We start from the raw sequence: 144,179 nt of genomic DNA on the forward strand, positions 1-144,179 counted from the left end.
TCCCAGTGAATGAAGACAGCGGAACATGAAGTGTGTGGACTCTACACCTCTGGATGAGAAAACTCAGGACAAGAGCCAATTAATCCAGAGGGAACTCATGTGTAACCTCCTTAGAGTTATTCTAGACACTGGCTACAATCACGTCCTCCTGCTTTTTAAATAAGTGACTTGTCAGCTTCATAGTTATTTGGCTGACAAACTAGTCATTCTCTAATAATTTCTCTTAGAAGTTTATCCTAAAAGTTTGCTAAGGTTTTCAACTTTATTCTTTTGTCTTTGATCTAAAAACTCAGGCACTTTATTTGTTTAAACATCAGAAATATCCTCTGATTTTTATGAAACAGTTGTCCACCTGGGGGATTAAATTTTGACCATCAAGAAACACGAACTGAAATAGAAAAACCATGCGCCCCAACCCAGCCTCAATATTCTTTCATAACTTCTTTTGCCTTTAGCGGGATAGTATAGGAATGAATATCTCTGTTGTGAATAAACATCTGAAGTTCAGCAACTTCTTCATTTCAGTTCCTTCTTCTAATTTCAAGTAAAATTGAAATTTAGTAATTTTTGTGTCTTTCAGTGGTTATCTCTAAGTGAGATTACAGATATTTCTTTTCTTCTTTGTACTTTTCTGTATTTTTCCTTTTTTTAAAAAAACCAAGAACATATCTTTTTTATTAAATTAACTTAATTTTTAAAAACTCACTTCACTGATCAAATTTACCTTTTTTTCTGCTGAGGAAGATTCGCCCTGAACCATGTCAGTCTTCCACCATTTTTTAGTATGTGGGCTGACAACACAGCATGACCGCTAACAGAGTGGTGCATGTCCATGCCCGGGAAACGAACCTGGGCCGCCGAAGTGGAGTACACTGAACTTAACCACTAGGCCACCGGGACTGGCCCAAATTTACCATTTTTTAAGTTATTGATAATAACAGCATCTATCATTTATTGTACTCATTGGCTCTTTAAATTTTAAACAAATATTTTATTTTAAAATAAGTTTATTGAGATATGTTTTACATATCATAAAATCCATCAATTTCAAGATATTTATATACCAATATTCATAGTAGTATTATTCACAATAGCCAAACAGTGGAAACAACACAAATGTCTATCAACACCTTGAATGGATAAACAAAATGTGGCATATATATACAATGGAATATTATTCAGCCTTTAAAAGAAAGGAAATTTTGACACGTGCTACAACATGGATGAACCTTGAAGTCATTATTCTAAGTGAAATAAGCCACTCACAAAAAGACAAATATTGTATAATTCCACTTATATGAGGTACCTAGAATAATCAAATTCATAGAAATAGAAAGTAGAATGGTGGTTTCTGGGGGCTAGGGGAATGGGGTGTAATTGTTTAATGGGTACAGAGGTTCAGTTGGGGAAGATGAAAACCTTCTAGAGGTGGATAGTGGTTATGGTTGCACAACAGTGTGAATATACTTAATGCCACTGAACTATACATCTAAAATGATTAAAATGGCAAGTTTCATGTTATGTATATTTCACCACAATACAAAAAAGAAAAAAATGCAATTTCAGGTGTACAGTTCAGTGACTTTTAGTAACTTTACCAAGTGGTGCAGTCATCATAATAAATCGGTTTTAGCACATTTTCAGCCCTGCAATAAGATCCCTGATGCCAATTTACAGTTAATCCCCATTCCCACCTCCGCCCCAAGCAACCACTAATCTGTCTTCGGTCTCTATAAATTTGCCTTTTCCGGACATTTCATGTAAATGGAATCATACAATATGTGGTCTCCTGTGTCTGGCTTCTCTCACTTAGCATGATGTCTTTGAAGTCTGTCCACCATGAAGCATGTCAATGGTTTACTCCTCTTTCATTGCCGACTAGAACATGATTGTGTGGATATACCTTGTTTTGTCCATCTATTCACCAATCCATGGATGTTTAGGTTGTTTCTGGTTTTGGCTGTTACACATAACGCTGCTGTGCACAGTTGTGATTTTACCTGCCCAGAGCCTATGCCTAAGCTATGCCATATGTATGCATTTGTGTGTGTATAAGTTTGTATGTGTATATATATGTGTGAATGTGTATGTGTGTGTATATTTTTTTCTCTAATCCTGCAAGGTAGCCATAATTAGCTGCATTTTGCAAAAGAAAAGAGAGTTTAAGTAACTTGTCAAAGGTTACCCAGCTCGTTTCTCTGGGCACAGAAAAGGGTCTGACTGACCACGGTGGCAGCAGGGTGACAGAGTGGAAAGAAAATGAGGTTTAAACTGTAAATAGTGGCCCCTGCCTTCTCTCTGGAGTTCGCTACCTACCTTGTGCTCACTGGCTCTCTGGTGGCAGGTTTGGGGGCCGAGCCTCATGCAGACCCTCACACACTGGTGGGGTGCCTCACAGAGGGGATTTCCCTCAGTGGAACAACTTCCCTATGAGAAAACAGGGGCTCCAAGGGGCTGCCCAGGAAGCTCTTGCTTTTCTCAATGACTGTAATTCTTCTTGGTAATTTAGATTACATTTTCCGAAGAGTGGAGGAAGTATTTACCACAGTGTTTAAAAGCAAGGCCTCTGGAGCCAGACTACCTGGGTTCACATTCTGGGGCTGCCACGTGTTAGCTCTGTGGCCTTGGACTAGTTACCTACCCTCTCTGTGCCTCAGCTTCTTCCTGTGTAAAATGTGAATAACTCACTGGGTTGTTATGAGGTTTAAATGACATAGAGAGAGAGCAAGGATCATACTGGCACCTGGCCATAATGAGCCCTGAATAAGTATTAAATGTTGTTATTACAACTAATTGCTCCCGAATTATCCTTGGGGGTCCCAGAAGCCTGGAAGACACATAGGGCCACTACATCATCCTGGCTGTCCATCACCACAGCACATTATGCCCAAAACCAGCCTCTTTTCTCTCTAAGCTTTTCCATTTGCACCTGCCCAAGAAGTAAGAGGAGTGACAGTTGATGACACTACTCACAAGTGCCCCCTGGTAGCTCAAGGGCAGAGAGGGCTCCAGCTCCAGACTGTGCACTTTAGGAAAAGCTTCACTTCGTGGTTTCCTCCAAGTCCCCCCTCCCACCCTGATGGGCCCTTTATCCCCCACTCTCTCTTGGGGTTCCCACAGCCCCTTCTGCATGAGGCTGCTACCTGTCCTGCCTCCAGGCATCTTTGCATTTTAGGTGAAGACCAGAGCTAGAGGTGGCTTGGGAAGGATTACCTGGGGTTTTTCTGCTCTGGTTCCCACCCACCCACATATGCACGGATTCAGTCTGGAGTGGACGAGTCTCTCCTTCTCCCTGAGAACTGCTGAACTCTCCCCTTCGACTCCAGAGGAAGAACTGAATGGAAGTTAAATCTGAAACCATGTGAGATGGTGCTCCTCAGTAGCAAGCCGACTGATTGAATCAGGAATGGATACATGATGCTTGCACCAGACCAGACTCTTGAGAATTTTGACTGAAAAATTCAAAGTTGGGCTGCAGTAGTCCATGAACTGAAAGGTCTCTGTACCTAGAAGAGCAGAGGATTTACACAGAAGTGTGTTTGTGAGTGTGTCAGATAGACAGACTATCTTAGTTCTTGAAGGGTTTCCAATCCAGAGTTCTGGGAGTCCCCACAGAATGTCCTCTTTTTAGGTTATAACATACTCCTGTGCCTCAGGGGCCTTCTCCAGCTGCTTCAAGCAAGCATACCACAGGCAGTATGGTGCTCAGAAAGCAGAGCAGTGATGAAGAGCTCTTTAGCCAGAGGTCGGACAGAACTAGGTTTGAATCTTGTCTCTATCATTTTCTAGTTATATGACCTGAGGCTAATTGCTCCATCTCTCTGACCTTCAATTTCCTCATCTAAAGAGGATGATAAAATTTACTTCATAAAACTGCTCAGAGGATTACACAAAACAATGAATGTGAAATACTTAGGGTGGTGCTCGGCATATAGCTGATGACCAATAAATGATAATTTATCTTTTATAATTCATATCTTCCTTTAAAATCAACCCTCTATCAGTATGAAATTTCCATCACTCTATATTAGCAACCCAAATTTCTTTTGCTAGTGTTTACATAGTATATCTTTTTTCATTCTTTTATTTTCAATCTTTCTGTCCTAATATTTAAGTGTCTCTTATAAACAGCATATTGTTATTTTTTAATCTGGTCTAACTGTTTTTGTCTTTTCATTGGAGTGTTTAGTCAATTTACATTTAATGTAATTACTACTAATTTAATATAATGTAATGTAATTACTAATATAGTTGTGTTTTAGTCTACCATCTTGCTACTGGGCACGACCTTTACTCCTAGAGTGTGGCCTTTCTGGGGTCTCAAACAAAAGCCTAAGATGTTTTCCAAAGCCCCTCTACCTCAGTGGGACTTGAACCTCTGTCTCCTCACCATTATGCAACAGCTGAGATCTATTCAGCTCTTGAGCTTCTGTTTTCTGCTGGGTTTCCTAGAGTTCTCACTGCATGCTCAGCTTAGGAGTCAGCCAGCAACTTGAGGGGAACTTGTATGTAGATTTCCCATTCAGTCCTCTCCATCATTCTTCCTTCTAGTTCCAGCTACTCTGGCAGCCTTAAACTCTGATCTCAACCCAGTAAGACTGCTGCCTTCTGCTGTCACCCATTCCTTCCCACCGCCACCCCCACCAGTGATTTGGGAAATGCCCTCGGGAAAAACCAGGATGAATGTGAAACTTGCCTCAGAACTTCCCTTCTCTTAGGGGATCGTAGCCTCTCAGATCCTGCCTGCACTGGGTGCTCTCCAGTTCCTTCAAATAGTTGCTTTATATGTTTTGTCCAGCTTTTATAATTATTTTGGCAGGAAGATTAATCTGATACAAGTCATTCTCCTATGGCCAGACCCACAAGCCTTATGCTATTTCCATTTATTGAGCCCTTCTGAAAACTGCCTTAGAGTGGACAGCAAAAGTTTCTGTTGGCAGGCAATTCACTTGATCCTAGTTCAGTCTATAGAGAATGGAATGACCTCATCAGCTGGACTCTAGACAAAGCTATCTGAGATATTTAACTGATATCAGACTGAAGTTTAGCTATTTGTTAAGAGTTATATGGTCCTAACAATATGAAAGAATTCAGGAACCTATTGGGTTCAAGATATTTACATTGCTTAGGAATCTCCTCAAAGATTATTAGACTTAGGCCAGAAGAACCAAGGAAATTAAGAACCAATTAAATCAGTGACTTGGTAAGAAAGGCATACTGCTGAAGGTAGACTGAAGAACTAGGCAATTGTGTAAGACAATTGCCCACAGGATCGCTTCTTTCAGGTTATGAAGTCATTGACTAAGCAATCATAAATAGCATCCAGTGTCTCTTGGGGATGCTGGCAAGAATCAAGTACACTTCATCTCAAGAATGCTGAGGAGGAATCACCAAAATGACTTGAAATCTTGTTTTCCTTAGGTGGGGGTGAGAAGAATCAGTCAGCAAGTCTGCAGCTCTGGGTCTCACATCCAAAGGAAATTTCTGGTAATGAGTAACCGCAGTTAACTGGGATGGTTATTGTCTTCTTTAGTGGGTGTGTAGTTTTCAACCCTGGTTCAACAGTCAGGGTCCAGGCATGGGGCAAAAGCCACATCCGTCGTTTTAACAGAGAGAATTTAATATAAAGAATCATTAACCAGGTATTGGACAAATAAAATGGCAAAGAGGAGACACAGAGGAATCACACAAGTAGTAACTACAGGAAGCAACTACCACCTTTAGAAGTGGGGAAACAAAAGAAAAGAGCTGGGGATGATTGAAATTTAAAGAGTTGGAGGAGGGGCCCTGAGAGCTGGGCTTCAGAATTCTGAGGAGGGGCCCAGGCCAGCTGGTGCCGCCCTCTCCAGGGGGGATGCTGAGGTTGGTTCTGCGGGTGTGGAAAAACTGCCAGCTGGGACTAGCTGCTGCTGCTGGTCCTAGCTGTCCCTGCCAGGCGATGCTGACAGAGACAGGAAGCAGAGGGGAGCAGTCCCTTCTCACGCCACCAGCCTCCCAGGCTCCCTCTAGCGCCCCCCATTGGCAGACCCTGAGAGGGACCCAGCTAACAAAGCAGAAATGTTTGCAGACTCCCAGCCCCAGCATCCCAAAATATAGAAAAGGCTTGAAGCTGAGAGAAAACAGCCTAAGAACCAACACACAGGGAGACTTAGGCTTAAGTGTAGAAAGATTTAAAAGAAACAAAACTATAGCACTAGTATTTTTATATTTTTATATTATGGTGTTTTTAAACACGTGATTTATAAGACTGTAAGACTCTTTATAAGAGTTTTATAACACCACTTTAAAATGTGTAATTGAGCAATTAATTTAGACGTGATTTTTTATGGTGACATCTAAGTTTGAGTATAAAAACATTTAAAGTTTCCCTTATTTATAAGTTTAATTTATTAGTTTCCATAAGAATTTAGGATTTGGGAAGATTTTGGTATGCTGTCAGAAAAACTGAAGTACTTAAAAAAGAAATAAATACATTAAATTTATAAATGCATGTGTTTGAAGTGCCGAGCTAAGCTTGTAAATAGGACCAAGCATGATTCAAAGGCTCCTCCAAAGTTATTGGTAAAATCCGCTAGACTTATAAACAGAATAGTAAGATTTGTAAGCTGAACTTAAAAGCCTAACAAAGGTTTTTTTAATCTGTATCTTAAATTGAATATTGATTCTAAAGACAAAGTTATTAATTGTATTAAATGATTACTAATTATTAAACTTATTAAAATATTATTTTTAAAGCCAAATTTAAACTTAATTTTTATAGGAAAAAAACTCACTGAAATCTTTCCTACATAAGAAACTCACCGTCCAGGACACCGAGTCCCCACCCCCAGCCCCACTCCCTACCCCATGAGATTTTTCTAGACGTGGCTGGAGAAGAGCAAGAGAGGCAACTTCGTTTCTCTGCTTTTCTGGAAACCATCTCACCTTGTAGCAGGCTGAGGAGATCATGCCCCAGCGTAGCTGTTTTGCCTCCTCACCTTCTATCAAGCTAGGATCCCTCATGGGATGGAGAGGATGACCAGTGGACTTGGGGTGAAAGAACCTGGGGTCGAGGCCCAGCTCCATCGCTTAAAGAACTCAAGCCTCAGTTCCCCACCCCGCAAAACAGGGGTGATAGCTGCCTTGCAAGGTTGTCAGGAGGATCAGCACAGTGCTGGGCACACCAGGGCAGCAGAATCGGAATCTTCCTCCTGCTGGATCCCGAGAGCAGGGGGCGTTAGGGCAAGGAAGTTCTTGCCCGAGCACACTGGCCTGGGACACTCCCTCTTACTCTTGGCAGGAGGACTTTTCCAAAGATGGTGCTGTGCAAGCCCTCTCCCTCCCTTCCTCAGGCACATGTGCCAGGCCCCAAAGGAATCTCTCACCAGACTGAAAGAGGACAGGCTAAGAAAGAGGCGGCTGGCTCAGGAGCAAAGCAGCAGCCCTGGGGACAGGGTTAGCTCTCTGCAGGGACACAGCAGCCACTGGCTGGAGCAGGGAGGGGAGGGGCTGCAGGGAAGGGCTCAGACCTGGCCCCTACCTATGTTCACAGGTCCCCTGGCCACTAGGTAGCCTAGCTGGAACATGCTTAGGGAGTAGCCTGGGGAAGGTCCCTGCCGAGGGAGAAAGGAAAGAGGGTGAAGGAAGGCCCTTTCTGCAAATACTGGGGAGCGAAGGGGTGGAGATCAGAATTATCACCATCCTACTAATTCATTTAATGCACATGACTTAGAACTTTCTCTGTGTTGCTAGGCCCCAGGCATGCAAACAGAAATCTTACACATCCCTGCCTTCCTGGCACGTGCACCTGAGAATGAGGCAGGAGTGGCTCCTTCTACCTGGAGAAGCTGTGGGGAGGGCCCCCAGGGAGAGGGAGCAGCAGGAGGAAGGTGGGAGGGTATGGAGGTGGAAGGCAGCTTCCCTGGACAATGACCAGTCCTGGGGAGACTGACGCTTGTTCTCAGGGAGTCAGAGAGCAGCAAAGGAGGCCAGAGAGGCAGGTGGGGGCCAGCTTGGGAAGGACCCTGGAGTCAAGTTCAGGTGTGTGGAGTTTATTGGAAGCCAGGGAAAAGTTTTAAGCAGGGATTGCATTTTAGAACGATCAGTTGGTGGTGTCCATAGGGAGGGATGGTGTCTGGGGACAAATACAGGAAGTACCAAGTCATAGAAGTCCAGACAGGGGACGATGAGGGCCTGAAGGCACATGACACAGGAAGAGAAGGGTTTGAGGGAGGGGCTCCAGAATCGTCACCCTGAGAGTCGGGGCCATGCTGGGTGGAAGTCAGGCTTAAAGGCCCCTGGCCCAGGCCAGCCAGTCTCCCCTGGACACCAAGACCAGCACTTGCCTGCCCAATGCACTCTCATCCTCCTAGGGTCCCCAGCACACCACGTGGCTGCCTTTCTCCTACGGAAAGAGATGTCAGAGAGGGGGCTGCAGAGGCAGTGCCCACAGACAGACATCACAAGACAGAGATTATCCTGGATTATCCGGTGGGCCCAATGGAATCACAAGGGTCCTTAAAAGTGGAAGAGGGAGGCAGAATGTAGGCTGGCGTGATGCGATGTGAGAGGGATTCAACCCACCATTGCTGGCGTTGAAGATGAAGGGGGGCCGTGAGCCAAGGAGTGTGGGTGGCCTCTAGAAGCTGGCAAAGACAGGGAAATGGATTCTCCCTTAGAGAGGAGACAACGGCAGCCCTGCTGACACCTTGATCTTGGCCCAGCGAGACCCATGTCAACTTCCAGCCTACAGAGATAACAAACATGTGCTGTTTTAAGCCACTAACTTGTGGTAATTTGTTACAGCAGTGATAGGAAACGAAAGCAGACTGTAAGGCTGGCTCCTTATCATTCAGGTCTCAGCTCAAATCAATTTTAGAGAGACCATCCTTAGCCACCTTCCCTAGGGCACCCTCGCATCACCCCTAGTCACTGCATTCTGCCATTTTATTTCATCTGGTGTTCACCATTTGAAATACCTGTCAACATGATTCCCTCATCAGAATGTAAGTTCCCAGAGAACAGGCACCTTAGTTATCTGTCCATCTCTGCGTCCCCAGCCCAAGGAAATTGCCTACGCACAGTGGCAGGTCCACAAATGTTTGGTGGGTAGTGGGAGTGGATGGCCGAGAGAACATGGGGGCGCACCAGTGACATGAAATCTACCCGGCAGAACACTCAGCGGTTCTTCTCCCCAGTTACAGCCTCTGAGGGCTCAAGCAAAATGTACAGTACACTCCCCTCTACGTCCTCCAGGATCTTCACCCAGTTCAGGTCACACCTCTTTGAATGCTAAGCCTTCAGAGGCCACAGGCTTATGCTGCTCCAGCCCTCCTAGGAAAACTTAGAGAGTAAAATATTATAAATTCCCTGTGCCAGACAATCAGAGGGGAATATATGAGGACACAGTCCATGAGTAAATACGGTAAAAGTATTCCCTCTGGGTCACACACTCTGGGAAGAGACCAAGGTGGTTTTAGAAGAGGCCTTGCCCTCTCAGACTTTGTTCAGTGTTTCCAAGGCGCTGCAGACAGGCTGTTTCTCCAGGAAATGACTTGCCGGTGCCACTGAGGATGGCAAACAAAACCCAGGAGGGACCGGCTGAGCTGAGGCTGCTGCCTAACCCTGGAGTGGAGGCAGGGAGGCAGACACAGGAAGCATGAGGACAGGACGCATAAAGATCTAATGGACTGCTGTGCTTGCAAGTGCAATCGAGACACGCAATGTGGGGGCAGGGTAACATGTACAAAACGGTGTTTATTGAATCCGGTTTGGAAACAGACAACATGAAAGGTTTTTGGTTTGTGAGCTCACTCCGAATTTAGAGTCGTGATCACTTCCTGTCATTAAACCTCAGCCACAGGAAGATCCTAGCTTAAATAGCAAAAATCAATCTTCATCTCATCAAGGGGAGAAAAAGTGGTTAAAAACACTACAGCTGTCACTCTTGCAATATTTCTGATGGCTAAAATGCCCATAAACATCAAGAAAATTTTTATACATACAGTCTGAAATATTTATTGTACATCAAAGGTGAAGTTTTAAACTGGCTAACAGTCATCAGCAATTAAGGATACTGGATCTGAACTGACACTCCCATTCTCAACCTAAGAGCTCACGTATTTAACTGATGACTGCTGTCTTCATCAGGAGCATTTGGTATATGGAAAAGAGATTTTTAAAACATATATATTGTTAATGTTGTAAACTAAAAAAGCAAACCCAAGCATGATTGATTACTCTGCTTGGATCAATAAATACTAGTCCCAAGTGCTATAGTATACCAATAAGGACAGAAGCCATCGGTTAAATAAATCATCATGTTGCTACTTACTGATGTTCCATTTGCCTAATGCATGTTAGTCAATTTGTGGACTTTATCCAACACATACACAGAGATTATTTTTGGTTTGGAATCCTCAGAAGATCTCCTTTGGACATTTCTCTTCCATCAGTCTTAGAAGGATGAAAATGAAACAAGTTCTTAAACAAAATTTCCAAATTACAAGCCATCAAAAGCACGACTCTGGTCATATTTCAGATCTTCCCCCAGAAGGGAAATGCCGTCAAGGCTTGGATGAGCTTAGAAGATTTCTTCCCCCGCTGGCAGCTGAAACTGGCCTCATCCTCTCCCAGCACCCCCTGCCATATTGGAAGCCAGGCTGGCTCAGGTCTCTGAGATTTCATGAACAACCTTGCAGAGACTAACAGGATACCTAGAAGCTGCCAGAAGGGTCCAGAGGAGCCTTCTCTTTTTTCTGGAGCTGTAATTAGTGGGGCCAATAGGCAAATATGAAGAGAAGAACAGGGATTCAGAGTGAATAAACTGCTCAGGCCCAGAGGGAACAGTGTTAAGGATACAGCACAGTACCAAAGGCTGCTGCCCCAAAAAGCATCTTGAGGCCTCACATGTTAGAAATTTCAGGCACTTCCGGGCACCTCTTTATTCACAGGGAATGAATATCTCTCCAAAAGGTCCCCCCCACATCTTCCCCTTCACCCTGTGAAGCACTGAGACATCCCACTGGCTACAACCCTCTGTTCACGAGGCACGCTGAGTCCCCTACCTCAAGGCAGCTTTTCCTCTAAACTACAGCACTCACAAACACAGGCCATTCTGTATTCAGGTCCGGCTGCTTCCAGAGCTCTGCAGCCCATGCACCCTGCCCACCACGGAGCACTTCCACCCTGAACCACTGCCAATCTCCTTTTTTAGGAGGGTTGCTTACTTTTTAGTTTGAAGCCACACACCGTTGGAAATGAGCAGTGCAAGATCCCACGTGCAAATATTTGCAACAATTTTTTTGAAACGATGCACATTTAAAGAATTCAAGTCAAATCCAGGAACAGACTAGTTGTTTGGTATCAGCTGGCCCCGCACCCACTAGGAAAATGGCCAGTTTCTGAAATGAGAGAGGGAGGAAGGCACCAGCTACTGCTCCGGGGAGGTTAGTGCCTTGAGCGTGGGAGGAAGCCTGAGAGGGAAATGCCAAGGCTTAATCAGAGACGGGGGGTCTCCAGCCTTGTGGCCGCCTGCGCCAAAAGCCCAAGGCGGCATGGAGGGTCTGGATATAGGTGAGGATGGACCCTCACCCACAAGGGAGGCAACTCTTCCCCAGTAATTCTGAAACTAAAACAAGGGAGGTGCATTCCCAGGGTCGTGCTTGGTAGGGCTGCAGTCTACCCTCACTCAATAAGACAGGAGCAGAGGTACCTCTCGATTACCTCTTTTCACCCACAAGCCTCTGCATCACCGGAACCTAAAGGGGACTCTGAAAGCCAACACGTCCTGGATGGTTCTGTGTGGCCCAGACAAGCTCCTGCTACGGGAATGCCAGGGGCACTGGGATATATCATTGGGAGCAACGGACAGTCCAATATCCGAGGGGAAAAGGCCCAGAGATGAGGATCTGAGTCAGGCAGGCAAGGCTGGAAGTCAGACAGAGAACATGAGGCAATTGAGTCTGTGTGGCTGCAGAGAGGTGGTCACAGTCACAACAATGGAGGGGTTGACAACAAGGATTTCCCCGGGGCACTCAGACTAGGCCTGTACCCGAAAAGCCACAAGGCAGCATCGCCCAAAGGAATAGCCCCTCGTGCTCGCTGGGGATGGAGCCGTCCCCATCCTGCTTGCCAGGCAGGAGCTGGGAAGTCCAGAGGTGGGCCTTCAGCTGAGGGAGGCACAGTTCAGCTCCGAGTCCTCCTGGCTGCCCCCCGCCCCCTCCTCCAGCTCATCAGGGCTGTCGGTGATGTTGGGCTCGCTGGAGCACTGCCGGTGGGGCGGGGGGAAGCTGGGCGGCAGGAGCAGGCGCTTGTCCTCACTGCCAGGCTCCTCGCCCAAGCCTGAGTGCATCCTGGTGGCCATGGCCAGCAGCTGGATGTCCGAGTGGGCATTGGCCACCGTGTGCCGCCGGACGCTGCCACACTTCTCTAGGTAGGCCTCCCCCTCTTGCTCTGTCAGTGGGGTCAGGGCCATCTCGTTCAGGGGCCGGCTGACAGTGGTCATCGGGGAGGCATAGTTCAGGAGAGTGACCTTGGGCCGGACCCTGGAGTGGCGCCTGGCTGCAAGAGAAAAACCAGCAAAGGCTGTAATGGCGGAGGGGAGAGTAGGGGTCCAAAGCTCCTGATCAATCTGGGGGAAGAGGGAGCGGGTGGCTCCACCTGCAGGAACAGCATTAGGGGAAGCCTGCTGGAATGCAAGCCAGGAAGTTGGGATGTCGACATGTGTCTCTTGCAACTTTATCTGTTTGTGCCAGATACTGCCCCTGACCAAGCCTCGCCCCATAACAGGGGTGACCAAAGGCCTTTCCTCGATAGATCAGGTTCAAGGGACTCTCTCTTTCCCAGCTGCTGCGTGAGCTTCACTGGATTTGCCCTAAATTCCCTGTCAATCAGTCTCCTCTGAAGACTTGAGCACTGGCTAGACCAGCTTCCAAAAGAAGCCCTCTGGTTCCATTCAGCTGGACACAGCCTCTGCAGTATCAACGTAAGCTTAAATCCAGAGGAAGAGGTAACTGGGGGCCCCTCAGCTATCACAGTTCGGGCAGTGGGACACCCTCCAAATCGTCCTGACCCGGGACTCCCAACGCTCCTTCTCTTCCAGCCAGGACCGTGGTCTGAGACCCATGTCTGTTCAACTCAATACTCTGGATTCCAACAGCCTTTAGCATCATCGACGAATGGGCTAGGCTCCATGGAGGCAGACACAAAGAGGAGGACTGGACACGAATTATTGTTATACAACGGCTGCTGCTTGAGCTCTCACCACATTCCAGAAACTTGACATGTATTCATCTTTTGAATCCTCCTAAAAACTGAACCTAAGTCATGATGTATTATCAGTTCCTGCTTTACAGAAGAGAAAGCTGAGTATCAGAGAGGTAATAACTTAGCCACACTCACACAGCTAGAATGTAGGAGAGCTGAGACTCACACATGGTCTGTCTCACTCCAGACCTCGCTCGTCCCAGCTGCCATGCAAAGCGCACAGATACCTGTAACAGGCTAGATATCCAAGGGAAGGACAAGCCAAGTACGTGGGGTTCAAAGAGAGGAAAAAGTGTACCCATGTGGAGACAATCAGGAAACTTGCCAGGGAGGATGTACACTGGAGATATGCCTTCCGAGTAGCAGAACTCCCAGAAGGGAGCAGGGGTGACAGCGTCCTGAGCAATGGGAGCAGCCTGAGCACAGCGGGCCACAGCTTGGCCAGAACACAACCTACGTGAATCAGGGGAGATGCGCCCAGGCAGGCAGGGTGAGCCATGTCGTAGGAAGCCCCTCGGAAGCCAGATGGAACCATCTGTGATCAATAGACAAGCCATGGGGTGGGGAACAGGCGGCACTGCAGGTGTAGGCAGGATGGGGGCTGGGCTTCAGGAAGATTCACCTGGCAGGAGCGTGCACGGTTGGAGACTGAGAGGCCAGGAGTCAGGAAAGCCAGGGAGACCATGTATAATTTTCTACAATAAATATGGATTACATGTGGAAAAAAATGAGCACTAACATCAGAGTCAAGGTGACAGGTGACCAAGACAGCAACTCGAGTCGTGGTGGTGATGAGGGCGAGGCAAGGAGGAGCACGGGCTGGAGCCCCCCGAGACCGCACTACAGGAGCCAACAGGCAAGATGCCCAGGGAGGGGAGAAGAGGACTCAGGATGGCGGCAGCGCCGGGCTGTGCGACAGGACGACGGGGAGGGGCTGGGAAAAAGCCGACGGATCTGCAAGTTTGAACTGGGGGAAAGAAGTTTTGGCTACAGATAGAAATTCGGATCTTTTCAAAAAATATTGAAGGACGTAAGAAAATGTTCACAAAATAATAATATTTGGTGACAAAAGCAGAATATAAACATTATTATATGCACTTTTTCCTTTTTTAAACAAAACTGGGGTTATACTAGGTGGTGTATTCACACACATACATGCACACATATGTATAAAAACCAGGAAGTCTATATCTAACATCAAAATAGCAACAGCAGAAGGGTAGAAGGATTACTAGTGATTTTTAAAGTTTCTTCTTTATCCTTTTTAAAAATATTTTCCAAATTTTATTCCATGTGCATGCATTTCTTTCATAATGAGAAAAAAACATTTTGGGATGTGAAAACTCTGGAGTCCCCAGTGGCTGTAACCCTCAGAGTAAACGTGACCTCTCTGAAGAGGAAGAGGGGTCGAGACTAAGTCATTCTCTTGCATGCCTGCACGAGGGGGCGGATGCCGCCCGAGGGCTCACGGGAATGAACGATTAAATCACTCACAGCCAGCACACGCTGAGCACTTGAGAACGGCGGGCACTGTTCTCAGCACCTTCCAGGTGTGAGTCCTTTCCACCTCGTGAGGCGGGGCCTGTTGCCATTATTGCCGTGTCACCGAGGGGGAGCTAAAGCACCATGAGGGCAAATAGCCTGCCCAGTGTTACCACGAGGAGGCATAGCTGGGGCTGGAAGACGGCCTGGCCTCCAGAGGCCGAGCATCTTCACCAGTGAGCCCCTCTGCCTCTCAAGAAGGAAGGAAACCCTAGGATGGGCTGGAGAGGCGGGAGAAGAACCAAACAGTCAAGCAAGTAAAATCCAGGGAGAAGATTCCAAAAGAGGAAGCCTATATAGCAGCAACACCCCAATGCCCAGGGCCTCTCCTCTCCCCACCTCCACAAGGACTGGGCCAGGACAGGGACCTCGGCACCCCTGCACCTCCTCGCTTCCAGCGCAGCCTCCTCCCGTGCTGCCCTAGAGGCACCCGCCTCTTCTCCAGCTTGGCCGCCGCATCTGCGTCGGGCGCTGGATGCAAGACCCCAGCAAGGCAGAGGAGGTTGAGGATGGAGGCCTGAGGAATGGGGGGGCGCTGTTCAAGCCCTCTTCTTTTCAACTGCCCCTCTCCCAGACTTCCAACCACCCACCCCATTTTGCCTGTCATGGCTTTCCTCGGCTCCCACAGGATCCCTGAGACCCTGAAGACCCCAAAAGAACACGCTCCGTCTCCCAGCAGGGGATGCAGCAGGGAGCAAAGCAGAGGGGCCTGACAGCGTTGACGTTCCCTGGGCTCTGCCAGGATCATGGGGAAAGCAGACAGTGCCTTGGGGACAGGCGGCCTCTGCTGTGTCGGTTTACTCCCAGCTCTTCCCTTGGATCTGGGGGCCCCCGACACATGCTATGGTCACTTCCAAAGCTCATGGTCCTGGATGGGCATCGCAGTGAGACCTGCCGTGTCCATCTGCTCAGCTCTCAGCAGTGCCCGTCACTGGGTGGTTTTATATGCCCTGTGTATACATATGTCCACAAACAACGACAAGAGAATGAAATCCTAACCCTGAGGACTAAGTCACCAAGTCCACTGGCTTGGAGCCCCAAGGGAGCTGTTTGGCAATAACAATCATATTTCATCATCCCCGTTGTTCAGATGGGGCAGACTGCGGCTCAGCCCATTCTCGTAGGTTCTGAAGGGCAGGGCCCAGACTCTCCCCACCACACGCTGCTGCCCTTGGAGGACGTGCTTCTTGAGCCGGCCCACCCTCTGAAGTCAGGTAAGAGCAAACACCAGCCCCTGCAGGTCCAGACAAGAGGCTGTGCAGTCTGGGGGAGGCTGGGTCACTGGCCCCCTCTCTGGGGAATAACAAACAGGAGACAAGACGCCAAGACAGAAGAGTCTAGGCCAGGCGTTGACAGGGGTTCTCTCTGAAGCACAGGTGCTCAAACCCTCTAAGCCACACATTTCTGTCATGTTCCCACATTTTTACAATAACCATGTGTTACTTTTATGACCACAAAAATCGATGACTATAAAACAGAAGCACTGGAAAAGTTCAAAGAAGCAAGGACCCTATTAAAGAACCATCCTTTAAAAAATGCCCTTGAAAACAACTCATTTCTCTCCTGCTGCTGCTAAAAGCCAGCACTTGAGCTTGGCGGGTGGGAAACCCACGTCGTGGCCCGAACTCTACACCCAGCCTGGCAGGACTGGCTGGGCTGTTCGAGGAGTATGCACTGCGTGCAGATCTCTGTGCTGCTGAGACTGGGCGGCTGCCGGCGGGAGCAGGCGGGTTTGTGCGGACGGCAGAGCTGAGGGAGCAGACAGCAGCTACACCGTGTCTATCGTTGACAGAGACTCCAGTGCTGTTTTACGGGAGTGTGGGGGACCCAGGGGATGATTCTGCTTGGGGAGGGGTGTCTGGAAAGGAGCGGTACTCGTGTTAGACTTTTCAGCGTGGCTAAGACTTGGGATGGGCAGACATGGATGGGGCAGGCAGCCTGGGAAGAGGAAAGAGCTGCAACAAAGGCTGGGCCCAGAGGGGACATCGGGCGAGCTGAGGCCACAGGGGACAGACGTGCACGGTGGACACATGCAGCATCTCTGGAGGAAATGAGAATTCGTCTGATGATCTCCATGGCCCCAACTGGGGAGAATGAGCCAGGAAAGGTGTCGTGGACGGGGGCCCGCACGTCCTCCACCTCTCACGTTAGTCCAGCAGCCCGAAGCCGTTGGAGGCTTCAACAGGCAGCCAACTGACGAGAGTGGCTACTTCGGCTGCTGCTGAGAGCTGGGGCCACACTGAGGGTGGCCAGCTCAGAGGAGGGGGTCCCCAGGACGCCTGCCCCTGTCCTTCAACAAACACTTCTTGAGCTACTATGTGTAGAATGCTGTGCTGGCTGCTGAGAAGGGAAACATAAATCTGATAAGGGGCCTGGCACAGGGGCTTGAGCCCGCGCCCTGCTCAGCGTGTATGGAGGGGGTGGGGCGGGGTTGGTCTCAGAAGCAGTCATTACCTGAGCGTCTTCTGCGTGCTCGGTACTGTAACAAAAAAGGAGGCGCGTCACTGACGTGATCCTTCCGAGCATTCTGCAGAAAGGGAACGTGAAGCTGAGCTGCTAACTGACTTCACCGTCACAGTCAGGGATGAGACCAGGATGCGAGCCCAGGGCTGACAGCAGAGCCCCCGCTCACGACCACTGGGCGGCCTGCTAAATAGCTGTTAAAACCAGGTCCACGTGACAAATGTCGGGGCAGAGGTACAGACGAGAGCACCTGGGGATTCAGAGAGGACGGTCCTGCAGGGGGGTCCTTTCAGACGGCCTGCTCCTCCGAGAGGGACTGACTGACCCCAGCCTGGCCACTCACTGACTCCCTGAGAGGAGAGGGGGTGCCAGGGCTCAGGAAACCCGGGGACCCACACGCTCCCTGTCCTCAACAGGCTCCGTCTAAGGGGGAGACTGAAATGATCAGGCCAGGACTACACAGGACGGCAAGGGCCAGAATACGTGGTGTGGGGCCCAGGGGAGGGAGCAGGGAGGCAGACACAACTCATCTGGAGTGGCTCCACAGGGCAGGGCTGCTCTAGCTGGGGCCCGGGCCCAGACAGCAGGTGGCAGCTCGGCCTGGGCCCTGGTGGGAGACGGGGCAGCTTCTGCCTCCTCTGTGCGCAGCCCTCAGGGGCTCAGAGATGCGACTCCAGGCCACACAGCTGAAGCGCAGCCCTTGTGGCTTCCAAGGCCCCGCTTCTTCTCGGGCTGCCTCCCTCCTTACGGCTGCTCCAGGCCCATGACTCGTGGGAGAGGCCTGCAGCTCTTCCTTCTGCTTTCTGGGCGGAATGTTTTGGTTCCCAAGACTGGGTGTGGGCAGAGCCCAGACCACAGGGGCAGCTGGGCCGTGAGTGCCCTGGGCAGGCAGCGTTTCCTCACTAACTCCCACCGACTCCAGAGCCAGCCCCAGACAGGTACATCAGCCGCCGCCCCCTGGGGTCGGCCCGCTGGGCCCCTCGGCAGGGAGCCTTCAGATGGAACGCCAGGCCCACGCTGCTGCTGCCTGCTGTCTGCCTCTCTTTTTCTGCTTTGCACCAGGGAAAGCTGGGGCCTGCCCCTCAGAGGGAAATCTCCCATTCAGGGACTGATTAAGCTGTGAGCACCCCCTGGGCCTAAAACCTGGTCCCTCCCTTGCAGTGGTGCCCCTTGAGCAGGGAGGGGGCTGGCTCCTGCCCCTGAGCTGGCGCCTACCTCCAGGTGCCCTCCTGCCTTTCACACGGAGTGGGGCGAGGTGGAGGGGGAGCCCCTCTTCCTTCCTCGGTCACCAGGGCCCGCTGAGCGCTGGCATTCATCCCCTGCACCGGAGCCAGCAGTGGCAGCTCCTTTCACACCCCCAGAGAGAAGCGAGGCCTGCATGAGGCGGGCCTCAGGCCCTCTGTGAGGGACTCGGTTCCCAGGCCTTTGACCTCCCAGGCTCGCCAGCGGAGCCCAGGGGAGTGGCCGCCATAATGCAGGCACTGAGACCCTGCACACCAAGCCGTGGTGGGCGTCCCTCTCCAGGCCCGGGCACCCGAAAGCCCGTGCACGCCTGTTTGTCACAAGTAGTTACCGTGTCTTGAGGAAAAGGGCCCTCCCTGAGACACGGGGCAGGGCGAGCTGTGGAGGCCGCGCCTGAGAGGCCGAGCGGAGAGGCCCGCGCCGGCTCCCTCGGAGGCCTGCGCGGCCAGGCCAGCGGCTGGGCACCTGGGAACTAGGAAGGTAGGGTGTGGCCTGGCCTCTGACACAGCCGCCTGTTTTACCACGTCCCTGTCGTCCTCCTCACCCCACTCCCTCTGCCCTAGGAAAGTAACAGCTTTGCAGGGGAGGGCACACACACTCACACTCACTCCACCAGGGCTCAGACTTCTTTTCTCCGTGAAGCTGGCCCTGCATATGCAGGGCTGAGGCTCACTACTCACGCCCATTGCCTGCCTGGCAGGAACAGAGACGTGCCAAGACTCCCTCCAGGGTCGCACCTGGGCAGGTGGTGAGTGAGGAGCCCCTGGAGCCACTTCTCTGGCTCTGGTCACCTGCCCGGTGTGTGACACTGGGGACGTTTCTTAACTCTGAGACCAAGGTACCCACCCCTCAGCAGGATGGGCGAGGAGGATGTGAATACGTGCCAAGCCCCTGGTCAGCACCTGGGATATGACAGGCATTTGACAAGCGGTGGCTTTGGGGACAATCGGCCCAGCTGCCTTGACCACTCCCGCCCCCGTCAGGCCCAGCGTGGACCACGGCAGAGGCCTCCCGTGGGTACAGGGACGTCTGACACCTCTCCTCAGTCTTTACTTCAGCCGGTCATCAACACCTCTCTCCCACAGGCAGAATGAATGTGATTGTCTCCATTTACTGAGGAGAGACTGAGGCCCGGGGAGTCCTCCTCTATCTGGAAAGGACGTCCTCGACAAGGAAGGACACCCCTGTGGCCATGGTAGCTTTTGAGTATCCAGAGGTTTGGGATGAAATGTCTGGTCCCAGATACCTCTTGGGCTAAGGAATGAGATGAAAGGACCACCTCCTTAGCTGTCCCTCAGTAAAATCATAGTCACCCCAGGAGTAGACAGAGGTTGGGGGGTGAGGGTGGATTCCGTGGGACAGCCGGGAAAGTGCAGACTTTGGGGCTTTGGAAGCCTGGCTCCAATAGCCAAGCGACCTTAATCCTCATTTGCCTCACCTGTAAAATGGGAACAGCAGTGCCTACCCCGTGGCCTGCTACCCAGCCCACCCAGCACAGCGCCCAGGACGCGGTCTGTGTCCAGTGGCTTCCCCTTCCATCAGCCACTTTGCAACTCTGCAGCTCTTTCAGTTCCTCAAATGCTGCGCCCTCCTGCTCCCCACTCCTCCCACCCCAAAACCCTCCCAAAGATCCTTCCCTTTGCCTGGGACAGTCTTCCCTCCCCATCTACTCAGCTATCTTGTATTCATCCTCCAGGTCCCATCACAGATATCACTTCCTCCGGGTAGTCTTCCCTGATTTCCCGGTGGAGGTGAAGTCCCTCTGCTGTGCCCCGAGGCCCCTGAACTTCCTCCGCTCAGAGCACTTGTACGCTGACGTCATCATCTGTTGTTTGTGACTTCCTCACTGGACCGTGCGCCAGAGGGCAGGGATGGGCGGGTTCAGTCCACAGATGCACCTGCAGCACCTCACGAGGTGCCAGACAGGGTCTCAGGACACATTGGTTGAAATAATAATAATAATAAATCAAAAGAGGGTCATTTCCTTCCTTCTCTGCACCTACTGAGACAACACCCCAGAGGCAAGGATTGTCCTCGGTTCAAGGCCTTTGCTTTATAATCTGACAAAAGGGTATATTATTCGTACTTTCGCTGAAAGCTGAAGGTACCCCCTCTTAGAGTGAGTCCTCACTGAACAACCTTCCAAATCTCCCCTCGTTCCGGCTCCAGGCCCAGCCGAGGGTGGAGTCCCTGCCAAGGCCCAGCTAACCTCCCACCCCAGACTCAGGGAGCCGAGCAGGAAGGGGGACTCCAGGCAGGGCATGGCCACGTGGTACCCAGCTCACGGCCAGGAGGGCAGGAGACTGTTTGCCCTCAGCTGTCACGTCTGCTCTGGCTTGTTCCAGCTCCTGGGTGGAATGAGGGAGCAAAGGAGGGCGGGAGGGACGGGGGACCTGGCAGGCAGCAGGCTGGAGCCCACACCCTCCATTTGTGGCGGCTCTGGTTATGCTGGTGTCTCCAGAGAAACCCAAAGGTGCCGTGAGAACCGCGGCCGCCCTGCCTTCTGCAGTGGTGAGCCCAGGAGGGCGGGACCCTCCCTGGCGGCCGCTCCTCTCCCTCCTTTGAGGCTCAGTTCAACTCCATTCAAGCAACAAGAGGGGGCAAAAGCTTCCAAATCCAGGGACTCTCTCTCCACCTCCGCCCCTCTCTGCGGGTGCTGGGCCCCCCGGCCTCAGGGTACCGGTGCCTGCCATCCACCAAACAGATCTTTTTTTGAGTGCCTGCTGTGCACGAGGCACCACTCCCATTGCTGGAGACAGAACACCACACAAAGTTCCTGCTGTTAGGGACTTTCATTTCAGGCAGTGACTGAGGAGCGTCTTGGAGGATAAGCCTTATTATAGAGCAATTTCCCATGGGGACGATGGGCTCTCTGCGAGAAGGAACAGATCCATTCATCTCCAGATTCTCCAGGGGGCCTGGACAGAGCCTGACACTCACTAATACGAGCTTCACAGCCACTGAAAAAGGCCCCGACAGGATTGGTCCCCAAATCCAGGAGCCCCTTTCCTGGGCCTGAAGGCCCTGGCGGTACCTACAGAAATGAGTGGGGACAGCAGTTCCACATCATCAGGCCACACTCGCAACCAGCTGGCTTCACATTTCGGGCTGCTTTCACAGGAAAATCCAGCCTGGGTGGATTTCCCCTCAGGTGGGGGCGGGGCGCAACAGGGCACAGTTTCTGGTATCAGATATGGGAGAATTAACGTGGCAGCCCACGAAAAAGATCAAAACTGCTGATCAAAGATACGGATCAGACGAACACCACCCCAGAGGCACAGTATCGGGGACAGTACCGCAACACGGGCCAGCCGGGATATGTGAGTGATGAACATGCAGATTTGCACGGAACCACACTGGAAGCAAAGGGCTTAGCACGTGATCGGGGCTCAGTAACACGTAGCCGGTAGTGTGATCTCCAAGGCTCCCAGCAGCCTGAGAGCTGTGTCCCTTACCCAGTGTGAACGTGGGGCCCGAGACCCCACGGTCCTCGCTGATGCCGAGGAAAGGAGACACCACTTGCTTCACCAGCTCCTCCAGCTGCAGATAACCCTCACTTGGGCCTGTGGGCTCGTGAACACTCTGGAAAGGAACATCAAGAGAAACAAAGGTCAGTCAAAGTGGCCACAGCCAGCTGGCACCCAGTCAACAAACCCTGACTGCCCACCTCCTATGTACAAGGCAGGGATGCCGGCAGGCAGCACCCTCGTGGCCAGAACAAAGGGAACTGAAGCCTGAAGCCCGAGTCACTTGTCATGGGTCACGGTGATCAGAATGGTACATGGCTGGTACCATGGTGGCTGCTCCCACTGAGCCCCGCCAGTGCAGGGCAGCTGGACTGTCCCCACTCCAGCTCCAGGGCTGAGGTCTGATTGGTCCCAGCCACAGTAATCCCACCCCCGCTGTCACAGTAACTGCTTCACACTCGGCCTGCAGGCACTTGCTATGAGCACTGTACGCGTATCAAGCAGAGGCCTGCCAGCAACCCAAGGAGGAAGGTGCTCTCATCATCCCCCTTCTACAGATGAGGAAATGAAGACCCAGAGATCTTAAGTAACTTGCCCAGGAAAACACAGCTGGTAAGTGGCAAAAACATGGGACAGGAACCAGGCTGTCTGGCTCCAAGCACATCTTACTGCCGCTTGTTACCAGGCTAGAAGAGAAAGGGGACAGAATATGGAAAAGTCCAGAATGGTAGAAGGAAAGAAGAGTCATTGTGGAACCAAACATAGCTCAGCACCAAGATGAGGAGTCAGTTCAAAAGCCCAGCGTAACAGGAGCCCTTGGAGCCAAGCCCAGAGCAAACACCAGCTAAAACAAGTGACCACAGCAGTCACCAGTGTTTTCTAGAAAACCAACAGACTCCCGGGGAATTCAGTCTCTCCCTGGAAAGGACTCGAAGCCATGCTCTCATGTTGAGGGCTGCAGGGGAGCAGAGACAAGGCTCCATGGGGGCTGTGCTCAGCCCAACAGGTCGTCCCGTCAAATTCTCAAAGCAATAGATTTTAAATCACCTTCCCTTAAAAAGTAAAAACTCTCCACTGCACTGAAGTGTTCGGGGATTGGAGGGAAAGACGGTCACAGGCAATGAAGCAAGGAGGCCAATCCTACAGGTTGGGGATCGCAGGGTAAGATGGAAGCCTCCAAGGAAACAGGCTGACTCAGCCCCTGTCGGCTCCATCACACTGAGGCGGGGTGGCTGGGGCGGTGGAGGGAGGGAGGGGGCGGCTTAAGGAAACAGAGGAGCCTGAGGAGGGGGCTACACTGCAGAAGACTTGGAGTTTGGGGCTGGGAAGGGGTCGAAAGGGAGGAGATGCAGAGAAAACCTGAGTGCCTTCAATAAGGCCTCCTGGCACTCGAAGACGGCCATGGGGTGAGGGCGGCGATGGGGACAGGGCGGCGAGGGGAGAGGGCGGCGATGGGGACAGGGCGGCGAGGGGACAGGGCGGCGAGGGGCGAGGGGGAGAGGGCGGCGAGGGGGAGAGGGCGGCGAGGGGGAGAGGGCAGCGAGGGGAGAGGGCGGCGACGGGGAGAAGGCCATGGCTTTTCATGCCCTCTTGGCTCCAATTCCGCTCAGCCTGCGCTGAGGCATCGGGAAAGCTTGCAGCGGAAATAAAGGGGAGATGCAAAGGAGGTCCCTCTCGGAGGAAGGCACAGAAATCTGCCCGATCGGAAGGGAAGCCTGAAGGCGTAGAAGGGAGAGGGGAGCTTTATCCATGCTCCCAGGGACCCACCCCAGGCCTCAAAAGCAAAGCAGCCCCAAAACCACCTCGATTGGGTTTCAGAGCCTCAGAAACTTTTTTTCCTCCTTGATATTTCTCATCTGATTCTCCCCCAAGCCTTTCCCCACTACAATTCATAAGCACTAAACAGACAGGGATGACAGAGAAAGCAGAAGCAAGAGGCAGGAAGAGAATGCGTAAGGAAGGCGTGATTGGAGCTGGACGGTCTTCTCTAGGGGCTGCTGAGAACCCGGCTTGCACAAGGCCCTCCCTCAGGAAGGAGCTGCCCTCCGCCCTCGGCCTGGCTGAGGGACTGGCGACATACCTGCAAGTGCAAAATGAAGATGCGGGGTCCCTTGTTCAAAAACTATTGAGAATTTCAAGATGCTGATGGGAGAGAATTAAACCAAGCACAGGCCCCGCTGAGCATGGGGCCCTGGGCAACTGCACAGCTCACAGCCCTGCCTGGCTGGGCAGGTCCCCTTGTTCTAGGATGATCTCAGGACCCGTCTGCACCTGCCAGGAGGAACCAGATCCCCACACTGCTCAAAGTCTCAGGTTCAGCCTGAGGACAGGAGCACACGGCCCACAGTAGGCGAGTCTGAGCCCCTTGTGTATTTGGGGAGAGTTGTTCAGGGACATTTTGGAAGAGCATTGGAAAAGGGAGCAATGAAGGCCTGAGAAATGGCTCTTTTCTCATTCAGAAAGTCAGGCAGGGAAAAGTCGTCTCCAGACCTCATGGCACTGTGGAACGTGGGGCCTGGGGAGAGAAGGGAGCAATGCTAACTACTGGGGCCCAGATTTCCTGCAGCGGGAATGGTCCCAGGGCAGTCAACCTGCAAGTTCCATTCAGATCCAGAAGCTACCATCCCTGCTGCTCAAGAAGATAGACCTGGACTGGGGAAAGACCCACATTCATCACTGTCACACTTCCAGCCCAAGCCCAAGAGCTCCCAGCATGAGGAAGAACGTGGGCCCCCAGGGGAATAATGCCAAATGCCCTGTGTTAGAGGGGGACCATCTGAGAAGCTCACAGGGCATTTCCGAGTACCCTGCAGACTGTGGGGGAGGAGGTGGTGGTAGCGGAGAAAGGCTGAGTGGAAAGGTAGAGAGAGCAGGAGCTGAGGAGTGGGTGACAATCCAGCTCTCTCACTAATTAGCATGTGACCCTGCACTAGTCAGCGACCTTCTCTGACCCTCCATCCCATCTGTGGAATGGGAAGACAGGTACTGTCTCTTGCCCGACCTCCCAGACATTTGTCACGACCATGGCATTTCTCCGACTAGACTTCCCTCTGCCAAGAGAGAAAGCCCTGTGTGATGGTCACCACCACGGGACTCGGGGCAAGAGACCTGGGCTCAGTCTTCCTCAGGCTCTTTCCAGCTGGTGCCACCACTCAGTGAACAAATGTTTTAACACATACCATGTGCCAGAGACCATGCTGGGTGCTGGGGGCTCCAGAGGGAGGAGAAAACAGACAGACCTGCCTGGACCTGAGGGGGCTGTGGGCCCCGGGAGAGCCAGTGCTCCGAGCAGAGGGGACAGCGGGTACACAGATCCCGCTGCCGCAGGGAGAGGCAGAGAAGGCTGTGTGGCCGGGACCGAGCAGCAGGGACGTCAGGTTCCAGGTGAGGCTGGAAGCGGGGAGGGGCCAGAGGCGGCGGTACAGACTTGGGCTGTTTCCCCAAGATCAGTGGGAACCACTGACGAGTCTGAAGCTGCCCCATGGAGAGCACACTGGGTGGGGGCCAGGGCGGATGAAGGAAGGTTCTTCTGGACAAACGTCTCACCCGTCTTTAGGGGCTTCAGGGACGACGACAGCTCTCTCATGTGGTTGTCGGCTTGTCCGGCACAGGGCCCGGAATGTGGAATGTGGTAGATGTTTTGCATTACCACAGAGACAGGCCCCCTGGTCTACTGTCAACAGGTGAGAGCCCTCACCTTGACTCTCCTTCCAAAAACCAAAACCAACAACAAAGGAATCACCTCTCCTCCCTAAAATATTACACGTGGAAACGGGAGAGTGGAAGCCCAACTTCCTAATCTTCCTAGCAAATCCCAAAGGGCTCCTTCTCTGGACTCTTCCTTCAGGATCCCAGCTCTGTCTTTTGCTTCTCGGACACGAGCTGCACACACACTTTCCATCCCCTTCCTTCCCTTCCGTAAAACACTTGACCTGGCATTCCAGCCAATTACACCCCTCTCACCCGATTAGGCAACTCTTCCTCCTCTCTGGCTTCAGGAAAGGGAGAGCACGCCCAGAGGCACGACCCAGCTTAGAGAACTGGAAGAGAAGGGCAGCCGGGGAGGGAGACATCTGGGGCCTCATGCCTGATGTTCCACCCCTGCTGGGAGCGCGGCTGGGGTGACCACCAGCCCGGTCAGGGGTGACCACCAGCCCGGTCAGGGATGACCCGTCTTCCTGAGGACGGGCTCAGAGCTGACACTGCAGCATCGGAACTTGGTACAGAGTGGGGGACTGTGGCAGCCACCTTTTGGGGGTATCCCTAGCCCACGAGCCTTGCTTCTAGGAATTGTGCGCCCCGACCATAGGACTGGGTTCGCTGAGGCCATGCTCATACTACTTGACCCAGTCAAGGTCATAGCTGACTGGCAGAGGGGGGTCGTGGAGCCCGAGCTGGGCCGATCACAGTCTTTACCCCGAGCATACAGAGTTCTGAGACTTATTGCCTCGGATGGTCAAGTACACTTCTGGGGTTTCAGTTTCCTCATCTGTAAATGGGATTAACAACAGTGCCCACCTCATAAGGTAGTCGTTTGGATTATTTGATTCAGAAAGCAACACACCAAGTTCTTGGCCCGTGCCTGGCACATAGCCAGGAACCAATAAATGCTGGCTTGTCTTCCTGTTGTTGAGTTAGAATCGGGAGTAAGAGACACTGCCATTGGGGTTGTCTCTTTGTGGAAACAACAAGCTGTGGGATCCACATTTGATCAGATGCAAACCCAAGCACTGAATGCAGTTCTGCAGAGAGAGAGAGAGAGAGAAAGTGCGAGTGCGCAGAAGTCCAAGAGATTCTGGGCAGGCCAGGAGAAGCAATGTCAGAGAGGAACAAGGCAGACCAGACAGAGCAGAGACCAGTAAGTGGAGAAAGGCTGGTGGCTTTGTGGCCTGACACAGTCTCACTTCTGGCTGGAGTCCCTTAGGAAGCCCACCTGCCCTGGAAACCTTCCAGTGCGTTCCTGGTCTGGCTTGAGCCAGGCTGGGTTCTTGTGACTTGCAATTGTGGCTCACTGACATAACCAGAGAGGAGAGAAGGTGTTTTCTGCCTGAATGACAGCCTTGCTCCTTGCACACCCCACTGGGATTCCACAGCGAGCACAGAGCCAGGGACCTCAGAGGTGCTCAGGGGACACACAGCAAGTGAACAAATGCACAAAGGAACGTGACGACCAAACTGAAGAACACTGAACCAAGCTAAGGTCCCTGGTCATTGGTCCCTTCCCCCACCCCACAGTGGCAGTCTCCTCCCTCAGCCTCAGTCGTGTCTCCACCGGGGCTCACCTGCAGGATGAGCAACATCTGGACAATGGACGAGGGCAGCCGGGACTGGGCCAGCAGCAGCAGGTCGCCCAGCTTCACCTTCAGCAGCACCAGGTCACGGAAGCCCAGCAGGGAGATCTGGCGGATGGTCAGCTCCTGGCCCTGGAGAGGAGAGAAGAGGCGGGTCGGGAGGTGAGAGCTCCCTGGATCTGCCACCAACCACATGGGGTTCAGGACGACAAATGGTACAGGAACACCAGGATGGGACAGGATGAGGCGTTGGCAAGGCCCAGGGGGCTGTCTAAGAGTCCAAGACTCGGCCCCCATCCTTCGGGATGAAAGCTTCCTTTAAGAGAAGGCATGACTCAGCCTGCCTAAGTGACCCAAAGATGATACAAGACACGTGCAATGGGGCCATGCTGTCGGGGAGCTGTGAGTGGGCAGGAGGAGGAGGAGGGGTGGGGGCAGAAAAAGAGAAAAGATCAACACCGCCTCCCCACACTCCAGGCTCTTCCTCCACTTCATCTGTTAAATATTTGAGCACCTATCCTATGCCAGGCAGAGGAGAGAACGTGGGACCTACGAGACTCATATAAACCGTCGCAGCAGACACACACGCCACCACCGATGCCTCACAGGCCCAGTCTAACCAACCCCTTGGGATCGCCTTCCCCGACCACCTCCAACAGCAGTGCTCCCCGCCCCCCTTTTCCAAGGTCCTACAGTTTCTATTTTTGGCACCACATCCCAGCCCTCAGCAGTGACTGCTGTCTTGTTGGTATTTGTGCCCTCGCTTCATCTCTAGGGCTCCTTTCACTTTACAAGGCAGAAAAATGAAGGCCCAACACAGTAGGCGCTCAAAACCACGTTTATCTAACAAGGAAGTAGGTCTCACACAGACACCTCTGCACAGGGAGCTGTGAGAAGGATCTAGCTGGACTAACAGACACCTCAGGGGGTGTTATACCAGGAGGGAGAACCCCTCACTCAGGGGTTTTAAAGTAGGGTGTCTGTACCAGCAGCAGCAGCAGTATTATTTGGGAAACTATGTGGGGGTGGACAGGGGCAATATCAATTGTTGCCAGATCTTACAATTTTTCAAGAGAAGCAGGCCAATGCCATCCTCAGACCCGTACAACTGGGCTCCTGCCTGGATCTGAGCCTAAGGGGGCTCCTCTTGGCCCTTGGATGACTGTACCAGGGGCCCGCCCAGACCCCACACTCCCCACTCTAAACCTATCTGGGTCACTGCATCCTGGAATTCCCTGCCCAAATGGTCCTAAGAGAGCCCCAGGTCTGCACGCCCCTCCAGGAGGACTGCCAGATAAGACACAAATGTGAGTAGTTTTTTTAGTATAAGCATATCCCAAACACTGCATTATTCATTACTGATCTGAAATTCAAATTTAACTCAGCATCCTATATTTTTATTGGCTAACTCTGGCAACCCTACCTCCCAAGTCTGCCTTCAGACCACTGCCGCGGGGGGTGACCACTGCAGGAAGGGAGAAATCTGTGGGCGCGGGGCCCAACTGTGCACATAAATGCTGTAACTCCTCTCGCGGGGATGCAGGATGGAGCTGAGCATGGGATGAAAAGAGCAGTGATCTGGAGGCCAGAGGCTGCTACTGGAATTGCTAGGGGAAGGTCTGACATGGCAAATGAGCTCCGTAGGCAAAACCTCCCAATTTTTAAATATTTGACATATATTTAAAAGAATTCCAAATTCCTTTAAAACACCATTCAGAGCACACAAAGGACGTGAGCCCTTACCTCTGGCACAGAGTAATTCCTGCTGTTGCTAAGGCTCTGTCATTGCTGCACCCCACGCCCGCATGTCCATGAGCCCGATTAGACAGGAAGTCGTGACCCCCAGGATGGACAGCGAGCACGTGGCGGCGTAAGGGTATGAGAGAGATGTGTATTTTGGAGAGGAATGTGTCTTGGTCAACCGGCCTTGGGGACGTCCATCCTGTCCTGCACTGAGCAGCCTGCTATTAGTCTCCTCAGATGGTGGGAGGAAGCCACACCTGGCAGGGTGAGCTGAGGGCGCAGGATCAGAATCCTGAGCGATGCCGCTCGTCCTGTGCTCTGCATCCTCGTTTGGCAGGAGATGAAATGGAGCTGTGCTTAGTCGTGCAATGAGTCTGCCCAAACCCAGCCACCCATCCCGAGCCTGGCGCTCTTTCTGCTACATCATGCGGCTTCTCATCTTCAGGAATCCCTTATGGAGGGCAAGGAACATTATTCCTTTCCCACAATTTGGGAGCAACAGGACACTTGCTTGAAAATTGTGCTTCATACCAGAAAGAGAAAGACAAACACTGTATGATCTCACTCATATGTGGAATATAAACCAACACATGGACAGAGAAAACTGGACTGTGGTTACCAGGGGCAGTGGGGGTGGGGGGTGGGCACAAGGGGTGAAGGGAGTCATATATGTGGTGATGGACAAACAAAAATGTACAACCCAAAATTTCACAATGTTAGAAACCATTAAAACATCAATAAAAAAAAAATTGTGCTTCATAAACAGACAGGGAGAGAGAAAAGAAAGACAAGGAAAGAAAATGTCTCCTTCCGCCATCTCCTCTATTTCTGAAAAGCAGGAGGAAACGAACCGCTCCAGGAATCTACAGACACACTCAATACCAAGAGCGTGCTGAGCCTGCAGACTGCTACTCTGCCTGAGGGCAGATGCTAAATACAGACCCAGGGCCCTCCAGAGATCTCCAAGGGCCTCAGCCCCCTCCGCCTGGCGCCTGGTTCTCCCCCCGCCACCAGGAGGCCCCAGGCACAAAGGCCAAGAAGCCAGCCGGCCGGCCGGCTAGCAGAAGGGCGTTCCGCAGGGAGACTGACCTGAACCGGATAAAATATTGCCTGCAGGGTGGGGAGAGTCTCAGTGAAGAAGTGGTCCCAGACTTCAGCCAGAACCTCAATGCGATTTTCACCTACACGAGGGCGAGAAGACGGGAGGGGAGAGAGAAAAGAACTTGTCACTACTGCAGGCCAGAAGACAGTGCCATGTTGGATGGAGCGTGGGCGGCGGCGGGGGAGAAAACTCAGGGCGACATTGACCTGCACGCCGTTGCTACAGTAAACCTGGGATTGGAAAGGGAGACTCAGCTGAGAATATACAAATATGTCTTCGACCCCCCAATCCAGAAACGGGAGCTGAGTTTTGAAAATCACCTAATAATTGCTATCATCACGAGAATGGTTACGTTATCAGGCACTGCGCTGAACTACTTATCTAGTAAGACACTCATGAGTAGACTCTATTACCCCATTTTACAGGCTCAGAGAGGTCAAGGATCTGGCTCAAAGGCACACAGCTAGAAGGCAAAGCCGGGATTCCAGAACCCATGCTCTTGACCAGTGCAATCCAGGAAGATTATGTGCACGGTTATATGTTGTTTTGCTTTTTTAATTGCTAAGACACTGGCTTTTTATTCTGGCTTTGAGCTGTCAGTTGAGGGAGGTGGAAAAGGGCCTGGAAACTGCCACCTCCACCGACCGCTTTGCAGTAACTGGCAGGGCAGCTTCTCTGAAGAGGTCACCTGCAAACACAGGACCCACCTCCTGACACTGTGGCTCCTCTCACCCCCAGGATCAGGAAGGCTGAGCGCAGCCAAGCGCCACCCCCAGGCTAGATGTACACAGGTCACCCAGCGCCACCGGAAGGCTGTGCGAGGAACTTTGTACCTGCGGGAAAGGCGGGCCCTGGCAGAGAGGAGCCTGCTGTTTAATGACCTAGATAACCGAGCAGATGGGGCACTGTCTTCGCTCATCTGAGGCAGAGAAACTGGGTCAGCCAAGATTAGCTACTGAGAGATGCGTTTGGCAAAACACTGCCAGTTCCACTGAACAGATCTTGAAAGATTCATTTAGCATCTTCCATCTATTAATTTAATGGACAATAAATGCAGTGGCCGGGAGAGAGAACAGAACAAGGCCATGACTCGGAGCTGGCAGGGCAAAGACATGCAGATCTGGAAAGGTCAGAGAGAAATACACCGGGGGAAGATGCAAATACACAGCACCCTCCACTTTCCCTTGCAAAGTGCTAATCACACTTGGTTGGAATTGCTCCATTCCTTCTCTGTCTCCCCCATTAGAACGGGAGTGAGAGCACGGGCCCCGTCCATCCACCCTGCTCACCATTATGTTTCCAGTGCTTACCACAGTGCTAGACACATCCATTAATCAGTTTTTAGAAATCTTTGAAGGAATGAATGGCAAGTATCAAGTGTACAGGTTTTTGCATATGCAAGGGCTGGTGAGTGGAAGGAGGTTACCGTTTAACCCAAATATGGGACAGGACAGAGCAGGACTTAATAGTCAGTGCCAACATTTTTGTTTACTCTTAGGATAAAGAAAACCTCCATAACGTAGCCAACCTGGCCCAGGAGAGTCTGTCTCCTTCTGTGCCTTCATCCTCCTCTGTATTCTCCTCAGCCTTCGGGCCCTAACTAGGTGGATTTTATTTTAACCTCTCACACTCACCATGCTCCTTCATGCCACAGGGCCTTTGCATATGCTAGCCTCTCTGCCCAGACTGCTCTTTCCCTCTCCTCTCTGTTTACATCTGTAGGTTTACAGATGTAAACCTACATCTGTTTATCTTTCTAGTTGCAGCTCAAGCATCACTCCCACAGGAAAGTCTCCCCGCACTGGCAAATCCCCCACTATGGATTGTAGTCTTAGTCCTTGCCCCGGTTACAGTTTATACCTGATGATGATCTGATTAATACCTGTCTCCACTGGCAGGTGGTGAGCCTCACGGGGGCCTGTAATCCTATGACGGTTTTGTTCACCCCTGTGTCCCCAGCACCTAGCAGAGCACCTGGCATATAGCAGAGAATCAATAAATGTTTGAATGAATCCCTCACTCACCATCCATTTTCAAATGTAGGCTATGCTAGTTTCCTCAGGGAGGAGTCAGGGACAACAAAAGAACCATCTGGAATGTCAGGTCATTCTGGTACCTAAAACCAAGGTGACCCCCACACCTGGACAATGAACCCCCAAGGAGAAAAGGCTATTCCAGCCCCTTTGCTGATGGCCCTTATCCTAAGCCTTCCATTACAAAGACAAGAGAGGCCCTTCCAACCTGAAGGGAGGGGGGGAGATCCCACAGGTCACCGTTGGTGGCTCCCTCCTCCCCTTCCCCACCAAGATGGAGAGCTCACGGGCACAGGAGGTGATCCCTCAGCCCAGCAGCAGGAAGGCGCCTCTCCTGGGAGCCTGGCTCTAATTGCTGGCTGCACACTTCAGAGAGTAATGGAGGTTTTGGAAAGTGTTCAGAGAGGAACATCAGACAGACGCAGGCTAACAAAGCAGGGTAGCCCCGGGGAAGAAAGAGTTAAAGGAAGGAGGTGACTTCACCTCCAGAAACAGCACACAAGTCAAGGACTGAGCTCCCTGCAAAGATGCAGGAGGTTTGGATGGAAAGTTCTAGATGACTGTCTACAAAAACTGTCCTCTAATGTGCCACAAGAGTTTAGATCACCAGAGGCACATAGGACAGGAATGAGAGGCTTCTTTCAAGTCAAGGTCACTGAAGTTCTAGAAAAGATTACTCAACGTAAGACGGCATACCTGGCCACATGGGAGCAACACATGGATAAGAGCTGCCACTGCTCCCTCTGCGGCTGCAGGCGGGCGGATGTGTAAGCGCAAATAGGTCGATAAAGCCAAGTGTGCTCAGCAAGCGGATGGATCGTATCAGTTGTTTCCAAACTGTATTTTATAGCGAGAGAATTCTTTTGGCCAAACAAAATCTTCCTTGGAGTTGTGATACATAACACAAAGAAGCAGAGATGTTCTGGTTGAAGACGTGAAAGAGCCCGTAAGGCCCCCACATGTCCCTTCACTGTGCAGAAAGGACGCTGGCGCCCAGACCCCAGGACTAGAGGGGACCCAGAGAGAAGACCGCAGCCGGGCTCGCCGGCGCGCTTGGGGGCAGACGCACTGGATGCCAGAAGGCCTTGGTGTGCCCGTCTGGCTCCTTTCTGAGCTTTCACTCTGAACGTGTGTGCATTCACTGTCACCCAGGCGACAGACATTCAACTTTCGGTCTGAGAGGCCCTCAAACGTAACAACCTCCCAGATGACTTACAGACAGACCACATGGCCGGAGTCCCTGCTTCTCTTTCCTCCCTCACTCAGCAGCCACCTTCCACGCGTGTGTAAGAGCTGATTCCGAGATGCAAAAGGGCCACTAAGTTCTTGTCAAAGCCAGTCACTGACAAATGAGGCCTTGGGTTGGGGGTATTTTTAAGGTTGAAAAGTCACAGCGTAGATGTAGTCAAGGGCCACCAGGCCACAGGTCCAGTCAACCCTCAGATCAACAGAGGTGAATTTCTAGCCTATGTTCTTCCAAAGGCTTGGTGAGCTCTTACTGTGTGCCCAGCACTGGAACCTTCCAGTGTTGGTTTCTCCTTTTTCTTCCTACTTCGTCTTTCTAGGAGACACTTCACTGGACACAAGTCTCTTTCCCAAGGAATGGGGAGAAAAAAAGGGATGATCTCCAGCCCAATAAGTCTGAGTCTAGAGGTAAATTTGATCTCCAGATGGAGGTCTCTAGGCTACAGTGGAAGAAAACGAAAGGACCACTTTGCATACCTCCTACGTGCCAGGTATGCTGCTATCCTAGTTATGCTCCCTACACCCCGTAGCCTCATTTTATCATTTAAAAATGATAAAAACCAAGGCTCAGAGAAACTAGAAACTTGCCAAAAGCCACCCAAGAAGTAGGTGGCAAGCTAAGATCAGGATCTACGTTGGTGGGAGTTGGCAGCAGCCCTCGGGGAGTTATGGGTTGGCTGATTCTGGCCTTGGGGCCCATCTCCCATCTCCATTCAGAGCTTTCTCTCCTGTCAGTTGGGCTCTAAAATCCTTTAAGCCCAGGACATTTTCCTTTGCCTATCAAATCAGATCCCATTATGTGGGTGCCTGCTTAGCCTCATGTCTCCCAAATGGAAAGGCCTCCTGGCATGGATGACCTCAAGAAACATTACAAAGGCCTGGATCAGACCAGAGGGACAGCATAATTGATCCCTTCAAAGGACACCACCAGCACACATCCCATGGAAAAGCCCCTTAACGAGGTCTCCAGAGAGACCACCGCCATTCCACTTGGTTTCTGGCAACACAGCTGCGCCTGCACTATCGTGAGTGGCCGGCTGGAATCGAAGTGCTGCCCCTAGCTGGAGAAGACACGATGGGGTGAGTCACTCACGTGGAGCCTGCACTTTTGGACAGAAGCACTCCGGCTGCCCAAACGTCAAAGGCTGAGTCACAGGGACCCTCTACGAGGCCGCCTTGTACTTGCCTTCACACAGCTTAATCTTCTCCTCCACAAACAACAGTCCTTTTGCAAGAAGCTGGTTCTGCCAAAAGAGAACAAAGAACACAAGCGTTGGGCTGCTTCGCAGTGACAAACCCTCTTCCACCTCCAGTGGGCGAGGGCACAAGTTCTCGGCACTCGTGCGCCCGTCATGCCTCCAGGTTTAAGAAGCCTTCTGTCCCTCGGTGGGCCAAGCCTTCAGGAGAAGACAGTGAGACATCTCAAAGCAAAAGAGCCAAACCCAACCACCAGCCCCATCCCTCCAACAGGGGCAGGGGCACGCCACAAGCTTGGCTGAATTCTGTGGAAGGACGATGGCTGACACCTTCATCTAAACTCAAAAACGGGAACACTGAGACAACGGGACAGTGCACAGAAATAATAATTTTTCTTTTTTAAAAAAAGGATAAATTTAGGGTGTCTACGCTAACATGAAAGAGACTGCAAACAAAAAGCTTAAGCAGCAGTGAGTATGTATCTGAGAATGAGTGCGTGCTTGGGAAGGTTGTGGAAAGAGAGCGTAAGATTAAGTCCTTTTGCAACTGCAGCTAACAACTGTTGAGGGTTCTGTGTGTATCAGAGGGGTTACATCCTTCATCTCATTTAATTCCAACCCTCCCAATAATCCCAGCAGGTTGATGCCATTACCCTTACTTTACTGATGGCAGTGAACAGACTTGCCACAGGAGACAGAGCTGGTCTTCCTCGCTCCAGAAGCCACGTTCTATCCACTCTGCTTTGCTGCCTTCAAGCAAGTCTTCCCACCCAGACCCCTTCCTTCCCTTGAAAGGACATGGAGCAGCCTCTCTGCAAGTCACAGAAGCTCAGAGAGCAAGGGTGGGCTGGCACTCACCTCACGTTATAGATTATCACAGGCCCATGCTCTGGGGTGGGGGGACCCAGGTGATATGTATCCTACGAAAAACCTAATGCACTTCTTAGTATTCTCCTTGATAAGACCCTGTTACAGTGATGAAGAGAACACGCATGGCAGAATGGAAAGAACTGGGTATCAGACAAGGGTTCAAGTCCCAGCTCAGCCACGTTGTAGCTGTGTGCTCTTGGACGTAATTTCCCTGAGTCTTGAGCTCCTCATCTGTAAGATGGCATCCCACCAACAATGTCATAAAGTTCTTGTAAGAATCAGTCACTGTACGTACACACACACACACACACACAGTATTTTATGTCCTTAGCAATCAGAGGTAGTGGGTAGTGATGATAATAGTTGCTCTCCTAGCCCAACTCTCTTCACAAAAGGAGTGGGAGGAAGAGAGTCAGTAATGAAGGTACGTACATCAAAAATATTAAAATATTTTATTAGGGCCGGCCCCGTGGCTTAGCAGTTAAGTGCAGGCACTCCACTACTGGCGGCCCGGGTTCAGATCCCGGGCGCGCACAAACACACCGCTTGTCCGGCCATGCTGAGGCCGCGTCCCACATACAGCAACTAGAACGATGTGCAACTATGACATACAACTATCTACTGGGGCTTTGGGGGAAAAAAAAGGAGGAGGATTGGCAATAGATGTTAGCTCAGAGCCGGTCTTCCTCAGCAAAAAGAGAAGGATTAGCATGGATGTTAGCTCAGGGCTGATCTTCCTCACAAAATAAATAAAATAAAATAATGTTTTATCAAAGGTACTATCACATTTCTGTGACTAACGCACATAAACCAAGTTTCATAGGTCCTACTAAAATTCAAAAGATATGACCTAATTTAAAAAAGTAATTGGTCGCCATTTCCTTTCAAGATGGCAGATGGAACCCCAAATCAAAGTGACAGTGATCTTACAGGAGGAGTACACTAACTCTGAAAGAAAAAACCAATTCCTTTACAAAGAATTATGGAATGGACAGCTAATTAAGGTGAAACCCTAGCTATGTTCTCTACCTTCCAGCCAAGTGGATGAATTCCAGCAGCTTCTGGGTCAGAAAGCAAGAAAACACCACAGCACCAAATTCCACCTACCAAAACCAAGACTCTGACAGCTGAGCTGGACGGGAACGGACCGCAGTGGTGTTTCCAGGGGGTGATCACCCCACCTGAATGTTTCTGAGCAAACATCCCAAGCGCGGCCTGGAGTCTCTGCCCGGGTCCCTTCACTGTTCAGACGAGGTTCTCGGACGTGCCCGTGGTGCTCTGTGCAAGGCTGCTGAGGCCATTATTCTCCGTCACCACCTCTAATGTCACCACTGACGTCCCAGCCTTCTCCCAAAACAGCTTCACAAACCCTCCTTCATTTCGTTTCTGAGATGCACCTCCCAATGTAACAGAGACGCCGTCTATGGTGCGGTTTTCACCGTTTTGTCCCATGACTGTAATTCTCTACATTTTAAAGGACGGAGAGGGAAGCTGGGGCACTGAGAGTAAGAAAAGCCTAAAGTTAATAACAAATGAATTCACACCCTGTAGCATAGGGGTTGGGATTTTAGGTCCTCAGGGGCAAGGACCATTTATTTTAGCACCTTGGCTCTGAGAACAGTGCCTAGAACATAGTAGATACTTAATAAATATTTGCTGAGTATAAATTACCTGTTTTGGTGCTAAAGACTATTTTGTACTTTTAAGAAATCAAGGTAAGAGATAGAATATTTTTAAGAGGGGAGAAAATGATATGGGGTCCCTAAATCTGTTGACATTTTCTTCATTTGATAAAGATCACTTTGTATCTTAAGGGATAAACTTTTTAAAATGGCCTAGGTTCTCCTTCCTTATCCTTTCCAGTTCTTCCTCCTTCAAGGAGGCATTTGGAAAAAAAAATTTTTTTTCAAAGAAAAGAAGATATGTGTGCAATATGGAGAAATGGAAGAGAAAATATTCTTTTAAAAATTCTCACAATACATCCCATGGAAATTCTGTAGCGTGGACCAAAATAAGAGTAAGAAAAACTTGGGGTCAGAAGGGGCCTAAGGACCATCCAGTCATGCCCCGCCTCCCCAGTCCTGTGGTCAAGATCCATGGGTCACACACAGTTTTGATGATATGTGGGTGGACCCGTTTTGCACGCAGCTAAAGCACCTTTCAAAAGCATCTTGAAGATTCTCACACCCCTAGGAGTTCGGAGGTTTTGCGCTTATTTTACAGTTGAATAAGCTGAGGCTGGAAGCGGGGTCCCCATCTTTGAGTCGGCACCGGCTAGTAGAGTAAGGATCGTTCGGGTCAGCCTAGCCCTCCTCCGCCCCCTTCTCAGAACTGGAGCTGTGCCCGGTTGTTCTTGCTCAAACACCTTGAGCATAACCTGCGTCCAGTGTAGGTGACCAGCCTGGTTCCCGCCCTACCCCGCCTGGGTCTCAGTGAGTCAGTGACCTCTCCTGGGCATCTGCAGTCACACAGGCGCCTACACGCCATGGGGTCCTGTGTCCCTAAGGGCCTCGAGCTCTGACAGGCCCTTGGGGCTGCATGCTCTGCAGTCGCCCTCTTCAACTCTTCCTATTTGTATCTTTGAATTTGTGTTTAGTGTACAATGAGGCAATGGAGCATGTATGTGCTGGAGGCTCAGAGCCTCAGCTCACCGTGCCCCCATCTCCTACCACCTTCACAGGAGGGGTTTTCAGGCACCTGCTCCCCATGCCCTGGCACCTTGCCCTGCCCGGGTTCCCCTGCCCTGCCCACCCCCAACTGTCATCCTACACCGAGGTGGTGCAGGGTCGTGTGGGTGGGGGCTGGAGCAGGGAGGGTGGGGGTTGGGCACACGCCCTGCAGTGTCTTGGGGACAGGCGTGGTGGCAGCGTGCCCCACCCCACCAGGCTGGCAGAGCTGTGGCTTGAGTGCTGGTGACTCAGTGGGGCCTCTCGACCACCCCTGATCTACGTACCAAGAGTACAAATGTTACAATCTCTTGGGGGTCACCTGTGCCCCGTGAGTTGCAGCAGCAGCCCCATGGGAAGGGGAGACTGACCTCCCCACCCGGCCGGGGCCACAATTCCATTCTGCACTGGGCCCTGCAAATTATGAAGCCCGCCCTGTCTGCTGGGCACTTCCCCTAAGGAGGCGCCAACTGGACATCAGTGGGGCAGAAGGCTGCTGAGACCTAAAAAAATGGAAAGAAAGAAAGAGAAAAGAAAACCAGCCCTGACCCAGGCGGCTGCCTTACACTGTTTGTCCTTCTAAGCGCTTGTCCCCCGGCCTCACCTCACCGAGTTCCCAGCCCCCGACAAACGCCCGACTCTGGAAGGTGCTGAGTAAGTGTTGGCTGCAGGCAGCGCTGATGGAGCTGTATGGCCCCAGAGCTGGAGAGAAGCCCGACTTTTCTCGTCCCACCCCCTGCCCGATGGTGCCAACACCGCCACCTCCCCAGCCCGAAGGCTTCAAGCCAAAACACGGTGACATTAAATAGAGCCACCTAGGAAACGATTCGGGACTTGGAACAGGGCCCGTTGTTACTTAACGCATCCCCCCATCCATAAATGAACTTAGACATGGAACACACAGCACTTTAATGAAGTGGCAGAGGAGCACAGAGGTGAAAAACAGCTGACATATCTATTTTTTCTAAGACATCAAAACATGGGCTGCCAATAGAAAAACGAAGTTCAGCTAGGAAAAATGCAAAAAAGAAGGCTGTCTGGGCAAAAGCACCCAAAACCACGTAGTCTTCAGTGGGTAGGAAAGACGAAGCGTATCCTGGGTAATCACAGAGGGCAGGCAGGAGGAGGCAGGGGAGGGCAGATGAGAGGGTGGGCAGCTGCAGTGCGGGGCTTGTCAACAGCGTGCGCCCCTCTTCAAGCAGGCACCTCCCCAACCGGCCAGAGGGACTCAGGCAAACAGAGGACCACAGGGCGAGGGGCCGGGGAGGATGGTGCTACCCGGGGTTCCAGAGGGAAGAGCTTTCTGCACAGCAGGAATTCTGCAAACGCTAAGGCTGCACCCCTAATGCTTGACGGTGATGGTGAAGATGACAGAAGAAGGCCAGTAGTTCTTCACTGGTTTTTACTCTTTGTCAGATGCTGTATTATACATTTCTCATGCATTATCTCATTTTACCTTTGCCACAAATCTATGCCCTTTGTACAGAAGAAACTGAGGCTCAGAGAAGCAACTAGCCAATGTGAGACCGGAATCTGCACCCAGATTGGTCAGAATCCAAAGCCCATGTCTTTTCCCCAGTATATTCCTCTGGTTGACTTTAGCAATAATAAAGAATGCTAAGGGACAAATAGCTATCACTCGTTAACCGCTCACTACATACCAAGCACCTTGCCTATGTCATCTCCTCTAGTGACCACATCAACCTTCTGAAGTAGGTACCATGAGTAAATCTAGATTACTACTAAGAAAAGTGAGGCTCAGAGAGGTTAACATGCCTGCAGTCACACAGCCAATAAGTGTTCTAGCAAGGACTGGAACCCAGGCCTACCTGGCAGGAGGGCTGGTGCCTTGAGCCATCATGCTCTCCTGCCCTGTCAATTGGAGGTTTCTTATGTCCTTGCCCAAGGGTAAAGTAGATGAGATCCATTTCAGGTTCACAGATATTAGGGGCAATTGGCTTGGCAATCTCAGGCCATGAGACTGGGTTCCACCACAAGGCTTCCATCCAGCTGGGTTATTTCTGCTGCCCTATCTTACTACCAACTTCTGCCTCTCCAAAAGTACTTTTCCAGGGCCTTCCCCTCCACTCTCCACACTCAGTGTCTAGCAAGGTGAACACCTGGCTCCCAGGTGGATTCTATTCCCAAATGAGACATCCCTTCCTACCCTAGAGGGGTCTAGCAGCATGCCACTCATGACAATACCAAGAATTGTATTCCCCAACAATTCCCCTCCAGGCACGGGTTTCCAGCGATATCAAGGTCTACAGAGGTTCCTGTTGTTGGCACCACGCCAGTGATGGAAATCATGGCCCACCTCCATTTTTTCCCTCTGTGACTTTGAAAGTACAGCCATCATCTCTAAGGACGTCTACATTTCCTATGAAGCTGGATGACTTCCTACATAAGCACCATAAAGCACCAGAACACAACTCACCCCCAGGCCCAGAGAGTCACTAATAAACCAGACCCACTGCATGTACGGGGGTGTGACGAGACCAGACAGAAATCCCCAGAGGGAGACTGAAGATTAGAAACATGGTACAAATGCCAACTCTTCATTTAGCACCATTTCAGTGGTAATTAAAAGGGTGAATTTGGGCTTTTAAAAAAGTTATTTTACAAGAAAGCAGGAAAACAGTCCATGTCTGTTCCACTAGACACTAAAAATAAAATAACACTGAAACTCCTCTTCTCTGGGGTTTTTCAGGGGATGTCTTAAGGGTATTTGAACATTTAAAGTTTAATCCACAAGATTTTTCTTCTGTGGCCAGATGGCCTGGGTTTGATCTTTGCTCTAACAGCTGTATGATCTTGGATAACCTCCCTTCTCCAAGCTTCAGCTGCAATCTCTGCAAAAACAGTAATAACAGAATCTTCCTCATCAGCTGTCATGAGGGATAAATGACCCAGAGCAGGAACAATGCTTAGAGCAGCCCTCAGATGTGAGCATGCCTCAGACTCGTGGAGGACTGGCTAAAATGCAGACTGCCGGGCCCCAACCCCAGTTTCTGATTCAGTTAGTCTGAGGTGGGGCCTCAGAATCTGCTTTTCCAACACGTTCCCAGGTGACACTGAAGCTGCTGGTCCGGGGACCACACTTTGAGAAGCACCAGCTTAGAACAATGCCCGGCACAAAAATACTTGCAAGTGTTAGCCATTGCTATTATTCTTTTGTTCTCCTTACAGCTCATAAACATCCTCAGAGAAAGCTGTCCTATTGCTTTCCCTGTCTAATATTTCTCAGCCCTTCCAACTCAGCCCTGACCTCTCCTGGCTACTGAACGGCTGAATGTTTCCACTTACTTGAACATCACATTTCTAGCATCTACCCCTGCCTTCCATCCTTCTCCCACTGGTGCCCTGAACCTGGCTCCTGCCGATCCTCACCTAGTCTACAGAAAAGTCATCCAATTTCATACATAATAGGTTCCTGAAAACACGTACCCATGTAGAACACGATGCTTACATGATGTAAGCAGGAGTTCTGTTCCTGAGAGCCAAGAGGGCTTATAAAACCCCTAATTACACCTCATCTTCAGAGCTCGTCTTCAGGTGATATATTTTCAGCGTTTTGCACCTACAGTTTCCTTCTTTAACAACTGAATGTGCAATAATCTAAATCCAATGAGGCTAAAGATTTGCCATTTCAGCACGCCTACTGATTTTCATCTTTATTTCAATTACATGAAGACCTATGGCGATCAATTTCAAGGCTTGTTTTTCCATTTATCTTCATAAAGTTTGAGAAGAGTATAATAAAAATATTCAAATAATTGCATAAAATTCAAGTAATTGCCGAGGAGATTAAGTGTGGCAGAACTGCTGAAAGGTAACCGCTGGCTGGCGGGCAGCCCCACGGAGAGCAACCTGAACATCCAAGGGTCCTCACAGCCCTCAGACTAGCCTACCCCATTCCCTCCCTCACAGCAGCCAAGGGAAGCTTCCAGGCCACCCCAATGTTTACAAACTCCACAATGCCTTTCTCCCAAGTACTGGCCAAATCCCAAATGCAACCTGTAACGACCTTCTCACCTAAAAACACCCTCCTGTCCCCCTTCCTTGTCTTTCCACCAGAGCCCAGCTCCACCTACTCAGAGCCCCTGTGTATACTGGCGCCAACTGTGCCTTCAAAGCAGAGTACACACGGCTTGTGCCTCACTGCCCTCTGTCCACCTAATTATTTCTTTTTCCACTTTGGGAATCCTGCTGGTTTTAGAATCCTGCCCAGGCTGATCAAAGAAGAGCTAAAACTTTTCTCCTCTATTCATTTTTGGTTTGGAAATCACAAAAATTATTTTCCCCACTTTTTATCGTCTCTCTACCCAACTTTCTGTGGATTCTTACAACTCCTATCTTTGTCCCTACAAACTCTCCTTATTCTGGGCCTGTGTTTAAGCCTTTACCATCCACTCAGGCCTTCAGTTAACATTTTGCTGTATGTTACCATGTGGACGCATCTGTGTCCCTGGGCTACCTTCAGGTTCAAAGTCGATAGTGACCAGGACACTTCCATGGGCTCCTCCTTCAGCTCCCTGCCACCTGCCTAAGCCCTTAATGAATCTTCTCTGCTAATGGTGAACTAAGGGGAAACTGCCTCCGGGACTCTCGCAGACATGAGCAGGACGTTTTAATATTTATATCAAATACTACCAGGCCATCCATGGCCTACTGGCAATCATGGTGGCTAATTTCCCCTTTTCATAAGTGCTGTCTTGTTCAGAGCCATTGACTATAGACTGAGTTTCTGTATCAAGCAAAGCTCTATTTCCATCAAAAGGAATATAACTTTCTGGGCTTGGGGAAAAGAGCTTTTAACAAACACAATGCAGCCAGCAGATGCAGAAGGACAGGAAGTGCTCTTCGCAACCGCTCCCATCCCCAAGCCCTGAACCACCAAGGTACCTCATTAGGAGACGGAAAAATGCAGAGCATTTCATATCATCAGTTTCCAAAGTTGTAAGGAACCAATTATCCCTCAGAGCTGTCGCTAAGATACGGAGTTCCTCTTGGAAACCCCAATTTTCCTTCCGGGCGCAATTCAAAACAGATAGAAGAAAATGAAAAATCAATACTGGAAATGTCAAAGATTTTTTCGGCTAGTGCCTGACGGAAATCCATCTACGCTTCTGTGGATCAAACAGCCTATCTTCTCTGTGTGCAGACACGAGATAAGCACTGTTTTTCCACCTGCTTTCTCTCTGCCCTCACCTCGGGTCATATTCATTATTCTTCACTGAAGAGATTCTTTCTGTGAATCTTTCTTTAAAGCTGCAAAATGAAAACATTTACTTTCAAAAGCAGAGCCACAGAGATGGCTTAAAAAGTGGTGGGTGGTATCGGGTTGGGGGTCCAGGAGGAGACAGACTTCACTGCTGAATGCAGATGGTTGGGCGGCGGCCATCTGGTCAACCTCCACACTGAGGAGCCCAGTGCCCAAGGAGCCCATTCGTCACCTTCCCCAACAACCACGTCCACAGCTTTGGGTCTTATCTGTCCCTGCTGGGTTCTGTCCCTCATTTGTGCCCAGACCCTCCTCCCTCCTCCTTACTGGAGGAATGTACTTTCTGGAGCCCATTCTGACTTTCCCTCTTGAAACTCCATCTGCTAGCTGAATGTGAAGGCTAAGGTCGCCTCGACAAGACTTCCTCCTGGATTTCCCTCCTCCTATGGAGAGCACTTCTTTGCATGGCTTTGGAACCAGGCATTTTCAAGCAGTGCTAGCACGGGGCTTTCCAAACCTGAGTTTCTCTGGAACCACCCTCACCATTTGGCCATGCCCAGGGCCACCTACACTATTATTTTTTCATACTACTGTTCTTAAATCAATCCACCTTTTAAAAATGTAAATATGTTTAAAAGGGAAACTAGAGCATCATTTACCATAAATGGAATGTAACTCAATGATCAACTCAATGCAGACAAATGATGTTATGGAATCCTAATTACATAGTGTTTCTAGCTGAAGACATGAAGTTTGAGGCCTGCTCCCTCTTCCTTAAACAAGGGAGATCACCAAGCCCTGGTGTGATACTGTGATTTATAATAAGAAATATGCGTTTGGTCTCAGACCGTTCCTGGTACACACTCCTTAATACCCTTGGAATAGGGGGCCAGCCCAGTGGCTTAGCAGTTAAGTACGCGCGCTCCACTACTGGCGGCCCGGGTTCGGATCCCCGGGCGCGCACCGACACACCGCTTCTCCGGCCATGCTGAGGCTGCGTCCCACATACAGCAACTAGAAAGATGTGCAACTATGACATACAGCTATCTACCGGGGCTTTGGGGAGAAAAAGGAGGAGGATTGGCAGTAGATGTTAGCTCAGAGCCGGTCTTCCTTAGCAAAAAGAGGAGGATTGGCATGGATGTTAGCTCAGGGCTGATCTTCCTCACACACACACACAAAAAAATACCCTTGGAATGGCCTGTGATGAGAGGGACAGAGGTGTCTTTTATTATGTTAATGAAGTGAGTTTTGGAAAGCACCTAAGAATCGGAGTTGGTTGCCAGTGGAGCCAACAGTGTGCTTAGAGAATTGGAAATTTCAGTCCCCCCTCCTCCCCCCTCACACCCGACCTTGGGGAGAGGAGATGGGAGAGGGGCTGGAGGCTGAGATCAGTCACCAATGGCCAATGATTTGATCAATCTTCCCTGTGTAATGAAGCCTCCATAAAAACCCAAAAACACAGAGTTTGGAGAGCTTCCGGGTTGGTGAACACATGGAGGCGCTGGGAGAGGGGCGCTGGGAGAGGGCATGGGAGCTCTGCGCCCTTCCCACACCTTGCCCTATGCATCTCTTCCATCCGGCTGTTCCCGAGTTACATCCTTTTACAATAAACCCATGATCTAGTAAGTAAAATGGTTCTCTGAGTTCTGTGAGCCGCTCTAGCGAATTAATCAAATAAGGAGGGGGTCATCGGAACCTCCAATCTATAGCCAGTTGGTCAGAAGCACAGGTGACAACCTGGACTTGCGATTGGGGTCTGAGGTTGGAGGGGCAGTCTTGCAGGACTGAGCCCTTGACCTGTGGGCTCTGATACTATCTCCAGGTGGATCGTGTCAGAATTGAGTTAAATTGCAGGACACCCAGCTGGTGTTGGAGAATTGCTCCGTGTGGGGAGAAAACCCACACTGGAATTGGATGCAGAATCATACATGAGGAAGTGTCAAAGAACCAGTGGTGCAACCAAGACTCTCCCCGGCACAATCAGAAGCACTAGAAAAATACATAAGGAAGGGAAACACTTTCTAAGCACCAGAGCTCATGTTATTTAATGCCACTGCATGTGCCACCTAAAATCTCTCACGTACCTGAGGTAAACAATGCCTCCCTCCCTCCCAAGAATGTTTATGGATCATCTACCATATGCCAGGTACTTTCTAGGGACTGGGAAACCAAAACACATTAAAAAGAAAAAGGCTCTGTGCCTACAGGAAACTTAAAACCTACATTTAAATAAAGAGTGTCTAGGATAGCCTTCTCTCCAGTCTGGCTCCTAAACTAGGGAAAAACCCAGATTCAAGCATGAAACCCATGCTCCTACCACACACCCCCAGAAGGAGACTCAGCACTCACCACGCGGTTTCTCTGATGACGCTCTCGATAGAAAATGACACGTGGCGATTAGCTGTTAAGTGCCTGGCATCCTTTGTAAGCAGCCTTAATCAGCCCAAAAACCTCAGGGCTTCCCAGATAAATAAGTCCCCACCCAGACGCCCCTCCCACCCGTCCCAGGGGCAGCCCCCAGTGCCAAGAGGAGACTGACATTTCACCCGGATGGAAACCACAGCAAAGCCTGCCTATCTGAAATGTCTCTCCAGGACTGATTGCAAACCACTTCTCTGCAGCTGGATTTAAATATCAATGACTCGAGATAGCAAGAGAAGAGCGTGGACAAGACTGCCCTTTGAGTCAAGGGCGACTGAAAGGATGCACATTTGTGACTAATTATCTCTTTCTTAATCTTTATATTTGTCTCTCCCGACGGGAGCTTTCTTTCAAACAGCTGTGACATGTGACCTGGCTGAATTCCAGGCCTCTGTGGGGTCTTGCTCTGTCCGGATTTAGAGCGGCTGCTTTTCTGCAGAGCATGTGTGTGCGTCTTAAAGGACTGACATTTGTCATTCTCTCTCAGTGCACATAAAAGCTTAAGCTTCCTGAATCTTGGAAAGAAAAAAATGAAAAGGATGCCTGTGTGGTTTTTAAAACCTAAAAACTCTTTAAACTGTCTTAAAAGTATGTTCTCCTTGGATACAGAATAACATCGCCAACCTGAAAGCAAGATGATATGTATATTTATGTTACTTTCCCATTAAAAGGAATGGATTACACTTTAGAATAACAAACATGCATCTATATAAATTTAATGAACACTATTACTCTGTGCTCGGCACTTCACAAATAATCATTTATTTAGTCCTGACAACAGCCCTGTAAGGGTAGGTCCTATTAACCCTGTTTTATAGAACAGGAAACTAAAACAGAGAGGTAAAGCAACTTGCTCTCAAGGTCACACAGCTAGTAAGTGGCTATGCTGGGCACTGAACCCAGGCAGTCTGGCTTTAAGAGCCATGTTCTTAACCAACCCCTTTGCTGCGCCCACACCCATACAATACTCAGCTTGACGTGTGCTACCTCATGTAAACCATACAGTGACCTACAAGGTACGTCATATTTTTATTCCCATTTCACAGATGGGGAAACCGAGGCACAGAGAGATTAAAGCAGCCTGCCCAAGACCACTCAGCTAATAAGTGAAAAGTGGGCACTCTGACTTCACTCAAACGTCACCCCGTGACTCGCCACACACCTTCCCACGCCTCGCGCATGTGCCTTTGGTTGGAGTCAGGAAGGCAGCCCGTGTCAGAGGACTAGAAACCATCCTCTGATTGAGTCTGGAACCTTGAACTCATTAGCCCCACAGTAATGGTGTTTAGGCAGAAGGGATGTCAGATTGTCTGATCCGGTTCCATCTTCAACAGAACAGACCAAGAGGATCAGTGACAAGAAGTAACACGGCTGCAGGGTATTCTAATTACACCCAATGAGATACCATACGTGGGGGAAGGGAACGTCACCACAGCAGCAGTTCTCAACACGTGGGGTGGGGTCCCCTGGGGGATCCCCCAGACCTTTTCCACATGGTCAAAACTATTTTCTGAATAACACTGAGCTGTTATTTGCCTTCTTCCTTGTATCCTCCAAGAGTGCACCACAGAGTTTTCCCAAGACGTGCAATATCTCAATAGACTGGCTGTGAAGCAGGTACGAGGATCCGGCTACCTCCTATGAAGCCAGACGGTGCAGAGATTTGCAAACATATAAAACAATGCACTTTTCTAACTATTATTTATTCTGAAAAAGTCGTTTTTCATAAAAATGCTCTTTATGCTAACATGTAATACGTTTATTTTTTAACTGAATTCAGGCATATTTTAAAGTTTCTCAGGTTTAATTTCTAATATGGTGAAGATAGCGATAACCCAATACATGATCATTTTTAAGAGCCTAAAGGGGTCCTGAGACCCACTGCCCGAGACTGTCATCTCTGTGAGGGCATGGGCCACACCTGCCTCGTGCTCCTCCGCAGCCACTGCCCGTGGTGCCTGGCACACAGGAGGGCCTCGGTATACATCACCCGGGATGTAGAAGGAATGCCCAGGTGCGCACTACCAACCATCCCTTACAGTACACGCACCCACATGCACAATAATGATGGTGCTCAGACCCACACAGCTTACCTGGAAATAGTCTGTGATGAAGGACCCGAGTTCACTCTTCAGCAGCCGCCTGGGGAGAGAGAAGCACTGTCATGCAGCCCATGATGGTACAGCTCCTGGCGACCAGTCCACGGCCGTGTGCACTGATGGAGCACTCCCCCCGGGCTCAGGGACCCACCAGGCCTACGAAAGGAGCGCACTTTCCTAGGCCCTTTCCACCCCCCGGGGTTATTAGGGAATCGGGGTGATGGAATCTGAGAAAAGGACCCACTCCTTAGTTCACCCCACAAAAACAACCATCTCAAGAGGGCAGCACAGGAGACCCTAATTGTAGCAGAGTTGGTGGAGGCAGGCCAGGGCACAGCGCTCCATGCGAAGCGAAAAAAGCAAGGAAAGGAAAGACCACAATTTTGTAATCCTCCCCATTTGCAGACATAATGGTTTAAAATGCATTTTTCATACATTCTTCAACCAAGGATTGTAATGTATCTGTGTGTGTGTGTGTGTGTGTGTGTGTGTGTGTGTGTGTGCATGTGTGTGAAGGGGGGTGGGCAGTTATTATCCCTCTTGGACAGATAAAGAAGTTGAGGCTGAGAGAGGTCCCAAAATAAGTTAGTGGTAAAGACTTTAATCCAGCCCTTCTGCAAACTTGACATCTCTCCCATAACTCCAGCCTGTCAGACATCAGACATTCAAGTGGGTGCCATGGTTTGGGTGGTCTTGCCACTCATCCCCGAGGGGCTGAGGCAGTCCTTCAAAGGGGACCACGATGGGGAGAACAGGTAGGTTTTATTTATCCAGGCAACAGCTGTGAGCTGTTCGTTACGTGCTAGAGATTGTCCTGGCACCAGGCATACAGAGCGAACAAGGCAGACGAGGCCTCTGCCCTCAGCCGGCTTCTGTTCTCAGGGGAGATAGCATGTTGCTAAATACACTCACAAGATAAGTTCAGAGTCTTAAGTGCTAAAAAAACTCAAATAAAAAACAGAGGTTTTGGCACCAGATCTCCTTCTCCCCGGGACCAACCATGGGACCACCCCTACCATTCTTTCTTTAATTTGATCCCAACAAGGTGAGAGAACTAAAATCAAGAGTAACTGGCTCCCAGAGCCAATGAATTCCCTAGGGGCACACTCCTCACGACTTCAGATGATGTCATTTACTCATCCCACCAGCCCTGGTTATTAAGGAGCAAACGCTCAAGCTCCGGACGACACCTGCTGGGTGTTCACTCCCCCAAAGGCATCCCCACAGGTCACTGCAGGATAAACAGGAAGTGACAGCGAGATGTCATTGTGTGCAGAACACAGACACGACAGGATTGAGACAGAAGAGACATCGTGATCGAAATTTCTATGCCAGAAGAGCCCTGGAAAGCTGCAAACAGGTGTTGAGCAAGGAAAATACCTTCCTTTTCCCATGACAGAAACTCTGTCTGTGGTGGATACTGCATTTTGAGATGCAACTTAATGGGAGGCTCCTGGAAGGCCACCCCAACCACCAGCCTGAGGGTTGCCCGAGATGTGGGCAGGTCTGACAGAGACAGGGAAGCCTTCACCAGCCACTGGGCCAGGAGCAGATCGGTCATCGCTGCTCTGCAGGGCCAGCGGCATCTCTCAGACAGGAAACAGAAACGCAGTGGGCAGCCCCAGAGGGAGGCTTCGAAACAGGAAGAGGCAGGGAGGCCGCTTCTGACTGCTAGAGGGAGAAACATCTCCCCACCAAGTCTTCACAGCCATTGGGAGGCCTCACAACCATAGGTGCAGAAGCCAACCTTCATCAAAAAGTAGAAAAACAAGTCCTAGTAATGGGCTATTTCGAACAGAGTTTCCCAAGCATATCTTGGGTACTCACCAAGTTGAGGGACTAACATGGTTCTGAGACCAAATAACATGCTATGGAACAGGTGCCCCCAAGGAACCCACACTGAGAAACCACTGTGCTCATGAAGATGCTTCAGGTAAAACAGAGATAGAGGTCGGGGTAAGGATATGCCTGCAAAGTCAAGAACTATGGAAATCCTCCTGGAGCAAGGTGGAGGAGGGATCCACCCAAGTGTAAAATCATTCATTGGGGCTGGCCGTGATTAAACAGGTGATTACTGCCCACTGGCATTTCACAGGGGTACTCGGGAGCATCATGATGTCACCCCACTGAGGAATCCAAGGGGTCTCCTCCCCAGCCTGTCAGGGAGGGCAGAAAGGCTGCAGCTCACAGTGAAGGGGAAGGCACGGCATCCTTATGTCATAGCCAGGACCGGTGAGCCACGGCCAACGGCAGAATTCTGCAGAGCGTTCCAGGAAGACAAAGCCTGGGGTAGCAACCAGCTAACAAAGGAGCAGGGGCTACGAGTGAACCTGACGCAACAGAAAAGACAACGGCGTAGCAGAAAGGACTCTGAAGCTAGAAGCAGCCATGAAGGGGCGCCGAGATGGTGATGCATGAGAATAAAGCAGCAGAACAGGGAAAGATGCTTCCAGCGCCTGGATAAGGGTGATCCTCGGTCCTTTACTGAGGAGGGGCCAGACACAGGGGTGGGAATCTGCTTTGTATACTTTAAACGTAATGGACTCTAACCAGGGATGGTAAAAGAACCACACATTTTTCCTTCTATCAAATCCCAAGTTCAAAATCCTCTCCACCAGGTAGTGTTACACAGATTTATCGGAAGGGAATAGACTCCACCTGATCAATTACGTCAACATTCTATTGTCCTGGGCGGGCAATTCAGTAAGCTGCTCTGTTCCTTACAAAATCCCATCGCATTTCTGCCTGAGCATGTTAGGAGTTAGACAAGGTCACTGCACATACGTGCAGAGTTTCCTCTGCAGCAAAATATAGGAATCAACATAAATGTGCAGCAATAAAGTGCTCATAAAAAAATCATAATTCCATCCATACAATGGAATTCTATGCAGCTGTAAAAAAACAAAATGAAGATCTTAGTGCTCTAAGTAATGATATGAAAAGATCTAAATTACATTAAGAAAAAGCAAGATGCAGAACAGTGTGTATAATATGCTGCCTTGTGAAAAGCGAAGAAGAAAAGAATACATACCTTTATTTACACAATACCAACAAATTTATTTATCAAATCTGCTCTAACTTGCTGTTCTGTAATAGGGATATGATTTGGTTTCCAGTAATGCCCTTTGAAATAGAATATATAGTACCTTGAGTTTTAAACACACAAAACACACATGCATTTTTAAAACGATATACAAATGCCCTGGGTTTTGTCTCCTCCTCTCCCTCTCCCCAAGTAAGAGGCTGGAGAAGGGTGAAGCTGGAAATTAAGTAAGACAACAAAACACGCTAGCAAACCTGATTCCCTGGAGTTAGGACACAATGTCCTGAGGCCACACCATGTCATCAGACCCCAGTCCGTGGAGCTCACATACATTGTCGAGTATGCCTAGCTGCTTCTCCATAAATATTCCTTATATATGCATAAAGATGCTCTGGAAGAACAGCCAATTAACTACTGTTTTAAATAGTTATCTTTGGTGGGGGATGGGAACTGGGTTTCTAGGGTACAGGGGAGGGAGATGCTTCACTGTATATCTCATTATATATTTAAAATTTTTGTACCCTGTGAATGCAATCTGATTCAAAAACACTAAAAACAATTTTTTTAATTAACAATAACCACCACCAAGGTTACCACCAGCTGCCTTGAAGCGGAGAAGGAATTGTGGCAGTGAGTTCCCGTCAAGGGCACAGGATCAGGAAGCAGACTGTCGTAGGGGTATCAGAGGATCCCACAGAGTCTGAGACCCTGCCAACCCAAACCCACATTGGGCTGGTAACCTGAGAACTGAACCGGAGAGAGCGAGTGAGGGAAAAGCAGAGCTGGCCGAGCCAACCAGAGAGGAGACTGCGGCTGAGTCATATTGCAAAACCTACAGTCTATTCCTATACTCTGTGTTTATTCTGCTTGCACTGGTTTATGAGGAAAGGGTTCTTCTGAAAAACTTACCCTGACCTTAGCTGAACCAAGAGAAAGAGGGATTTTCCACCCCTGTCTTGTTGTACCATCTCCAGGGGAACTGGGCAGTAGATTCCCTCCAAAAAAGGAAAGAGCGACTGACAGAGAATAGGGACCACGAGTTAATTCATGGACACACACCATTTATTGCAAACCTCCCCTGAGTTGGACATGGTGCTGGATGCTAGCAGGAAAGCATGCACCAGAGTTCGGACGGTAATCTCCTCCCAGCAGGGCCACTAGCTCATGAGGCCCAGGAGCATCACCTTCTCCAAAATTTCAGAGTGAAAGAATCAAGGTATTAAAGACACACAGACCTAAATTCACAGAGGGACAGCTCAGCTGTAACCTTCCTCAGTTTGCCAGTCTAGCTTGAAAAGCAGGAGAAAGACAACAGAATTGAAGAGCCTGTGGTCTGTGGTTCCCTAGATGCAAATGAAAGATGAAAATCCTGATTCCCAACATGATTCCCAACAATGAGGATGCAGATTCCTCCCAGGCACAGAGGCCTAGAACCCGGCAGCCTGCCTTCCACTTTTTCTACCCTTTCCTAGGGTTTCTTCCCCGGAAACAGCAAAGTAATTACTCATTGGAGCAAAAAAAAAGGAAGAAAAACAAATTCCTCCTCGGACAGAGCCTGACTTTTTTTTCTCCAAAGTTTACTGAACACTTGCTAAGTGCCAGAAACCACTGTCAACAATGTATTTCCTCATTTAAGCCTAAAACAAAACTATAAGGAAGTAGTAATATCTCCACTTTTTATACACAAGGAAATGGACTCCCTCCGAGGTCACCAAGGAGGGTGTGCGGCAAGCACAGGTCAGAGACGAGAGGAGTCTCGCGGAGTGTGAGGGTTTGGAGGCAGCTGCCGGGCTCTGAAGCCTGACTGAGCAGCGTAGCAGCTGCTGTGAGCCATCACCTTTGCAAGGTAACCTCACAGGTTAGTCCCTGTACCCATTTCCTCTCCTGGAATTTGGGGATAATAAGGACACCTACTCCACTCCACAGGATTATTACAAGGCTAAACGAGTTAATCCTGGGCCGGTTCGTCCCTAGAACAGTGCCTGGCACATGGCAAGGCTCGGCAAGTGCCAGCTCCACACTTCTACCCAGGTCTGTCTGACCCCGAGGCTCATCCTCCTAAGAACTCCGTTCTACCGCTTCTCAGCATCTTCTGAAAAGGGCCAGCATTTCCTCAGCCTGGCGTGAATGACCTGGGAGAACCTCATGAAGCGGGATGGACCACCCTGAAAGAGGTGGGGGTAGGATGGTAGAGGCAGAGCCTGGGGAAAGTGTCGGGGGACTTAGAGACGCGATGGAGCAACATCTCAGCTTAAGCAGCTCCCGCTTCATCTGTTTCCCATACTGGACTTCCATGCAGGGCTTCATTTGAAGACAGACTTCTGCTGCTCACCAGCAGCAGCAGCCATTGAGCTAGAAGGAGAAGGAAGTGGGGGGACCTGAGAGTAACAGGAAGGGAATGCTTATGTGGGACCCACCCCAAAGGGGAAATGGGCATGAAGTTCAGTCAGGAGGAAAAGGGCCATACTAGGGAACAAATGGGGAACCACTCACTGTCTGTATTATCTCACCCCCTCACCTCCCAGGCTGACGGGGCGAGACACCACCCCCGATGACAGGATTTCCTGTTACTACACAGACCGGCCATGTCACCCCTCACGCTCTTGTCAACTCAACTTCCCGCTCCTGTGGGCTGGAAGGGAGACGAGGCGCTGCCGGAGCTGGATCCCGGCTGGTCCAGAGGCACAGGGACGACAGGACGGCAGGCAGAGCCGGGAGAGGCGGAAACGATGCAGAGAAATCTCCTCGGCCACGAGCCACCATCTCCCTTGCACAGAGTGAGATGCAAGGCAGCCAATCCCAGAGGATGACGCCGCAGCGTGGAGACGGGTGCCGCGGGGCTAACGTTCAGCCAGCGCAAGTCGGGACAGCCCTGTCGGTTGTTAAATATTTCTGTGCCATCTGGCAATTAGGGGCTGCGCCAGCTACCCAGACCCTCCGCCCTGACCTCCTCGTGACCCTGGCACAGCAGGGGCCCTCCGGGGTCCTGTGCCCGACTCTGCAGCTGTCAGCACTCGTCCACTTGGACTGTTCAGTCCTCCGAAGATGAGCCACCCTGCTTCTGCACAGGACGTGTATCAAGGAGGCAGCGTCTTTTAAGTAGTAACTTATGGAAACCCCTCTTTCCTCCTTCGCTCCATCCTCCTGGGTCCCACTGGAGGTGATGTCCATGCTCAGGTAAAATGCTAGGATGCCCACACTTCTCTGTTTTTTGCACCCCACTGGGTGGCAGTGGGGACGGTGAAAAAGATGGAGAAAACCAACAAAGAGCATTTACTGGGCTCCTAATTACGTCACATGCACGATGCTAGGAGTTGGCACACAGCATCTGGAACTCTCCAATAGCCTCCCAGGTAGGAATTTACCCTCATTTTGCAGATGAGGAGACTGATGCTCAGAGCCTTGCTGGGGCCGTACACTGGCAGATCCCAACTCAAACGGAGGCCAACCGGCACGTGAGCCAGTGGTACCCCCATGCCCGCGGGGCAGGCGGGCACCAACAGCAGCGGCTGCAGCAAGCTCCTCCAGAGCCAGCAGCCAGACTTCAGCTCCTGCTGACCAGTTCCAGGCCAGACTGTGGGTCCAGTGGTGCCCGATGTGAACTCTGCCTGGATTTTTAGGGGAGATGTCCAGATTTCTACTGTGCAGGCCACCCACATGGGCCAGCCCTGGAGGTTTCCAGTTTGCCCCTTCCCTCTAACTACTCCTCCAGCCCCCAAAGTCAAGTCTCAGCCGGAGCAGACACAGGTGTTAACACATAGACAGGAAGAGGGACCTGGGCCAAAAAGAGAAGACCTCACCGTAAGCCCTCCCAAACTAGGGTCCTCAGAGGACAGCACACCGCTTACCTCATGATCTATTAATGCATCTACGCCCAGGGACGTCAGGCCTAAATCTGGATGATGCTGGCTCTGTGTGCCTCTTGCAGCCTACTTACAGTTTAAGGACACGGGAGACTTGGGTTCAAATCCCAGCTCAGCTAGTCACGCACCACATGACGACGTTTTGGTCAATGATGGACCACATGTACAATGGTGGTCCCATAAGATAGTCCCACAGAGCCCAGGCGTGTGGTAGCCTATACCATCTAGGTTTGTGCAAGTACATTCTGATGTACACAACGACAAAGTTGCCGAACGACGTGTTTCTCAGAATGTGCCCTTGTCGTTAAGTGACACGTGACTGTGCTAACTAGCTGTATGACCCGGGCAAGTTATTCCACCTCTCTGTGCTGCCACTTCCTCATCTGTAAGAGAGGGAGATAGGACCTGTCTCACAGGGTGTGGTGGGTTTTAAGAGTTAATGTACACATAGCACTTAGAGCCTGGCACACGCGGAACACCACGTGAACATCTGCTGTTCTCCTGACCTTCTGGAATCGCGCCTCAGACTGGCCCACTCTGCCAGCCTGGGCGCTGCACCCGGGCTCTCCGGCTCTCCCTGACACCCTTACAGAGATGGGACCATCTCAGGTGGGCTTCCCTTTGGGGTTTGGGCAGCCAACGGACTCAGGCGGACGTGTCAGCTAGGACCTGTCGAAGATCAAGCACAATTCTTGGAACCTCCTCTTTCCGTGAAAATCTCTGGGGTTTCCTTCACGCTGCCTCCCTCCCAGCAAAAACAGAAGAGGCAGGGTGGTTGGAGCGAGAAGGAAAATGTGAATTTCCTGCCTCAGGCCAGCTGCAGATAACTCATCTCTGGTTTCCGGAAACCTCATGTCTGAGCATTTATTTCTGCAGAGAAAAAAATCCTCCCAGGGAGAAGGAGCAGGTGGGAGGGCATGGAGAGAGTGGTGGCAAGAATGTTACATCCTCAGTCGCCCTTTTCACCTGACTCCCGCTCGCTCGTCCTCCAGATTTCAACCGAGCTCCCACTTTCCTCCAGATAATTATGTGCCCCTCCTCTGCACCCCCCAGCACTCTGGATTCTGCAATCACTCCACCTAAAACACTGTATGATAACTGCCTGTTCGGTTCCCCCCTCACCCTGCAGTAGGCTCCCCAAGAGCAAGAAACACCTACTTCAATGGCTACCCCAAGACTTAGCCCAGAACCCGGCAGAGCACGCCACGGATATTCATTGACTGAGTGAATCAAAGACCTCTCCCTCTACACCTCCCCCAACCAATCAGAAAGTGAAAGTGCTTATAAGAACCAGTACACATCAATTATAGGTTTCTCCCTTTTCTATTCTTCTTGGTCACACACAATCAGTAGAATAGTTGGCTCAAACAAATGTTTAGGAAGAGCATGCTCCTGCGTCAGAGAGTTTGGCCACTCTTGTTCCTGGAAGAGTTCATGAAACCCAAACCACTAACCCAGACTTGTCCCCACTGCCAAAATGCAGCCCCATCAGGACTGAGGCTGGAGAGCAGTGTGGAAAACCACATCAATGCCCCACAGAGAGTTTAAACCAAGAAGACACCCGGGACAGCCCAAGCCAGGGCGGATGGAAATTCAGGGCAGGCAGAACTGGAGATGGTGACGGCTAGGGATTTCACTGGAATATGTCTCTTCTGAAGGGTCCTCTTCTTGCCTTTAGGGATATAACAATGTGCAAGTGCTGCTTTCTGAGGCAGTTTCAATAGAAAATATTCTGATTTTTGTCTTCATGTTGACAGACTCTGTGCCCTGACTTTTCTTTGGGGAAAACTTGTTACTTTATTGAGGTGTGACATTCCTGATGAATTTGTTTTTTAAAGATCTCCACACCCTTCTCTTGATCAAATAATGTGTTTTAGAACTTGACGATTCTTAGTCCAAAGTTCTTCCTCATAGCTATCCCAAAGTCTACTGGCTATAATTTAAAATGGAGTTAAGTTTTGATGACATGTCTTAAAAGAAAGAACCAATTGTTTGTAATGACTGCCTTTCAGGACCCACTTACATAAAACTTGTCCCTTCCTGGTCATTCTCTGCATTGGCTAACAGTTCAGTGAATTCACATTTCCCAGAAACGTCCTAACTCCACAGTTATGAAGATGGCCAGGGCTGGCTGGGGTGACCCGGGGAAGCAGATTTAGGCTTTGCAACTGGACTTGGACAATCCATCAAAGTTTATTCATGTTTGGCTTGAGGAGAATGGAGAACTGAGAGAGTCATTTCCTCTTGTTCTCGTCTCTGCAGATAGGAGAAACAGCTGGCTCTCCTTGTAAGAACTTAGCCTCACCCCAACTTCAAGTCCAGCACATTCTTGGAGAGGCCTGTCCTGGACCTCTCTAGTTCAAAGTGAGAGTGAGCTCACCCCATCTGAACGCTAAAGAAATCCTGATACAGGACTGTTCACGGCCCTTCATGACAGCGCCCTGTGCTCTCACACCTGGCACTCGCCCATCACTTATCACTTTATTATTGCTAAATTTTCACAATAATAGGAAGAATAATGGCTAACATTTATTATGCACCGGATCCTGTACTGATCCGGTGCAACGTCTCTCTGTTGTTAGCATTATGTTGTTAGCATTATCTCCGTCCTCCCAACCACCGTGAGGTTGATGCGATTATCATCTCCACTTTATACAAGAAAAAAAGACTTAGAAAAAGAAAGCAACTTGCCCAAGGTCACACAGCTAGTCTAATCTTGATCCCCAGCCTCTCTGAGCCCAGAAGCAACTGTCTTAACAAGTTAAAAAATTCTAGTGAACCTGGCACAGACCTTTGTGCACATAGTAGGACTGTCACAATTGACGGAAAAATGGGCTTGAGAGTAACTTAGCCTTCTCTCCTTCCATCGTCTTCCCTACACGCCTACCATCCTGTGTCCCCGTCCTCACACACACGCCCTCCCCACTGGTCATGCCTCAACCTTGCTGAGTTTATGGATCTATTCTGAGAACAAGTCTTCCAAAAGAAAACAGAAGAGAAAGGGAAAAGGGAAACCCAATTGTCTGTTCGAATGCAACCAGAGTGGCAGGTCCGTTTGGGCATCTTAATGACTGAAGTAAGGGCAGCTGTGTTATTTCCACACAGGCACACACAGATGTGGGCACACGTGCAGGTCAGCTCACTTCATTCAACTTGGGACCAGATCAAGTAGGTGCCTGGGATGCGGTTCACGTGCTCAGTTACGCCCTGAGTGTCTGTGACGGGAAAGCCCATCTCCACTCTAACCACCACCCTAGAGAAGGCCAGAAGATGGAAGGTACAGAACATGGGTAATCGAAGCTCTGGTTTTTGGTTTTTCAATAAGCTTTGACTTGGTCTGGGCTCAATTCACATCTGTGCAATCAGTTTCAAATCCCAACCCTATGTATTTCTCACCAGCCTGAAAATTGCTCAAAACAGAGAGAGGAACAGCCAGCAGCCTCCCCTAAACCCAACACTGGAAAGGGGGTTTGGGGGAGTGTCATGCTCCTCAGAGGGGAGTTAAGAATCACAGCACATGATGAGAGATGAGGTCCCAGAGGCCTCGTGAAAGGAATGACAGCAGAAAGATCAAGACCATCGGCTTAACCTTTTTTCCAACCTAAAACCTCCCACTGACACTACAATATGGTGCAAAGGTGTTTCTGTGGACTGAACTGTGCCCCCCCATTCATACGTTGATGCCATACCCCCCAACATGGTGGTGTTTGGAGATGGGCCTTTGGGAGGTAATTAGGTTTCCATGAGGTCACAAAGGCGGGACCCTCATGATGGGATTAGTGTCCTTATACTGAGGAACACCAGAAAGGTTGCTCTCCCCACCTCACGTACACAAAGAGGCCATTCGAGGACTCAGCAGATGGTGGCCAGGAAGAGGGCTCTCACCAGGAACTGAATCCACGAGCACCTTGATCCTGGACTTCCCAGCTTCCAGAACAATAAGAAATGACTGTCTACTGTTTAGGCCACCCAGGCTACGGTATTTGTTAGGGCAGCTGAGCTGACTAACACAGGCATCTAAGGGAGGCAGGAGTTAAAACCCTGACTCCACCGTCCATCACTTGTCAACCTGGACGAGTTATTTGGTTTCTCTCATCCACAATTTTGTGGATAAACTACCCATAACAATGGCTGCCTCACAGAGCTGTGAGGAGGGCTGAATGTGTTGACATATGTGAAAGCTGCCTGGCGCTCCCGGCACCTCCGTCCACACAGCTCCCTTCTCCCCACTCGTGTGGCCCGAGTGCGGGAATCTGGGATGCCACCCTGTGTGTGCCACGGCCGATCTTGTAAACGGATAGCCTGTTGACCACTTTCAGCCCACTAATGTGTTTTGTTTGGCCTGTACCAATGTTTGGGGAAATTTGGATTATTTATCAACATCTGAAAGCCAGGAAACTTCACATAAAAATCTCAATTTCCAGTTCTTCTTGAGAAATAAGATGATATGTCACTGGACCTGTGTTCCCCCAGGGTGACCCCCTTTCCACAGAGGGTGAGCTCTCACCTCCATGCACCCAGGCCAACCTCACCCATCTAGAAGACCTGAGTTCGCAGCCCCGGGGCTAACAGGGCTGGTGAAATCAGGCATGGTCCTCACTCTCCCCAGCTGCCCACAAACAAAGATTTTAAGTACAATTTCAGGATCAGTGTCCCGATGTGAGGAACAATTAGCATGCTCCTGAGTCACTGTTTTATTTATTTATACTGCTACTGTGAGCTAAAGAACCCTCACGGAGTAGCCAGGATCTTAGTTCTTGCATTAAAATTGAGCTCTTGCAACTCGGGGGTTGGCTGACCCAGCTTTGCCCCTGACACCCCACTTTTTGGGGCCTCAGTTTCCTCCTCTGCAAAAGGAGGAGGCCTTGGGATAAATGATCCGTAATGTCTCTTTCCATGTTTGTGTAATTATTATGTGAAATTCAAGTGCATGGGTAGAAATTTAACACAACTCTGTTTACTTCTGAGCTCAAAAGGTTTTAATGAAAGCAGAGCTCTTAAAACACCTCACTGACCCTTAACACAGGTGGTAACTCAGTGTCAACAGGACCTGAATAATGGCCTTGTTTATTGTTCTGCTCACTCCAGGTCAGCCTTGATGTTCTGCACTTAACACACCAGAGAGGAATGAATACTGGGGCATTAAAAGACCAGACGTTCAACCTCCTGTCCCCAGGAGACCCTGGTGCTCGGGGCCCCGCCTGCCCTTCTGCCCTCATTCCACCAAAACACACCCAGCCACACCACCACCCGACCTCCGCTGCTGTAGGTACAGGGGCCTTCTTTCAGTTCCTTGCTCATTGCCACCACAGGACCTTTGCACCTGCAGTTTCCACCACCTGAGCCCTCTTCACCTGGTTAATTTCCACTGATGCTTCAGATCACAGCACAAGCACCACATCCACCATTCCTGTCCTTGGCAAGGTCAAGTCATACTCCCATCTGCTGTCATCAGATCAGCTGTGGTACAGCAGCTGTCACAGGAGCACTTTGACATTTCACATGTGTGATTAGTTGACTTAAGATGATCTCCCCAACTGAACATAAATTCCAGGAGGACAGGGTCCATGTCTGTCTTTGTTCGTTGTTGCCTCTCCAGTGCCTGGCCAATAGGGAGGCACTCAAATATTTGATGAATGAATGAATGAATGAAAAGCAGACATTGCTCTACTGGGAAGATTCTGGAAGACAATAAACTCCTCAAAGACGATGTCTTATAAAGGGTTGTATCACCAAAACTTACTGACAATGATGCTAAGAGCTACGAGTACCAAGTACTTAGTGGGCTCCAACCGTGTTCTAACAGATTATTTATATAATAACTCAATTTAATCTTCACAAGAATCCTATGGAAGTAGGCACATTTCCTATCCCTGCTTCACATCAGAGGAAACTGAGGCACAAAGAAATTGCTAAGTCCCTCAGTCAGGAAAAGGGAGTTCAGCTTTAAAATCCCAAGTAGGCTGGTTCCAACCACCGTCTTGCCTAATATGGGGGCTAATGGTTCAGCAGGACACAATCAGCGTTTACAGAATAAATGACAGTGACATCTCTCAATGTTCTGCCTCCTACGCCCCAACCCCCCACTACATACGTGAACAAATGGCTGGATCTCCCTGGGTCAGAAGTCTAGACAGATGAGGGTCTCAGAACTTAACAGCCATAAGAGCCACATAAAAGGCGGCAGAAGCAGCAACAAGAACCAAGCAGAAAACAAGACTTGAGGTCAGGTCCCCGGTGGGGCGGCCCCTCTACCCCCGCCCAGGCCCACGGGGAGCGCCCGGCCCGGCCTGCACGTACCTGATGCTTTCATTCAGCACATACAGCTCGTTGCTCTGCAGGCCACCCCCTTTGAAGACGTTGATCACGGCAGTCTGGACGCTGCAGGAAAACGGAAACGACCCCCAGTGAGAGGATCTGCACCCCGGGGCCATCTCAACAATCAGCTCAGGGCTGGAGGCGGGCGGAAGGGCAGGGAAGCCCATGGCACAAACGCAGCCACATTTTCCATCCCCGGAATCCACTATTTCCTTCCCAGGGTCCTTGGAGGGGAAGGAAGACTGAGGCCGAAAGGAGCCAGAGCAGCCCCTCTCCCCCACCTTCTCGCAGGCCGGCAGTCTCCCTCCCTCGCCTGGCTGGCAGCCCTGCTGGGGAGCAGCGGTAATGAAGGGGAGGCAGAGGGATCCGCTCCCAGGAAACTGTGTTGCCAGCACCACTGGGGCTGGAAGAAGCCAAGATGGCATTTACTGCAAGCAGGAGCCGACCTAGCCTGGGGTTCCTTCAGCTAGGAGGGCCCTGTCTTCACAGGGCATCCAGGGCTAAAACGAAATGATAATTCCTTGCCTTTTTAATAGTACTCTCCTTGGAAGAATTTCACTGGGGCTGGCCTGGCCCCTTCCATTCCCGCCCCTGCGAAGTGTCAGGCAGGATAGTTAGTCCCCGGAGGAGCCACAGGTAAGTCTCGACTCCATGTCCTCCGGGACACCAGCCCAGTATTTCAGCAAGAAGCTGATTACAACCTTGTCTTTTTTTTTTTAAGGAACAAGGATCCATTTAACATCAAAACATTTCAGAGACCTCCCCTTTATCCCCAACATAAGAGTTGTGTATTCACTGAGAAAATCCCTAATGATCCAAACTAGAAAGAATTCAGTAATGCTTTAAAATAATGATGCACTTAATTTATTCAAAGAGTAACTTGCATAGATTTGAAAAACAGGAGCCACACAAATGCAAGACAGTATTGATTCAGTCTCTACTCAGTGCTCAGGGTACAAGAGGTCGGCCTGACACCTCACAAGGCTCAGTGTCTCCTCTCCCAACCACCTGTGGCTCACAGGTCCTGACAATCCAGGTTTATACCGCTAATGAGCGGTATATTTTTGCAGATACGTGTCTGATCCTCCCAAATAGGTCACAGGTACTTGAGGTCACATACACGGCTCCACCTTCAGGCAGTCGGAGAGTCTGGAGTGTGACTAATGAGCACGAACCGCAAGTGTAAGTGCCAGTCCAACTGTCCAGGCTGCTTAACTGACCCTGAGAGCCCAGAGGCCCCCAGTGGTCCGCTGCCCCTCTACTACGACAAGGAAAGCTAATGGACACGTTCTCGAAGGGAAATGTGCTCTCTTCACCAATTGCCCATTTCATCACGACCTTCTGAAGCAGAGATCTCAGAAGCAGCAGAAGCTAAGCCGGCCCCCCGGCCCTGTCCTGCCCTCGGCAGCCCCCCACTCCACGGCCAGCTGCCTCCTCACCTGTTCCAGGCCGAGTTGGAGCTCAGCTGCAGAGCCTGCCGGGCTGCCTGGAATCGGGGCAGGTCGCTGAGCACCGGGGAGCTCATGAAGCGCGGTCTGGGCCTGCGGAAGGAGCCCATCCTGTGGAACTCGACGGGCGGGCTGGGGGCGAAGCCGCGGGTCATAAGTCCAGGTGAGGGGGCGGCTTCTCCTCTGGACAGAAGGTTCTGACTGCCACAGAAAGGGCTTCTCCCAAGGCTGCCTTCTGGCCCTCAGGCTTCCTTAAGACCACAAATTCGGCCAACACCTGAGAAGAGAGGGTAGCTTATTGAAAATTCCTGGGCTGAGCAGACCACTTCTTGGAGGAACTTGGCTGGGACTTTCCAACCAACCTATCCTAAGAACAACTCCAGGGCCATGCAATCACATCTACACCCTGCAGGTTCCCATTCACAAGCTTTCACAGGTCTCTTTTTGGTTTAAACAGTGTGGTCACCCCAAAGTGGAAGGCAGTGACAACGGGGTCAGGTTGAGGCCAGTCCTACAGAAAAGTGATTTCTAAGCTGTGTTGACTGTGGTTCCTCTGCAAGCCCAGCGAAGTCTGGGCACCAGCTGGGTTTCTGTAGACCCTGCAATGTTGTGCATTAAGAAATGGCTTTTTGGGCCGGCCCCGTGGCTTAGCGGTTAAGTGCGCGCGCTCCGCTGCTGGCGGCCCGGGTTCAGATCCCGGCCTCACACTGACGCACCGCTTCTCCAGCCACGCTGAGGCCGCGTCCCACATACAGCAACTAGAAGGATGTGCAACTATGACATACAACTATCTACTGGGGCTTTGGGGGGAAAAATAAATAAAAATTATAAAAAAAAAAAGAAATGGCTTTTTAAAAAACGCCCCAAGGAGAACACAAGAGCTCCTTGTCCTGGCACTGAAGACCTTCCAGGATATGCACTCAGCATCCCAGCCCGTGTGTGCTGCTCAGTGTTCCCCAAAGCACCAGCGCCTCTTCACCAGGCCATCTCACTATCCCCGACCTGCCGTTCCTGCATTCATTCCACCAGGACGTGCCTCTTCAGTGGTAGCTATTTGTTAACCCCTGGGAGCTGTGGAGCATCCGTCCATGTCTAAGGCCTAGTCCTTGCCCTCACGAGGCTCATGGTCTACGGAGAAGATAACTGTCTGTTCATGTGTTCATACTCACAATAAATATTTATTGAGCACCTATTGTGTACCAGGTGCTCACTCAGGCATGGGGGATATGATGGTGGCCTGGGGAACGTGGTCCCTACCCCGTGGAGCTTACAACCAGCAGGTCCGGGTCCATGTCTTGCTTATTCCCTCTCCCAGGCTTTGACTGTATCGACTGCTCCTCTTGCCCAGAATTCCCTTCCGTTTCCTCTCTGCTTATCTAAATTTAACTTCCCCGCAGGCTTGGGTTCGAGGACACTGTCCCTGGGCAGTTCCTGGGAGACTGTATGGCTTCATGGTTAAAGGAAGCGGCTTCGGGGGGAACCTGGGTTTGAGGCTTCATGAAGCCACTCTCCACTGTGTGACTTTGGGCACACTGAGTCTGAGCCTTCAGCTGTCAACCATGCCACCTTCACAGGACTGTTGAGAGGTGACATCAGATCCTGTGACACGCCCAGCAGGAACGGCCGACCCAAGGCCCCCGAGTGCTGTTTCCATTTAGACCGGTCGCCTTCTTTCCTCGGCACCTTGGACCTGTCATTTGAGTCTCTTATTCTTTAGTGATCCTCAAGGCTACATCAATGACTTCAAGTGCCTTTTGGAGCTGGTCAGAGTGAAGGACACAAGGAAACACCACCAAGGTTACAGTCACTGTTTTCTTGAGGATTTAGGGTTGAGCCCAGAAGTATTTTCTCTGCCACCTCTCTCACCAGCTGACTCTGCTATGTCCCAAAACCAATGCTGAAAGAAAAAGAGATATTCCAGCCGCAAATGCCAACCTGAAGGTTGGCAGGGGGAGACGGTTTTGCAGCCCAGCTCTAGGGTTTGAAGAACGAGGAACCGAGGCGCCACCTCCCAATTAAACACGCTGCTCTGGTCAGAGGAGCATTGAGGCCACGGGACGGTCACTAAGGCAGTCCATCGGAGGGCGAGGGAGGTGCCAGCAGCTGTCTGTAGACAACGGGCACAGTGACAAGGAACTTGTAGACCAGGAGCCAAAAACGGAATGGCTTGTTCCACCTCCTAAATTCTTTTTCAAGGAAAGCAGACTTGTGCGCCATTTTCTTTTAGTCTCCTGCCCCTGCACCCTGTTCTCAGAATGGGCCGGCAGAGACTAAAAATTTGTCAGTAGATGCTGGGGAGGACATAACAGGCCTGCCCGGTTTCAGAGTCCCAATAACTCCACAAGTGCCACCAGAATTTGGAAAGATCTATGCCAGTCAACGAAGGAGGCGAAGAAGAAATAAAACCACGGAAGCCCCTTCAGAATCCTTAAACCGTCTGGCTTTGGGATTTAACTTGCCCGATAAAGGTCACACAATTCAGAGAGGCTCCATTTCGCTGCCCCTCTTTAAACGGACCTGCTGAGTACAATTCTGTGAGTTACAGGATATTAACTCCTTTTACGAGCAGGTTGAACTTGAGGTGAGGGAGCCGCCTCCCGCTCCGTGGCTCTTGTACAGGGAAGTGGAGGGCGAGCAGAGTGGCCCACTCCAGGCGTTTACCTGCCGGCTTCCTGAGGAGACACCCGCTCCTCTGGGAGGCTGTGCCACGCTGGGGACCACGGACGGGCTCCTGCCCCCGCCGCTTCTCAGCACCGCCCCCCGGCCTCCCACTCCAGGAAGTATGTGTGTTCAGCAGGCACACAGGCAGCCTCATCCACAGACAGGACCTCTTTTAAATAAGGGTAATTTTCACCCAGAAGGACCATGGCGACGGATCCTGCAGCCTCGGGTTGGCTGCGGAGTAACATGCACACTAGCTGCCTCTGACTCATGCTTCACCTGCAGCATCCGCCACGTGCAGACCCTGACAGGCTGAGGAGAACCTGGAGCCACCTCTGTCCCTACCGCCCCTGCTCCGGGACAGAGCCAGAAGGCCCCGAGCACGTGGGGAGGACGCTGCGGGGAGCGCTGACCAGAGGGCCTGGAGGGAAAGGCTGGCGCATCCCTGTCTCCCTGCGACGCGCTGGCCCCCCAGGCACACACTTGTCCTGACCTCAATATGACAAATCGGAAAATGACAGGACAGATGCCAAGCCAGGCCCAGTTTACAGGTGGCAAAAGTGAAGCCCAGAGGAGCAGAGAAACTTGTCCCACGTCTCCGAGGTAGGAGAGAGCCAGCACTGGCTAGAACTCAGGTCCTTGACTCCTGATATAGAAAGATCCCCGGCCCCCACCTAGGCCCCACCTAGGCCATTCTGTAAACTCTTTCAAGACAGGCATTGGGATTTACTCATCTCTGTGTCTTCAAGCTAAGCTCACTGCTTAAGATAAAGATGAAGGAAAGGGTGGCACCTAAGAAGGCATCGAACGCCTGCGTGACATGATGACAAGCACTGTTACAGGAGGTAAATGCACTCGACACTCACAAAACCCCATGTGAAGATCAGAGAAGTTAAGTAACCTGCCAGAAGTCACACAGCTAATAAAAGGCAAATCAGTGACTGGTGCCCAGATTGGCCTAATTCTACAGCCCATTCCCACTTTGCCATGCCACCAAGCTCAGCCAGAAAATCAGAGTCGAAGCTACCAAGTCAGTCAGGAACGTCCAGTCACGAGATTTCCCATCAAAATTTAAATCCATGCCCCTGAGGTGGATAAACTGACATAAGGAACTCTGTGACCATATTCGATGGGGCAAGAGGAGCAGTGAGAAGGAGGAAAGGAGAAAGCAGCGACTGCCTTCCTTAGAGGCCCCCCTCCTTACTAGCTGTGTGACCTTGGGCAAGTCCCTTGACCTCTCTGAGGCTCGATTTCCTCCTGCATGAAATGGGCAGGCTAACAGTGACTCCCTGGGGGTTGTATGATGATAAAATGAGTAATAAAATGAGTACATATTTGTAAAGCACTTAGAACAGTGCACGGCAAATAGCAAAGTACATAAGTGCTTGTTAAATAAATAAAATAACTTGTTATTTCTAAATCTCCAAGCAATGACAGCAGTGGGAATATGGCAACACTTCCTCCTGCTTATGGGACCTCAGCGATGTCTGGAAACCACTCCCTTTGGGAGCAGGGAAGGTCTCTGGGCCCCAGGGGTGGTCACTAGGGGCCTGGCCTCCTCAGGCCCCAGGCAACTCACTACTTACTAACCCTTCACCTCCATGGAGCACGTTCCTCGGTTTCAAAGACTTTCTCCACACCTCATCACACTTCGGAATCCGACCCTACAGGGCAGGTGGAGAGGGATCCTGTCAGATTCGGGAACAGAGGCTCCGACAGGCCGAGCGACTTGGCCAAGGCTGGAAAGCTAGGGGCCAGGGAACCAGGCCCGGCCAGCCACGTGTGCCCCGCCAGGCCATTCCTTTTTTTCTTTTCTGTATATATTTTTAAATATTTTCATTATGAAACATACTTGAGAAGTTTATACTCACACAAACACATATATCTTAAATGATGATAATAAGCGACCACCTGCATAAGAAATACTGTTGCCTTGGAAATCCCATGTGCTTCTGTTCTTCCGATAATAGCACACCTGCCGATTTATCATAAAAAATGTCAACAGTCACAGAAATCTGTAACATGGGGAATGGAAGGCCTCCCTCTGGCCACTTAATAGTGTAGAGAAGCTCCGCCTAGCACTTTCTGATGTGACAGGAATGTTCTACATCTGTGCTGTCCAGTGGGGTAGCCACTAGCCATACGTGGCTACTGAGCACTTGAAATGTGGCTGGTGTGGTTGAGGAACTGGATTTTAATTTAATTTAATTTTTAATAGCCATACACATATGCACACACAATATATTAATAAAAATGGGCCCACCCCATGGTTACGTTCAGCAGGCTCCGCTTCAGCGGCTTGGGTTCGGTTCCAGGGCGCAGACCTACACCACTTGTTGGTGGCCATGCTGTGGCAGGCGTCCCACATACAAAATAGAGGAAGATTGGCAACAGATGTTAGCTCAGAGCCAATCTTCCTCAGCAAAAATAAAAATAAAAAAGGGTAATTTGTTCCTTCCTCTTTTTTTTTTTTTTTTGTAAGGAAGATCAGCCCTGAGCTACCATCCATGCCAACCCTCCTCTTTTTGCTGAGGAAGACCGGCCTGAGCTAACACCTTTTGCCAATCCTCCTCCTTTTCTATTTTTTTCTCCTTTTTCCCCCAAAGCCCCAGTAGATAGTTGTGTTATACTTGCACATCCTTCTAGTTGCTGTATGTGGGACATCGCCTCAGCATGGCCGGACAAGCGGTGCGCCGGTGCACGCCCAGAATCCAAAGCCGGGCCGCCAGTAGCGGAGTGCGCGCACTTAACCGCTAAGCCACGGGGCCGGCCCTGTTCTTTCCTCTTAATACATCATGGTCATCTTCCCCATCTTCAATATATATCACTATAGATTGATCTACTTCATTATTTTTAATAATTTATTAACTATTCCATTTAGGGGATACCATACTTGATTTAACTACTCCCCTAGGGATGGATATTTCAGAAGTTTCTAGTTTTTTGTTAGTGCCACAAATGAGCATATCTGCCAGTCTTGGGGACGCAGGACCGTTTCTGTCAGGTGCATTCTCAGAAGTGGAACCGCTGGGTCAAAGAGCCGGTAATTCTTAGCTTCGCTCTGTGACTAACATCCGCCCCCACCACAGCCCAGAAATTGCAGGAAAGGAGTTGAGGGGCCTCGTGCCTGTAGCTCTGAAGAATGAGTAGCTGCTAGAGGCTCTGGAATCTGACAAACCCTGGTGTCAACACTCATTCTGCCACTAACTGTGGGAGGCAAAAAACTGGCCCCCAAAGAAATATTTACTTCTCAGCCCTCAGAACCGGTGGATATTGCCTTAGGTGGCAACAGAGTGATTAAGGATCTTGAGAGAAGGAGCGCACCCTGGGTTATCCAGGTGGGCCATCAATACAATTACGTGTCTCCTAAGAGGGATGCAGAAGGAGATCGGAGACAGGAGAGAAGACACAGATACACACAGAGGAGAAGGTGATGTGCAGACGGAGGCCGAGACTGGAGAGATGCCGCTACAAGCCAAGGAATGCTGGCAGCCACAAGAAGAAGCTGGAAGAAGAAAGAAAGAGATTCTCCCCCAGAGCCTCTGGAGGGAGTACAATCCCGTGACACCTTGATTCTGGACTTCTGACCTCCAGAACTGTGAGAGAATAAATTTCAGTTTTAAGCCGCCAAGGTTGTGGGAATTCGTTATTGCAGCACAAGAAATGAATGTATTCACTGCATGGCCTTGGACCACTCTGAACTGCAGTCTCTACATCTGAAAAACGGGAACAGGAAGAGTTACCTTGGAGCATTGCTATGGAGATGAGAAAGATTATTAGGAAGCATTTGACATGGTTCCTGGAACTATGCAGGCGCTGGACACAGGTGCAGTGGAGGTTCAGAGCATATGTGCAGAGCCAGGCTCGGTGTCACCACTTCCCATACGACCCGGGCAGGTGACTGAGGGCTGACATGCGAGTCGGATGAGATGATTCAACTAAGGCTTAGAATAGTCCTGGTACGCACGGCAAGGGCTTAATAAATGCTACCTAGTGTCTATTTTTATTACCGCCACCACCACCGTGTCAGTCTGCTCAGGCTGCTCTACCCGAATACCACAGGCTGGACGACTGAAACAACGGAAATGTATTTGCTCACAGGTCTGAAGGCCAGAAGCTCAAGATCAAGGTGTGGGCAGGGTGCCTCTCTCCTTGGCTTGCAGATGGCCGTCTTCTCGCTGTGTCCTCACTTGGTCTTCCCTCTGTGTCTACATTTCCTCCTCTTAGAAGGACTCCAGTCAGACTGGATTAGGACCCACTCTAAAGGCCTCACCTTAACTTAATCCCTTCTTTGAAGGCTCTATCTCCAAATACGGTCACATTCTGAGGTCCTGGGGGCTGGGTCTTCAATATATGAAATTAGGGGGGACACAATTCAGCCACCACCACCACCACCACCAGCATCAGCATCACAGAAGGTTCTGTGCCTACTGTCTCTGAGTTAAAGAAACCACGGTGTTTGGTAGATGTTCTCTTCTGAAGGACCAATGCAGTTAACATTTAGAAAAATGTTCTTCTAAACGATTTAAAGGGTTAAGTGTTTGGTGCTTAAAGGGTTCATTATCTGGAAAGCTGGGGTCCTGGACACATGCAGTGCTGTGCCAGTTACCGGGTTATTGGGTGTTATCCCTGGCCTGCTCTCCGAGGCTCACCTCACGGGGGTTTCTTTGAAAACCTCCGCACTCAGGATCCAGGATGTGTTTCTTGGAGAAAAAGAATGCGGTGTCTCGCTTTCTCCTCCCAGCTGCCAGGCCCGGGCACGGGGAGGGGGGCCGAGCCCTGTAGGCCGGGCCAGTGGGCAGAAGGTGGTGCACTCAGTGGAAAATGCAAATGAATTCCACTAAGGCTCCAACCCCTGCCTCTGAAAAGGGAAGTACAATCATGGCACAACTTAAAATAAAGAAGTGGTGGCCATAACGACTCTGAGGCTTCCAGGAAAAAGCCATTCTGAGTGTAAATAACAAAAAAGTCAAAGAAAACTGAGCACACCGTCTGATGGGTCCGCCCGGAAAACGGGGACAAGCCAGTTCTCAGGGAAACCAGACAGACAGTCCATTTGACGCGTCCCCTCAGAAGCTCCTGCAGGCAGGAAGCCCCGCGAGGCACTCCTTCCCTGGGACGTGAACACAGAAATGAAGAGCCAACGTCCTTCAGCACCGTCAGGACTTAGATACTGTCATTTAACTCGACCGATCCATTCTCTATAACTGCAGCCAGAATCATCTTTATCATCACGACCATGCCGAGAGTGACAGCACCATTTGCTGAGCGCCCACTGTGGAGCAGGCTCTCGACATGGATTATCTCAGCGTTTTTAATATGAATTGAGGGCGTCTTGACCAAAATCCTCTAATGAGATAGATTAGAACAGAGAATATCAGAGTGCATTGCATTTGGGGGATACGTGTATATTACACATGCACTCGTGTACCGAGTGGAAATGTAGCACATATTTCATACTGTAGGTAGCACTCAAAACGTGTGAAAGCCCGTGTCTGATCTCCACAACGGCCGGGATGCTATTACCATCCCCATCCGACAGAGAAGGAAATGGACGTGCCAAGTGTCTGACTTGTCTGAGGTCACGCAGCCTGTGAGAGGCGGCACAAGGACGAGAACCCAACAGCCAGGGCCCACCACACTCGCATCACCCTGTTGCTTCGATGCCTCCAAAGGCTCCCCACAGCCCTTAAATCCCTAAACCCCACGCTCACATCCTCGCCTCCCACCACCCTGCACACCAGCTCACTGGCCTTCCTCAGTCCCTCCAATACCACCTGCTCTTCCCTGCCCCAGGACCTTTACATGTGCTATGCCCTCTGTGTGAAATACTTTCCACCCACTTCTCCAGGCTCAAACCAGCACACCCTTTATCTCCTGTCCTTCACTTGCTCAGAGAGGCCCTCCTTCCCCCCCGATCCCTGATCAGGTCACATCACCCCACAGAGCACCTGCACCCTCCCAACCTCCTTTGTAGGCTTGTCACAGTCTACCTCAATAAATGACTACAGAATTACTTGTTATTGTTTTTGCGAGGTCCATAAGGGCAGGGACTACGTGTATCCTGTTCTCTTGCAGTGCGTCCCCAGGGCTTGGAGCAGAGCAGGAATGCCACAGATATCTGATGAATGAGCCAATGAACCAGCCACAGGAGAGGCACTACTGGAACCGGGAGCAAGTGTCAGCTCGGAACATTGACACCGAAAGTCACGACGGGCTTTGCCACACGGAAACACCCTGGCATTGACATCTGACAAAGCTGCGTTCAAACCCAGCCTCTACAGCTGATTAGCTGAGTGACCCGGGTAAGCGACTCAGACTCACTGAATCAGTTTCCTCGTCTGTCAAATGAGTGTGATCTTCATCTCAGTGTCGTCAAGATGAAATGAGATGACCTAGACCGTGGCCTGGCCCATGGTGGGGGCCCCAAAAATTGTAGCTAGTGTTGCTCTCTGTATAAAACACTGTGTCCTTCACAAAACCCTCGTAAATGGCTCCAAAAAGTGATGTCTGCCCGGGGTGTGGGGCCTCGGGCACTCACACATGGCTGGGAGGAGAGCAGTCCAGGACGACTGCCACAGAGGGGAATCTGACAACATCTCCCAGAATGACAAAGGCTGCCCCTCAGGACCCAGCAATTCCACTTCCAGGAAACTTACCCCAGGCACATCGAGGGACTCATGTAACAAGGGTTTCACTACAGCCTTCTCGGTAACAGCAACGGCTGGAAATAACCTGACGCTCAGCGAAAGAGGACTGGCTGTGCCAACCACGGTGTCCCCCACACTGGAGTCCTCTGTGGCTCTAAGAAAGAAGGGGAACTAGGCACTGTGTGGGGTGCTCTCCAGGGGACAGTCTGAGAGAAAAAAAGGCTAAACGCAAAACCATGTGTACATTACGCTACCACCTGCATAAGAAAGATGAGAAAGAGCATTTACATATTTCATTGCACGTCCGTAAGGTTTCTCTGGAAAGACAGCCCAGAAACTGGTAACAGTGGTTTCCCCCAGGAAGGAGCTGGGCGGGAGGGACACAGGGGGAAGAGTTTTCTCTATAAACTCTTTTGTCCCTTTTGAATTTTGAAACACGAAAATGTATGACTTATTCAAATAAATAAGTAAAAACAACTGCAGCCCTCCCTCCCTGCCTAAGGAAAGAAAGACAAAAAATAAAGGTCATGCGATTCATTCAAAGTCACTCCCCTGTTTGGAAGACGTCAGGATTCAAACTCGCCTTCTGATTCCCAGTGCAGAAGTCCATCAATTACAGTCTACTCATTCATTCATTCATTCCTTCAACACAAATTCATTTATTCAGCACTTATTCTACAACAGGAGCTGCCCTGTGTGGAACACATGGGCCCAAAAACACTGTAAGTGAAGAAGATGAAAAGAAGAGCTAATTCCTCTCTTTTTGTGCACCATGGATCCCACGCTGGCCAGAGGCCCAGGCCCGGAGCGTCGCAGGGAGTGGGCAGGACGTGCCCAGGGCGAAGGAGGCGGCCACTGCTCAGTCCAGCCTGGTTTTTGCCATCTCAGGATATAAGCCTGGTTTTGTCAGATCTAAATTTTCCAAGAGAAGCCAAAAATCCAGATTTTTAAAAATGTGACATCACCTTTTAAATCACATTTAAAAATGTGCTTTGTAAGTGTTGGCAACTAATTCACCAGGCTGACTAGCAGTTTAGGGGCCTAGCAGATAGGTCTGTGACCTTTATTTTACCCCACCACACCTGTGACCACCAGCCTTTCACCCAGGGCCTCAGCCAAGTGTAACGTAAGCCGGCACGAACCAGCCTTCGGTCCGTGGCCTGTGGGCTTGAGCAAGTCACTTCCCTTCCCTAGGTCTGCTGACCTATCAGTTCATCAAGGGTTTGGCCCAGCTGATGGCCATGATTATCTATCCACCTCGCCAGCTCTGCATTCAGCCCCCACCCTGGGAGCCCTACAGACCTGGGCACCTTCCAGAGACGAAGTGAGGGGTTAGACCCCGACACAGCACAGACTCAGAACCAGCCCTCAGCCGATGTGTCAGCCCCACCAACCACATCCTCTAGGTGACCGGCCTCCTAACCAACAGCTCCCTGTCTTATCTCACTCCCACCGCACCACTGATTCCTCAGTGGAACCACAAGCACCTCGTTGTATTGAACACACACCCAGACACACTCTTCAGACAGACAGGGCAGCCAGCAGCACCTGGGATTTCACTAAAAGAAACACAGCAAACAGAAGCCTCCAAGCCAACCTAGGAAATACATCAGGACTCACGCTCCGCACTCCCCAACCCCCGCCCACTGGACGGAAACCACGTCAGAAGCAGGTTTTCAAGAGCTGTGAGACCACTTTGCAAATCAATTGCCTACGACGGCTACGTTATTATATTTATTGCTGACAAGAAGATACTACCATCAGAGGCTGGCCGTGATGGTCAGGATGGTGCCAAGCCTCCACTGGCATCTATCAGCTCAGTTCATTTCCACTTGAAACCAATGAGGTAGGTTTTATTATTCCCATTTTGCAGATGAAGAAACTGAAGCCTGAGAATGAACTTACCCAAAGTCAGAAGACTAGTAAGAGAGACCAAGAGCCAAATCCTATCTGATTCTAGGGCCTGAGCTCCTAACTCCGCTGTTTTAAACAACGCTCGTGTCTGCCACACACAGAGAAGAGAGCTGAACACCACCCCTGGCTTCCCTTCTGGAAAGTCACCAGCAGCTTCTTACCTCGTCCAGCAAGTGCGCTCTGTCTCTTACAAGGAGGCTTCGTTTCTTCACGACACTGACCAAGAGAGCTGCCGTCATCGTGTTTGTTTACCTGTTCACTGTCTGACCAGCCCTGATAGCATGTAAGTTCCTTAAAGTCAAAGGCCTTCCCTGTCTCCTGCGCATCCCACTGCAAGCACAGTGCTGGGCACACTGAAGGTGCCCATCACTATTTCTGAATGATGGAATGAAATGTGGGCTTCCAAGGCACCAGGAGGAGCAGGCTTCCCCTCTCTGAGCGACCGGAATAATTCTCTTTCCAGCTCACTGAACGAGGATCCACCTAAGCATTACTGTACACAGGACCATGGACCTGGGCCGCATGCGTGAGGAATCCAGGGTCTCTCTGCTGGTCAGCAGAGCCTACCAACATGGCCAAGGAGAGGCGCCGGCTGCAAGCACTGTGTGGTTTGTTTTGATTAAGAACCAAACTTCGCAACTCTTAGGAGACAAAAGCTGGCCAAGGCACAGACACTCCTACAAACAAGAAAATGTTAAGGGTCAAGTTTGGACTATGGAAAAGGCTCAACAGGAAGAATGAGACAACTTTCTCAGCGCGCCTCTGGAAACCGAGCCCAGACAGAAGAGTCTGGAGTCCAAATTTGTGCAATAGTAAATATTGACGCAAACAGGATGCGAGCTTGTGTTTATCTCTGCTGAACAGCGTTCGCTAAACGTCCACGGGACTCAGGGCGCAGACAGTTTAGATCCACCTAGCAGTAATTATTTCATCACATCATCATCATTCATCACCCTGGCCTGCAAACCACTGTATAATCACCAGAAAAATCCCCTCCTTTGGTACGAGTTAAGCAAAACTGTGGGGAATAACCACACATCTTATTTACTCATGTATAAGCCCCACTTTGAGTATCGAGTTTCTTGGAGTGCAAATTGTTTGGGTGTGGCCCATAAATGCCATGCAGAGTGATTCGGCAGTGCCTACCAGATGATAAACGGAAAAGTCTAGACGCATGCGGTAGCCGAGACTGACCATTATGTGAGCAATTACATTTCTGACATGGAACATATATAAAACCCTGGTGGGTGACAGAGCGGTCAGAAGCTACTGTCTGGCAGCCAAGAGTTTTCAGTGTGGGGAAATGTGCTCTAGATTAACATGTGCTGGTGATTAAAAATCAGCTCCACTCGCTCATTGCAGGAACAGGAGGGAATGAATGAGTTTTCATAAGCAAAGGCGATGAAGGGAAGGAAACTTCTCCCCAAGTCATGTAGCCAGGTATACATAGCTGGAAAATGGAAGGGGCTATGGGGATCTGACCATTTCGTGGAGGTCATGAGTTCAAGTCCATTCAACAACCAAATGTTAGAAGGCCCACTGTGCCAGGATCTGAGCAGAGGAAGCCGGATGGGGCAAAGCAGAGGAAGGCATCTGCCCCCACGGGGCTCAGGGGCTCACAGGAAATACTCAAAAGTCACGTTACAAATGCAACCCGACACCCAGGGCTGTAGCTGAAGATGGGTAGTTGAGACAAGATTGAGGCAGAAAGGTTAAATCGCCTTCTCGAGTTACAAGGCAAAGCTAACAAAAGGTCAACTGAAAAATACCGGTTCTCTATTTTCCTCTAAAGAATATGGACACTGGAGACCAAAAAGGAAATTTGGGGAAGGAAAAACAAGCTTTCATAGATAAAGCTGAACAAGTATCCTTTTTTATCTGTGACAAGCAAAGATAGGATGAAAATATCACATTTCAGCAAATATCTATGAGCACCTACTATCTTGGACACAAAGATGAGCCAGATATGGTCCTACCAATAATAAAGGAAGAAAAAGAGAATAGTAATTTGGTCATGATTACAGAAAAACACAGGAAGGCCTAAAGCAGGGATGGCGAACTCGACGCCTACGGGGCAGGGAACGCAACCACGGCTCGAGGGCCAAGCAGGGCTGTGTGAAACAAAAGAGAACACTCAGTTTTCTTTTCGTTTTTTAAAGAAAAATTGGAAACCTGAGTTTATATGTCTAATCTCCCAATTTTTAAATATCGGAAAAAATACTCTTTTTTTTTTTTTCAAAACTCCATTCAAACCGAACAAGACCTGTCTGATGCCAAAGTCTGGCCCCCAGGCTGTCAGTTTGAGACCCTTTCGTTAGAGTGACTGGAGAAACAGAATGCACCGCTCGGAACTTCGAGGGCTGGAGGAAGGATGAGGCAAGAGTGTGACAGTCACTGAAGCAGGCCTAAGGGAAGATGAATCCAGCCCTGGCAAGAATAAACAGGTGACTGAACCAATAAAACAAAACTCCAGAGGCCTATGGTACGACACTCACCACTAACATGTGCACAGCACTTGACGGTTTCCAAGCCCATTCTCGTGCCATCTCGTTATATCTCCCCAACAACACTATGGAGTAGGCATCGCTATCTGCCTAACTAGAAAGTGAAGAATTTTGCTTCAGAGCACGTGAGCAACTTGCATGCTGTCCCATGGCTATGGGGAGACAGCACCGGGACTCAGGCTAGAACCTGTGCTTTTCCAGAATGTCAAGGAGAGAACTACAGGCTACTGTACTTTCTAGACATCTTCCAGATGATTCTGATGTACAGCTAGGCTTGCTAACACTGGTCTAGACCGATGTTCTCAACCAGGGGTGCCTTTGTCCCCACTTCCCCCAGGAGACGTTCTGCAGAGTCTGGAGGCATTTGGGGTTGTCATAACTGTGGGAGTGGGGGTGGAAGGTGCTATGAACATCCAGTGGGTGGAGACCAGGGATGCTGTTAAGCATCCTACACTGCACGGGACAGCCCCACAATACAAAATTCTCCAGCCTGAAATGTCAGTAGGGCTGAGCGCTGACTCTGATCTAGACTTGGGTGTCTGGCTACTTACTCTGTAATCTGAGAATCAGCGGAATTACCATCACCTGGGAGCTTGTTAGACATTCAGGCCCCAACCCAGACCCACCGAATCGGATTCTGTGGTTGAACGGGATCCCAGGTGATTCGTACGTACTTTAACAAGCACTTCTCTAGACCATGCTTCCTTGGCCATCACGGAATTTTAGAACAGAAAGGAACCCTAGCAGTGGGCCAATCTCACTATTTTGCAGACAGGAAAACTGAGGCCCAGAGCAACTGAGCAATTCGCCCACAGTCACACAGCTTGCTCACAGCAGAGTCACAATCAGATTTCAGATCTCAATTTCCTGACCTGTGTCGTCTCTAAGATGACAGTTAGGACCAACGCATGGTCCTACATGCGTTGAGAGTTCCAACAACTCTCCTCTCTGCACAGTTGATACCAACCTCTGGGGGTGTCCTGGGGGCTTTTCCAAAGCCTGAAGGGAATCGATTGTCCTGCTGGTCAAGAATTTTTTTTTAATTATCTCAGAACACCACAAAGGATTACTATGTTTACCCACTAATTTTGCGTCCAGACATTTTACAATGAAAGTGGCTGCAGAGCCCCCACACCAGTGGACTCCAGCAGCCAGCAAGCTGTAGCCGAGTTCTCCAACGTGACGGCAGCCGCTGACCTGGTCTCCCCCAGAGACATTTGGGGAATGATGCTGACCCAGTTCCAGAGAAGTATTTAGAATTAAACAGCAAGCGTAAAAGGGTTTACATGGAGGATTTACACAGCTGAGGTCACGAGCAGGTTGTGACAGGGTTTGGGGCAGCTTAGTTCAGAATAATACAGACACACATCAGAGCCCTTGCTGGATTTTTGCCCCCAGTCTTTGGGAAGAAGAAAAAAACAAATTCTGTCAGCTTTTCTCCCAGGCTCAGCTTCAGCGGACAAATACTCTAGTTCCCGAACATTCGAGGGAGCCCAAATGGCGGTCCCTTAATCCTCGAGTTTGCTAGAAACCTAACTGCTGGCACAGATGCCCTCAACAAAACACAGAACTCGGCCTGTGTCAAAAAGTACCAGCAAAGCTGGAGAAAGTTCTGGAACAAGTAAAGAGAGAGGCAAGGAACTGGAGGTGTTGCTGGCGTTTGGCAACCAGCTAAAGTGAAATCAGAAGACTGACGAGTACGTGAGAGAAATCTCTTTACACCTCAAAATTGGCAAGGAAAGAGAACAAAAGCCTAGAGAGGTAAATACATGATTTTATGCAGCGTATGATTATATGCAAAATGCATTGTACAAATAATTATGATAGGGTGTCTGGGCAGTGGCGAGGGTACATGTCGACCAGGTTTTCCCACAGGCCACGGTGAGAAGAGGGAGAGCGAGATCTTCTGGTGAGTTCCACCGCTCTCCAAAACCCTTCTGGGCACCGTTCACCCATGAGCACACCAGGGCCGGGACCACGGCAAGTGAGGCGGTCTCCCTCAGGGCCATGCCCTTGACCTCTGCACCCCCACACCTCGCCTGCCTCACCCCGTCCCCGCCCCAAGGTGCACACACACCCACTCTGATAAAGAATACTCCTGTAGTTTGGACTCAAAGCTCACACACAGAGTCAAGGTGGCTGACTTTCATGCCAGGCCTATTCTTTTACCACAGAGAAATGAGCAAGCCATCTTCCATCCAAAAATCTTCACACAGATGTCCCGAGATTTCTGACCAAGAACTCAGTTAACCGGTTTGCTCTGCAGAGGCTGCCAGAGCCGCTGACGTTGGCTATGTGCTTCTGCTTTTTAGTGAAGCCAGTATATCATGATATCATTTACTATCCTGCTACAGAAATGTAATATTTTTAAAAGGGGGAATGTCTTCTACACATTTGAAGAATATAAAAAAGCAAAACCCCAGAATATGTTAGAGCTGGAACTATCAGGGGATAAAAAAAAAAGTCAGCTTAAATTTAATAGACCGTTTAAATTCCTAGTTGACGGTAATTAGAGAGCAAGCAGCATTTCTTTAAATGCTGCTAGACAGAACTTAATCCAATTTAGGTAATCACTAACCTTTGCTTTTTTTTTTTCTCTCTCTCTCCTCTAAATGAAATCCAAGGATTGACCTACAAAGGCCATAAACTGGCAAAGCATAAGAAAACAATATTTAAAGAGAGAGAGATGGGATGCCTGTTACCTCAAAGGGCCAAGTCCAATTAAAACGGAAACAGGTCTCCCGGGCTCCCTAACTTATATTGACTATAACCTGGCGATTCTAACCGGGCATCTTCACAACTGAAGGCATTCCAAGGGAGGTGGAGGTGCCTCCTCCCCACTTTTCCCCTCTGGGCACCTCGTGTCGCATGCCCATCGCCAGGCCTTGCTCTGCAACGTGACAGCCATCCTGTGCCAGCCCAATGCTAGTAGTTCTCTATGTACACAACATCTACAGGGCCTCTCTCCTTCCACGGAATAACTACTGTCAGAATTATCCAGACTGTCCCTTCAGTTCCTCCATTGTCCCCTCACTTTAGAGCTCCTGCACTGCTCTGGTATCAACTTCTGATCCAGAAACTTCCACTGAACCACTAGGACCTTCTTGAGTACTTGAGACCCTGGGTTCTTCATGGAAGACGTTCAAGAATAGATATCAAAATGTACTGGAAAGAACAAGGGGCTTAAGTTAATGGCTGTGTGACATGAGGAAAGTAATTAACCTCTCTGAGCCTCCATTTTCACATCCTAAATACAGGAAAGAATATCTACCTGCTCCGGCTTTTGGGAAGCTCCAACAACATTAGCATGGCTGTACCTGGCTCACAGTAGTTGCTCAATAAATTAAGTTGGCTTGTTTGTTTTAACTGTACAAGTTTCAAAGTAAACCTTGGATCCCTAGCCCTTGACAAAAATGTGAATTAACTCAGCTTCACCTCTGATACCTCTCATTGCCTTGCATCATATATAGTCTCAACCTCCTTCCTGGCTCCAGAGTGGAACCTTCCCTTGAAAACAGCGCCTTCCGCTTCTCAGGGTACCACTTTTTGCTCCCAAATTCCTAACCCCGCACCACCTACAAAATCTTCAGAATAGTTCACGTCCAACTTTCAGCAACTGAGATATTAATTCACACTGACTTCTTAACAAATGATACATTCTATAAGCATTGCTTTTAACAAGCATTTACATTTTGCATATGGAGAGGCAACTCTACCGAACAAGGTTCTAATGACACGTAGGGATCTTTCAGAGGGGCTTGTACTCTATTTCGCAAATCAATTCTGTATTGGTCTAGCTCTACAAAAAAAGATTTAAAGGCTGCAATTCAAGAAATATTTCGGTACATTTTACCTTGTACAAGACAATACAAAAGGAATGACAACAGGAAATATACACATGCACACCTACAAACCTTAGGATAGAGAAATAATGAAGACATACACAAAGTCCTGACTGGATTCAATTTTCTACAGATAAATGGTTTAAATGTTGCACATAGATTGTCAAGAACAAACTGCAGATTATGACATTTAGGTCTGGATTGCCAGCATGGAATTTTCAGGTAGCAGTGTAACAGATTTCTAAAGACAAGACTAGGATTTTTTTTCAATAATTGGGCCACTCTGTGATATTATGTGACATTAAAACAAAAAAAAAGAAAGAAGGCACCAAGTTAATCAACTATAAGATGAGCTCATCAACAACTGAGGGAGGAAGGGAAAGACATCTCCAGTAGAGGCTGGCACTACAAGCCTGCCTTAACAGAGCTGGAACCCATTCTCAGCTCCACCCTGTGTGTGTGTGGACAAACTAAGTTCTCTAACCCTCAGTGGGCTCAGCTATATAACGGAGATATAATAGTACCTACCTCATCAATGTTATGGTGCAGATTATATAATACTATCAAAGTCTCTTGGTGCACAGTTTAAGACATAATGAGACCTCGAGGGGTGGTTGTCCCCTCCCCTTTTTTAAAATAAAGGGCATATTTTTGTAATGTTCAAACAGACCATTATTGAAATCTCACCCGTTGAAATAAACATACATCCATGACCCTCCGGATCTGAAAGAAATAAGGTCTCCTCATTGAGAAACAAGCTAGTCCAAGCCCTTGAGAAATAAGCTGGTTAGACTAGCTTATTTCTAACGCCTATCTTTCTTTTTTGTTACACTATTAATGGTTCTAGCTGTTAGAAGCATCAATAAAATACTGAAAAGACAATAGTTGGGGTTGGAAAAACCGAAGACGACTTTGTGGACTCACCAAGCAGTTTCCCTTACTTTTTGGACTGACTAAGCATTGTTTCCCTTATCTGCTACATTCTACAGGAGATGCTCTGAGAGCACCCTCGGCCGGATTCCAGGGCTCAGTACTGCAGCCAGAGAAGACGGACAGCCAGGTCCCAGAGAGCAGCGCTGCGCCCTTCTCAGTCGGTCGTACGGGAACCTCACCAGGGCTAAATTTAAAACTTGGCTAACTCAGTTTCTGCAAGCTCCATTTCCCCTCCTGACCCACTTGCTGCTTCGCGTTGTCAATAACAGTGCCTTCCACCCCGAGAGCAATTTACCAGAGCGCAGCACTATGACATTTTGCAGCAAGTAGGGCAATGAAATGTCATGACTGCAACCCACGGTGGCCAGGATCACCAACGCCAGGGCCGAAAGGGCAGTCTCCGGGTCTGGACAAGCGCGCACCCTTTGGTGGGGGAGGGGGTCAGAGGACGGAGACAATCAGGGCTGTTGGCGTCCTTGACTGCTTTGGTCCTCTGCGTGGATCACTTGAATTTGCACGTATCGTCTGGGCAACAGGTCCAGAACTCCGCCCCAGCAGGGATGCCCGGAGACTCCAGCTCAGAGCTTTTTCCATGCGAGTCCCCAGAGCAGACGTGCCGCTGAGCAGCGGCGCGTGAGCCTTCCGTCTTGTGGGGCGCATCGCAGTAATTGAAACCTTGCATACCGCAGGATTGCAGTGGCGTCTATAAATACTCATCGCCTTACTGCTGACAAACAAAACGCGGGCTCCCGGCACCGCGGGGGAAGAGGCGGCGGCATGTGACCGAGAGCAGGGGCTGGGTACAACAGGGGGAAAACCCTACTGCCAACCAGGGAGGCACCCCGGAGCCAATTCCTGCAGCACAGTTTGCAAGTACACAGCCCGGTGTGACCAGGGGCGGGCGCCCACAGGATAAGGGGCAGAGGGCTGGGAAGGGAGAGCCTGAGCCCCCGGGGCGGGGGGCCTAGAGCGCCCCCTGCGCGCAGTGAGCACGCCGTGCGCGCACAGTACGCGCGCTGGGAAGCCTCGCCAAATGGAGGGCGGGCGGGAAAGATGCAGCGGGAAGGGGATGCCGCTGGCCGGGAGAGCCGCCCGCCCGCCGGTCTCCCCAGGCTGCGCCCGGCCCGCCCCAGTCGGCGGAGCGCGCACGTCCAGCGGCGCGCGGGACAAAGCGGCTGCCTTCCCTGCCCTCCCCTCCCACGCTCCCTCCAGAAAAGAGGGGACGGCAGGAAAAGATGAGCTGTTTCGGGGCGCCGAGTCGCCCGCGCCCGAGTGGGTCAGCTTACTTTAGATTTGCCCCTCAGGCCGGGGGAGAACGAGAGACACAAACAAGCAAACTTTCTTTTACGATCTCCTGGCTCAGCCCGGGTCCCACGATCGGCGGCATCCCCCATCCCACCCACAGGGGTCCCTCGCCCACCCTAAGCCGCCGACGCGGGCTCAGCTCCCCCCCTCCCCACCACGATGGGCGCTAGTCCGGTGCTCTACGCCTGCCGGCAGCTTCCGATCGATGGGGCGATCCTCAACCATGCGGGGGTCCCCACCTGGTTGCCCCCAAATGTGACGCTTTCCCCAAGCCCCGCTTCCCTGTGCCCCGCCGCACTGTGCCTGTCGTGCCCGGCGATTTTGTTCCCAATTCTGTGCCGTTGCTGAGCCTGCGACTCTAGCCCCTCCCGGGGACTTCCCCGTCACCCCCTTGGGGTCCCGGGGCTGAGTCACCTCGAGTCGCGCACACTCGCAGCTCGCCTCCGCGCGCCCAGGAAAAAGTTTCCGGTCTTCCCGGGAAAGTTTTCTCACCGGAGAGAAACGAGCGCCCTGGATGGCTCTCGCCGCCCGCTCTGCCCAGCTCTGCCCTCTGCGGGGTCCGCTCCAGCCTCGGGTCCTCCCCGGCGGAGTCAACCAACGCGGCGGCCGCGGAGCTCCCGGGGCCGGGCTGGTGACACGTTTCCCTCCTCTCTCATCTTACGGCCTCCTCCCCCCTCCTCCCCCTCCCCCTCCTCCTCCCACTTTTCCTGTCCTGTGCTCATCGCTTTAGTTTCTCTCCAATGGCCCCCACCCTACCCCACCTCACCCCATCCCACTCCTCCCCTGCAGCAACTCTCACCCTGTTGGGGGTGGTGGGGGGAGGGGGCGCCTGCACTTACATCCAGTTCAACAATTTCAGGAAATCCAGCTCTGACTTGAAAAGCGGGGGAGGATGCAACAGGTCAAGGGAACTCTGTGCTGTGTTTCCCTCACACAGGACGGACGAGATGCCCCCTCTCCACGACGGGATCTCCCCCCTCGTCCCCCCACGACGGGAAACTCTACCAAGAAGCCAAGGGGCTGATTCTAGGACTCATTAGGGGACTAGAGCCTGGGACTTTCGTTGTTGTTTGAAGGAACAGTCCCCAGGCCAATTTCAGGAGAAGTTGTTTTAAGTGCACTAATAAAAATATAATTCCGGTGAAGTCTCTCCCTTAGATTTGCAAAACTCTTTTAAAGCTTCCAAGTTCTCTCTCCAACCGAAGGTTTAGTGAATTGGAGGGTCCTTCAAAGTTTGAAACAACAGAAAACCAACCAATCCCCAAATTAAAAACAATGTAAAATTATTTTCAAAACTTTTTTTTTTTTTTGCAGGTGTTAAGAATTTGATGCAGCTGTTTTCAGGACTCACTGGCTTGCGTAGTTTCACCCTATGGTTGAGCAGGAAACACTTTAAAAATGCTGCCGGCTCACACATCACACTTAGCCTTTGAAACCACAGTGACATTTGCTGAAGAAAAGACGTATGTGTCTTTTTATGTCAAAACTGAGAAAAAATTTGTCTTTATTTTGGTCACTGTGACCTTACAAAACCTGTGTAAGGACTGCTGGGGGGGGCAGTTAATAGAGCTCTGGGTGCCTCACTTAGATAAAGTGCCCCACTTCAGATAAAGCTAAAGTATTCTCAACACAAACCCCAGGATGATGAAGAGACACTAAGTCTCATCCCAGGAATCAAGTGCAATGAAAGGGAGGAGGTTTGAGGCCTGTGCCTGGGAAAGAAAAGCTCGAGGGGGCAGTGAGTGGGGAGGGGACTTGAGAGATGGCTTCAAGGCAACTCTGCTGAGGATTTAAGAGCCAAAGCCTGGGGCCAGTAGGTCAAGGTTTGTAGACCACCTCCTCCTCTTACTAGCTGCCCGTCTTAGCCAAGTCTGTTAACTGTGCTATGCCTCAGTTTACTCCTGTGAAATGGGGAGCAACATAGTGCTATCTAAGTGAAATAAGGCAGAGAAAGACAAATACGGTATGATTTCACTCACATATGGAAGATAAACAGAGATAAGGAGAACAGATTGGTGAGTATGAGAGCTGAAGGGTGTCGGGGGAGGGCGAAAGGGGTGAAGGGGCACATGTGTCTGGTGACAGATGGAAACTAGACTATTGATGGTGAACACGATGCAGTCTATACAGAAGCTGAAATATAATAATGTACACCTGAAGTTTACAGTGTTATAAGCCAATATGACCTCTGTAAAATAAAAACTGAATAAATATAAATTTAAAAAGTAGTAGCTATGTCTTAGGATTGTGATGAGTATTTAATGACTTCATACAGGGAAAGGGCTTAGAATCTCTGCTGGGATTCAACAGATATTAAGCTATTATTCTTACTACTATTATCCTGCAGGGCTGGGCAGTGAAAAGGGAGCTATTTCTGCACGGCTGCAGGAAGACCGATTTGGGAACATTCATTCTGCATTGCTGACTCCCTCAGCTCCTTCAAGTGTTTGTTCAATGAGGCCTAGCCTATTCGGTCTTTGTAAAATTATAACTCCCTCCTCCCTCCCAGTCCCCCTCATTCCGTTCTACTTTTTCTTTTTTGCATTGCCTCTATCACCTTGTAACATATTACATGATTTACTTTTTAAAAGAAATTTAACGTCTCTCTCCCACCACCTCCTCCTTCCAGGCTAGAACATCAGCTCTCCAAGAACGTGGATTTGTTCTGCTCACTGATACTGCCTAAGATCCTAGAACAATGCCTCGCACATAGTAGGCACCCAGTAAATATCGCAGGAATGAATCCATGAATGGGGTTGTTTAGCAAATATACGCTGTAGTGACTGCCTATGGTAGGTTGGGCACTGTGCAATAAGAAAAAAACTGAATCACCAGGCCTGTCCAAGGAGGAAAGAGGCTGCCTCTGGAAGAAGTGCACTCCCTGGTAAAGAGAAGTAGTACAGTGTAGGTGGGTGCCAGTCTAGTGGGGGTGCCATAAAAGAGAATTCAGGACTGGGAGGGAGGTGTAAAGAGGTTAACGTCTCTTCTAACCCTGAGAGTTGCCAATTTTGTAAACAGAATTTTCTTAAAATGAGAAGTAACCAACATGTTGGTGTAAATCAGAGCTTTCTCTAAGTACCATTCATACCAATATATTATACTTAACACCACCCAAACTTTTACTGAAATTATAAATGTCGGTGGAACATTGCCTTTTCTTATAATAAACAGAATTTTGTTAGGAGAAACCAATACAAATCATTCTATTTAAACACTCATTTGGAGGAGGAGGAAATTCTATGTCTTTATTAGACCGATCAGGTACACAGCTTGCCATGGCCACAGCCTCTGAAATGAAAGTTGGTTCAATCAAGACCCTTGCTGAAAGGGTAGGCCTTAGGCAGCCCCTCTAAGACCAAGGGCGGGCACCTGACCCAAATGCAGCTAATCCACAGATTTGTTCTGTGACAAATTCTGGCCCCAAAAAGTTACACTGGGCCAATCAGATTCCATTTCAGGACTGTGAACACACACACACACAACACGCACAGCTAGTATGCAGAACAAAAGCTGAAAGGTCATGACTTTATCTGAACTCTAGATTCTAGAAGCTGCAGATTGGCTGCTTGTGGACCAGCTAGATGTATATTAGATGCATATTGTTTGAACCCCATGGTGTCAACATTTTTTAAATTACTCACCAATGTGTAAAAATCAGAAAACTTCAGGCAAAAATGTGGATTTACAGCTTGCCTTGAAAAATCTGGAAGACCAGGCATTGATATGCCGCCAGCCTGCACGGCCACGATTAACTGGTGCCACGGTGTTTCTGTCTCCTGCAGACAGGGCACAGTTTCCAGTCTGCCACAGTCCCAGCCACTCCCTACTCCCTGCTCCTCTTGTTCCCAGCCTGCTTCACCCGCTCCCGCCACCCCTGATGTGGTGAGAGAAGGATGCTGGCGCGGAGTTCGAAGGGGCCGGAGCTCTGAGTAAGCAGGAATTATGCAAGAGAATGGCATGGCTTCAAACCTTTTTTTCTCTGGCAAGAGAATGCATTTTTTAAACAAAACCTTGCTTGGAATCGCAAAATGTGAACGCTCCTGAGGTAAAGGAAGATATGGGGTAGCTATGGAGGCAAGTGGACATCAAGACAGGGAGTAGGGGAGGCCTCCCTGGGGCTGCCTTGGGATCACCCACCATCCAGCTCCTGCTCTCCCAGAGGCCTCTTATTCTACTTTTCCTTTGTTCCCAGGACACTGCCTGCCCACCCCATCACCACTGCTCCTGCCTACCCCAAAAGCCTAATCACACCAAGTTCAGGAGGGGTTAGGTGACTTGCCCAAAGTTAGACACAAGCGGGAGAGGACAGGGCAGGGATCCCTGAGGCCAATTCAGTGCTCATGTACTACACTCCACTCCCTTTTGGGCTGATTAGCTGCCTCCACTTCTGAATAATAGTTAAAATCATTTCAATTTACAGAACCGTAGCATTTAATGTCTTAATAATCTGGTATACAAGAGGTGTGAAATAAATGTCTGCTGAATGTAGGTGTTCAAGGTCTGATCTCCAGTTCGGACCTCCTTCTATGATACCTCCATATCTCATACCATGTCATAAAAATGTCACATTCCAATAAAGAAAAGCATCATATCCTTCCGTGAGTTTTCTCCTTTTTATGGATGGAAAAATGGAGGCCCAAGAAATCCAAGATCTGTTGCTAAGTGCTGGTACAGATCTTGTAAGGGGCACAGATAGGTCCCCCCGGCATGTGCAGAGTTAGAACACACAGTTTTTCAGGTTCTCAGAGCTCTGGTCATAAAATAAGTTAATGTAGTTACTCATGATGAATACCAATCTAGATATAGAACTTGCGGAAGCCCTCAGTATACATCCACCCATAAAACAGGACCATTTGAGAAAAAGCTGAGCATCATTTAACACCAGGTGTAAAATCAGCGACCTTTGGTACAGCAGGAAAACCTAACACACGAAGGAAAACAATCTTGCCCTCCTTCTGCCCTCTGTTTAACTTCCACAATAGAAAAACTGAGAAACTTAAAGTTCGTTTTTTGGAAGAATTTTGGATGATACAAACAAAAAGTTGTTTTTGTCCTTTTCATTCTTTTTTTGATAGCAATGGGGTGTTTCTGGTATGTTGGTTTTTACTCTCTTTTCTGTCTTTTGGTGTTGGGGAGTACCTGCCCTCCACTCTGAAGGGGCTGGTATTTAATTCAACCTGAATGTATTTGGAGAATAACTTGAATGAGCAGATCTTAAAAGTGAAAAAAACTGGCAATCCTACATGAATTTTCCCTGGATAATCCAGATTTCAATTTTTCCTTCCCACAGTTCCAAGTCAGTCAGTTTATCGGCAAATATTGAGTGGTCACTTATTGGTGTCAAGGTCTGGAGATGCCACAGTCAACAAGAAAGACAGTCTCTACCATCAAGGGGCAGAAAACAAACAAGAAATATGGAACGCAACACGTAAGGAGGTAATTTCAAGTACCCATCTGTGCTACGACAAGGGTAAAGTGGGGTACCACAGTGACTGGAGGGAAGAAGGGAAGTACTTTATTGAGGGTCATCAGGGATGGTCTCTCAGAGAAGGTAGCATTGAAGTTGAGATTTAAGTGATGAAAAGAGGCACCCATAGGAACAGAGAAACATTCCAAACAGAAGAAATGGCCAGTACAGAGGCCTTGAGTCAAGAAGAGGCTTGGAAGTTAGAGGGATAAAAAGAAAGCCAGTATGGTTGAAGCACAGCAAACAGGCAGAGAGGTGAGGTCCAAGAAATAGATACAGTCAGGTCATATGGGACCTGGTAAATCATGCTGAGAGTTTGGTCACAGTGGGAAGTCATTGGAGGGTTTAAGTAGAAAGTAATGTGATCTGATTTCTGTATTAGAAAGATGTCTCTGGCTGATGTGTGGTGGATGAACTAGAAAAAGGGCAAAAGTAAGGGAGGCAGTCCCTTTAAGGAGGTGGCCACAGTAGACCAAAGAAGAGATGATGATGCTTGGATTAGATTTGCAGCAACAATGTTTGTAAAACATTATGGAATTAGAGATAGTGGGACTGCCTGATGAATTGGATTGTGAGGAAAAGATAGTAGTCATGGGTGATGCTTCAGTTTTTTGTTTGAGCAACGGAATCAATAGTGGTGTCATTTACTGAGATGGGAAAGACAGGATGGAGAGTGAAGCTAGATGAGGAATTAATAGTTCGGCTTTAGCCATGTTAAGTTTGAAATGCCTGATGGGGGAGCCAAGCAGAGATGTCAGACATTTGAACATCTGAGATGGCATCGGAGGCTGGAGAGAGAAATTTGAGACCTCTCAGTGTATATAGATGGTACTGAAAAACCAAGGGACTAGGTGCGATGCCTCGGAGAGTGAGTATGGATGGAGAAAGAAGTCAGGAAGACTAGAAGAGTCTAGTAAAAGAAGAGGAACCAGCAGAGGAATAGAGAGAAACGAGTTGCAAATGAGATGGGGAAATCCAAGAGAGTGTGACATAGAAGCCTAGAAAAGAAAGTATTTCAAGAAGGAAAGATCAGTCAAGTATGTCCAGTGTCACCGAAAGGTCAAGTAAAATGAGAACAGAGAATTAACTTTTCTTTGGCAAAACGTAGGTCATTGGTGACCTTGATGAGGGTCCTTTCAGTGGAGTGATGTGGGAGGAAACCCCATCAGAGTGGGCTGAGGGGAGAAAGAGAATGGGAGAAATGGAGACAGAGAATACTAACAACTCTTTCAAAAAGTTTTGTTATGAAGAGAAGCAGAGAAATGGGGCTGTACCTGGAGGGGATGTGGGGTCAAGAGAAAGTCTGTTGATTTTACAGTCATGAGTGGCTTAACGATGGAAATACATTCTGAGAAATGCTTTGTTAGGGGATTTCATCATTGTGTGAACATCATAGAGTATACTTACACAAACCTAGATGGTGTAGCCTACTATACACCTGGGTTGTATGGTACTAATCTTATGGGACCATTGTCATATATGTGGTCTGTCGTTGACTGAAACGTTATGTGGCACATGACTGTATTTTTAAATGAATAATAAACAGTAAGGCATATATATATATACGTATACATATACATATATATATATACGTATATATATATAGTCTTTTTTTTTTGGTGAGGAAGATTGGCCCTGAGCTAACAGCTGTGCCAATCTTCCTCTATTTTGTGTGTGGGTCGCTGCCACAGCATGGCCTGATGAGTGGTGTAGGTCTGTGCCTGGGATCCGAACCTGTGCACCCAGGCCGCCAAAGTGGAGTGCACCGAACTTAACCACTATGCTACCGGGCCAGCCCCAATAAGGCATATTTTGAAGGCTGATGACAATTATCCAGTAGAGAGGGAAATTGATTTATGTCCCTACTCACAGTCCCGTGGGAGGATGTAGGGGGAAATAAATGCTCTCATTGAACATATTCTCCAAATGTGGCACATTGAAACACATTTTAAATGCAATAAATTGACATATTGAGACTACGATAAAATGATGTTAGAGGAAGCAATGTGGAAGTAAGACATTGAAATGCACAGGGAAGGTTCTCATACCAGGGCTTCTGCATTGCACAACTGCAAGGAACATAAGTCACTTGGGTTATAGTATGAATGGTGTCTTCTGGAATTGTGCAATATGGCTGACTTGACCTAAAGATTCTTTGGGCTAGCTGGTCCACCAACCAATTATTGGTGCAGATCCATCTCCAAACTTTCTCCTCTGATGTAGGAATCTGGCTATATACATCAACCCACTCACCACTGCCACATCCAAAGATATCAACATCATATTGTTCAATTCATCTCTCAGCAGGCCTTTTCCATCCAGAAGCAATGGACGACGTTCATGGCAAACCACATATCCCAGTTTTTGTGTCACAATGTAAGATCAGCACATACTCAGTCCATCTCAGTGCCTTCAGGCAGGACTGAATGGGAAACATTCCGAATAAATAGTCAAAGTTGTTCCAAAAAATGTTTTTTAATTTTCCTCAGTCATTGTAACAGGCATTTGGAATGCCTGCCCAGACCATACCCTTTTTCCCAGGAACCATCACACACCTCAGATTCTGCAGGATGGGGCAGTGGATCATCCTGTGACCTGGGAGTGGGCACCTGACCCAAGAGCAGGTGAGGAGCACTAGACTATTCTTTAAGAATTCAAATACCATATAAGACGGCTGGTCTCCTGGCGTCATACCTCCCCCAGCAGGAGCTGGCTGGTGTGCTCCTGGCTTCCTGGCAACACCCACCGCCTTGTCACTACTCGCTGCCTTCAAGTAGTCAAGACTAGCCTCCCAGTGGCCTTCCATCAATGTCTCTCCATCAACGTGAGAAGCCAAGGCTCAAGGTTACCGTTAATCCCCCAGACTGTCATCACCACACAGCCTTCCCATTCCCATTTCTGACCTGTCTCCCAGCCCTTCCCCATTCCCCAAAACCTTCTGTTGTGTTCTCTGGAACCCAGAGTCCATCATCAGCAAAATCTCCTGTATGTTCAACTTCTTTTCTGAACATTCCATTAGTCTTTATGCCCTAACTCAGAGGTTCTCAAACATTTTGGTCTCAGGACACTCTTACAAATTATTGAGGACCCCAAAGAACTTTTGTTTCCATGGGTTATATCCATCAATATCTACTGGATTTGAAATTAAACATTAAAATTAATTCATTAATTTTAAAATAACTATAATAAAATCATCACATATTTATGAAAAAGAACTATACATATTTTTTTAAAGTCATGGGAAGAATGACATTGTTTTACATTTCTGCAAATCTCTTTAACTTCTAGCTTAATAGAAGACAGCTGGATTCTCTTCTCCACTTCTGCATTCAATCTGTTGTGTTATCACACATCACATAGCCTCTGGAAAATTCCACTGTACCCTTGCGAGAGAATGAGAGCGAAATAATATCTTAGTATTACTAGGAAAATGGTTTTGACTTGTGGATCTCTGACAGGGTCTCAGAGACTCACTGGGGCTCCCAAACTGCACTTTGAGAATCACTGTTCTAACTGAACCCTGGTTCTCTCTGAGGGCCCTCCCTCCCCCGGAAAGCCTCGGTGGCTTCTCTTCGACCCTCCTTGCACCACTGAACTGTGAGGGAGAGTAGTTGTTTTCCTTGCTCCTTGTGCCACTTCGAGACCACAGTCCCTCCCTCAAAATCCCCATCAAACCATCAGACTCTTCTGCTCACTTCTTCTCCGTGCTGTGGTCGTTGCAGACTCCTGGGTTATCCCCTCTTTCCTTGAAGCTTTAGCTCCTGGTTCGTGGTCACTCTTTGAGCTACTGCTCCTGTCGTAATTGTTGGTGATTGCAATCTTCATAGGAAGAATCCTCCCGATGTCCTGGCAGCTCGGTTCCTTGACCTCTGCTCCAATGACCTTGTCTTCCACTCCACCACGGCCGCTCACTGTCATGGTCAACCTCGACCTAGTCACTTCCTATTGCCACCCTCTCTCACTGTCCAACTTTCCCGTTCACTCTCTCCATAATTCCCCGACGCCCCGGGCTGCACTACCCTTCACGGCTTCTCACCCCGCACGTCCTTCCTTCCTCACCCAGGTTAGATTCCATTCTTCTGTTAACTCCCTCGCCTACACCCTGGACTCTCTTGCCCCTTCCTCACTTTGCTGTACTTGCTTTGCTAAGTCAAGGTTGTTCAATCTGATTCCCCTCCTGCTCGGTGCCTGCGTCAGCATAAACACGGCTGGAGAAATACACGCAGCCACGCTGCCTGGTTTCACCTTAAATTCACACTCACCGCCCTTCTGGGCCCTTAATGCCCCTCAGCCCCCACACCAAATGTCTCTAGTCTATTCACTCTCCCACTGTCTCCAACATTCCAGAACCTTCTCCCACATCCTCACTCTCGCCTGGGAACCTTCCTTCCTTCTTTGCATGAGAATATAGGAACATCTAACAATAATTTCCGTAATGCTGTGTGCTGTGTCCCCCACATTCATTTATTGAACCCCTAGTCCCCAGTGTGATGGCATTTGTGGGTAGGACCTTTGGGATGTGATTAGGGTTAGATGAGGTCATGAGGATGGGGCCCTCATGGCGGGATTAGTGCCCTTCTAAGAAGAGAAAGAGACATAAGATTGATATCTCTGACTGTCTCTGTCTCTGTCTCTCTGTCTTTTTCTTTCTCTCTTTCTCCACCAAGGGAATGCCTTGTGAGCACAGAGCAAGAAGGGGACATCTACAAGCTGTGAAGAGGGCCCTCACCAAGAACCAGATCTGCCGGTACCTTGATCTTGGACTCCCCAGCCTCCACAGCTGTGAGAAAATGGATGTCTGCTGGTTAAGCCCCCAGTCTACAGTATTTGTTATAGCAGCCTGAGCTGACTAAGACTGTTGTACCTATCCCCCTGCTAGAGTCTGTAGCCATATTCTGCCTCCCTCCTATTGCTGGAGATGAACTGCCAGGGCCAAATCAGAGGCTAAACCCTCCATTGTGTGCCAGATCCCATCCCCAACACTCCCCATCTCCTAATGGAGCATGTGGGATATTCCCCTGCCCCCACCCTTCTGGTTTATGTTGAGCAAAATACCTTGAAAGCATTTTCCATATGCATTGTTCCTAATATTCCTTCTCTTTTTCTTCCTTTGATCTTCTCCAATCAGGCTTTCAGCCTCTCCATTCTGTTGAAACAACTTGTCAATGTTACCCAGGATCTTCATGTCACACAGGAACTCAACAAATACTTGTTGAGGGGATTAATGAATGAATTCTCAGATAGTGAGGATCTCACAACAGAAATGTCACACGTGTGTGCATGTACACACACAGACACACACAGATAGAAGGAGAATGCGGGGGAGAGACAGAGACGGAGAAAACTCTTCCTGGCCCTAGCTCGCATGAGGACTGGCTTGGCCTTATTTCTGTGAGAGGCCTTTTTTATTTAAGAGCAGGGTTTCAGAGAGGATGTAGAGAGAAGGGGACCCTCGTATGCTGCTAGTGGGATTGCAAACTGGTGCAACCACTATGGAAAACAGTATGGAGACTTCTCAAAAAAATTAAAAATAGAAATATCACATGATCCAGCTATTCCACTTATGACGATTTATCCAAAGAACACAAAAACACTAATTTGAAAGGATATATGCACCCCATGTTCATTGCAGCATTGTTTACAATAGCCAAGACTTGGAAACAACCTCAGTGCCCACCAATGGATGAATAGATAAAGAAGATGTGGTATATGTATACAATGGAATATTATTCAGCCATAAAAAAGATGAAATCTTGCCCTTTGTGACAATATGGATGGACCTTGAGTGTATTATGCTAAACGAAATGAGTCAGATGGAGAAAGACAAATACCATATGATCTCACTCATATGTGGAAGATAAAACAACAACAACAAGCAAACACATATACACAGAGAATAGATTGGTGGTCACCAGAGGAAAAGGAAGAGCAGGGGAAGGGAAGGCAGAAGGGGTGAAAGGGCACATGTGTATGATGCTGGATGACAACTAGACTTTGGTTGGTGAGCACAATGTAACCTATAGAGAAGTGAAATATAATGATGTACACCTGACATTTATAGGACGTTATAAACCAATATGACTTCAATAAAAAAAAAGAATGCGGTACAGGTAAGACTGTCTTTTGCAACACGGGTATCTTGACCAGAACAGTCATCACTTCTAGTATAAGCCAAACCTCACAGTTAAGAAATGTTTCCTTGTGGGGAAGAAACCTAAACCTTGGTTTAGACCTAGTGGTACTATTCCTTAATCTGCTGGAGTGTCAGCTGCAGACACAACTGAGTTTTCAAGGATTTTACAAGGTTTAAACGAGGGTTATGTGAAACATTTGGCATAGTGCTTGGCACACCGCAGTACATTTTTTTTAGTGGCAATAGAAATGTTATGAGGCACCACATTCAAAATAAGAGATCTTTGTGTGTCTGTTGTCCGTAACGGCTGTTTCCCTAGATAGATAATCCCACGTCCTTATGGTCAAGCCCAGGATTGTGCTCGGCGCCCAGGTGGGTTCACATATGTTTTGTCCTTTCTTTAACCTTTATTGTGTTACTGCAGCACAAATATACTGTTGTATTCAAAAGTACTGTTGAGTATAAAGGAGACTTCAGTAAGTGGTCCAAGAATATGGAAATAAAATAGTCATCTTAAAACATGACATTCACATCCTCCCCATTTCAAAAACAGACAAAGTAAAAATAAGGCACATAATCACATAAATATTATTATATTTATGTTATATTATTATTATGATGACATAAGATAGTAGTCTGCGCTGGATATATACAAAGACAAATGGAATAAGTAAGAATGTGTTTGTGCCTATTCATTTCTGTCTGTGGGGAAGGGGAGAGGAGAGGAGGGGAAGGAGGGGAAGGGAAAGGAAGAGGAGAAAGGTGGAGACAGGGAGAAAGAGACGGTTTTGGGCAATGAAAGAGTTCTCACAGGATAGTTCACCTAGGCTGCGGTCAAGAGGCTGGATGAACAATCTCTCGAGGCAATCTAGGCCCCTTTTCTCAGAGTCAGCGCCCACCACACAGCCCTCTAACCACGAATTCAGTGTCCTGGGTACCATCACACACCCACAAAGTGCATCCCATGCAAAGTAAGCTTTTTGGGATTGACTCATGCTAACTAAACTCTCAGAGCCTGATGTATAAACTAAGACACTACTTAATATATAACCAGTAATATTGGTTTCTAGGACTCTCTGCCTAGAGTCACATTTATAAATCATCTCTTTTGTGAAAGAGTCAGCATTGGTAGGAAATTTATTCATTTTCCATTTTAATCTAAATCTTCCTTTGCAAGATGGAATTCCCATTATACCCTAAGCATTTCACATGCCTCCCTCTTCCCTCTTCCCTCCTCCCTCTCTTCTTCTCTCTCTCTCACACACACACACAAATGTGGAATCTCTAGTAACATTAGTTACAACCAACGTTGATGTTAACGCAGATGTGCGATGTGCTGACACTGCCCCAGGTGCTATGCACGCAGCATCTCACTCCTCGGACAACACCATGGTTATTACCGCCATTTTACAGATGGAGAAACTGAGGCTAAAATGAATGGTGTCGCCCTTTCCCAAGGTCACGCGACTTGTCAGAAGTAAAAATAACCACACATTACAAAGTTTTACTTCCCATTGTCAGTTCTTCCCTGCCCTTAGTCATCTTGACCTCCCAATTTAGGGAAAGGAAGTTGCAGAGCTGTTTGGGGAAGATAAATATTCTCATCCAAACCACCAACTGTAGAGAGGTTTGCTGCTGGGCGTGGGAAAGGAGGAGAATTCTGCAGCAGCAGAAAGAGGGCAGAGCACAACGCCCCGTGCCCTAGGAGGACTGTCCCCAGCCGTGCTAGAGTGTTGCAGCCAGTCAAGGTAAGCCGAGCCAGCGAGGCCATGGCTGCCTTCACAAAGAGCTCTCTGTTCATCTCTAGCAGTAACTGGGGCGGTTCCGGTCTGACAGCGACAGTCCAGCCCAGCCCTCAACGCCCTTTCCACTTCTCCTCCTAAGTATGGTACTCGTGTTCCCAGGGTTTGGGAGTATCAGCCCGGCTCTCATCAATGAAGTCTAGCTTAGATTGCCTAGATGGGCATTTCTCACACTGTGCCCTGAGCAAGATTAAGACCACAAGATGTTGCTAGTGCCACTGGAGAAAGGTCTCTCGCTCAAATTATTTTCGGAAATACTGAGCGCAATAGCGTAATAGGCATTAGTATATTAAGAACTTGGAGGTGGTCTGCAGGAAGGAAACAGTCAATAATTTGATTTCTTTTCGTGCAGTACTGTTAGCAGTGTAAGACTAGAGCATTCCACAGAACACAACTGTGGAAATGCTGCCCCGACAGAAGAATTGCATGTCGGTCAAATTTGCTTTGAAAAAGGCCCAGGACTAAATAAGATCAAGGGAGATCTTAATTGAGTCTACTCAGGTAGACTCTGCTTTCTGCTTTTTAATTTCTTGGATGACTAATCTACTGATAGTTTCCTAAATTTGCTGGGAGAAAATGTCCCTGTTTCAGTTTCCACTGCAGAGACAAAATGGGTAACCTTGAATGCTCATTCCCCCGACCTGCCTAAGCACCTCCTCTGGGCTGGAGAGGAGAATAAGAACCAGGCACCTCCTTCGTGAGAAAGGGTGAGGAGACAGAGGCGGGTCTGATCTAAGGACTTGCGATGATAAATTAGCACAAGTAGCCCTAGTGACTGAGGGCACGTTAATGACCAGGCCCCAGGCCAGACCCCCAGCAGACAGTGACTCATTTACTCCTTACAGCCTGCCTGCAGAGCATCATTGGCCCGTCTTCTTGGGGAATACCCAGAACCTAGCACTGTGCCCCCACTGAGTAGGCACTCAATAAATATTTATTAAAGGAAGAGAGGGAGGGAGGGAGGAAGGAAACAACTTGAGGTTTGGAGATGCTAACTTGCCCCACCTCACGCCTCTAGCAAGCGAGAGAGCCAGGATTCCAGCGCAGAATAGTTGAGTTCTTCCATACCTCGCCAAGCTGCCAAGCTTTCCATGAATTAGCGCACAACTAGCCCCTGGGAGCTGGCTTGAGGCTCTGGCCTCACTGCTCAGTACGTTAGCTGTGGCATCATTGTAGCTTGTGCAATCAAAGTTGCTGTGTTTATACAGCACTTTGTTTTTTGGAGTGCCTGATAATAACAGCTAAAATTTAGTGAGCAGTTACTATGTGCCAGGCGCTACACTAAGAACTTGACATAGTTCTTTCCCCAAGACCTCCTAAGAAATAGGTACAACTATAACCCCATTTTACAGATGAGAAAACTGAGGAGCAGAGAGATTAGGTGACAACCTCTAATTAAGTGGTGGAGTCAGGATTTGAACCAAGGCAGTTTGACCCCAAAATCCCTGCTCCTAGCCTCTCTACTACATCCACTCCCTCTGTCCAATGACAGGAATCCTGAGAGAAGGAAAAGACAGAGGCAAGTAGCACCTGCAGCTGGATAATAAAATATATTTACTTTATTAATTTAACCCTTAAAAGTGTTTACGGTATATAGTTCTAAGCTCATCACACATATCAACTCATTTAATTCTCATAATATCACGAAACAATAATATGAGGATGTGACTATTATTATTTCCACTTTATAGATGAGGAAACTGAGGCACAGAGGGTTAAGGAACTTGCCCAAAGTCACACAGCAGTGGCAGAGCTGAGATTCAAACCCAGGTAGTCTGGCAGCCTAGTTCCTAGGTTTAACCTCCATGGAGAGCTGCCTGATGAGAACAAGCAGGCACCTCATTTAAAAGTGAAATACACTCCCCAGACCAGTGGCTGAAGTGGTCTGGACAAGGAAGGCAGGACCATCTGCAGCCCTGGAAGTTAACCGGGGCTGGGGAGCTTGAATGACTTAATCACTGTTCAGTTTAGATTTCCTGGCTGAATGGGTTCCTGTCTGTCCTACTGGAAATTAATAGCCAATTGTTTCTTCGCATTCTTGTGGGAGGCGTGGGCCATTCTCCCTGGACCCCCGCTGTTTCTGGAAGAGTAAGCTCTCAGCCAGTGTTAGGCAGGTAAAGGCCAGCAGGTAAAGAGGACCAGATCCCTTTGTGCTCGAGCTTGGCAGAGATGGGTCAGCTCCTGCCCACTCCACTGCTCTAGCAGTGGGGCTCCTGCCTCCCCACTTTGCAGGAAACCTGCTGTCATGGGTCAGCTCTTCCGAACCTCGGACAGAGGGAGTAGGAGGAAGGAGAGAAGGAAAGAAAAGACGTTGAGTCAGGTTATTTGCCAGGAGAAAGGGCAAAAGGTCCTCTGAGGAAGCCCTGAAAAGCTTCAGCCACGGCATCTGTAAAAATGACGTTGAGGCATTAACAGTGAGTCCTGCTCAGCGCAGTGTCTGCGCCCCGCTGCCCTGGGAAGACAGGAGCTCTGGGAGGGCGGGAGTGATGTCTGCCCCTGGACATGTGTTCAGTAATGGTGACACAAATGTAAGTTAACAGCACCTCAAAGAACGGGCTTTACTTTTCCCTGGTCCATAAATATTTGCCTCTCTTTTCTGTTTACCAGTATGATTCAGGGGATGCCATGCAAGCCTTGACCACAGCCTCATTCCCGGCCACTCTCTCTTTCCTCCACCTCACTCTGTGCCAGGTCACACTGCGCTGCTTGTGGGTCAGGGAAAGGCAGAACCACACGCAGGTCAGAGGTGCAGGCCACGGAGCCAAACCCAGTGTCTGCGCTGGGCCGGCAGCACACCAGCAGGAACCGGGCAGATTACTTCACCTCTCCAGGCTGGGGGCGCCCTGTTCTCTTGCTCCGCCTTGTAAACACCACATCCCCCTCCAGGAGCCAGGTCAGGGTACTCCTTCCCCTCCGCCCCAGGCAGGCTGCTAGAACACTTTGCACACACCCCCGACGGCGTCTGCCTGGGTGTGTTACAGGGATCAGCTCACGTGTCTGTCTCCACCTGCAAATCATGCAATCGAGGACGTCATGTCACTTACCGATGAATCCCCAATCCCTGGACGACGCCTGGGACAGGACCGAGGCTACATACAAGCTTTTAAGGAAGAAAGGAGGAAACGTGGGAATGAAGAAGGAAAAACAGAGGGAGAGGGGCAGGGAGGGCAGGCGTAATTGATTACCCCTTAAAAACAGCGGGCACGGTTCGAGAAGCACTAGAAAAACGTTCCCTCCCCTCACGTCTACTTTGCCTGTCCAGTGTCTAAAATTTCCTCCTTGGGAGATTTGTTCTTCAGGGTAAAGATCGGGTCTCCAGGACCTCCTTGTTCCTTTTCCAAGGGTAATGTGTTAAACTACTAACAGCCAAGCACCTTAGCATTCATTTACAAGATGGATTTTCAAAAGACAAGTGGAGGAAAAGCCCGTCAGCACTTTGGTGCTAAAAGTGGAGGGAAGGGGCCCCAAAAAGGGAAGGGAGGGATCAGTGACTAAAGAAATGTCGATCTCAGTGAGTCAGAGTCACGAGAATGAGAGCATGCAATTCCCATTCCCGCTCTGCCCTGCCGGCCCGTTCTCCCTGGTGCTTGGAGGAAGTTCTCCTTTCAGGCTCTGGCTGGGGCCCCGTTCTCACGTGCAAGACCGGAGCCCCTGGTGACTGCTCCCCTGTTTCGGTGCTGACACGCTGTCTTTGCTCTCTCTCTTTTTAAGACGCGCCCATTCATTATTACTGCAGCCCTGTGACTTTGGACTCAATAAAGGAAAAGACTCACCTGCCAGCATCCCAGAAGTGCAGGGGACCTTGAGGAGAGGTCACTTTGTCCAACTCTCTGCCTCATGCTGGAATCCTCTCCAGCACCCTCCCAGAAGCGGACAGCACCCCCCCCCAGAAGTGGACAGCACCCCCCTGAAGTGAACAGCAGCCCCTCCAGAAGTGGACAGCACCCCCCTGAAGTGGACAGCACACCCCCAGAAGTGGACAGCAGCCCCTCCAGAAGTGGACAGCTGGCTTCTGCTTGAACCTCCAGAGGGAAGAGGTGTCCATTGCCCCTTGAAGCAGCCATTCCATTTTGGAAAGCTCCAAGGCTAGATATAACCCAGAATCTGCCTCTTTGAAACTTCTACGAAGGAAAAAAACAAGTAAAAACAAGTGATTTGTGTTACATGACACTTTGGGAAAATCTGCAGAAGTTCAAGGGTAAGAAAAAAGGTTGTGTCTTGCCTCATTTTCTAATAGACATTAATTTACCTACATAAATGAACAAGTGTGTCATTAATTTTCTTGTTGACTGACTGGGCTAAAGGATGCCCAGATAGCTGGTAAAATATTATTTCTGGGCGTGTCTGTGAGGGTGTTTCGGGAAGAGATTAGCATTTGAATCAGTAGACTGAGTAAAAAAGATGGCCTTCACCAACGTGGACAGGAACCATCCAGTCCACTGAGGGCCCGAATAGAACAAAGAGGCAGAAGAAGGGCAAAGTGGCCCTCTGCTTAAGCTGGGACGTCAGCTTCTCCTGCCCTTGGACACCGGTGCTCCTGGTTCTCGGGCCTTCAGACTCAGACCAGGACGTACACCATCAGCCCCCTGGTTCTCAGGCCTTCGGACTCAAGACTGAATTACACCACCTGCTTTCCTGGGCCTCCAGCTCACAGATGACAGATCTGGGACTTCTCGGCCTCCACAGTCACGTGAGCTGATTCCTCTAATTAATCTCCACTTATATGTAATATCTCCTATTGGTTCTGTTTCTCTGGAGAACCCTGACTAATACAAGTGTAAACAAACACACTATCTTTTGATCACATTCCCTCAACGGTTTCTCTCCTCTAACAGAAACAGGAAATACCTAGAGAGCCGTGGCCCTCAAACTTTTTGGACTCAGTACCCCTTTTATTCTTAAAACTTCTTGATAACCCCCAAAAGCTTTGGCTTTTGAGAGTTGTAGCTATCAGTAGTTAACATATTGGAAACTAAAACAGAAAAAAATTAAATAGTTATTTATTAATTCATTTAAAAAAACCCATTACATGTCAACATAGATAACATCTTTTTGCGAAAATTGGCTATATTTTCCAAAAGCAAAATACATATAGTGAGAAGAGTGGCATTGTTTTTCATTTCTGCAGATCTCTTTAATGCCTGGCTTAAGAGAAGATAGCTGGATTCTCAGATCTTCCTCTACGTTCAATTTGTTGCAATATCAATGTCATGTGGCCCCTGGAAAACTCCACTGTATCGTCGTGTGAGAATGAGAGTGGAAAAGGCAAATAACCTATCATTATTATTATTATTAAAATAGTTTTTTTTCCTCGGGGAAAGCTTCACCCTGAGCTAACATCTGTTGCCAATCTTCCCCCTCTTTTTTTTGCTCCCCAAAGCCCAGTACATGGTTGTGTATTCTAGTTGTAAGTTGTTGTAGTTCTTCTATATGAGCCACCACCACAGCATGACTACTGACAGACGGGTGGTGTGGTTCCACTACTGGGAAACAAACCCAGGCCGCTGAAGTGGTGAGCACCGAACTTTAACCACTAGGCCATCAGAGCTGGATCTTAAAATAGTTTTGAGCTCATGAACCCCATGAAAGGGCCTCAAGCAAAGAAGACCAGCTATGTAATTTGCAGTGCAAATGAAAACTTGGGGTCCCTTCTTCAAAAGTTATTAAGAATATGAAGACAGCCACAGCAGAGCATTAAACTGAGCACAGAGCCCTTCTGAGCATGGGGCCCCGCGTGACTGCACAAGTCCTGAGGGCAACTTCAAAGGCCTGGACACACTTTGAGAGCAGCTGCTGTAGGATACTACCTGCATCTCGAATCAGATGGCTGGCTTAGGGCCATGAGTGCTGAGCCAGGTGCTATAAGGGTAGGAGAGTGCTGGATCGCCAGGGGTAAGTGTTCTCGAGCAGTAACATATCCACGCCAACATACAGGCAGAGCTTGCAAAGGTTTTCCCTGGGTGCCGACCACAAAACCTACACCCAGTTCAGCCCCTTATTTCACACTGACCACACACACCCCTCTAGCTGATGGGTTGCACCCCTTGTGTTCCAAATGGCTGCACATCAGATAGTTAGACACTTGTCAGGATTTCCTGTTTTGTGTTTTTATTGTGGTTACAGGCTTTGATCAGCCAAACTGATATCTATCGTCCCCATTTTCCTGTTTGGTGCCAGACACATAGTAGGCACTCTATGCATTTGCTGAGCTGCATTCTGTAGTTCTGGCGGCCAGGGGAAATTCTACTTGTTAAATGCTGCCAACAACTGACAATCGGCAACACAAATACGCCATTTGGTCCTCCTACCTGAGAATAGGCTCTCAGGGAGATCAGCAGTCCCACTGCTAATGAGAGGACTTGTGTGTTCTAACAACAACGCGTCCTTCTCCAGCAACGAGCTAGCAATGTTTCATGATGTTCCTGACGCTCAGATATACAGATGGCTAGTAAAGGACATGGGGTTCAGATAGTATTTGGAATGATGCCCTTAGAACCCCAGTAACAAGTCAGTCCATCTCAATGAACACGTTTATGAATATAATGCAGACTCTTTTACAATTCTGGTCAAATCACCTCTCTCTCCAGCACAGAGGGAAGTGACTGTGGCTCTCTCCCTCTCTAAGACAAAATCTCACAATCAGGGCATTAATCCTTCCCCTGAGATGGCAGAACATTCTTCTATTCATGTTAGAAGTTAAGCTGCTGCAACTGCAAAGAACCCAGGACCTTTAGTTCAAATCTGCCACTTTACAGATGGGGAAACTGAGGCTTGAGACAAGACGTGATTCATTTGTCCAAGATCACACGGCTATTTAATAGCAGCCCTGGGACTCACCCAGTTCTCCTAACAGTTGGATAATGGGCCACCCACACCAGGAGAAGGTGGGCTTTCAGGACAGCGTGGGTCCAGATTACTGAAAATTTAACCACTGATTTATCAGGGAATCATTAACAAGTAAAGCCCCAAACATCTCCGAATCCAGCCGGACATCAAACCCTCCACTAGGTTTGAAACATCTTTCCTCCCTTTTCATCATTTTCATCCTATTCCCCTCCACCAGCACCTTCCCTTCCCTCCAATGTGTATTCATCACCTTGGGGACAAGAGAAAATAAGCCTTCAGATGGCGGGCTGCTCCTTGTAGGTATAATTCTATTTCTTTCTTGCCTGTTACTGCCAAACTCCTGGAAGTGATATATACATCGAGGCCCTTTTCTCACCTCCCTGACTGCTGTAAGTCTTTGCCGTCTGGCTGCCATCCCAGTGCATTACAGAAACCACCCACTCAAGGGTCAGTGCTGTGCTTGTTTCCAAATCAAATGGCTTTGACTTGGTCATAATTTTCCTTGGCATCAATGACCATGCTTCCCTAGTAGTGACAGTCATTCTGATAATACAGAAGCTTTTATACCTAAAAAGAGGTCAAGTGTTAAAAGGCCATTGTAAGTTCAGTAGTTAAAAGCAAGGTTGTGCCTCAGTTTCCATATCTGTAAGATGGGAACATAACAGTTCTTAGCTCATAGAGATTTGGTGAAAGGCCATGAAATCTTCTCAGAACAGTGTCTGGCACATATTACATGCCCAATAAATGTGGGTTGCTGCTGTGATGTCATATTTGTCAACCTAAGGCCGCCAAGGAGCGTTTAAGTTTGCAGGCCCCGTTCACATACCTGCCAAATAGAAGTGTTAGTTTATGCTCTGAAATTTATGTTTCTTCTTGCTGCTGTCATACATCCCTCTCTTGGGCATATTTTCTTAAAATAGATCAATATGGAAATCTGTTGAGACAAATGACACTCCCTCCCCAGATGGTCTCCATAAGTGTCTCAGAGATCTATGGGGTCCATACCCCAATCACCTGAATTCATTTTAGTGAGGAACAGATTCAAATGAACCTTAAATTAATGGAACGCCCATGGCTTGTAACAAAGTGCTCCAAGCGGCACTTTCCACTGTCTGCGACCTAAGCCCTTGCCTTCTCCACTCCCCAGCCGGCTCCTAAATTTGCATGAGGTTTCAGAGGTTGATGCTCAGCTCTAGCCACATATTCAAGATTTTCTTCCAATTTGCTCTTCACTTTTCCTTGCCTCTGGCTGATAACTGTCCAGTGCATACGCGGGACATTTTCACATACTATCTGATTTCCTATTTGTTTTACATAATAATAATAATGATGATGATGGAAGATATTTCTTGAGTGCTCACTATGTGTTAAGCTTGTTCCCAAGCACTTTATGTGTTTCATCATCCCCAGTGTCCGATGCTTCGTCTGAAAAGCACACGGAGAATTCTGCATTTTCTCACTTTCAATTTTTAAAAATGACCTCTACTTTCATTTCCATTATGAGTGAACATCTTAAGTAGCACATTCAACACTCTTGCTGCTTTTGTGCATATAGGAAAGAAAGGATTTAGTTATATTCATAAGACACCTCAAAACCAAGCACATACGCAACCAACAAGCCAAAGAAATCAGACGGCTGAAGCTGGAATAACTGCCCCAGTGACTTACTCCTCTCTGTGATGGCAGCTGGTGTTCTTTTGCCTAGAGCATGGCTTTGTTCCTAACTATATAATAGTAGCAGAAGAAAGATGATTAGAAAGCTTCTGTAGGACTGTTGAGTGTTTACCAGGTGCCAGGCTCTGTGCTAAGAGCTTTACATGCATTATCTTAATGAATCTTCACAACAATCATGAACTGAGTATTGTTATTGTCTCCATTCTACAGATAAGGAAACTGAGGTTAAGAAAGTAATTTGCCCAAGCCAATGTTCAGACACAGGTGCATCTAACTTCAAAGTTCATGTTCTCAGCAGCTCAAACCCTAGGTTGACATCTGCAGCAGAATGTTCTGGCTTTCCATCACATGTGACTGTCGATGTCTTCTCTGGCTTCTCTCCCTTCTCCACTTCCCTCTGGGACTCTTCAAGTCCTAGAGGAGATCATGCATTTTCACAACATCACTGATTTTGCCTACAAACCCTTTAAAGCCATCTTGTTTACCCGTCTCTCTAAAGACTTCCACAGCTCCTGGCACGTAGTACAGAAACAATACATATTTGTGGAATGAATGAACAAATCACCTTTCTAAAAATTATTAGGAAAATATTAGTCATTTAATTCTCGATGAATGATCTAAGAGCCTCAGCCTTCATGATTTTATGGGTTTTGGCCTATTGATGCCAGAGCTCATTGTAGCACACAGATATAAGGCATTGGTTCTCAACCAGGGGCAATTCTGTACCCCCACCTCCACCCCACCAGGGACATTCAGCAGTGTCTAGAAACATCTTTAATTCCCACAACTGGGGGTGGGGGGAAGGGGTGAGGATACTGATGGCCTCCAGTGGCAAGGATGCCAGTAAACATCCTATAATACACAGGACAGTCACCCACAACAAGGAACTATCTAACCCAAAATGTCAATAGTGCCGAGGTTGAGAAACCCATTTTAAGGGTTTGTTCTTCCTAAAACTAGTGTCTTGGTGGCTGAGATGAGCCAGGGAAGTATAAGCCCTACTGTTTATCTGAGTGCCAAGTACTATAACCCAGGGTTAGCATTGCCCTCTTATTCAAATGGAAGGAACAGGGAAAAATTGGCGAACCAGCTTGAGGATCCAGAGATCTAGCTTCTGGCCCTGAAATCTGGAACTAAGATGATTTACTGCTGTAGTCATTAGTTTCCGCCGTATATTTCCTAATCACTTTCCTTCATCTAGTCACTTCTCCGCAATTCATCACCCTTTGTTAAAATGGTTTCTAAGCCTTTGAATCCAACTGCTTCTTTGAGATGTTCACTTCTTTTCAATGAAGCCCCCCACGCCACGTAAAAACATTAATATCAAATAAATTTTATATGCTTTTCTTCTGTTACTCTGTCATCTGTCAGCTTAATTCACAGTCCTGAGTCTCAGAATCTAAGAGGATAGAGGAAAAGTTTTTCCTCCCCTACAAAGGCAAAAGTATTATTAAAAAGTACTGACCACAGCTATTTCTGCATTTGAGCACATTTAGGGGCATTGTCTGTTGTTCCACTGGTGGGGGAGTGGGGAGGAGTGAACTAATCTTTTGTTTAGAAAAACGCGGTGATGAGCCTTTAGGTATAAAAGATTCTCCGGCTCAGACTGGAATGAGGAAGCAGAAATAATGGAAGCTATCTGCACGGCAAAGGAAACCATCAACAAAACGAAAAGACAACCCACCAACTGGGAGAAAATATTTGCAAATCATATATCTGACAAGGGGTCAATTTCCAAAATATATAAAGAACTCATACAACTCAACAAGAAAAATGAACAACTCAATTAAAAAATGGGCAGAGGATGTGAACAGACATTTTTCCAAAGAAGATATACAGATGGGCAACAGGCACATGAAAAGATGTTCAACATCATTAACTATCAGGGAAATGCAAATCAAAACTACAATGAGATATCACCTCACGCCCGTCAGAATGGCCATAATTAACAAGACAAGAAATAACAAGTGTTGAAGAGGATGTGGAGAAAAGGGGACCCTCATACACCACTGGTGGGAGTGCAAACTGGTGCAGCCACTATGGAAAACAGTATGGAGATTCCCCCAAAAATTAAGAATAGAACTACTATATGACCCAGCTACATCACTACTGGGTATTTATCCAAAGAACTTGAAATCAACAATTCAAAGAGACTTATGCACCCCTATGTTCATTGCAGCGTTACTCACAATAGCCAAGATGTGGAAGCAACCCAAGTGTTCTTCAACTGATGAATGGATAAGGAAGATGTGGTATATGTATACAATGGAATACTACTCAGCCTAAAAAAAGACAAAGTTGTGCCATTCGTGACAACATGGATGGACCCTGAGGGTATTATGCTAAGCAAAATAAGTCAGACAGAGAAAGACAAATACCGTATGATTTCACTCATATGTGGAAGATAAGCAAACACATAGATAAAGAGAACAGACTAGTGGTTACCAGAGGGGAAGGGGTTGGGGGGATGGCAAAAGGGATAAACAGGCACATACATATGGTGACGGATAAAAACTGGACTGTTTGTGGTGAACGTGCTGCAGTCTATACAGAAACTGAAATAGAGTGATAGACACCTGAAGTTTACACAATGTTGTAGGACAATATGACCTCAATAAAATAATTTTAGAAAAAGAAAGAAAGAAAGGAAGCTAAAAGCTTCCCCATAATAAAGTGACAAGAATTCTTCATTTTCCTTTGCAGCCTGAGCCATAGGCATATGGGAGAGGCCTAGGAATCACGTACAGGAAGAAAATGAAAGAAGTTGCTCTTCAGAGTAAGGCGGGCACAGGGCCCAGGAACACAGAAACCAGCCAGATCAAAGGCAGAGATGTCCTACATGCTGCAGCAGTTATTGAATAACTGATTATCTAGTGCTTACTGTGTGCCAGGCATGGTTCTAAACACTATGCAAGCTTCAGGTCATTTAATCCCCACAACAATCCCACTGGTATTATTTTACAGATGAGGACATTGAGGCACAGAGAAGTTAAGTGACTTACTTAACATCACACCACTGGTAGGAGACACAGCTGAGATTTGAACCTGGGTAGTCTGACTTGAGGATTTATGCTTTTAACCACTTTACTGTACTGCAGGTGAGTGTGCCTGCTCTGTGAATTAATTCTGTTAGCCCAGAAAAACATGGGAAGTAAAGGTGAGAGAGAACTAAATATATCCATTCTGACGGGCGTGAGGTGATATCTCATTGTAGTTTTGATTTGCATTTCCCTGATAGTTAGTGATTTTGAACATCTTTTCATCCAGCCATTTGTGACAACATGGATGGACATTGAGGGTATAATGCAAAGTGAAATAAGTCAGAGGGAGAAGGTCAAATACCGTATGATTTCCTTCATTAAGTAGTAGATAATAACAACAATAAACAAACACATAGGGACAGAGATTGGATTGGTGGTTACCAGAGGGGAAGGGGGGAGGGAGGAGGGTGAAAGGGATAATTCGGTACATGTGTGTGGTGATGGGTTGTAATTAGTATTTGGGTGGTGAACATGATGTAATCTATGCAGAAATAGAAGTACAATGATGTACACCTGAAACTTTTACAATGTCATAAACCAATGTTACTGCAATAAACAAAAAACTAAAAAAAAAAAAAAAAAAAGAACTAAATCTATCCTCTTTACCCTGGGGCTAAGAGAGCTGAAAGCAGCATCGGTGAGGATGGGGCTAGAGGTGATGGAGAAAAAGCGGAGGGCGGAGTTCAGAGCCAGAGATGGTGTTGGCCTCTCTGCTTTGCTGAATCCTCTGTGGGGATGGGCAGGTCTCACAGTATTTTTTTCTGGTCATTAAAGGAAAGAGGGAGCCCGGTTACATCTGGACCACCCCAAGGCGCCATACATGGAGTAGGGTTCAAAAAATGATGAGGTTTTAAAAAAAGTGATAAGCTAAACCCGACTGTCCTTGCCATCAAGGAGGAAATAAAAGGAAGCTGCACCCCCCAGGACCCCATCTCCCCATCCACTCCCCCCAGGGAGGGGGAAGATGTGGAGAGCTCCCTAGGGGGCAGGGGAGGGGCTCCTTATTCTTGCTTGCTCAATGAGTGGGCATCACCGGATTCTGGAGAAAGAACAGAAGGCCCCTGCCTTCCTCCCCGTGAACAATTGACCAGAAGGAAGCAGGGACACTCAGCCCCTGGATTTCCCCGCAGGAAACCTGGGCCCCCTCGGGCCTCCTGCTTGGCCTCCCTCACCGGCCCTGGTTCAGTTCCAGGTGAACCTTCTGCCTGTTCAGTAAACAGATGCCAGAAAGAGCCAAGGGCAAGCTCATATGGTTGTTGTTGCTTTTTTAATTCTAACTTAGTTTCTTTCAGAAATAACAACTTTTAAAATCTCTAATTCATCAGAGAGAGTGCTAAAGGTATTTTACTTCATGTTTGCCCTGAACCTACTCTGTGCTGATACTCTGCTTGGCACTGCAAGAATAAGAAACGGTCGGCGTTTTTGTTTTGTTTTGTTGAGGAAGATTGGCCCTGAGCTAATATCTGTTGCCAATCTTCCTCTTTTTCTTTTTTCTCCCCAAAGCTCCAGTACTTAGTTGTATATCCCAGTTGTAGGTCCTTCTTGTTTTACTTCGTGGAACACCGCCTCAGCATGGCTTGATGAGCGGTGAGTATGTCTGCGCCCAGGATCCGAATCGGCGAACCCCAGCCGCAAAGCAGAACGCACGAACTTAACCACTACGCCACCACCAGCAGGCTGGCCCCCAAGAGTCAGCCTTTTAATATATTGGGGTGGTACTTAATTACTAGAGCTACTTAATTACGTTCCAGAACCCCATTTTTCATCACTAAAGTGGGAACATTGATACCTACCTTACAGGCATCAATGTTTATTGATATTGTGATAATATTAAATATTAATTCTATGCGAAGGCATCTAGCACTTACGCACACAGCAATCTCCTTGAATTTAGCATCTGTTATTAGTTTTTAATTAATCTCTTATTACTAGTTATTTAATCGAAAATACATGAAGACAAAGTTCCAACTCTCCAAAGTCTTGCTTTCAGTTGTGGCTGTGACACATCCATGTGCAATGAATCATTTATGATGCAAGGGAATACTGCGTAGAATTTCCAGCCCAAATGGGCAGGGTGGACAGAAGTGCCAGCAGCTCCAGGAAGGGAGATATCCGTGTGGGCAGAAAGGGCGGGACTCGAGTGTTGGAGGGGGAGCAGGACTGGGGTGTGCAGAAAGGTGGGTGGGGCGCTCCAGCCTTCGGGTATCATGTCACCTTCCATTTGAGGGTGTGTTGTCCTCTCCCTCGCAGAGCATGTCCCTGGGGTCTTTCAGACCACTTGCCTTATTAGAGAGGGACCACAGGTACAATGACGTCATTGTGACAGATGAGAAAACTGGGATCCAGAGAAAGCCATGCAGCCAAGCCAACGGCAGCTTGATTTTGTCAAAAATGGGGCAAAAAGTGGTGAGGTTAAGGGGACAGGCCTATCAAACAGCTATGGGAATAAACTGAAAGAGTAATCTGGCAATTGTATAACAACCACAATAATTGTCACCATGACAACAAACTATTAACATTCACTAAGCTTATCTATTGTGCCAGACACCATGGGAAGTGCTAAATGTGATTGACTCATTCGGTTCTCATAATAACCCTATGAAATGGGTGATAATATTATTTCTATTACTATTATTATTACAGTCATGCACCACATAACAATGTTTGGGTCAACAATGGGCCACATATCCGACAGCGGTCCTGTAAAATTGCTACCATAGAGCCTAAGTGTGCAGTAGGCTATGCCATCTAGGTTTGTGTGAGCACACTTTGATGTTCACACAACGATGAAACAGCCTAATAACGCTTTCGTCGAACACATCTCCATTGCTAGATGATGCATAACTGTATTATTAATACATCTTTTTCTCCTTTACAGAGGGAAAATGGAGGCTTAGAGAGGTTCAGAAACTTTCCCCAAGGTTGCTGGGCTCTTAACGGGCAGGGCCCAGGTCTGTCCACCCCAAAGCGCAGGCCCTGAACCACCGTAGGATCTGCCTCCTGAGTCCTGCAGAGACCAGCTCCCTCTGCAGCATTTTAGAAAGGGGCCATGGAAAGACCCTCCAGCCTGGTCTCATCCCCTCCAATCCCCCTAGTGTCTGCACCGCCCTCTGCTCGACAAGAGAGGAGGGTTGCAGTGCTTCAGGCACAGCCCCTAGAGCCTGAGTTAGGGGTTCCGTTCTCCTCTCCGCTGTGTGAGGGTAGCTGGCGAATCCCCCACGCTCGCCCTCTCTCCTCCAGGCCAAGCACGCTCTGCTCCTCGTGACAGAACTTCCGTGCCCTCCACCTTCCCAGCCTCTGTCTTCAGCAATAACCTACTTTGTCCGTGTCTGCCTTACAACCCAGCACCCCAAATTCAAAAGAGAGCCCTGGATGTGGCTTGACTGTGCCAAGAACAGTGGAGCTTCCCTTCTATTTATCATACAATCGTCCTTTCATTATCATCGTCTCCAATTGCGTTAGGTTTTTAGCAATTGCTGGTTTCTCTGGAGCTTGTAGTCAACTAAAATCTCCTTAAATCAAGTCAAAACATTCCCACTCTATGGGCAAAGGCACTCTTTCACAGCTGAGCATTCCCAAAGCTTCATGACATCATTTTTGGAATTCTAAAAAGAACTTCCACAAGCAATATGTGTTCCATTTCAAATCAAACAGAACAGAAATGAATAAAGAAAAAGTGAATAATCTCTTCACTCCCCATCCCACTCTTTTTGTCCCCGAGGTAACCAATATTAACAGTTTGGAGCCCATCTTTACAAACCATATACACAATGTGCCATGGTTCTTTCAAAAAGATCACACTCTATGCCAAATGCCAGCAAACTATGGCTGGCAGACTAATCTGACCCACCGCCTGCCTTTGTAAACCAAGTTTTATTGGAACACAGCCACACGTATTTGTTTACATATTGTCCATAGCTGCTTTTGCACAACAATGGCAGAGCCTACAATATTTTCTCTTTGGCCCTTTACAGAAAATATTTGCCCACCTCTGCCCTATGCACCACACTCCAACCTGGTTTTCACTTGAGAAAATATCATGGACCCCTCTTAAGTCACTGCATATAGATCTGACATTCTTTCCTAAAGCTATCTACTATTTCATAATGTGGGTGTACTACAATTTGTTCTATGATTTCACTACTTGTGATATTATGATATAATAAGAAATATATATTTAATATATATACAAATATAATACAAATATATACATATATCAATATATATGGCACAAACCCTTGGAATTTCCTGAGTAAAAGGAGTGAGAGGAGTGTCTTTTGTTGTTCATAAAAAGCCCCTTTCAACCATACCTGAGTTTATGCTAATGAGGTGACTCTGGGTGGGTCCCTAGGTAGCTTCAGGATAGGGGCTGGTTGCCAGAGGAACCAACCATGTGATCAGGTGGCTGGAACTTTCAGTCCCAACTGGCAACCTCCAGGGAGTGGAGAGGGGCTGGGCATTGAGTTCAATTATCAATGGCCAATGATTTAATCAATCATGCCATGTAATGAAACCTCCATAAAAACCCTAAATGAAGGGGTTCAGAGAGCTTCTGGGTTGGTAAGCACATCCGCATGCCAGGAGGGTAGTGCACCCCAAACTCCACGGGGCAGAGCCTCCTATGTTTAGGATCCATCCAGACCTTGCTCTATATACGTCTTCATCTGGCTGTCCATTTGTATCTTTATAATATCCTTTATAATAGACAGGTTATAGCAAGTAAAGTGTTTCCCAGGATTCTGTGAGCTCTCACAGCAAGTTATCCAGCTCGAGGAGGGGGTCGTGGGAACCCCCAATTTGTTGCCGAGTCAGACAGAAGCATGGGTAACCCTGGAACCCACTCCTCATGATTGGCATCTGAAGCGAGGGGGGCAGTCTTTTGGGACTGAGCCCCTACCCCGTGGAGTCTGGGCTGACTCTGGGTATTTCGTGTCAGAAGTGAATTGACTTGTAGGACAACCAGTTGGTGTCCGCAGAGAATTGAAGAACTGCTTGGTGTGGGAAACCCACACGTTTGTTGGAAGTGAAGTGTGGGTAAGATCAGATTATTCTCAGGCTTCTGTCCCCATGGACAATGCTGTAATAAGCATCTATTTTTAAATCCTCCACAAGAAACTGGATATAATGAAGAGATCCACAGGGCTCAAATGTGAAGCTCCCTCTGTGCCAATCAGACCCTTCAAGCAGCAGTTGTGGCCAGCCCTGGCTGTGGCCAGGCTCCTGGGGGAGGAATTAAACTTCTAGAAAAGAGAGTATGTCTCCAAGCAGAAACTTTGTCCTGATAGATTCACCTGGAAGCTTCCCCTCTCTCTGCTGTGCCATGAAGCTTTTCCCTGAGCATCCAGTCTCTGTCACCCGATCCACTCACGCCTCCTGCTAAGCCCCCATCACAACACACGCCTCAGGCTAGGGCACCCCACCACTCCATCCGGGCACTGTTTTCTGCCACTTGGAGGGCAAGAGGTGCCTTTGGGAGAGGGCAGTTCAGCTCAGGGGAGAGAGTGCCTTTGATCCCAGAGATGGAGGGAATATACACAGATCACTTGTTCCTCATCTTCTTGGGCTCCTAGACTCCTGAAAGCTATAGATCTTCCCCCAGAAAAACATGTCTATTTTTCTGTACGAATTCTGCATAAATTCAGGGTATACCCAGACTTCCTGGTGACGCTATTCATGGCACACAATCCAGAGGTCAACAACCCTGGCTCCAGGTGCACTGAATCACGTTCCTTACTGAGGCTTACCCACCCCTTGCCATTAGTTTAAGGCACAGCATATTTCTCTGTGATTCATTAACACTTCCCTTCCTCACATCGCTGACCTTGTGCCTGCTGTTCCAAAGGTCTTCCTCAGGCTGGCCATCACGTGCCTCCGTCTTCCTCCAGCTATCCTGTTTGGGAAGATAAACTCACTTCCTAGCCCTTCCAGACACCTCTTGCTGGTCACAGAATGCCACCATCAATCCCGCTGACCAACACTGTACTTCCTGCTGCTGCTCTCACCCTGACCTGCTTTCCTAGCGTCCAGTGCAAGGCCACACTGGAAAGACTGTTTTCTCTCTAGCCCTTTGTCATCTGAATCAGTCTTCTGGAAAATTCCTCAAAGCTGTAAATCTTTCAGGTAAACTGGATTTTGCTCTCTGGCCGTTGCCTGTAAATTTGATGACTTTGTTGTGGCTAAATTTTAATAAAGGAAGTTTGGCAAAAAATGCTACAAAAATGTCAAATTCAATGGCCAAGTGGGACCTCCAGTGGTATTTGTTTGTGCTGCCCCCTACTGGTTAGAAAAGTAGCACTAAATAAACCAACAGCTAGTGAGTCCATTCTCACATCAAAAGTCTTGATTTTTAATCTCAGTCTTGGAAAGTATTGCTGGTCTTTGTTATTTACAAAGGCACACTGTGGCCTATTTTAATGCCCCTTAACGTATATTAAATGTTCTTGCCCTTTGACTCAGAAATTTCCTTTCCAGGAATCTGCCCTGAAGAAATAGTAAGAAATGTAAACAAGAGATTACCTTCAGAGATGGTCATCTTGTTATTGATGGTAGTAAAAAATCAGAACGAAGTTAAATGTCCAACAATAGGTGGTATGAAATAGTCATAGGATGGAATATTATGTTCACTTAAAAATGATGTTAATGAAGAATTGTTAATGATATGAAGAATTATTTATGATTTGTTAAATAAGCAGTACATAAAACTGTAAGCACCATACAACCTCAACTAAATATGCATAGAAATAAGTCTGGAAGTATTAATAAAGTATTAATTAACCAACGCTTAATATGGTTTTCTGTGAGTAGTGGAATTAGGCTATGTTATTGTGGGGCGTCAGAATTGGCCACCTCAAAATATGTCTCTTTGCCTTGATTATTTTCAAGAACAAATGTCTGAAAGAAACTTTGACCTCCCCCCTACTAACTGCCTAAAAGAATTTAAGATAGAAGGCCTGTCCCCAGGACAGGCCATCACCATAGATAACTCCGGGTATTGGTAGACTGGGAGGGTCCTTGCTAAGCCCATTCTTATCAAAGCTCTGAAAACCAAGTAAAAGTAGAATTTACGCCTTGTAAGAGACATTTACATTTGTAAGGGAAATCTCCATTTGTAAAGCTGTCTCCCTCTCTGTATCAGGAAGAAGTGAGGATGACCTTCTCTCTAGAAACTCTTATCAATGCTGAAGGCAAGCACTTAAATCTGCATAATAACCTTACACTTGTTTACTGTGCTTTTCTGGTAAACTCCCATAACTGACTCCCCACACCCTCAACAACCTCCTTTGTCTTTAGCTGAAGATGGTATTTAAGATGAGAACCTCCACCATTTTGTTGAGTAGCCAGTTATTCCTGGTTTCTTCCAGGTATACATGTTATAAAGCTTTGTTTGATTTTCTCCTGCTATTCAGTCTCATGTCATTTTTAATTTGTAGCCCAGCCAGAAGGACCCAGAGTGGGTAGAAGAATTGTCTTCCTCTCCTTCATTATACATTCATATGTTTTCCGCTTTTTCTGTGATCATGTGATATTTGTAAAATAAAAAAAAAAAAAATCATAGAACTTATTTCCACATGGTGGAAAGAGCACAGGCTTTATAGTCAAATGACCTAGGTTTATATCCTGACTCTGTATCCTTGGATGAGTGACTCAGTCTCTTCAGACCTGTTTCCTTAACACTAAGTGGAGGTAGTAATAATAGTGCCTGTATCACAGAATTATTGTGAGACTTGGGTCTGCATACCCAACCGTACTAAACAACCCTTATCTTCCATTAGTTACCTCCACACATTTACCTTTACACAATTTACCCCTCCTACAAGCCCAAACTCCTTTTCCTTTGTCTTCTCACTTCTCCACAATTTATCACCCTTTCTTAAAATGATATATAAACTCTTAGGACTAACCACTTTTTGGGAGTTTTCACTTCTTTTCTGTGAAGCCCCTCATGTACATACAAAATAAATCTTTTCTCCTGTTAATCTCCTTGTCAGTTCAATTCACAGGCCCCACATACTGAACCTAAGAGGACAGAGGAAACCTTTTCCTACCTTAGACTACCAACATTTGCTAAACTTTTATGGAATAATGTAGTTCCTATAACCTGTGCTGCATGCTCCATTGAAATCCCTTCTTGCTGTCTTTTTAGCTTCTCAGACCAACCACCACCTTGCATGAAAGGGTTCCCAAGGCAGTTGAAACAGTATTTCAGAGACAGCGCTACAGAACTGCTATAGTCAACCTCAGGCAACCAAGAAATTCTCCGAACAGTTAGATAGAGTGCCATGTAGGGGCCAAGACTTGAATTCTTATATATTTTTCACACAAGGATGGGAGTATCAGTAATAAAACTTTTTAGCCAATCCACAAACTTGAATACCACCCCCTGATAGTAATTGAGAGCCTCTTTCTAACATCCATTACACCCATCAACACGAGAAAACTGATTTCTGATACTTAGTTTGCTACTTGGCAAAACATGTGGTGTCCCCAGAGGTAAAGACAGCCAGAGCACTTTCGTAGTGAGACTTTTCTGACATAATTCCAGCTGACCGCCCCTGGGGAGCAGAGGCTTGAGTAGAATGGGAGCTGCCCTGAATGTCACTTCAAATATTATATATAAAATCACACGGTCTGGGCCAAAGTGGTTCAGAGTAAGGGACAGAACACCTGTGAAGCAACAAAGACACTCCTGGCACGCGCAGCACACACAATCACGTGATGTTAAATCTGGCGCAGAAACTCTAGGTAGCTCTATATTCTGATTTTTGCATTTTTGACATTTTCTATTCTCTTACAGATTTTGAACTAGGGTTTCTTTCTTTCCTTTTTTTTTAATGAATTTATAGGCTCCCATTCCTTTCTGAAGGGTGGCCATGCTTAAAGGGGCAAGAAGACTGGAGGGTAAAGGGTCTCCAGGCAGGACACTGAGAGGAAGGAGTTAAGGAGGAACCCCAGGCTCCCAGGACCAGAAAGGCCCCCACCCTGACCCCATCCAGGTCTCAGGAACCTCGGGAATCCTGTAAGAAGGCTCCTTGGTATTCTGAGAGCTCTCCGCGCAGGGCGGTTTTATGAGAGATATGAAAGCAGAAAGCATTCAGCTCTGATAACAGGATTAGTTAACATTCTTCTCATTCTGCAAACCACCAGTCTGGGAGGAGCGCCCCGGGTCTTCCTGGGGTCGGCCTGGCACGGGCCTGGGCCTGGGGTTTCCTGAGGTTGGTCTGCCGAACGCTAGGCTTCTCTAGGAGTGGTGGGTTACGATCACACTCCCCTTTGTGCTCATGGGCCGTTGTTCCCCTCCGGCCTGCCCTCCTGGCTTTCAGCTTTGTATTTCCAGGTTGGCACTGATAGTCCAAACCTGGCCAAGCCCTCAGCATCCATAAACTTCACTCAGGGCAGGCTTCACGGGGTGGGAGGGGGGATGGTGGTGTCATCTCAGCTCTCACGGCCCCACCCACCTTGAATCCATCGCATCCTCCCAAGAGATCTGCCTCCTGAAGGCGTTTCTGAGCAGTGGCTGTTCCACTGAAGACCTGCAGCGATGGGCACGTAGACTTGGAAGCACAGTGCATACTGCACAGCCGCAACTTAAAACACTTTCCATTCGCTGTCTCTTCCCACCCCACCCCGCCCCAAAACGCCTTTGATCTTCCAGTTGTCCCTTCATTTCTCCTCTTTCTCCGGCCCACCCTCAGCCTCTATAACTCCCTTGATTTCCCAGAGCCATTAAGCACTGGTTCTCACCTTGCAAAGCCTATCCCGCATCTCAGCTTATGAACCAGACTAGTTCCCAGAGCCCAGCTACTTGGCCTGCAGCACTTCCCTCTGGGAGGTGGATTCTGAGAACATTCCAGCCACCTCATTATCCGCTGTAATCCTCACGACATTCTTGGGAGGTAAGAACTTGCAACTGTTATCATTCCGTGTCACACAGCAGGAGACAGGCTCCGAGGTGAACTTGCCCACAGTCACTCAGCCGGACTCAGAACCGGGGGATCCCGAGCGGAGGGTGGTCTCCCCGGCTCTGCTTGCTGCGACCAGATGTCCAGTGAGCCCTGGACAGTCTCAGTTTAGCCTGTGCCTCTCTCCAAAGCGCCCTGGTCTGGAATCTTACGATCATCCTCACCACGCCGCAGTCAGGTGCATCTTTGCATCCACGGTGCCTGGCACACAGAAGTGCTCAATGAACAGCTTCGGAGACACTTGTCTCCCACCTGAACCAGCCACACTCCCCCTGCCTCTGCCTTGGAGCGGAGGAGGAAGGCTCAGGGTCCCAAGGCTGTCGGAGGGGTGACCTGACTAAATGAATCTCTCTTGGCTCCAGGCTCCCTTTATCTGGCCATGGACTCCGCAGCCCAGGGGCTCAGGCAGGCTGGGCGACCACCATGGATGCTTGCTGAGCCCCGCATCATATTCCCTCCCCACCCACCTCCCCGGGAGAGAATCGGGATCGAGATGGACCACACTCATTCACGGGCTAACATTTCAAGTGAGAGGTGGATGGAGGCTTAATAGAATTAATTAATTCTCTCTGTTCCATGAGGGAAGGGGGAGGGAGATAAGGAGAAACCCCCCGACAGCTGGCTCCGAGACCGCCCGGAAGACACTGGCCGTGGCCCCCCAGCTCCTTTCACTGCCTGACGTCCTCTGCGGCAGGTTCAACCTTGTCCAGGGCAATAAGGAAGGGCAGCCTTTCCCTGCTCGCATGCTATTTGTATAGGGAATCAGCCGCGAGGGTTTGTATTTTCCATGTGTCGACATTAGGCAGCACAGGGGACAGGGACAGGTCCCCGCCTGCTTCTCTCCCCGTTTAGAGCAGGGACATAAATCCCAACGCCTACATTGAGGAGGAGCAGGGTGGTGCCGAAAAGCAGAGACTGTGGAGGCAGAACGCCGGGCCGTGAGTGCCAGCCGCTCCACCATTACTGGTGTGGGGCCTCGCTTCCTCATCTGTAGCGTGGGGACAGTGGCAGTATGTCTTCCCAAGGTGACCGTGGCGATGAGCGGCGGAGCACTTAGAACAGTGTCTGACATACAGGGGTCCTTGTTACTGTTGGCTGCAGGCCGGTGAGGAAAACGAATGTGGCTGGAGGTGTCCGGGTAGTAGGGACGAGGACACTGTGCTGGTTCAGACAAACAGGCTCCATCTGAACCTGGCGGACTGAGCCCGTGGTCACACAGACCCGCTCTTTCCAAAATCTTCCAGTTTTGCAAAAGAAGCCAAAAATCTAGATTTTGTGCCACATCTTCTAATTTGTAAATGCTGACAATGAATTTAAAAACCATGAAAGACTGAGCCAGACACGACAAAACCAGTCAGTGGGCCTGGTCCAGCTGGGAAGCTCCAGACCGCAGCCTCTGCCCGGTGCTCCCTCCTGTCGCCGCAGAACGGGTGAGGTCAGAGCTATGCAGCCGCCGCGAAATACAGAGGAGGGTGGACTGTCTTCATTGCATCCAGAGTGGGACTTGACAACCAAAGGGAAGAGAGGGGACGGGGTGGGCAGCGGGGGCTGGGATGGGGAGTGGTAGGTTGGCAGTGCCCCCGGGTGGGGGAGGCACTCCTTGGGGACAGGACATCCCAGCCTAGGCAAGCTTCCTGTTGGGACAGGGTGGCAGGCAAAGCCCAAATTGTGGATGGGTGCTTTAAATGATGCCACTAAATCTTCAAATCATGGGACCACCCTTACCTTCCAGTCGCCTTCTTAACCTAAGAGCCTGGGCTCAGGATTCAAGCCGCCTGGATTAATTCCTGGCTCTTCCTCTTACCAGCCGTGTGGCTTTGAACAAGTAACTTCACCTCTCCGCCTCGTTTTTATTTGTACAAATTAATAGTGTCTATCTCATCTCTATCGTAAGAAAGAAATGAAGTGATAATGTGAAAGCTGGCATAGTACCTAGCACACAGTAATTACTCAAAGAAGATTATTATGAAGGTAAGTAATAATCATTTAAATAAAGGTCAGCTCTGATTGCTCACAGAGTAACAGAAATTTGTGAAGCACTTAGCGTGTGCAAGCTTTAAAACCAGACTCCACGGGGAATATTAGGACATTGAGGAGAGGCCTCGCGTCTCATTCACCACTAAATCCCCAACACGGAGCACAGTGCCGAATGCGAGGTAGGAGGCCCACGAACGCTCACTGAGTAAGGGGCTCCTGTCCTCAGCGAATCTGGAATGGGAGGGGGACGAGGCCAAAATGTGTAAGAAATTAACAATGAAAGATTCACGCTGTTCAAGTCATCAAAGAAGGGCAGTTTGAAGCAAAAGAGTGTGGAGGTCTGAACGAATCAGATCCATAGTCATTGCTGGAAGAGTTCAGTTTTAGAAGAAATCATCTTGATTCAAGCAGTCAGGGGAAAGTCTCAGGGGCACAAACATGCAGCTTGGATATGAAAGGCATTTCAAGAGGGCTGAGTAAAGGAGAGCTGGTGACAAAGTATGAGGTGTTTCAGGGACAGTGAGCAGGGGGACAGGGTGTCCAGAACAGCTAGGAGGTGAAGGAAATCTGGAGAGCTAGGCTGATACTTGATTGAAAAAGGCGTTCAATGTCAGGCTATGGTAGACATTGCTAGATGTCTCCCCTTCTTCCTTTTTAGCAAAACATCTAATTTATTTGCCCGGAATGGACTATACTTCTCAGTCTCACTGGTAGCTGGGTGCAGCCATGTGACTAAGTTCTGATTTAGTTAAGATCATTGGGACTTAAGGGAAATTCTTAGTGCAAATTCCGGAATGTTGACAATGGCTGGAGCTGCAGCAGCCATCTTAGATTGTGAGGCAGAATACTAAACCTGATGGCAGAGGAAGGAAGGAGCCAGGCTCCCTGATGACTATACCAGCCTCAGATATTCTACCTCTGCATGGTCACACAAGAGAGAAATAAACTATACCGTTTAATCCACTGTTATTTGGGATCTATTTTAACGTGCAACCAAACCTAATCCTAACTGATACACAAGCCAAAGACTTCATGCTTTATCCTGGGGCAGCAGGAAACCATTGGAAATTTATGGGCGGGCAAGTAACAAGATGAATATGTGATGTGGGGGATACAATGCAGAACAGTCTGGCAGCAACTGTGCGATGGGGTGGGAGGAGAGAGAACCCAGAAGTAGGAGCTCAGAGAGGAGGTTAGGACAGGAGTGTAGGCAAGACAAATAAGGGAGCGTGTGAGTCTATGTTCTCCCGAGAAACAGAACTAATAGAATATATATATTCCTTATTGTAGGAAATCAGCTTATGCAGTTATGGTGGCCGAGCAATCCCCAGATCTCCAGTCAACAAGCTGGGACCCAGGAGAGCCAATGGTACAGTTCCAGTCCAAGTCCACGTCTGAAGGGAGGAGAAGACCAGTGTCCCAGCTCAAAGACAGTCAGGCAGAGATATGGACTTCTTACTCAGCCTTATTTGTTCTATTCAGGCCCTCAACTGATGAGGCCCACCCACACTGGGAAAGGCAATCTGCTCTACCTAGTCTACTGATTCAAATGTTAATCTCCTCCAAAAAACACCCTCACAGACACACCCAGAATAATGTTTGACCAAATATATGGGCACCCTGTGGCCAGTCAAGTTGATGCATAAAATTAACCATCACAAGTGAGCATGTGCTAAAACCTGTTTTGGGGGAAAAACCATCCTAAGAATTGGGATAAAAAAGTTTAAAAAGTACAGAGCATAATGTACTTTGATAAGGTTGAAAAAAATTGTTGCTTCTTAGTTGAAATTGACAGGTTTGGCGGCTCAGGCTGGACCAGAGGATGTCGGATAGTCTAGTGTGGCATCTACAAAGATGGCTCCTCCTGAGTTATTATCTGGGTCCAGATCCCGGTTCCTTGGATTACCAGCTCTGCCACCACGGGCAAGGGATTTAACTCCTCTGTGCCTTGGTTTCTCCTTCATCTATAGGACAATGGGGATAACAGTTTACCTGCTGGAGTTGCCATAGGAACTAAATAAGGGCATTCATTCACTCATTCACTCATTCTCAGGTCGTTGAATTACACCTGTTAACGTGCCCCACACTGTGCCAGGTGCAGGAGTGCAGGGGTGGACACAACCATCAAGAATGGAGTTGCCTCTGTAGTAAGACCGTAAGTCAATGATGAAATGATTTCATATGTAATATTTCATAATAACGATTTCATAATTTCAATGATAAAATAAGACAGTAAGTCAATGATGAAATGATGCAGTGACAATTGCCACATGGCCTAGAAAAGCGTGGTGCACAGTGTGCACTGTTGGCGGCGTGCAGGAAGATTTTACGTGGGAACAGATAACATTGTTGTTTTTGGTAGCTGCATATTGACAACATATCTGACAGGAATGCTTGCTTTTCTATCGATGATAGTGACATTTATTCACTCAACAAACATTCCTTGAGCACTTACCAGGCACCATATGGTGCTGAGGGGATACAACAAAAAGCAAAACAGAAAAATTCCTGACCTGCCAGAGCTGGCATTATGAATTTTCTTTTACAATTAATTTAGTTTGCCTTTCTAAGTAAATTTAAGTTTGAAAAATAGAATACATCTTATCAAGTAAGCAATGCCTGGCTGGTAGGCAGATATGGCGAAAATGGCGAGACTGGTACAAAATGAGGCACGTCTGGGATGCGCTGGGCCCACGGCAGCTCACTGAGCACCCGCAGGAAGAAGTTTCTAGGCTGGCGCTCTCACCAAGAAGCGCTGGGCCACATTCCCCCCTCACCTCCCTCCTCTTCCTCTGTTTACATCTCAAGTCTCCTATTTATTTCTTTGACTATGTTTCGAGGTCTACACAAGATTAAACCAGAGTGTTTCCACTCCAAAATTATAAGAAAACCTACTAATTGGCTTAACTATGGCAAAGCCTTGTAAATCAAGGAAACTCTGAATACGAAAATATTCATAAAGAGAAGTGGTTTTCATTTTCACTTAATACATAGTTGGCTAACCATGAGTTGCATTGTGGAGAACCTGTTTTACTGAATCTATTAATATCCTGTAATTATCCTGTCAAAGCTCCCAATTAAGTAGAGCCTATTGTGTCTGCATTCTGAATAAATACTACGTGCTTGAGAATAATTTGTCCCTCCAGTCCATCCACAGGGCCTCCCCTCCCTAGTGAAAAGAACAACACAGACGCGTTACAGCTTGCCGCTGCCCTCCCCCCAGCCCTCTGCACATCACCCCTGTTCCCACCCTAAACAGTTCACATTTCCCCACAGGGAAACGGGAGTTCATGCACAGTAACTTTATTTCCACAAACTTGATTCATTTCGCATCACCCCGCACACACACCCCGCTACACAAGGGACAGTATTTACGGAAAGATCTCCCCTCATTCATAGATGGCGATTGAAGTGAACGTTTAGGAGAGATGGACAGAACAAATGGGCAAAGGAAATACTGGTAAGCCTTTCAAAACCGACGCCCAACCAAGGTAAATAGTGAGGAAGCTGTTCTGAGTCGGCGCCCAGTGGAGCCGCAGAACTGCTCCTTAGCAACGGCACTTCGGCCGACAGCGCGGATAATACGCACGCATGCATGCATGCATGCATTCCCTGGCTCATAGCTGTGTTTCGCTCCTCTGCCTTGTAAGGTACTGGGTCAGACTCTGGAATGCAGACGTGAACAAAAAGGAGCTTACAGTCTAGTGCGTGAGAAAGACAGTCATCAAGATGTCACACAAATATAAAATGACGAAGTGAGCAGCGCCGTGCAGGAAAGGTAAGCGCAGAACAACCCAGGGATCCGAGCGAAGCTGGGGCTCAGGAGGAACGGAGAGCTGAGGGCCGAGAGTCTTAACCGGGCGAAGACGGAGGGACGGCGCTCCGAGCGCAGGGAGACGGAGGAGACAGCCCGCCGCCGCGCTCGAGGCGCTCGAGGCGGCACACACGCGCTGCAGCGCCCAAACAGAGGCGAGAAGGGGACAGCGTCAGGCGGGCCCGCCAGGCAGGGCTTTGGAGGACACGGCAAGGAACTTATCGGACTTGACTGTGAGAGCGGTGGAAAGCCACTGAAAAGCTTTAAGCAGAGAGGGTAATATGATCAGATGCACATTTTGAAAACAAGATACAAATGGCAGTGTAACAACTAAGTCTGCTAATTGTCCCTCAATATTTTCCCCTTCGTCTAGGGACGGGGCACCATCTGGCATACAGACTACATTTCCCAGCCTCCTTTGCAACTACATACGTCCATGTGACTACATTATGGCCAATGGCAGATAAGCAGAATGGCAGATGGGTGGGGCTTCTAAGAACCTCTTTTAAGAGGCAAGTCCCTGTGCTCTGTGCGCTCTTCTCTGTCCCTTCCTCCGTCCTGCAGCGTGGAAGCCAGATGCTGCCATCTTGGACCCTGAGGAAGAAGCCGTGCGTGGAGAAGCAACAAAAAAAGAAGGATCCCGGGTTCCTGACATTGTGGAGATCTTTACCAGCCCTGGACAGCTCCTTCAACTTTTTAATTTATTTAGATATAATTTGTATACATTTTTTATATACAAAAAAATACAACCACATCCACTTAAAGTGTACAGTTTGGTGTGTTCTGACAGTTGTACACATCCATGTAACTACCTACCAACACAATCAAGAGTCAGATCATTTGTTTCCCCCAAAAGATTTCCACGCCTCTTTGCAGTTCACCCCACCCTCTACTCCCAGCACGAGACAACAACTGATCTGTTTTCTGTCCCTATAGTGACTATAGTTTTCATTTTCTAGAACTTTATATAAATGGAATCATGTACTGTTTTGTGTCTAGCTTTTTTCCTTCAGCATTATTTTGAAATTCGTCCATGTTGTTGTATTAATAGTTCATTCTTTTTTCTTGCTGAGTAGTATTCTATTTTATGAAGCTATCATATGTAATGTACATCACATCCTGAATGTAAAAAGTTTGTTTAATCCATTCACCAGCTGATTAGACTATTTGGGGGCTACTGTTCACAACTGCTGTGCACATTTATGTGCAAGTCTTTGTGTGGACATATGATTCTCCGGGTAAACACCTAGGAGTGGAATGGCTGGGTCATATGATAGGTGTATGTTTAACAATATGAGAATCAGCAAGTTTTTCAAAGTGGGTCTAGCATTTTACATTCCCATGAGCAGAGAATGAGAATGCCAATTGCTGCACGTTTTTGCCAATACTTGGTATTGTCGGTCTTTTAAATTTTAGATATTCTAATGGGTGTGCAATAGGCTCCCTAGATTTTTATATAAGAAAAAAAGTAACTTCTTAGTTGTGTTTAAGCCATGTTATTTTGGATTTTCTTTCACTCCCAGTCAAAGCTAACCTTTCGAATACAGAAAGCAAGAGTGGAAGGAGGAAGACCAGTTAGGAGACTCCTGTGGTTCAGACAAGAGATGGTGGTGGATTGAGGAGGGGGCAGTGGAGATGGAGAGAAATGGGTGGACTGGCAAGATACTCAGGAGATAGTGGATTTAGGATCGGTATTGGATTAGGTTTGGAGGCTTAAGAAAATCACTTGGGTCACACAGCAGGGGAGCTGGGTCTCAGACCCAGGCCCATTTAAGGGCAGAGGATGTACTCAACCACTGCCCTCTACACCCCCTGGATGCCGAAGTCACCCGGAGGAGAACTGGGCAACTTCTCCAGCTTTAGCTGTGGCAAATCTATGATTTTTGCTGATTGGGTTCTTTCTGTCTTTGTTTTGGTGCAGAGAAGGGTGTTTTTGGCAGGAGATGCTGCAAAAATGCTGATATTGGCATTCATGAGAATTTTTGATAATATTGTCATTATTTTTGTTAGTCCTCATAAAATTATTATCAGTATTGATTTCTGTGTTCCTCCTCTTTTAACTCCAATTCCAGAGGGAAAATAAAATCAAAGGACTTAAATAACAATAAGCCCACCTAATGCTAAAAACTAAACTAAGGGCTATGGTTGGGTGATTTTTATTTCATCCTCACAACACTCCTGTGTCTTTCTGCATTTTACAGATAAGGGAAGCTAAGACTCAGAGAGATTAAATAACTTGGCAAGGTCACACAGCTGGTAAGAAGTGATGCTCCCTACATTTTGGAACTTCACTTCCAAAGTAGAAGGATTATAAAGAGGGATCTGTTGGGATTAGGGTGAGTGGGGAAGAGCACAAGAGGCCCAGCAGTGTATCCAGACACAGGCTCAACAATTGGAAATTTCCTTCCAACATTTTATAGAGAGCTGAAAAATTCTTGAGTATGTGGCATTCTCTTCCACCAGTTAGCCGTGCTTGTTTTTATACAGAAATCCCTTTTGAAAGTTACTTACCTTGATCAAAGCTGGACAGCCTAGGAAGATGTATCATGAAGACCCGTTTGCAAAACACAACCTAATAGGAAGACAAAGCTGCAGAATCCCCTGAGCTAGGAGTGACGCCCAGCTCCGCACTTCCTAGCTCTGTGACCTTGGGCAAATTCCTTAATCCTGCCAAGCCTCAGTTTCCCAGTCTGTAAAATGAGAAAAAGAACCTTTGCTAGGTTGTCATGTAAGAGTAAATGGAGCAAAATGTTGTGGGGTGAAGGGATCCAGAATATTCCACTGTGAAGAGTCTTGTTTTCTGAACTCCCTTTATCTGCCTTAAAGCAGAGCCTCTCAAAAGAATTCAACTGTCATAAATGCCCTCTCTGGGAGTCTTGCAACCAGGAAAGGTTGACTTCTATCACTGGTGATGAGAAGTTGGCACCAGGTTAAGAAATCACCTCAACGGATTTTGTCACAAAGCTATCGTATCTCCCATCTTTTCTGCTAAGGGCCCATTTATCTTTCCTAAAAGTCATTTATTTTCCCATAAATGCCCTTCTCTCCCTCCTCTTCCTCTATTAAGATAGTATACAAGCCCCACGATGGTTAATTCTAAGTGTCAACTTGACTGGGTCATGGAGTGCCCAGATATTTGGCTAAACATTATTTCTGGGTGTGTCTGTGAGGGTGTTTCCAGATGAGATTAGCATCTGAATCCGTGGACTCAGTAAAGCAGATGGCCCTTCCCGATGTGAGTGGGCATCACCCAGTTCATTGAGGGCCTGAGTAGAATAAAAGGTAGAGGAAGGGAGAATATGCCCCATCTGCCTGACTGTTGAGCTGGGGCATTGGTCTTCTCCGGCCTCAGATTGGGATTTACACCCCAGTTCCCCTGGTTTCCAGGCCTTAGGACTCAGACAGAATTATACCACTTGTTTTCCTGGGTCTCCACCTTGCAGAGAAGTTGTGGGATTTCTCAGCCTCTATAATTGTGTGAGCCAATTCCTCATAATAAATCTCTTTCTGTATGTGTGTGTGTGTGTGTATATATATATGTGTGTGTATGTGTGTGTGTGTGTGTACACATATATATTCTATTGATCCTGTTTCCCTAGAGAACCCTCATTAATACAAGCCCCAAATTCTAACCACCTCCTTGAGTCACCTTTTTCTGTGAACTCCTGCATATGTATGTGAACAGAAATATGTCTTTTCTCTTGCTAATCTGTCTTTCCTCAGTTTAAGTCGAAGGTTAATTAATGTGTGAAGCTGGTTAAGATTGAATGTATTTATTATAAGGTATTAAAATGAGTTTTAATATCAATAGTGTACCAACACAAAAGTAGAATTTTGTGATATCTCTCTTAAAAGGACAACGTTTTTTGGATTATTTGTCTGCTCTTAATAAAAGATTGTAAATGGTTTTTCTTTACCTTTTGAGTAATCCACTGTGAAACAAAGATTCTGTGTCTTATGAATAATTTCCTGTGCTTTATATTGTCTTTGTCGTGTCTTTGGTTATTTAAGAGAACCAAGTCTTCTCATGGTCCTATTTAATCAAGTGTTCGAACCTTTTGACTTTTTTGACATTTTCCCAAAATCAAATTCTAAATGAAGTCTTCTTGACCTCGAGCTGAGTTTGAGATTTCTCAGAGGGTTCCTGGAAAATGTCAAAGGATTTGTTCTCTCACCTTGTAAAAAGAGAGACGTTAAACTAATTAGGTTTGATATGCTAAATTGCGTGGGAAGCATTGTCAAGAACAGATATTTAACCTTCCATAGGTTATATTTGTACGGGTATTTGTTATTAATATAAATATTTCATAAATTATATAAGGTTTCTAGAAATATGTCAATGTCCTTTTTGCTTATGATATGTTCTGGTATAATGTTATCAGTCATAATTACAGTTATTATCTTAAAATGCTGTATTCACAGAGACAAACAAATTTCCTTGTCAATTGCATTATAATAAACTCTCACCAGATCTTTAACCATGGCCATTTTAAGCATTTTGTCATTCACAAACAGTTATTGTGTTACTCTTAGGCTTTCATGAAAGCTCTTTCAATCAGCTACAGACCAAAGTGCTTCATCATCAACAAAAGGGACCATCTCAGAGACCAAGGGAAAGGACTATGACAGGGACTCTTGGGTATAGGCTTCTGATGACATTGCCCAAAGAACTTTCAGATCATACTACTGGACTGAGTCAGAATTTCCAGAACAAGTGCAGAAGCTGATGGGTTCATAAAACTGCCAGCTCAAGATCAAGTAGAACAAGAATTAATTACATGGGGCTGATGAAGATGAACTGATGAAGAACGATTACAATTTTTATGGCTTTTTTGCTTGGAACATTGTTGGTTCTTTAATGTTCTAGTTTCTGGATATGAGGAGCCCCTTTCTCTTTTCTGTTAAGCTATCTATAACTGACAGCCATGAGTAGATTATACTTTTGTAAACAGAAATGAAATATTCAACTTTTTCTCTCTACTCATCCCTCCAGAATTTGGAAACTCTTAGATTGAGTATTCTTATTTTCATACCAATATAGTTACTTGCGTAAGTTAAATAAGAATCTGTTCTCCCTGTAATAGGAAATAATGGGAAACATTGGTTTGATTACCAAGGCTTTAATTGGAATGCCTTATTTGAGAATGATGTGTGTAGAATCAGATATGACCAGACAGTTCTAAGGAACAAAGGTTGACATTATGGGCCAATGCTTACAAAACCCTCCTAGAAAAACCAGCCTGGTACCTGGATTACAGGGTTCCCAGCCTTCAAAGTGAGTAAGTAAAGTCACTTCCAGGCAGGCCTAGGAAACTTAGGATATTTTGAAACTTCAAGAAGTGAGGAATTCACCCAAATCTGTAGGTACTGCAAGTGAAGTCTGATGGCCAGTTCTTGGCTTGACTTCTTATCCTCAAGAGGCTTTTAAAAGTCAAATCAACAAAGCAAATTTTAAAAGGCCTATGTGCAGGGCCAGCCCTGTGGCTTAGCAGTTAAGTGCACAATCTCCACTACTGGCGGCCCAGGGTTCAGATCCCCAGCGCGCACCGACCGCACCACTTGTCAGGCCATGCTGAGGCAGTGTCCCACATACAGCAACTAGCAGGATGTGCAACTATATCATACAACTATGTACTGGGACTTTGGGGAGAAAAAGGGGGAAATAAAAAAGGAGGAGGATTGGCAATAGATGTTAGCTCAGGGCCGGTCTTCCTTAGCAAAAAGAGGAGGATTGGCATGGACGTTAGCTCAGGGCTGACCTTCCTCACACACACACACACACACACACACAAAAGATATAAGGCCTATGTGGTCAATTACCATTTTTATTGCACTCATGCAAATGATCAGGACAAATTTAATGAGACTAATCTTATTTTGTAAATGAGTAATCTTACTTTGATTATCTTTGTTCAAAATGGTGATGACTGTAGAAAGAAATTTTATGTTTCAGTGAAAAACTATAATCTACCCTTGTGGGTTATCAGATTCTAGTTCTGTTCATTGTCTTGGAGCTATTTTCACTTCATCATAAACTGGATCCTGCCATCCTATGCATTTTGTCAGTAATTAATGCTTCCAGTTTTTCTCCTACCCTCCTGACTTGTCATCGCTGAGAACTGAAACTGTCCTTTTCCCAAAGCCCTGTAAGTTGAAGCTGGATGATAATGCAACTTCAGAGGACTTATCACAACAGTGTGGGCCACTCAGAAAGCTCACCAGAACACCTGCGTCTTCTGTGTTCTCCTCTAGGCAATAACCACAACAAACACCCACTACCATCCTCGCTCCACCATCTAAAGACGTTTCAAGATCAATGTCTAAAAATCTTTTCGACTGGTTGCACTCTGGACTCAAAAAACAAAACAAAACAAAACCAACAACTGGCTTTATAATCTGCTCCAACCATTAACCTTTGTTTTTCTTTTGTTTCCATAGAAACGCCCCTCATTAAATGCCTGATTCCCTGCACCATGTAAAGGCCTGACTTCGGTGGGCACCCTACTTCCACCTGCACCATCATCTCCTGAAATGAGACACAACTGTTACTGGACTGACCTATTCCCAGGACTGAGAGACTGGTTCAATGGGATATGGGCCAATAAAACAACGACACAACTTATCTGTGAAACTTGTAAAGACGTTTTAGATGGGGTAAATGAAGGGATCCAGAATATACTACTGTGAAGAGTCTTTTTTTCTGAGCTCTCTTTAACTGCCGAAAAGCAGAACCTCCAAAAGAATTCAACTGTCATAAATCTCCTCCCTAGGAGTTTCACAAACAGGAAAGAATGACTCCTGTCACAGAGACAAGAAGTTGGCACTGGGATAAGAAATTACCTAAACAGATATTGTCACAAAAGGATCATATGTCCCATCGATTCTCCTAAGGGCCCATTTATTTTTTCTAAAAGTCATTTGTTTTCCCATAAATGCCCTTCCCCTCCTCCCTTCCTCTATTAAGATGATTTATAAGGCCCAAATTCTAACCACCTCCTTGAGTCACATTTTCTGTGAACTCTCTCATACGTATGTGAATAAAAATCTGTCTTTTCTCTTGCTAATCTGTCTTTTGTCAGTTCTTCATTTTGTCCGATCATTCTTCTGTTTGTCCAACGGCCCTAGCTGTGGGCACAGAGCCAGGAAAGTCACGCAGTGAATATGGAGGGAAACATCTTTCCCACTCCACTTTGGCTTATGTCTTACAGACTTCATACCACCTTTATATTCCATCTCTCGCTGGCCTGGAGGGGAACTCAGCAGATGACGATAACACAGTTTTATTTTTATGGCCCTAACTAAGCAAGGTTTTAACAACCACTTACTCTGACATTTAATCGGGTCCTTAAGAATGGCTTAGATTCTTTAAATAGTTACTACCTTTCCAGGGGACATTTAAAAAGTCATTTCAAGAGCTTAGCCACTTTAACTGAAACAGTGTAATGGAGCCGGTGCCATCTACCACCTGGTGAGGGTTAGGAGGAGAGAAGAGCGTGTTAGGGACACCACAGGGATGCAGGTAGTCCAATGAGGAGTGTGGGACCCACTATAGGACCCACCCAGGGTCTTCAAATAAATGGAATTTGGGTGGAAAAAATAGGAAAGGGAAACTGTTAGCGATTAAAAGAGATTTAAGAGATGGATCAATCAAATGAAATGTTGTTTTGGATTTTGATTCCAATAAGCCATGCTAAAGAAAAAAATTTTTTTAATTTGGCAAAATGGAATGCATTGTTGTTAATTTAATTGTGTGTGTGATATTGGTTTGCTGTTTTTTGTTTTCGTCCTTATATATTGGAGATACACATTAAAGTGTTTATGGATGAAAGGCTGTAACATCAACAATTTACCTTAAAATATACCAGGAAAGAAAAAAACGGTGTATACCAATGCGGGAGAAGATGCAGATTAAACAAGATCAGCAAAATGATGATGATGACAGCTGGTTAATAGGTAAGTGAGGGTTCACAATATCCTAATTTTGCATGTTTGCGATTTTAAATAACGAAAAGTAAAACAGCACACACCATTGCTGATAGTGTAAGTTAATACAAATCTTTTGGAAAGCAATTTGGAATACACATCAAAAATAATAAAAACATTTGCCTCTTAAAAAAAAAACCTTGGCATTTTTGCAAACTTCAACAATTGACTCACAAGAATCCATCCTAAGGAAATAATCCCAGATATGTGTAAAGATCACTAAAAGGATATTTGTCCCAGAGAGGATTATGATGTCAGAACATGGAAAACCATCATAATGACTATCAATAAAAAACGAGTTAAGTAACTTATGGTGAAGGAATGTGTTGGTGTATTATGCCGTCATGAAAAATCGTGTTGCCAGAGAATACTTACTGACATAGAAAATGTTCACCATAGGTAAAAAATAAAGTAACAATTGGTACCCTATAATCAGATTTTTGCTTTCATTAAGAGAATAAAGATATTTCTCTAAAGTCAACAATGATTTTTTCTAAATAGCGGGAATGTGGATGACATTTTTTACTGTTCAGTTTTCTGTATCTTCTCAAATTCATAAAGAAGTACTTATTTGTTTTCAGGCAAATTAAAAAAGGATAGGTTAAGAAGACTTTTAATGTTAAATATCATGTTTTACAAACTCAAAAAGCACTATTTTTTTCTTAGAATTTTTTGAGTGATAACACACTTGGAGTAAAGCACACTAATTTTAAATACCCAACTTGATGCATTTTTACATATGTGCCCACCCATGTAATCACTACCTGGATCAGGATATAGAACATTTCCAGCACCTAAGTTTCCCTCATACACCTTTCTAGTCTACTGCCTGCCCTCCCCTCCCCTTAGAAGTAACCACTGTTTTGACTTCTACAAAGATTGACAGATTTGTGCTGTTCTTGAACATCATACAAATGGAATTATGCATTATACACTCTTCTGTGTCTGACTTTTGTAATGCAACGCAGTATCTGTGATTCATCTATATTCTTGTGTCTTTCATGATTCCATTACATAAATATACCATAATTTATTTACCTATTATCTTGTTGCTGGGGCATTTGGGTTGTTTCAAGTTATTGACTATTAGGAATAATTCTTCTATGAATGTTATTGTTCAAGTCTTTCTGTGGACACATGCAACCATTTCTCTTGGATATGTACCTAGGTATGAAATAACTGGTTAACTTTAGTAATAACTGCCAAAGAGTTTTCCACAGTGGTTGTACAATTTTATAATTCCACCAACAATGTACAAGACTCTCAGTTGCTCCACATCCTTGCCACCAAGTGGTATTATCAGGCTTTTAAATTTTAGCTCAAATAATTGTTGTTAGGCATTCTCCAAATGCCTAACAGATTTATAGCTAACAAGGCTGGATTAACCAGGACCCTTTTAAGTGCAAGTGACAGAAAGCGAGGTCAAACTAGTGTCAGCAAACACAGGAGCTTATTGGTTTATCTCGCTGAGGAGGCTATGGAGACAGGTTAGTGCTTCCCAACTCTTTCATGTTGTGGTATAGATAGGAAATGATAATGTATATGGAGCACACGGGGCAATCCTCAATTGAGTTGACTCTCGTTGCACTTGGAGGCAGCCTGCCCACCTCAGCCCAGCCTGGCCACCCGAGAGGCTGAAGAAACCAATATCTCAGGACACCTATAACCCTGCTGCCTCTGGTGCCCTGGCTGGGAAGCTCTGAGGTCTGTCACAGGTGGCACAACAAAGAATTGCTATGGGGGCCAGGTCAAGAGAATAGAACTGGGGCTCAGTAATGCCAGAACTCACTCGCTGGTGCATCTCCCATCTCTGTGTCTCTCTTTATTCTCGCTGTACTCTTCCTCCACTCTGCCATCTGGGGTGGTGACCACCCAGAATCCTCAGCTTCAGACAACTTGCTGTTCAAGAGAACGGGCAGTGTGTTAGTTTCCCAGGACCACCGTAACCAGGTATCACAAACCGGGCGGCTTCAAACAACAGAAATCTATCCTCTCACAGTTCTGGAGGCCTGAAGTCTGAAATCAAGGGGTCCACAAGGACAGGCTCTCTCTGAAGGCTCTAGGGGAGAATCTACCCCCTTGTCTTTCTCTTAGCTTCTGGTGTTGCCGGCAATCCTTGGTGTTTGTTGGCTTGTAGACACCACACGGCTTGTAGCATCACTTCAGTCTCTGCTTCCGTCCTCAGATGGTGTTCTCCTCATAGGTCTCTGTGTCTCTTCCCTCCTCTAAGTCATATTGGATTAGTCATATTGGATTAGGGCCTGCCCTAACCAAGTATAACTTCATCTTAATTTCATTATATCTACAAAGACCCTATTTCCAAAGAAGGTCACATTCACAGGCACCAGGGGTTAGGAAACATCTTTTTAGGGGACACAATTCAACTCACAACAGGAGGGCAGTCTCCCCTCCAATTCCTGACATAGGGGAAGTACTGACGTGGGCCACATGTCCGGCCCTTCAGCTATCACCATGTCCCGAGGACGCAGCCACAGGCGCAGCCCCGTGATGAGGCCGGAGCTGCGTGCTGGGCATCAGTGATTTGACTGTCAACTGCTCAAAGGTCACATGGAGTAGAGAAGGAATTCCCCAGAGAAACCAAAAGCAATGGTGTGACCAACGTGTGCTAGGCAGATGAAAACAAAAGCTGCCACAGTTCCCTCTAAGCCATTAAGTTAAATCATTCTGGGTTTTAGGGTTATATTTATTACCAACTTGTTTTAAGAGGTTCTCCAAGAATTTATTTGGAGTATATTGGTGTAGGCATTTCACTGAGATACTTTTTAAAAATATATACCCAAATTACTGGTAACACCTACTTTAACACTTTTCTAAAGTAAAATTGTCAGGCACATGGAAGATTTCCTGACTGTTGAGAGAATATCGTGGATAAAACAGCACCTGAATCTGAGACAAAGTCAGCGTAGGTGTACAAATTGTTAAAAATAGTTATTCTGAGGAGTAGTCTTGGAGGTTGGGGGTTATGAGCTGTTATGGGCTGAATTGTGTCCCCCCAAAATTCATATGTCGAAGTCCTAACCCCTAGTACCTCAGAATGTGACTGTATCTGGAGACAGGGCGTTTAAAGAGGTAATTACGGTAAAATGAGGTCATATGAGTGGGCGCTAATCCAGTATGACTGATGTTCTTATAAGAAGAGGAGTTAGGACCAAACACACACAGAGGAAAAACCAGGTGGGGACACAGAGAGAAGATGGCCATCTACAAGCCAAGGAGGGAGACCTCAGAAGAAACCAACCCTGCCCACACCTTGATCTTAGATTTTTAGCCTCTAGAACTGTGAGGAAATAAATTTCTGTTGTTTAAGCCACCTGGTCTGTGACACTTCATTATGGCAGCCCTGGCAAACTAATACAGGGACTTAGAAAGAGCACAGAGGATTAAAGTAGTGGGCTGAGTTGATGCTCTGCCATTACCACTTGGTCATGGTGCGGTTTCCTTGCTACATACCTGTTCTTCCTTCTCAGGTGTGCTATGTGGGAAAGTCAGCCAGCTTCAGGCGTGGGTCAGATTAGGTTAAGCACATTCATGATGCCCAACCTCTGTGGGCACAATTTCTGTCAAGATTGAGTTCATGACCTAATCTGGGCAAGAGAGGCTTGAAACGATGTCTACTAGAGGCTTATGGGAAAGAAACTCCCTTGTTTTTTTGACGGCCACTGGGAGAGACCTTTTCTCTTTCTACAGGATGTGGAAGAGGAAGCAGGTCGCCCCTGGACCTAGTGGCAACCATCTTACGGCCATGATTTGAGACCGTTTTACCATGAAATGGTCCCCACAGAAGGCAGAGGGTAGAGAGAGGAAGAAGACAATTGTTGGTCACATTGTTGAGGGTTGCTTTGGGCCTTAAATGACTTTGCAATTACATGGGCCAATAAATGCCCTTTCTTACATAAATCTGTTACTTTAACTGAAAGCATCCTACTGTAATGGTTATAAAATAAAATATTTTTTTAAATAAGCATGTATTCTTTTATAATTTCAGAGAAATAACTAAAAGCAATCAAGAGTGTCAAAACCCAAAGAATTACTTTGAAAAATTCCATAATAAGAACAGTAACAAATAGGAGGAACTTTCTCTCAGAAGCCTATTTCTAAAAACCAAATGAAGTCATTACATGGAATTATAACAAACAATTACCCTTCACAGGTTATCTGCTGTGTGCCAGGCCCTGTCCTAAGCGTGTTATCCACAGTGTCTCCTTTAATCCACACGACAATCCCATGAAGAGGGTTCCGTAAATACCCCCACTTTACATTTGAGGAAACAAAGATTCCCAGAGAGTCAATAAGCTGCTTGGTGTTACAGGAAGAAAAGGCTCCAGGAGGATTGAGTCCTGGTGGTCTGACTCCAGAGCCCCCTCTGACCCAGGGCACACATCCTTTCCCAGCATGGAGCATCCAGTTCCCATCCTGACACCACTTGCCATGCAAGGCCAATAGCAGGCAAGGGAATTCATACTGGCAGAAGTTAAGCAACAGGAGGGAGGTCCCACAGCTGGTGATTATGCAAAAGTTGAACCACTGGGCACGGAGTAAGAAGTCTGAGAGATTAACAGGGAATCTCCCTCCTGGGAATTTGAATTTGGGCTACTCTTTACTTTGATAATAAATCTCTGTTTTTCCTTAAGGGATGCAGAGTCAATTTCTATTGTCCACAACCCAAGGACCTGTATCAGTTAAGGCTTTTTCCATTACAAGTGTTAGAAAACCCAAGCCAAATATGCTTAAGCAAAAAAAGGGAATTTAGTGCCTTAGATGAGGGATCTGCAAACTACTGCTCTTGGTCCAAACCCTGCCCACCACTGGCCTTTGTAAATAGTTTTATTGGAATACAGCTATGGTTTATGTACTGTCTATGGGTTTTATGCTGCAGCAACAGAGATGAGTAGCTCTGACAGAAACATTATGGCCTACAAAGCCAAAAACCTTTTACTTTCTGGACTTTTATGGGGAAAGTTGGCCAAACCCTGACTTAAATAGATTCAAAGTCCGGTGTGGCTTGATCTAGGGGCTCAATGACATTTCCAAAACCCAGGCCTTCCATCTCTCAGTTCCTGTCTGCTTTGCTCCATGAGTTAGCTTGATTCTCAGATTGGCTCTCCCCTTGTGGTGGCAGCCCAAGCAGGGACAAGAGGTTCATCCCCTCCAGAGGCAAATAAAAATCTTGGGTCACGCTCATAGGTCCACACCAGCCTTTCCCTGTGATCAAAAGGATAGGACTTACTGATTGATTCAAATCAATCCAGACTCACCCCTGGAACTGAGAGTGGGGTAAACCAGGATTCTGGGGGGAAAGCCCTGATTTGCTACATTTGCTGAATTCCCTAGTATAAATATTTCTACCAGGGCCGACTTCAAGCCATCAACATGTCGCTGAAGGCAAAGCTGGGAAGAGACGCAGAACAGCACACCGTTCTACAGTATCTCCACCGTAGGTAGAACAGATAGAAGTCTTCTCAGGGGCACAGACAATAATGAACTGTAGCAAAATAATTACGAAGTGATGAAGGTTGAGCATTTCTTACTTTTGCTCTTAGTATGTCATTGAATTGCACATTTATATAATTTAATTTTTAGTAATGGCCATGTTGTAATAACTGGCTTATACTTAACGGCTCTCCCTCACCGCCTCCAGCACAGCGTTGGGTTAAACTCGCACAAACCATTATGGGGGCTTCTTTTACCAGAAAAAAATAGATATTAGATGGTAAAAAAACAAAACAGACAAAACCCCACACAAGTATCCACTGTGGAACACTAACTGATAAACCAGGTAAGATGGGAAACAGCATGAGGTTTTAAAGAAATAAAATATTTATACCGTGGGTGAATGGAACAGCAGTGTTAAGCAGGAGTCGGGCCCTGAGAGGCCAGAGATTTCTGTACTTATACAGGCCGCCTGTGATCACGAGCCCTCCAGGATTCCATCAAGCATCGGCTTATGCTGACTTCAGGTGGGCCCCCAAAGTGGGTAAAGTAACCCGCCCCGTCATACTGACAGCTGATCCAGACAGTTCTGTAGAAAGAAATCAGGCCACTTAGGAGGGCCAGACTCCAAGGAAATTTGAAGGCACAATCTCATGGTATACAGATAAGAATTAAATGCTGTGCCCATGGAACATAATTCACTGACAGCACAAATGGTCTCTGGGAGCATTATTATTAAGTAATAAATGTCTTAGATCTGTACAGTGCTTGACCCCTCAAAGGACAGTCCTGTGCACCATCTGAGTTTGGCCCCATACTCCCTCTCTGGAGTAGACACCATCTCCACTTTACAAATGAGAAAATAGAAATGCGAGATGGTCATAGCTGGTAATTGACAGAGCTGTGCCTGTAATTCGAGTCTTCTGATTCCCAACTCTTTCTACTCTACAAGCTGTAATTCCACAAATGACAGGCTTTTGCCTTAGGATGTGTCCATGCACCCACAGGTCAAAGCTAAAGAACCAAATTGCCGGAAGAAAAAATACCGACATAATAGGTGCTTCTGTTCAGGTATTTATTTTCACGGCTAATGAGTCCATTAATGTATTTTGCATTAATTAGATATAGTAGGGCATAAAATGGTGTAGGTAAATTTGGCTCCATCATTTGACTTGAAAAGTGGTGGATTTCAACACTTTTAGTTATGGATAATATAGGGGTTCAGAGTTCAGGTTCTGGAGACAGGCTGCCTGGATTTGAATCCCAGCCCTACCATTGCTAGCTGGGGGATGTTGGGCAAGTTGTTTCGCCTCTCTGCGGCTTAATTTCCACATCTGTAAAATGGGGATAATAATGGTGCTTAACTCATAAGGTTGTTTGAAGGTAAAATGAAATAATATATGAAAAATGCTTAGAACAGTGTCTGACACGTCGTAAGCCCTTATTAGATATTAGTGGTTAGTACTTTTATCATAATCAACACTATGATCTCGATCATAATTATTGAGGCCCAACCAAAATTTTACTTTGCATGAATATTAGCTTCAGAAGCCAAACTTTAAATGGAAACTCTGCATTTGGGATTTGTTTATGCCTGCCATGGTCTTTAGTAGTAAAAACATCATACATTCATATCCATATTTTTTTTATATTGTCCAATGCCTTTCTGAAAATACTCTCTCATTTACTCCTCCAATAACAAGAAGACTGGAATCATCTTCACACTGGACAGATAAGGAACTGAGACTCGAAAAGGTTGGATAACTCAGTAAACAACTCAGCCGGGTCTCCTGAGCCCAGCAGCGACCAAACGAAGCTGCACATCATCAGCCTTTTGGCTCCTAAATCACACGGCGTTCTTTGTTCACAAATCTTCCCTAATGGTCCAGGCTGCCTTGCGAGGTATCATGGCCATCGTCTGATGCCTCTCTGGCGTCAGCACCCTTCCTTTCATTGGAGAATTTCCTCCTCCCCTATTCTCAGCCACACGTTTGGGCGGGACCAAGGCCACACCCAGCTCCATGCTGGATCCTGACTGTCTACTACAGTTAGCCTGCCTTAGACGTTGGCACGTGATTGGGTGAGGCATGGGTACGTGACCCATTTGGGCCAATGAGAGGTTGTGAATCCTAGGTCTTCAGCAGGAGACATTAGAAGAGATTCCCTGTCTTCTTGTGTCCAGTGTGGACTGAGCGCTACAGCCGCTTGATCTCCTGAGGGGGAGCAAGAAGCTATCAGGGCATGGGGGTGTGCCACGCATATAAGCAAAGAATGAAGGCAACAGTGATGAGGGCAGAGTGAAGATGGGGAGAAAATCCCAGTCCTTGATGACGTCATTTGAGCTGCTGGAAAAAGCCTCGCCGGAGGCCAGCACCCGCTCTAGACTTTTCGATTATGAGAGTCATAAACTTCCTTTTATCATTGAAGCCTCCAAGTTGGGGTTTTCAGTCACTTGCAAACAAGAGTTCTGTCTGATAGGATGAGCCTTCCAATATGACCTAACAAGAACTCTGAAAAAAAGGAGAGATTAGGCTGGACTAGTTCTATAATCTTGACATGGGATATATATCTTCACAGTGCTTGCTCCCGCTTCTAAATTTCCTTTATTGCCCTTATTTCATACAGTACCTATTCAAAAGTTAATAATCTGTTTTATTTACCATCAGGAGAGGAAAAAATAGTAGTGGGTATTAAGTGCTTCTATTATAAAAAAATTGTTGCCAATGCGATTTGGACTATTAGAGCCTGTCTAGTAAAAAATTGGGGAAATTCAAGGAAACCAGCTCTCAACAAGCTAAGTTCCCATTAACACCTTTTGTTATATTTGAGTCTCTGACCTTTGCTACCAAATTTAAACCTTCTTGTCTCTCTTTTCCCCCCTTCTCCCTTCACTCCTGCCAATTCTGTGACCTTCTTCATTCCAGATAGCCAGAACCTTCTCTGGCTATACTGCATGGTTGTTCAAACCTCAATCTCACTAAACCACTTAACCTTGCCCCTGAAATCCTGTCCTAGTATGGCTTATGCCTCCAAAATTTCCGCCCTTGGTGTACATAATGATTCATGGCTGACAACTGCTCCACACATTCACGTCGGTCCCTTTCAGGTGTGTTGACGATGAACCCAAATGAACACCAACTGGCCAGGCTTCATGGATTCATCAGATCTCAGGATTGGAATAAAATTAGCTGGCTGCTAATCCAGTGGTTCTAACTGGTGTGTTTTGATCAGCTGTGTGAAGTATTACAAGCAGTTGGGTGTAAATAGTACCAAATAATTTACTTAAATCGTTGAACTTAAAAAAGTAAAACAAAGATTGACAAACAGAACCTTTTTAAAATCAGGGATATCTATTTATCAGAAAACATCTGTAACAGTAAAAGTTCTCATATCCAAACTATATAAAGAACTCTACAAATCAGTAAGAAAACTTGGTACTTGAACAGGTACTTCCCAGAAGAGGATATTCAAATGGCTAATAAGCATATGAAAAAGTACACGAACTCGTTACTCACTTGCAAGACCCCAATGAACACCAGAGGGCCGGCCCCGTGGCTTAGCGGTTAAGTGCACGCGCTCCGCTACTGGCGGCCCGGGTTCGGATCCTGGGCGCGCACCGACGCACCGCTTCTCCGTCCATGCTGAGGCCGCGTCCCACATACAGCAACTGGAGGGATGTGCAACCATGACATACAACTATATACTGGGGCTTTGGGGGGAAAAAATGAGGAGGATTGGCAATAGGTGTTAGCTCAGAGCCGGTCTTCCTCAGCAAAAAGAGGAGGATTAGCACGGATGTTAGCTCAGGGCTGATCTTCCTCACAAAAAATAAATAAATAAATAAATAAATAAATAAATAAATAAATAAATAAATAAATAAATAAAAGAAAACCACCAGAAACCACAATGATAAACAACTGGAACTCTCATAACTCTTCGTGAGAACGCAAATAGGTATAACCATTTTGGAAAGCCACTTAGTGTCTAATAAGTAGTTTAGTATCTACTAAAGCTGAGCATGCACAACCTGTGACCCCTCTTCCCCTCCCAGGTATATCACAGAACTAGTCACATCACTCCGAACACAGACCCAGCTTGTGGTGAGTTGCGTTCTCAAGTCTGTATGAGAGGTGGAAATACCCAAAAAAGGCAAAATTCCTCTTGAACTTTCCTTAAATTTCCAATATACAGATACACTATGGCTACCATTTAATGTGTGCTGAACAGTTTATATAACAAAGTTCCTTTAAGCCTCACAACTCTGTGAGACAGGTTCTATCACCCCAATTTTACAGATCGGCCCAGAGGTCACACAGCTCAGTTGGGAGAGTGCTAGAGTTTAAACCCGATCCCAGTCGGTCTCCACACTCTTCCATTCTGCACTACCTTTCCCGCTGGTTGCCTTCACGAAGGTAGGCAAACCCTGGAAAGGAGGGGAGGAGAAATGAGGGTTTGAAGCTCCCCTGTGCCCCAGCTTCCCTCGCCCCTATTTCACCTATCAACCCAAATGCTTGCCTGCTTCTGGAAAGTGTTGCTTTGGGTTCTCCTCTTCTCCAGTTTCCCACCAAGAGGCTTGGCCTAGACCAGAAGTCCACAAACAACAGCCCATGGCCCGAATCCAGCCCATCACCTGTTTCGTTAAATAAAGTTTTATTGGAGCATAGCCAGACCCATAAGTCTCTGTATAGTCTATGGCTGCTCTTGCTCTACATTGGCAGAGATGAGTGGCTGCAACACAGACCACATGGCCCTCCATGCCTCAAATATTCACTATCTGGCTCTTTACAGAAGAAGGTTGCTGACCCCCCGCCCTAGACTGATAAACTTCCCTTGCTGTCAAACCCTATAAAGACCAGGGGGAGGTTGATTTCATCATGTCCTGGTCCTAAACAACACGTCTCCTGGTCACCCACGCCCCATCCCAAAAGAGAGACTTCTGGATGCTCTGGGTTCAAGAGAACTCTGAGGGGCCCCAAAGCTGCTTCTGCTCCTAACATTCCCACCCACTTCCTGCGGCAGCTAATGCTGGAAGGACTTGTTTGGGATAAGGTAACTACAGTCCTCTGTGAACTGCATTTATGTCTAATCACCCCACGGCACAATACTGGTTTTGCATATCCTCTACAATGTCGCATTAAATTTGTTGCAATCTCTATTTGATCCCAACACTAAACTCTGCTCGTGCATATTCCTCCATCATAACTAGTTACTCGTATAATATGGCCAATTGCTCACAATTTACACAAAATCAAAGGGAACAGTGGTTAGGAGTGCTGGGTTATTAGCTTGTGCCCCAAAGTAATTCTTAATGTGCAGCCGATGAAAGGAAACTACTACAAAGCTAACAGCCCCAAAGAAGTTAAGATTTCCTAAACCAAATATCAAGAGAGAACCATTAGTAAGTTTATGAATTGTGTAGTGATTTAAATTTTCTAAAGCCAAAGCTACCAGCTTAAATTAAATAATTTCTGTCTTGACTAAAGACTTCAGTAAAACAGCATTGGGATTTCCTAAATACATCTGAACTTTGCAAACATGAATTTTATACCAAGAACGGAGGCAAACTTACTTTCCTATCCTAATAGTTCAATTGAAGGCATAAGCTTTTAACAATAATAGCTACAGTTCTCTAAAATTTAAATTGGTCCAGGCTCTGTTTTTATGTGCATTATCTCATTTAATCTTCCCAACAGCCACATGAATAGGTAACGTTATTATCCCCATTTTTCAATGGAGGAAACAAATGTGCAGAGTGATGAAGTAACATGCAGAAGTTCCCAACGCCATCTAGACAGACCTACCTGTTCACTCCTTTGTGCCCCATGGTGCCTTACACACATCTCATAAAAAGTTATCCATACCCATTTTCTACAAGGAGAAATCCCATTTATGTTTTGAGAGAGATTAGGCTATTATTTATTCAGAAACCATAGATTGCATTCCTGTTAAACACCACGCACTGTGTTTTGCAGGCATGGTTTCACTGTCTTTACGAAAGCCCTACCAGTCCTATCATCTTCATTTTTCAGATGAGTCACCCGGGATTCAGAAAGGTTGAGTAATTTGCCCACCATCACAGAGTTAGTAATAACAGAGTGTCAAGTACTCAATGGAGGAACAGGCGTTTGGGTGTCTGTCAGGTGCTTTGAGGCTCCTTCTGGAGAGCACCATCTTGAGACATCAAATGAATCAAGTGGGAGATGTTGGGCTATGATGGCTTGGATTGGGTAAGTTTTCATGCTGGAGCTGGGGCAGGGCCAAATGGCTCTGCTTACTAAAAAGAGTAAGGAATTTACGGTTCCCGAGAGGCAGAGGGAGAACAACATTAGAGGCTGGTGTGGGGAAAAGGGCACCGGAGGAAACCCTCCAAGCATAGTCAAGCAGGGACTTTGGAGGGAAGAAATCCTAAGGGAGATGTTCAAGTTGTTTGCAGTGGTATGTGTGCACGTGTGTGCGTATGCATGCAGTGGTGTGATGCATGTGTGTGTGTGTGTATGCAGTGGTGTGTGTGCACATGTGTGTGTGTATGTATGCAATGCAACATATATCCCATCATCCTCTCCTCAGACGTCACCAGAACACTGTCAGTAAAGTCCACCTTGCCCACTGGTGTATGAGGAGATTCTTTTAGGGTTACTCGATGAGGCGCCAAGATCTGGATTGCTGCCAGGCAAAACCAGAGACTGCCCACGTGGACGTAAGAGCACTAGCCCAAGGGACCAAGTGACATCCATTTGAGTGACATAAATCATTTACAGGGAGCTTATTTCAGTTCCTTCTTGCCAACCACTTTCTTCAACTGAATTAAGTACTCTTAGTACCAGCTACTAAACAAGAAAAAAAATGACTCATTTCAGGGTATTCGAGACTAAACTTCCATATCACTTACTATGAAACAGGCACTTTACCCATATTAACCCGTTTACCTGTCACAACAACCCTATAAAATAGGTGCCATTATGATCATTTTATGGAAGAGAAATTGAGGCCCAGAGAAGTTAAGCAACTGGATCGAAAGCGCACAGTTGCTGGTAAGAAGCACAGCTGGGACTTGGACTCAGGCTTCAGTCTGGCCTCAGGGCCCCTGATCTTAACCACCAGGCTAACCCACCCCGTGTGCTGCCTGCAGTGGGGTGCACCAGGGAGAATTCAGGAAGGGCAGGAATGGCAGGGCCCTCCACCTCCACCAGCTCCTGAGCTGACAGCGCCTACACACACTATCTAGTATCCCTCCTCAAGGTAGATCTCACTGGCAATGCAGGGGAGGTCAATGACGCTGGTGGCGCTGGGCCCCTATTTTGAGGTGTTTGGCTTTGTCACACAGGAAACGACACTGGGGATGAGAATGGACCCACAACCAGATGTCTGGTCCCCAGCCCCTCCCTGCTCTGAGCACAGCCTTCTCCTCTGATGACATCCGAAGGGCAGGTTGGTCTGTTTTCTGCTCCTCTGCTGCTGCAGGAGACAGCATTTGGCAACACACCAAAGCAGAGCTCGTCTCTGGCCCGAACATGGGGACCAGGACAAAACTCTCCGGGATGTATTACACATCTTTAAAACTGGAGACACACTGAACTCTGAATCTCGGACATTGGTGTGGCTTAAAACTTCTTTCACAGGGGCCGGCCCGGTGGCGCAAGCGGTTAAGTGCGCGCGCTCCGCTGCAGCGGCCCGGGGTTCGCTGGTTCGGATCCCGGGC

At 47.8% G+C, this 144,179-nt stretch overlaps 1 protein-coding gene across 3 annotated transcripts; it reads right to left on the reverse strand.

Annotated features, from left to right (window-relative positions):
- Positions 1-9,715: 9,715 nt before the first annotated feature.
- On the reverse strand, positions 9,716-82,963 carry PRR5L (proline rich 5 like). 3 transcript variants are annotated; one of them, XM_058527137.1, is made up of 9 exons: positions 82,826-82,963; positions 62,516-62,801; positions 61,059-61,139; positions 47,847-47,895; positions 34,560-34,617; positions 30,083-30,174; positions 27,242-27,382; positions 21,948-22,074; positions 9,716-12,540 (listed from the first exon to the last, which is right to left on the reverse strand). In XM_058527137.1, exons 2-9 carry the CDS (start codon positions 62,677-62,679, stop codon positions 12,146-12,148), a joined length of 1,107 nt encoding a protein of 368 aa, XP_058383120.1. In that variant the 5' UTR covers positions 62,680-62,801; positions 82,826-82,963; the 3' UTR covers positions 9,716-12,145. The 3 variants fall into 3 exon arrangements, with proteins under 3 accessions (XP_058383120.1, XP_058383119.1, XP_058383121.1); XM_058527136.1 differs by having other exon boundaries at positions 82,748-82,963; XM_058527138.1 differs by lacking the exon at positions 82,826-82,963 and adding an exon at positions 66,776-66,966.
- Positions 82,964-144,179: the final 61,216 nt, after the last annotated feature.

The sequence above is a fragment of the Diceros bicornis genome, chromosome 31 (genome assembly GCF_020826845.1).
Source record: "Diceros bicornis minor isolate mBicDic1 chromosome 31, mDicBic1.mat.cur, whole genome shotgun sequence".
Taxonomy (NCBI): domain Eukaryota; kingdom Metazoa; phylum Chordata; class Mammalia; order Perissodactyla; family Rhinocerotidae; genus Diceros; species Diceros bicornis.

What these genes read in the sequence shown, in the direction of transcription:
- PRR5L (XM_058527137.1), bottom strand. Translation starts at nt 62,679, where the DNA reads ATGACCCGCGGCTTCGCCCCCAGCCCGCCCGTCGAGTTCCACAGGATG. An exon ending in TCATCACAGACTATTTCCAG is followed by an intron (nt 34,618 to 47,846) that starts GTAAGCTGTGTG and finishes CTCTTTTGGCAG; the next exon opens with AACCAGCTTCTTGCAAAAGG. An exon ending in AGATGTTGCTCATCCTGCAG is followed by an intron (nt 22,075 to 27,241) that starts GTGAGCCCCGGT and finishes GTTCCTTTCCAG; the next exon opens with AGTGTTCACGAGCCCACAGG.